At 38.5% G+C, this 144,179-nt stretch overlaps 3 protein-coding genes and 2 long non-coding RNA genes across 16 annotated transcripts; 1 reads left to right on the forward strand and 4 right to left on the reverse strand.

Annotated features, from left to right (window-relative positions):
• Positions 1–23,359: 23,359 nt before the first annotated feature.
• Positions 23,360–24,733, reverse strand: LOC147871863 (uncharacterized). The gene is made up of 2 exons (XR_015538267.1): positions 23,936–24,733; positions 23,360–23,744 (listed from the first exon to the last, which is right to left on the reverse strand). It is a non-coding gene; the product is annotated as an uncharacterized LOC147871863 (long non-coding RNA).
• Positions 24,734–28,075: 3,342 nt separating this feature from the next.
• On the reverse strand, positions 28,076–79,430 carry LOC147871864 (transcription-associated protein 1-like). 8 transcript variants are annotated; one of them, XR_015538270.1, is made up of 7 exons: positions 33,686–35,533; positions 33,046–33,590; positions 32,461–32,546; positions 31,969–32,190; positions 31,423–31,622; positions 28,443–28,522; positions 28,076–28,314 (listed from the first exon to the last, which is right to left on the reverse strand). XR_015538270.1 is itself a non-coding variant. In XM_087360069.1 (5 exons), the coding sequence occupies exons 2-5, from the start codon at positions 33,056–33,058 to the stop codon at positions 31,572–31,574; spliced, it is 372 nt and encodes a 123-aa protein (XP_087216195.1). In that variant the 5' UTR covers positions 33,059–33,594; positions 75,870–79,430; the 3' UTR covers positions 28,076–31,571. The 8 variants fall into 8 exon arrangements, 5 of the variants coding, with proteins under 5 accessions (XP_087216195.1, XP_087216198.1, XP_087216194.1 ...); XR_015538269.1 differs by having other exon boundaries at positions 28,076–28,522; XR_015538268.1 differs by having other exon boundaries at positions 28,443–31,622.
• On the forward strand, positions 62,217–67,966 carry LOC147871865 (uncharacterized). The gene is made up of 2 exons (XM_087359910.1): positions 62,217–62,599; positions 67,174–67,966. The coding sequence occupies exons 1-2, from the start codon at positions 62,249–62,251 to the stop codon at positions 67,204–67,206; spliced, it is 384 nt and encodes a 127-aa protein (XP_087216036.1). The 5' UTR covers positions 62,217–62,248; the 3' UTR covers positions 67,207–67,966.
• A 673-nt stretch (positions 79,431–80,103) lies between the features above and the next one.
• Positions 80,104–87,417, reverse strand: LOC147871866 (transcription-associated protein 1-like). 3 transcript variants are annotated; one of them, XM_087360067.1, is made up of 5 exons: positions 86,407–87,417; positions 85,837–85,934; positions 85,252–85,337; positions 84,799–84,981; positions 80,104–84,452 (listed from the first exon to the last, which is right to left on the reverse strand). In XM_087360067.1, exons 2-5 carry the CDS (start codon positions 85,847–85,849, stop codon positions 84,402–84,404), a joined length of 333 nt encoding a protein of 110 aa, XP_087216193.1. In that variant the 5' UTR covers positions 85,850–85,934; positions 86,407–87,417; the 3' UTR covers positions 80,104–84,401. The 3 variants fall into 3 exon arrangements, with proteins under 3 accessions (XP_087216193.1, XP_087216191.1, XP_087216192.1); XM_087360065.1 differs by having other exon boundaries at positions 80,104–84,981; positions 86,407–87,413; XM_087360066.1 differs by lacking the exons at positions 85,252–85,337; positions 86,407–87,417 and having other exon boundaries at positions 80,104–84,981; positions 85,837–85,930.
• A 560-nt stretch (positions 87,418–87,977) lies between these two features.
• On the reverse strand, positions 87,978–90,635 carry LOC147871867 (uncharacterized). Of its 3 annotated transcripts, XR_015538218.1 has the most exons (3): positions 90,015–90,635; positions 88,836–88,908; positions 87,978–88,589 (listed from the first exon to the last, which is right to left on the reverse strand). It is a non-coding gene; the product is annotated as an uncharacterized LOC147871867 (long non-coding RNA). The 3 variants fall into 3 exon arrangements; XR_015538219.1 differs by lacking the exon at positions 88,836–88,908 and having other exon boundaries at positions 90,015–90,626; XR_015538220.1 differs by lacking the exon at positions 90,015–90,635 and having other exon boundaries at positions 88,737–90,004.
• Between the last annotated feature and the right edge of the window lie 53,544 nt (positions 90,636–144,179).

Here is a 144,179-nt window from a genome sequence, read left to right on the forward strand (position 1 = left end):
GTTGAGGGAATGTATATGTCAACTTCCTGTCAGAGTCACATCAATGTATGTCCAAGGGTTTGGAGGATAGAGACATTTAAATTTTTAGAGATTATTCGAAAGTCAATTTTTAGAAGACAAATATCTCCCGATCTGTAGGAATCTGAGAGACAAAACTTGTCACTTTGAGGGAATGTATATGTCAACTTCATGTCATAGTCACGTCAATGTATGTCGAAGGGTTTGGAGGATAGAGACATTTAAATTTTTAGAGATTATTCGAAAGTCAATTTTTAAAAGGCAAATATCTCCCGATCTGTAGCAATCTGAGAGACAAAACTTATGTCACTTTGAGGGAACGTATATGTCAACTTCCTGTCAGAGGTACGTCAATGTATGTCCAAGGGTTTGCAGGATAGAGACATTTAAATTTTTAGAGATTATTCGAAAGTCAATTTTTAAAAGGCAAATATCTCCCGATCTGTAGGAATCTGAGAGACAAACCTTATGTCACTTTGTGGGAACGCATATGTCAACTTCATGTCAGAGTCACGTCAATGTATGTCCGAAGGTTTAGAGGATAGAGACATTTTAATTTTTCGAGATTATTCGAAAGTCAATTTTTAAAAGGCAAATATCTCCCGATCTGTAGGAATCTGAGAGACAAAACTTATGTCACTTAGAGGGAACGTAAGTGTCAACTTCATATCATAGTCACATAAATGTTTATCCAAGGGTTTGGAGGATAGAGACATTTAAATTCTTAGAGATTATTCGAAAGTCAATTTTTAAAAGGCAAATATCTCCCGATCTGTAGGAATCTGAGAGACAAAACTTATGTCACTTTGAGGGAACTTATATGTCAACTTCATGTCAGAGTCACGTCAATGTAGGTCCAAGGGTTTGGAGGATAGAGACATTTAAATGTTTCGAGATTATTCGAAAGTCAATTTTTGAAAAGGCAAATATCTCCCGATCTGTAGGAATCTGAGAGACAAAACTTATGCCACTTTGAGGGAACGTATATGTCAACTTCATGTCACAGTCTCGTCAATGTATTCCAAACGTTTGGAGGATAGAGACATTTGAAATTTTCGAGATTATTCGAAAGTCAATTTTTAAAAGGCAAATATATCCCGATCTGTAGGCATCTGAGAGACAAAACGTATGTAACTTTGAGGGAACGCAAATGTCAACTTCATGTCAGAGTCACGTCATTGTACGTGCAAGGGTTTGGAGGATAGAGACATTTTAATTTTTCGTGATTATTCGAAAGTCAATTTTTGAAAAGGCAAATATCTCCCGACCTGTAGGAATCTGAGACACAAAACGTATGTCACATTGAGGGAACGCATATGTGAACTTCATGTCAGAGTCACGTCAATGTATGTCCAAGGGTTTGGAGGATAGAGAAATTTTAATTTTTCGAGATTATTCGAAAGTCAATTTTTAGAAGGCTAATATCTCCCGATGTGTAGGAATCTGAGAGACAAAACTTATGTCACTTTGAGGGAACGTATATGTCAACTTCATGTCAGAATCTCGTCAATGTATGTAAAAGGGTTTGGAGGATAGAGACATTTAAATTTGTAGAGATTATTCGAAAGTCAATTCTTAAAAGGCATATATCTCCCGATCTGTAGGCATCTGAGAGACAAACCTTATGTCACTTTGAGGGAACGCATATGTCAACTTCATGCCAGAGTCTCGTCAATGTATGTAAAAGGTTTTGGAGGATAGAGACATTTTAATTTTTCGAGATTATTCGAAAGTCAACTTTTAAAAGGCAAATATCTCCCAATCTGTATTTATCTGAGAGACAAAACTTATGTCACTTTGAGGGAACGTATATGTCAACTTCATGTCATAGTCACGTCAATGTATGTCGAAGGGTTTGGAGGATAGAGACATTTAAATTTTTAGAGATTATTCGAAAGTCAATTTTTAAAAGGCAAGTATCTCCTGATCTGTAGCAATCTGAGAGACAAAACTTATGTCACTTTGAGGGAACGTATATGTCAACTTCCTGTCAGAGGTACGTCAATGTATGTCCAAGGGTTTGCAGGATAGAGACATTTAAATTTTTAGAGATTATTCGAAAGTCAATTTTTAAAAGGCAAATATCTCCCGATCTGTAGGAATCTGAGAGACAAACCTTATGTCACTTTGTGGGAACGCATATGTCAACTTCATGTCAGAGTCACGTCAATGTATGTCCGAAGGTTTAGAGGATAGAGACATTTTAATTTTTCGAAATTATTGGAAAGTCAATTTTTAAAAGGCAAATATCTCCCGATCTGTAGGAATCTGAGAGACAAAACTTATGTCACTTAGAGGGAACGTAAGTGTCAACTTCATGTCATAGTCACATAAATGTATATCCAACTGTTTGGAGGATAGAGACATTTAAATTCTTAGAGATTATTCGAAAGTCAATTTTTAAAAGGCAAATATCTCCCGATCTGTAGGAATCTGAGAGACAAAACTTATGTCACTTTGAGGGAACTTATATGTCAACTTCATGTCAGAGTCACGTCAATGTAGGTCCAAGGGTTTGGAGGATAGAGACATTTTAATTTTTCGAGATTATTCGAAAGTCAATTTTTGAAAAGGCAAATATCTCCCGATCTGTAGGCATCTGAGAGACAAACCTTATGTCACTTTGAGGTATTGTATATGTCAACATCCTGTCAGAGTCACGTCAATGTATGTCCAAGGGTTTGGAGGATAGAGACATTTTAATTTTTCGAGATTATTCGAAAGTCAATTTTTAAAAGGCAAATATCTCCCGATCTGTAGGAATCTGAGAGACAAAACTTATGCCACTTTGAGGGAACGTATATGTCAACTTCATGTCACAGTCTCGTCAATGTATTCCAAACGTTTGGAGGATAGAGACATTTGAATTTTTCGAGATTATTTGAAAGTCAATTTTTAAAAGGCAAATATCTCCAGATCTGTAGGCATCTGAGAGACAGAACGTATGTCACTTTGAGGGAACGCAAATGTCAACTTCATGTCAGAGTCTCGTCAATGTATGTCCAAGGGTTTGGAGGATAGAGACATTTAAATTTTTCGAGATTATTCGAAAGTCAATTTTTGAAAAGGCAAATAAGTCCCGATGTGTAGGAATCTGAGAGACAAAACTTATGTCACGTTGAGGGAATGTGTATGTCAACTTCCTGTCACAGTCACGTCAATGTATGTCCAAGGGTTAGGAGGATAGAGACATTTAAATTTTTAGAGATTATTCGAAAGTCAATTTTTAAAAGGCAAATATCTCCCGATCTGTAGGAATCTGAGAGACAAAACTTATGTCACTTTGAGGGAACGTATATGTAAACGTCCTGTCAGAGTCACGTCAATGTATGTCCAAGGGTTTGGAGGATAGACAGATTTTAATTTTTCGAGATTATTCGAAAGTCAATTTTAAAAAGTCAAATATCTCCCGATCTGTAGGAATCTGAGAGACAAACTTAAGTCACTTTGAGGGAACTTATATGTCAACTTTATGTCATAGTCACGTCAATGTATGGCCAAGGGTTTGGAGGATAGAGACATTTCAATTTTTCGAGATTATTCGAAAGTCAATTTTTAAAAGGCTAATATCTCCCGATCTGTAGGAATCTGAGAGACAAAACTTATGTCACGTTGAGGGAATGTATATGTCAACTTCATGTCAGAATCTCGTCAATGTATGTCCAAGGGTTTGGACGATAGAGACAATTTAATTTTTCGAGATTACACGCAAGTCAACTTTTAAAAGGCAAATATCTCCCGATCTGTATAAATCTGAGAGACAAAACTTATGTTACTTTGAGGGAATGTATATGTCAACTTCCTGTCAGGGTCACGTCAATGTATGACCAAGGGTATGGAGGATAGATACATTTTAATTTTTCGAGATTATTCGAAAGTCAAGTTTTCAAAAGGCAAATATCTCCCGATCTGTGGGAATCTGAGAGACAAAACTTATGTCACTTTGAGGGAACGCATATGTCAACTTCATGACAGAGTCTCGTCAATGTATGTCAAAGTGTTTGGAGGATAGAGACATTTTAATTTTTCGAGATTATTCGAAAGTCAATTTTTAAAAGGCAAATATTTCCCGATCTGTAGGAATCTGAGAGACATAACTAATATCACTTTGAGGGAACATATATGTCAACTTCCTGTCAGAGTCACGTCAATGTATGTCCAAGGGTTTGGAGGATAGAGATATTTAAATTTTTAGAGATTAAACGAAAGTCAATTTTTAAAAGGCAAATATCTCCCGATCTGTAGGAATCAAGGAGACAAAACTTATGTCAGTTTTAGGGATCGTATATGTCAACTTCATGTCAGAATCTCGTCAATGTATGTCCAAGTGTTTGGACGATAGAGAAATTTTAATTTTTCGAGATTATTCGAAAGTCAATTTTTAAAAGGCAAATATCTCCCGATCTGTAGGCATCTGAGAGACAAACCTTATGTCACTTTGAGGGAACGCATATGTCAACTTCATGTCATAGTGTCGTCAATGTATGTCCAAGGGTTTGGAGGATAGACACATTTAAATTATAGAGATTATTCGAAAGTAAATTTTTAAAAGGCAAATATCTCCCGATCTGTAGGAATCTGAGAGACAAAACTTATGCCACTTTGAGGGAACATATATGTCAACTTCCTGTCAGAGTCACGTCAATGTATGTCCAAGGGTTTGGAGGATAGAGATATTTAAATTTTTAGAGATTATTCGAAAGTCAATTTTTAAAAGGCAAATATCTCCCGATCTGTAGGAATCTGAGAGACAAAACTTATGTCACTTAGAGGGAACGTATATGTCAACTTCATGTTAGAATCTCGTCAATGTATGTCCAAGGGTTTGGACGATAGAGACATTTTAATTTTTAGAGATTATTCGAAAGTCAATTTTTAAAAGGCAAATATCTCCCGATCTGTAGGCATCTGAGAGACAAACCTTATGTCACATTGAGGGAACGCATATGTCAACTTGAAGTCAGAGTCACGTCAATGTATGTCCAAGGGTTTGGAGGATAGAGACATTTAAATTTTTAGAGATTATTCGAAAGTCAATTTTTGAAAAAGCAAATATCTCCCGATCAATAGGAATCTAAGAGACAAAACTTATGTCACTTTGAGGGAACGTATATGTCAACTTCATGTCATAGTCACGTCAATGTATGTCGAAGTGTTTGGAGGATAGAGACATTTAAATTTTTAGAGATTATTCGAAAGTCAATTTTTAAAAGGCAAATATCTCCCTATCTGTAGGAATCTGAGAGACAAAACTTATGTCACTTTGAGGGAACGTACATGTCAACTTCCTGTCAGAGGTACGTCAAAATATGTCCAAGGGTTTGGAGGATAGAGACATTTAAATTTTTAGAGATTATTCGAAAGTCAATTTTCAAAAGGCAAATATCTCCCGATGTGTAGAAATCTGAGAGACAAAACTTATGTCACTTTGGGGGAACGTATATGTCAACTTCTTGTCAGAGTCACGTCAATATATGTCCAAGGGTTTGGAGGATAGAGACATTTTAATTTTTCGAGATTATTCGAAAGTCAATTTGTGAAAGGCAAATATCTCCCGATCTGTAGGAATCTGAGAGACAACACTTATGCCACTTTGAGGGAACGCATATGTGAACTTCATGTCAGAGTCACGTTAATGTATGTCCAAGGGTTTGGAGGATAGAGACATTTAAATTTTTCGAGATTATTCGAAAGTCAATTTTTAAAAGGCTAATATCTCCCGATCTGTAGGAATCTGAGGGACAAAACTTATGTCACGTTGAGGGAACGTATATGTAAACGTCCTGTCAGAGTCACGTCAATGTATGTCCAAGGGTTTGGAGGATAGAGACATTTTAATTTTTCGAGATTATTCGAAAGTCAATTTTTAAAAGGCAAATATCTCGCGATCTGTATTAATCTGAGAGACAAAACTTATGTCACTTCGAGGGAACGAATATGTCAACTTCTTGTCATAGTCACGTCAATGTATGTCCAAGGGTTTGGAGGATAGAGACATTTAAATTTTTAGAGATTATTCGAAAGTCAATTTTTATAAGGCAAATATCTCCCGATCTGTAGGAATCTGAGAGACAAACCTTATGTCACTTTGAGGGAACGTATATGTCAACTTCCTGTCAGAGTCACGTCAATGTATGTCCAAGGGTTTGGAGGATAGAGACATTTTAATTTTTCGAGATTATTCTAAAGTCAATTTGTAAAATGGCAAATATCTCCCGATCTGTAGGAATCTGAGAGACAAACCTTATGTCACTTTGTGGGACCGCATATGTCAACTTCATGTCAGAGTCACGTCAATGTATGTCCGAGGGTTTGGAAGATAGAGACATTTTAATTTTTCGAGATTATTCGAAAGTCAATTTTTAAAAGGCAAATATCTCCCGATCTGTAGGAATCTGAGAGACAAAACTTATGTTACTTTGAGGGAAATTATATGTCAACTTCATGTCATAGTCACGTCAATGTATGTCCAAGGGTTTGGAGTATAGAGACATTTAAATTTTTAGAGATTATTCCATAGTCAATTTTTAAAAGGCAATTATCTCCCGATCTGTAGGATTCTGAGAGAAAAAACTTATGTCATTTTGAGGGAACGTATATGTCAACTTTCTGTCAGAGTCACGTCAATGTATGTCCAAGGGTTTGGAGGATAGAGACATTTAAATTTTTAGAGATTATTCGAAAGTCAACATTTAAAGGCAAATATCTCCCGATCTGTAGGTATCTGAGAGACAAAACTTATGCCACTTTGAGGGAACGTATATGTCAACATCATGTCAGAGTCACGTCAATGTATGTCCACGGGTTTGCAGGATAGAGATATTTTAATTTTTCGAGATTATTCGAAAGTCAATTTTTGAAAAGGCAAATACCTCCCGATCTGTAGGCATCTGAGAGACAAACCTTATGTCACTTTGAGGGATTGTCTATGTCAACTTTCTGTCAGAGTCACGTCAATGTATGTAAAAGGGTTTGGAGGATAGAGACATTTAAATTCTTAGAGATTATTCGAAAGTCAATTCTTTAAAGGCAATTATCTCCCGATCTATAGGATTCTGAGAGAAAAAACTTATGTCACTTTGAGAGAAAGTATATGTCAACTTCCTGTCAGAGTCACGTCAAGGTATGTCCAAGGGTTTGGAGGATAGAGACATTTTAATTTTTAGAGATTATTCGAAAGTCAACATTTAAAGGCAAATATCTCCCGATCTGTAGGAATCTGAGAGACAAAACTTATGCCACTTTGAGGGAACGTATATGTCACTTCATGTCAGAGTCATGTCAATGTATGTCCAAGGGTTTGGAGGAGAGAGATATTTAAATTTTTCGAGATTATTCCAATGTCAATTTTTGAAAAGGCAAATATCTCCCGATCTGTAGGAATCTGAGAGACAAACCTTATGTCACTTTGAGGGATTGTATATGTCAACTTCCTGTCAGAGTCAAGTCAATGTATATCCAAGGGTTTGGAGGATAGAGACATTTTAATTTTTCGAGATTAATCGAAAGTCAATTTTTAAAAGGCAAATATCTCCCGATCTGTAGGAATCTGAGAGACTTAACTTATGCCACTTTGAGAGAACGTATATGTCAACTTCATGTCAGAGTCTCGTCAATGTATGTCCAAACGTTTGGAGGATAGAGACATTTGAAATTTTCGAGATTATTCGAAAGTCAATTTTTAAAAGGCAAATATATCCCGATCTGTAGGCATCGGAGAGACAAAACGTATGTCACTTTGAGGGAACGCAAATGTCAACTTCATGTCAGAGTCTCGTCATTGTATGTGCAAGGGTTTGGAGGATAGAGACATTTTAATTTTTCGTGATTATTCGAAAGTCAATTTTTGAAAAGGCAAATATCTCCCGATCTGTAGGAATCTGAGAGACAAAACCTATGTCACTTTGAGGGAACGTATATGTCAACTTCATGTCAGAATCTCGTCAATGTATATCCAAGGGTTTGGATGATAGAGACATTTTAATTTTTCGAGATTATTCGAAAGTGAATTTTTAAAAGGCAATTATCTCCCGATCTGTAGGCATCTGAGAGACAAACCTTATGTCACTTTGAGGGATCGTATATGTCAACTTCCTGTCAGAGTCACGTCAATGTATGTCCAAGGGTTTGGAGGATAGAGACATTTTAATTTTTCGAGATTATTCTAAAGTCAATTTGTAAAATGGCAAATATCTCCCGATCTGTAGGAATCTGAGAGACAAACCTTATGTCACTTTGTGGGACCGCATATGTCAACTTCATGTCAGAGTCACGTCAATGTATGTCAGAGGGTTTGGAGGATAGAGACATTTTAATTTTTCGAGATTATTCGAAAGTCGAGTTTTGAAAAGGCAAATATCTCCCGATCTGTGGGAATCTGAAAGACAAAACTTATGTCACTTTGAGGGAACGCATATGTCATCGTCATGTCGGAGTCACGTCAATGAATGTCCAAGGGTTTGCAGGATACAGACATTTTAATATTTCAGGGTTATTCGAAAGTCAATTTGTGAAAGGCTAATATCTCCCGATCTGTTCTAATCTGAGAGACAAAACTTATGTCACTTTGAGGGAACGCATATGTCAACTTCATGTCAGAGACACGTCAATGTATGTCGAAGGGTTTGGAGGATAGAGTCATTTAAATTTTTAGAGATTATTCGAAAGACAATTTTTAAAATTCAAATATCTCCCGATCTGTAGGAATCTGAGAGACAAACCTTATGTCACTTTGAGGGAACGTATATGTCAACTTCCTGTCAGAGTCTCGTCAATGTAAGTCCAAGGGTTTGGAGGATAGACACATTTTAATTTTTCGAGATTATTCGAAAGTCAATTTTTAAAAGGCAAATATCTCCCGATCTGTAGGAATCTGAGAGTCAAAACTTATGTCACTTTGAGGAAACGTACATGTAAACGTCCTTACAGAGTCACGTCAATGTATGTCCAAGGGTTTGGAGGATAGAGACATTTTAATTTTTCGAGATTATTGGAAAGTCATGATATGAACAGGCAAATATCTCCCGATCTGTAGGAATCTGAGAGACAAAACTTATGTTACTTTGAGGGAACGCATATGTCATCGTCATGTCAGAGTCACGTCAATGTATATCCAAGGGTTTGCAGGATAAAGACATTTTAATTTTTCAGGGTTATTCGAAAGTCAATTATTCAGAGGCATATATCTCTCGATATGTAGGAATCTGAGAGACAACTCATGTCACTATGAGGACATTTACATGTCAACTTCATGTCAGAGTCACGACAATGTACGAAAAAGGGTTTGAAGGATAGAGACATTTTAATTTTTCACAGGTATTCGAAAGTCAATTTTTCAAAGGCATATATCTCGCGATGTGTAGGAATCTGAGAGAAACAACTCATGTCACTAGGAGGTCACGTATATGTCAACTTCGTGTCAGAGTCACGACAATGTACGTCCAAGGGTTTGGAGGATAGGGACATTTGAATTTTTCGAGATTATTCGAAAGTCAATTTTTGAAAAGGCAAATATCTCGCGATCTGTAGGAATCTGAGAGACAACACTTATGTCACTTTGAGGGAAGGTATATGTCATAGACATGTCAGAGTCGCGACAATGTAAGTCCAAAGGTTTGGAGGATAGAGACATTTAAATTTTTCGAGGTTATTCGAAAGTCACTTTTTCAAAGGCATATATCTCGCGATGTGTAGGAATCTGAGAGACAAACCTCATATCAGTATGAGGACATTTATATGCTAACTTCATGTCAGAGTCACGTCAATGTATGTCCAAGGGTTTGGAGGATAGAGACATTTAAATTTTTAGAGATTATTCGAAAGTCAATTTTTAAAATTCAAATATCTCCCGATCTGTAGGAATCTGAGAGACAAAACTTATGTCACTTTGAGGGAACGTGTATGTCAACTTCCTGTCAGAGGTACGTCAATGCATGTCCAAGGGTTTGGAGGATAGAGACATTTAAATTTTTAGAGATTATTCGAAAGTCAATTTTTAAATGGCAAATATCTCCCGATGTGTAGGAATCTGAGAGACAAAACTTATGTCACTTTGAGGGAACGTATATGTCAACTTCATGTCATAGTCACGTCAATGTATGTCGAGGGGTTTGGAGGATAGAGACATATAAATTTTTCGAGATTATTCGGAAGTCAATTATTAAAAGGCAAATATCTCCCGATCTGTAGGAATCTGAGAGACAAAACTTATGTCACTTTGAGGGAACGTATATGTCAACTTCTTGTCAGAGTCACGTCAATATATGTCCAAGGGTTTGGAGGATAGAGACATTTAAATTTTTCGAGATTATTATAAAGTCAATTTGTGAAAGGCAAATATCTCCCGACCTGTAGGAATCTGAGAGACAAAACTTATGTCACATTGAGGGAACGCATATGTGAACTTCATGTCAGAGTCTCGTCAATGTATGTCCAAGGGTTTGGAGGATAGAGAGATTTTAATTTTTCGAGATTATTCGAAAGTCAATTTTTAGAAGGCTAATATATCCCGATCCGTTGGAATCTGAGAGACAAAACTTATGTCACGTTGAGGGAATGTATATGTCAACTTCCTGTCACAGTCACGTCAATGTATGTCCAAGGGTTTGGAGGATAGAGACATTTAAATTTTTAGAGATTATTCGAAAGTCAATTTTTAAAAGGCAAATATCTCCCGATCTGTAGGAATCTGAGAGACAAAACTTATGTCACTTTGAGGGAACGTATATGTAAACGTCCTGTCAGAGTCACGTCAATGTATGTCCAAGGGTTTGGAGGATAGACAGATTTTAATTTTTCGTGATTATTCGAAAGTCAATTTTAAAAAGTCAAATATCTCCCGATCTGTAGGAATCTGAGAGACAAACTTAAGTCACTTTGAGGGAACGTATATGTCAACTTAATGTCATAGTCACGTCAATGTATGGCCAAGGGTTTGGAGGATAGAGACATTTAAATTTTTAGAGATTATTCGAAAGTCAATTTTTAATAGGCTAATATCTCCCGATCTGTAGGAATCTGAGAGACAAAACTTATGTCACGTTGAGGGAATGTATATGTCAACTTCCTGTCAGAGTCACGTCAATGTATGTCCAAGGGTTTGGAGGATAGAGACATTTAAATTTTTAGAGATTATTCGAAAGTCAATTTTTAAAAGGCAAATATCTCCCGATCCGTAGGAATCTGAGAGACAAAACTTATGTCACTTTGAGGGAACGTATATGTAAACGTCCTGTCAGAGTCACGTCAATGTATGTGCAAGGGTTTGGAGGATAGAGACATTTTAATTTTTCGAGATTATTCGAAAGTCAATTTTTGAAAAGGCAAATATCTCCCGATCTGTAGGAATCTGAGGGACAAAACGTATGCCACTTTGAGGGAACGTATATGTCAACTTCATGTCAGAATCTCGTCAATGTATGTCCAAGGGTTTGGAGGATAAAGACATTTGAATTTTTCGAGATTATTCGAAAGTCAATTTTTAAAAGGCATATATCTCCCGATCTGTAGGCATCTGAGAGACAAACCTTATGTCATTTTGAGGGAACGCATATGTCAACTTCATGCCAGACTCTCGTCAATGTATGTCCAAGGTTTTGGAGGATAGAGACATTTTAATTTTTCGAGATTATTCGAAAGTCAATTTTTAAAAGGCAAATATCTCCCGATCTGTATTAATCTGAGAGACAAAACTTATGTCACTTTGAGGGAACGTATATGTCAACTTCATGTCATAGTCACGTCAATGTCTGTCGAAGGGTTTGGAGGATAGAGACATTTAAATCTTTAGAGATTATTCGAAAGTCAATTTTTAAAAGGCAAATATCTCCCGATCTGTAGCAATCTGAGAGACAAAACTTATGTCACTTTGACGGAACGTATATGTCAACTTCCTGTCAGAGGTACGTCAATGTATGTCCAAGGGTTTGCAGGATAGAGACATTTAATTTTTAGAGATTATTCGAAAGTCAATTTTTAAAAGGCAAATATCTCCCGATCTGTAGGAATCTGAGAGACAAAACTTATGTCACTTTGAGGGAACGTATATGTCAACTTCCTGTCAGAGTCACGTCAATGTATGTCTAAGGGTTTGGAGGATAGAGACATTTAAATTTTTAGAGATTATTCGAAAGTCAATTTGTGAAAAGGCAAATATCTCCCGATCTGTAGAAATCTGAGAGACAAAACTTATGCCACTTTGAGGGAACGTATATGTCAACTTCATGTCAGAGTCACGTCAATGTATGTCCAAGGGTTTGGAGGATAGATACATTTTAATTTTTCGAGATTATTCGAAAGTCAATTTTTGAAAAGGCAAATATCTCTCGATCTGTAGGCATCTGAGAGACAAACCTTATGTCACATTGAGGGATTGTATATGTCAACGTCCTGTCAGAGTCACGTCAATGTATGTCCAAGGGTTTGGGGGATAGAGACATTTTAATTTTTCGTGATTATTCGAAAGTCAATTTTTAAAAGGCAAATATCTCCCGATCTGTAGGAATCTGAGAGACAAAACTTATGCCACTTTGAGGGAACGTATATGTCAACTTCATGTCAGAGTCTCGTCAATGTATTCCAAACGTTTGGAGGATAGAGACATTTGAATTTTTCGAGATTATTCGAAAGTCAATTTTTAAAAGGCAAATATCTCCAGATCTGTAGACATCTGAGAGACAAAACGTATGTCACTTTGAGGGAACGCAAATGTCAACTTCATGTCAGAGTCTCGTCAATGTATGTGCAAGGGTTTGGAGGATAGAGACATTTTAATTTTTCGAGATTATTCGAAAGTTAATTGTTGTAAAGGCAAATATCTCCCGACCTGTAGGAATCTGAGAGACAAAACTTATGGCACTTTGAGGGGACGCATATGTCAACTTCATGTCAGGGTCACGTCAATGTATGTCCAAGGGTTTGGAGGATAGAGACACTTTAATTCTTCGAGATTATTCAAAAGTCAATTTTTGAAAAGGCAAATATCTCCCGATCTGTACGAATCTGAGACACAAAACTTATGTCACTTTGAGGGAACGTATATGTCAACTTCATGTCAGAGTCACGTCAATGTATGTCCAAGGGTTTGGATGATAGAGACATTTTAATTTTTCGAGATTATTCGAAAGTCAATTCTTGAAAAGGCAAATAAGTCCCGATGTGTAGGAATCTTAGAGATTAAACTTATGTCACGTTGAGGGAATGTATATGTCAACTTCCTGTCAGAGTCACGTCAATGTATGTCTAAGGGTTTGGAGGATAGAGACATTTAAATTTTTAGAGATTATTCGAAAGTCAATTTTTAAAAGGCAAATATCTAACGATCTGTAGGAATCTGAGAGACAAAACTTATGTCACTTTGAGGGAACGTATATGTAAACGTCCTGTCAGAGTCACGTCAATATATGTGCAAGGGTTTGGAGGATAGAGACATTTTAACTTTTCGAGGTTATTCGAAAGTCAATTTTTAAAAGGCAAATATCTCCCGATCTGTAGGAATCTGAGAGACAAAACTTATGCCACTTTGAGGGAACGTATATGTCAACTTCATGTCAGAGTCTCGTCAATGTATGTCCAAACGTTTGGGGGATAGAGACATTTGAATTTTTCGAGATTATTCGAAAGTCAATTTTTAAAAGGCAAATATCTCCCGATCTGTAGGAATCTGAGAGACAACACTTATGTCACTTTGAGGGAAGGTATATGTTATAGACATGTCAGAGTGGCGACAATGTAAGTCCAAGGGTTTGGAGGATAGAGACATTTTAATTTTTCGAGGTTATTCGAAAGTCACTTTTTCAAAGGCATATATCTCGCGATGTGTAGGAATCTGAGAGACAAACCTCATATCAGTGTGAGGACACTTGTATGCCAACTTCATGTCAGAGTCACGTCAATGTATGTCCAAGGGTTTGCAGGATAGAGGCATTTTAATTTTTCACGGTTATTCGAAAGTCAATTTTTCAAAGGCATTTATCTCGCGATGTGTACAAATCTGAGAGAAAGAACTCATGTCACTATGGGGTCACGTACATGTCAACTTCATATCAGAGTCACGACAATGTACGTCCAAGGGTTTGCAGGATAGAGAACTTTTACTTTTTCGCGGGTATTCGAAAGTCAATTTTTCAAAGGCATATATCTTCCGATCTGTAGGAAACTGAGACACAAAACTCCTGCCGTGTCTTCAAACTGTTGGTAACGTATCTGAAACACGCATGTCATTGCTAAATGTACCTCTGACTTTTCTTCACGGTGGTACTGTCTTGTCTCAATCTCGTACGTCTTAGGTAAATGTACTCTTGTCGTGTCTTATGGAATTCATCGGAATAAAGTATAAATATCACAAAACAACGCACTTGCATACAGCACACCAGCTCAAGGAACACAATACATCATCATACAGTAGCGTATGACACAATAAATTGCCATTTGAAATATTATAAATTCTGTGTGATGTGTGACTAATTTTTGTCTTAACAAACAAAATACGAGCTACAAAACATGCATGATGTGGGTGGGTGCGTGTTTGGGTTAATCTTCGTATGTATACATAGATTGGTAAATACATGAAGGGATGGATAGATATGTAGATGGGTAAATAGATAAATATGCAGACACATAGACAGGAGACAGAGAAACAGATACACAGAGAGAGAGAGATAGAGATATTCAGATAGATAGAATAGATAGATTATATAGGTAGAGAAACCGAGATATCTAAAGCCGGCCTGATAATCTTTTATACTCGTACTATTCTGTGGCCTGAGTGAACAACCGTCTGTCATCAAATGTTATATGAGTAAGGATCGCTTTTCACTACATCCACGATGTTAATTCTGAAAATACCTAAACCCAATCTCTAATGAGTATTTGTATTCATAACATATTAATAATATAATTGGCTTCTTTCTCTAACGAAACTAAAATATTTAATCCAAGAATGTATTCCACACATACTCAAGTGTAACCACTCATGTAGCCAAAAATCTATTATGTCATATGAAAAAAGTAACGCAGTCCTAATACACGCCATGTGGGACGCTTGGCTGGAGAGGCAGTTATTAAGTACAAATTTATTTCTGCAGTAATTTTTAACTAAATTATGATATCAATCTTATACCGCATTGAATCAAAGAAGCTACTCAGGCACCTAGTCTACAAATTATGTCTACCGATGTTCATTCCCATGTTCACAGCAGCTGTTACTAGACACTATATTATCTTCACATCAAATTTTATGTCTTCCCTTCGGGGTTTTTTTCATACCCAAAATCCGTATTCACTTGTAATTTCTAAGTCATCCCCGATTTTTACCACGATTAATACTTTATTTCTGGATCCTCTGCAAGTCCGCGGTTCAACTACCGACAGCGACACAATCAAGTTCGGTCCAATTCAATAATATACACAGAAGATACCGTGAATTTTTCCTTCGGGTAAAACCGGCTGGAACGTGATGCTGTCCACGTATCTCTATCTAGCTAGCTGTTAAAGATGCACGTACCTAAACCTTCAATAACCCATACGCCTTCATGCCGTAGTGCGTAATTAAACACGGGCGCAACTTATCTTTAAAAAGAAATTAGTCTATCACGTGTAAGTAATAAGATGAGAAAGAACGAGAAGATGAAGATTTGCAATTAGTTTTCCTTCAAGGATGGAAATAAGGACTTCATTAGATAAAACCTCTCAACTACGGGATACTGGCAAAAACTAAGCTACAAACTACTACGACTACTGCAACATTGAAGAGATAAATTTCACCCACCAGCGATGAACTGGAGGTTTCTCAGATGACGTCGTCGCTGGACATGGCAATCGTCCGTTGTTTCTCGGGTCGTCTGCTACAAGTTCACTCACGTTTCAGAGCTACGCGCTGCCTCCATTCACAAAGCAATGAGCAATTTTAGTTGACTTCTTTTTTTTTTGGGGGGGGGGGGAGGCTCTCTATGATTTCTGTATTATTTGATTTATATATAATATGAGCGACGTTCTTTGCAAATGACTTGACAATGCGAGATTTCATAACTCTGAAAGAACAAGGGAATTAATAGAAAGTGTCGGATGCAAAGTTGTATTTTTGCCACCAAACTCGCTAGATTTAAATCCAATTGAGAACTTTTGGTTTGTCATCAATGCACACTTTAATTTGCTAGTACGCTACTATATAATTAATAATTATAATGTAACAAGTCATGGAAATTTTAGCTGCTGTTAAAATCTGATCTCATTGAAAGTCAACTCATATGCGAAAATTTAAAGACGAAATAGTGACATGTCGTTCTTCTACCTGTTATAAAGGGAGATGGAAACAGAGGTATACAAGCAAGTGTTACAGTTTTCGATGTTTCTACAATCGGAAAAAATAAAAGTACAAGTTATTTATTTATTTATTTATTTATTAAATAACATCTTGAACATATAACAATCTGAAAACTTCATTTAAAATCTCAGTTTCGGCGTTTCAATTATTTCGGCTTCAAAAAGCCTGTATTATTTTATTCACATGTTATTTGTATGTGATTTCGTTGTCCACTACGTCTCGTCCCTAATTTCAGTGTGAATCTCCCATCAATCCACACTTTAATGTCATAGTACTGATGCCTACGATACTATAAAATCTCAATCACTTTCACTGAATGAACTTTGTCTGCGTCAGAGGTGGTTAAATTTGGACTGTACGTCTGTCCTGCAATATGATTGTAATCTAAGGGCAAAGCTATGTAAATAAACAACGATAATGTAGTTTTCAGCCCCATGAAATTTTCCAAATTTAAAATCTTCCCCGCTTTATAGTTTGTGTTAGCAGACGCTTAAGTCACCTCAAAATTACTTAACTTGAAAAGCTAGCCGTTACTCAGATCATCAAAACAGAAAATCCCCACTTTTTAAAATCCTCAATATCTTCTATATATGCTTTAGCAAATCCCACCACTGCAACTTAACGCATGGTCTGTGACCTCACACCCTCAACATTTCTAATATTGTGGGCAAACTAACTGCGTCTTTGCTGGATTCCGCTGATATTCCGTTGCAGCGCAGCGGCTGGACTGCAGGGTCGATGATGTTGTTAGTGGTTAAGAATGCATGCAGCTACAACTCTACTCTAACCCGTCTATCCTCTGAGGGTAGGAAGAAGGCGAAAAAGAAGAAAAGAAAGAAGAAGACGAGTAAATAGAAAGAATCTGAATTCATTTTGCTCAAGGGATGGAACAAGCAAAACATTAATTGGAGACTCAAAATTAAGGAACATTGGAAGGAGTTTAACCCCTGCACCCCAGGCGTTAGTCGTGTGTTAATTTAAAATTAAAGTAATTCGTTTCACTCGCCAGCAAAGATGGTAGAAACGAAATATGCCGGAGAGATGACCGCCGACACTGGAAACACGACAAGAGTGCAGCGTCCGGGTTCCCCGGAGCGTGTAGACGCAACCGCACGGGTGAAAATGCCATGAAGATCCTCCTCTGAGTTTCGGAACCACGAAGATTCACTTGCCTTTTCCCCTGAAACGAGACAGAATGTCCCATATAATGACAAGAATTTATATGTAGGGTCTGAAGCTCCATATTATTTAACAGTTTATTAACATTAATTACGATGATAGCAAACCAAATTTAAACATAACAGTGTGTTGTTCATTAATATTTACAACTTTTATTTATCAGACTAGAAGACAAAAGATTCTAAATTCATGGTCAACGTTATTTTGATTAGAACATACAAACAGCTTGGTTGAAAGTTATCTCCTAAACACAACACACTCTTTTCTGAAATGCTAGACTAATTATAGAAAAAGCACTCATTAAAAGCAGCTTGGGGGGGGCGGGGGGATGCGGGTATTATCTGTCCCGACACTACGCCTCGGCCTCGCAAGATAGAAATCTGTGCCTTACATCTTCAATCTGCGCGTAAATTGTTATCTCCTGTTCTCACTGTGGTGATTGTGATGATTAAGTTTGCCGACGTTTAGGAAGTGATATTGCTACCTCCATCATAACAGCGATGATGGTGGGCCCTTGTGATGACGCAATATCACAAAAGACATTCATAAAACATTCTTCGGTTATGATTATTTGCTCCCAAGTGATTTTGGACCTTACGGGATAAAATTTATAAATAACCGTTGCCATGGTAACGCTGCTAAGAGATGTTGGGTCTAATCGGATAATTATTATGATTATTATTGTTTACTACTTTACATTTTTGCCGTCATTCTTAGCGGGCAATTTATTAGTCTTAAAAGTTTGTCCGTTACACCCCATAAAATGGCAGGATTCTTCTAAAAGATGAACTTGAAATTACATTGAATAAAGCAATAGCTGTCTACATTTAATGTGTCTTAAAATATGCTTCAGAATACTAAAAATCACGAGAAAGATCTCTAACGATTGTCTGTCGACGGGGAGAGATTCGAACCCGAAACCTATCGAGTAGGACAACTCAATATTTTTCTTGTATGTTTACTTAGCCAACTCTCCTGATCTGTGGAACTAACCCTGACCGATCATTAAACTGACTACGTGCGCGATGAGGGACCATACATCAAAGGAAGACAGTGATTTCTATCTACACCAAGACATTCCAACAGCACCAGGTTCTAGCCAGTGTGCTCAACGCTTAAACGGGTACGGGGTTACTGCGACCTGCTGTAAACATTTGACCAGTAGCGAAGTATTACGGAACAGAGAATGACGTTCACACGTTCATAATCCCATGCTCTGGCAAAACAGATACGGGTGTAATTTTTCAATATTCAATTTAAAAGAAATTGGATAATAATCATTTTATGCGGAAAAGTTTACAAAGATATGAGAGACTCAAACAAGGAACAGAAATGTGATTAGTCCGTGAAACATTAAACAAGAATAATCTCTTTTAAAATTGACATATTGCAGAGGATATAGAGTCTGGATGTAATGACTCATACGACCCGGATTTAAAGAAATCAGATATTATTCGTTCAAGTATCATGTGGAGTAACAAATATTTCCGAGGAATATATTTCTTCCATCCTCAGGGCTAAAGATTGGTGAGCATTAATGTTACATTCTACAACATTAGGTGTAACTGGGAGGATAATATTAAAATTGATCTTACGGAAGTACTTTTCAAGGTTGCGAAATGGATTAATATAGCTCAGGAAAGACACCAGTGACGGGATTTTGTGAACACTACGCTGAACTTTCCATTCAAGGCGGATAATTTGACTGGCTGAGCCTATTGTTAGCTTCTAACTCCCACCTCAGAAATTCGCAAGACTACCTTTGATGGTCATATCGATGGCAAAGCATGTAAAATTTAAAAAAAAAAGTAGTATGGCATCTGGTGTCAGTTCAATAAAATAAATTCTTTCTAAAATAATTAATAATGCCATACACGCATACGATAAAAATAGAAATTAAAGTCTCACTGATTATTACAGAAATTTGGACATATAATAATAATAATATTTGCTTTAAAGGGTTATTTGGATCTGGGACCATGCACAGCTACTGTATAACTCACAGTCGAACGCACGTATATGTACGATGGTGTCCGACGCTACCAGAAGCTTGCTGGAATATCGGCTGGATACCGGCCCTGCGATACGACCTTAAGGTCAAAACGTGCCCCCCATTTCCAAACAACCATTCGCAGTCAATACTCTTCGTTTCTAACACGTACTACTAACATTACACAGGCCGATTTTCGTCAAATTCGATATTAACTGTATGTCACTATCTGATACCTTCCATTGGTACTATCAGCCATGACCCTTGTTATTAATTTATGTATTAAAAGTACAAATCCACGATTAAGAATATCCATAAATTTAAATTTGCATGCATCTAGGACAAAAAATTTCTGAATGGATTAGGCATTGGACAAGGCAGGTAGCTCCAAAATTGACTTTCGATATTACGCCCGTGCGCACAGACATGTTTAATTTGTTACCATGCACTTGGGCAAACATTACACGGATCCCTAGGGTCAAATCAACAGGTCACGCCGCCATTGTGCCAATTCTTTCAAGTACTGCATAATTTTTTGAAAGCGTCTCCACGAACAGCGGAGAATTTTATGGAAGTGCATTAAGACGCACTCTTTCAACCAAGGTCAACAGTTCATGACACGAAATAACAGAAAAAGATAATTATTTGTCTGAATTCGATTCCACAAGGAATTTAATCCATGGTTACACGTGATATGAGCAATGCGACAAAGTTGGAGAATGTGTAATATTCCTAAGAATTCCATTCACGCAGTGCATTTATTGAGACTATCTGCTGGTTTCTTCCAGCTTAAAACATGTTTTCAAACACGGCAGCAATTTCTTTCTCGTACTGAACACGTACACGTGTTCAACCTATCAAATGGGACACGAAGTGCTGGAAACAGCGACTTCTTCAAGTTTTGCTATTATTCTCGAGACAATGTTCAATGGCGCAACAAATATTCGAGCTGAGGAACGGCTGGATTTTAGAGCAACCCACACCTGAACGCGGTCCTAAATTCGTCAGAATCTGTCGAGAATCGATGAACCAATTTACTGTAACCTGAGTGTCAACCCATCCTAATCTTCGGAACTTATTAAAAACACAGACAGAGAGAGAGAGAGATGCTTCAACTAAGTTAACAGTCCTATAATATTTCTTGATGATTTAGACAGGCGTAATACTTCGTTTCTCACTCTGTAAGACAATCCGAACTTGAAAACACTTAGGGAAAGAGATTCAAGAAGATTATTTACAAGCGAGTGGGGCGAAGTAATACTGATAAAGAAAAAGGCATGTAAACGGTACATTAAGCCTTCAACAGAGAATACTAAATACCAATTAGTTCAATTCTGAAAGTTTACTTCAACGTATGTACCAAGTGTTTTAATTATGATGCCTTTTATATTTATGGATTTTCTATGATTCTCACTATAAACAGCGATCATTTCCTTAAACAGCGTTAACCAGTTGATCTTCGTAATGGTGAAGAGTTGTGTTTTCTTCGCGGTACGGACTGGATTCTTAAATATTATTCAGACGAACTATGATTCTCGGAATAAACAGCGATCATTTCCTTAAACAGCGTTAACCAGTTGATCTTCGTAATGGTGAAGTGTTGTGTTTTCTTCGCGGTACGGACTGAATTCTTAAATATTAATCAGACGAACTACGATTCTCGGAATAAACAGCGATCATTTCCTTAAACAGCGTTAACCAGTTGATCTTCGTAATGGTGAAGTGTTGTGTTTTCTTCGCGGTACGGACTGAATTCTTTAATATTAATCAGACGAACTATGATTCTCGGAATAAACAGCGATCATTTCCTTAAACAGCGTTAACCAGTTGATCTTCGTAATGGTGAAGTGTTGTGTTTTCTTCGCGGTACGGACTGAATTCTTTAATATTAATCAGACGAACTATGATTCTCGGAATAAACAGCGATCATTTCCTTAAACAGCGTTAACCAGTTGATCTTCGTAATGGTGAAGTGTTGTGTTTTCTTCGCGGTACGGACTGAATTCTTAAATATTAATCAGACGAACTACGATTCTCGGAATAAACAGCGATCATTTCCTTAAACAGCGTTAATCAGTTGATCTTCGTAATGGTGAAGTGTTGTGTTTTCTTCGCGGTACGGACTGAATTCTTAAATATAATTCAGACGAACTATAATTCTCGGAATAAACAGCGATCATTTCCTTAAACAGCGTTAATCAGTTGATCTTCGTAATGGTGAAGAGTTGTGTTTTCTTCGCGGTACGGACTGAATTCTTAAATATTATTCAGACGACCTACGGCTTCATGGGGTTAATGATGCTTATTTTTTCATTTCAAAGAGCACACATAAAGTTAATTTATGAACCCTCTTAGGAAGGGAATGAATTATTTCGGAAGATTTAGTAGCGGTGAGACTTAATATTAAACTGTGTTTTTGTATAAAGAGTATCCAGAGATGTGAATCAGACTGCAGTGACTCACGATAGACTCAAATTTCGGTTTCCTTGCAGTTGTAACCCTTCAGTTTCCATAACAGAGGAATTTCATTGATTAGGAAAATACATCAGGTACTCAATTTGACGATATTTTATATTACTATACACAGAATAAACTGAAAGTCCACAAAACTGCAATTTGTATTAGCGAAGAGTAATTATAACTGTTATAAATTACGCCTTCATAGCTTTCTGACTCGAGATACTGTAAACTGGTGCAGCTTTAATTCAATATATATCTCTACTGTGTTGCTACAAGTGGACTTGAATATCAACGCACTTCCTCTTGGTCTACGCTCCTGTATCCCATCACCATCCTTCGGGATACAACGCAGAACGATACTTCGTTCTGATGACTGCCTCAATCAAGCAAAGGATGTTGAAAATGTTTCTCCATATTTTGGGAACCTCTGCTCTATACAGCACTACATTCTAGCAGCTCTGTCTAATTCCATCACCGCGTAAAGAACGCCTACTCAGTCGCGTCCCTGGCAGACGGCTAATCCAAATCAATACAGACTCCGTACGCAATACTCGGTCCACCTAACACCAACAGCATTTCCTTACGAAATTTATCCAACAGAAATGAAGTAAGGACGACCAGTCAGTTTTTAAAATTTCTGTGTCTATACACGAAGAGAAAGGCTTTGACCAGTTAAACGACTGTCAGCTACACGATGACTGCCGTACATGTTTACATCAAGAGAGACGCAAGAAACTGGTCTCATACCGCAAGTGTGCGTGTCTATCACGTCTCTGCGATTGTCTGCATTTTCTCCTTTTCTAATTCTCAAATGATCTGTAACTTTTCCTTTCTGTTTCCAACTCATAAAAGAACTCGATTCCTTACCGTACGTAGGGGGGTTTCAAACATTCTTTGATTTTGGCGATATCGGTACCTTCGCGAAATACCACCCACGCAGACCAGGCTTTACTCAGACACTACATTACCGTCGAGACATACTAATTTCTAATTTCCCACAGAACACTATCTACGAAAGTCATTATAATTTTTAATCAACCTCGAAATAATACATCACCGTACTCACCCGAGTCCATCGCTCACTGGTGCCTCATCGTTTCAGACGTCTCGAGCCAGACGACGTCACAGAGCAGCGTCCAGGAGCGAGACGTGGAAAAAACTTCAGAGGGTTCACGACGGCGATGAAGAATGATGATATCATAATCACCGTGAATGTGAAGAGGGCTCCGCCAATCACCTCAAAGCAGACATAATGACAAGAATTTATAATTACGTCGCTTCTGTACGTACGCTCTGAAACTCGATCAGTGGGCATTATCTGACAATTTCTCATTGTACTCAGCGGAGTCCTTAGTTCGCTGCTGCTGTAATATAATTTTCGGGTTGTCGTGTTAGCGACCTCACGATGTAAGCGGCCGTCATCCTCACCGCTCCGTGAACCTCAAGTCTTGAACGAGTGTCACGTGGTTGTTACCACTGACCTAGAAGGAGACGGAATGCGTGGGCAGAATCACAGAACAATCAAAACGTAAAATAAAATAATATCTCAGAATACTTAGTTCAGTGTTGCAAAGTCATTTCAGCCATCTTGTCTTGTGCGACCTAGGCCAAGTCACGTTTTATCCTCAACGTACTTTAAGAACTCTCTACTTCAGAGGACGGAATATTTCATGCAACTCACCTTGAATGACTTAAGTAGGCTCTCGTTGTACAGGACGTAGCACCCGAGGACACACAACAGGACACATGCACTCTCGCATGTGCGTTGTCACAGTCCTAGAGAAAAATATATAGACGATCTTATATCACGCCAGACACAAATGCATATAAGTCAGGGTCGTTATCTAGAGCCTCGTACTACCACCACGAAAGCTTCAACAACTCTTTGGCTGTCGAATAAATCGAGAATTAAACCAAACACAAGCTGAGACGTAATATCAAAATGGCCGACTGAAGCCCCAACTTACGTAAAGACTTCGTACATCCGCGCTGTACCGAAGCAGGAGACAGACAACCGGGAAAAACTCAACTTGTTCGGAGAAAACAAGTTTCGCGGAGCATGCTGGGAAAGGCAAAGATGAAAAACTCATCCACCGCGTGTCGGCAGAGATGAATAAGGGGCAGATAAAATTATACGTCCAGTAATAAAACACTCGAAGCGAAAATACTACGAGCAGCGAAAACTCAATGATTTAATCGAATGAAACCAAATCGCGGGACGGAGGGTGAGCCTCAGCCCCTAGACAAGATCTGTTGCCAGGTCGGTTAGTCGAAAGAGTTGGACGACTTGCCTCGCCCACGAGGTCCTGTTTCCTGTAGCGTGCGAGCGCAAAGCCAACGAGTTGGACTCGTCCGACTCGGGCGGTTCGTTGGAACCCGGCGCCCGGGCCATTGTCCGGAGCCGGGTCCGCGCCTCTGCTCGCTCAAGAAACGGCCTGGGCCTCCACCTCCCTTCGTGGGGCGCGGGGTGGTTAGGGCGCGGGGTGGTTAGGGCGCGGGGGTTAGGGCGCGGGGGTTAGAGCGCGGGGGTTAGGGCGCGTTTTGAATTCTGGTTGTGGAACCTATGTGGGATAATATGGGGATTTTTGGTGGGGAATCCTGCAGGATCGTGGGTAATATTATGTGGTGAATCCAGGGGAATATCCTGGGAATCATGGGTTGCGATCGTGGGATATTCTGTTGGAAATGTTTGGTGGCAGATTCTGCTAGATCTGGGTAGGGAATCCTTTTTTGGGGATCCTAGGAAATCTGTGGGGAATACTAGGATGGTCATGGGGAGTTCTGGTAAATCCGAGGAATCCTGGAGGGGGTTATAGGGGATCCTAGAGGTGATTGTCTTCGGGGATCCTGCCGTGATCCTAGAGGGCAGTGTCCAGGGAATCCTGGGGTCCTAGGGGATCCTGTGGTTCCTGGGATATGGTGATGCTGCAGGGATCCTGAGGGGATGGTCCCGGGGGGGCGATCTTGGGTAGGGGTGATCATGAGGGTTGGCCCAAAGAAGGGGATAGCCCTGGGAAGGGGTGCGACTGGGGTAGTGGCCCTGGGGTAAAGGGTGTGGCCCTAGGATGGCTGGCTAGCAGAAATATTGGTGAGAAGATATAACCTTGAGATTTTTTAAGACCAGTATCTACGAAACTATTGGGCCGAATTTGTCGTGGCTTCCTTGACCTATACGTGACCTCATTTTGACATGAGTATGGTCAATCAGGTATTTGCCGTTTGGCATAAATACGTATGACCTTGAGAATTTTAAAGACCTCTATCTGGCAAACTATTGGGGCGATCTTGTCTTGACTTTGTCATGACCTTGACCTAACAGTGACATCAATGTTACAAGAGAATAATCACTCTGATAACTGATGAAGATGTGAGGGCGAAATAATGTACAACAGTGGTCCCCAACGCGGTGCCCGCGTTGATAAGGAAAGAGGTTATACTGAATAATAAATGCCGTTCAACCATGAACATTATAAAATCAAAGCACAGTTCTCTACGTACTAATGCCCATCTTGACGATTGCGAGCAGCAACATCATCCTACTCTCCCAAATTTGTAAAACTGGCCGCTGAAATGCAGTGCCAAACATCACACTAACTTCCCACTTGAGTAATAATAATTGTACTTATAAAATTAAGTATTTTTGATTGCGTGGTTTCTTGTATCAATAAACGTCGTGTTGTTTTGTGTATTATTTGGTGTCCGTATCTTATTTGTCCAGAGAAAGGAAAAAAAAGGTTGGGGACCACTGACGTAAGGCAATACATGGCAAACATTATCATCAGTGCGTTTGGTGTAATCACGCACGTCTGCTGATATCGAAGTTTCAACGTTCCTACGTGCGGATATCCGTATATCCCATGTATACATAAGATCGAGATTAAATACATTTCTTTTGTACATTCATGTATGTCTGATGGTACTCATGTTGATATGGGTTGCCATTATCCACACATTGAAGGCAGATTCATATTTATTTATGACGGACTTTGCCACAGTACGTATGTGTTTGCCGCGTGGTATTCTACGTCCATACAGCATCCAGTTGATGTGATGTGTCCAGATGGGGGGGGAGGAGGTCATAAATGCAGAGGGAGTTAAAGAGAGAAAAGTAATGCCGCACCAGCTTGGCCCAAAAGTTATATTCTGAGCAAAAAATTTCGAAAAGGAATTCCCACATCTAGCATCTTAGCTTGGTAGGTCATGTAATCCTCTACTTACCCCCTCAAACCAGAACTATATTGTAAGATTTGAGGTTTCCACAGCAGATATTGTTTCTGTCATAATTGCGTTTGCGCAAATAGACTGGGAGCTTACGCCTGAATGAGGTACCCATCAACGCTTGTAGGGGGAGGTATTCCCATATGTCATTTCAGATAAATCCATTCAAACAGCACACCCAAGTTACTGCTATTCTTATGGGCACACACTCCAGAAGCATCTATACGTTAATGTGATTAAGTCAAGGTTGTGTACAATGTCTTCCGTGGTTTAATGCGTCACTGGGACATACGATTGTGTGGGTCGTATTAACCCGGTCAGTATCGCACTCCATTGCAGCAAGCTGCCACTACAAACAGTCCTACATGTCGGGTGGCCATTATGTCCCATTCCACTTGCATGAATAAACGGAAAATCAGTTAACACTGACACGATATCTAGTTGCTACAGGTTGCAGCGTGAACTTGTAACTTAATCAGTACACGAACTGTAAAGAAGTTCTTGACATAATCTCGCACAGTGCTAGGACAATGGATGTAAAATAAAATGTCGTACCTTTAGTTGCAACGAAGGTAACTGTTGCGAGCAGCGCCAACTGGGACAATCATAATTAATAAGAAAGCTGGTCATGTCGTTGACCGATTAACTAACTAGATGGCTTACCGAACCAGAAGGTTCATCACCGAACTAACCAAAGCCCTCCACCGGACCCTGTCCTGGGCCAACAAAATCCAGTCTCCTTCAACTCCTATCTCCCATAGATCCCGCCTGAGATTATCCTCCCATCTACGTCTAGGTCTCCCCAGAGGTCTCTCCCCCTCAGGCTTCCCGGTGCAAACCTCTTGTCCCATCCATGCACGCTACATGCCCAGACCATCTCATTCTTCTCGACTTAATCACCCTGACAATATTGGGGGAGGAGTACATATTTTTAAGCTCGTCATTGTGCAGTTTTCTCCATGCCCCATCATCTTCTCTCCTAGGCCCAAATATCCTCCTAAACACCCGATTCTCAAACACCTGCAATCTGTGTTCCTCCCTCTGAGTGAGAGACCATGTTTCGCACCCATACCACACAACAGGCAAGATTATTGTTTTGTATATTTTAATCTTCAGGTTCTTAGAAATCAGACGGGAAGACAAAATATTTTGAACTGAGATGTAGCGAGCATTTCCGGAATTTAGTCTCCTCCTAACTTCGTCGTGAGCATCATTTTGAATCGTTTTTGTTGTTCCCAAGTATTTGAACTTTGTCACACTTTCAAAGGATTTATGAGCCACCTTAATGTCTGTCGGGTACATCATCGTGTTCACAAAAGCCCACCACCGGGGTCTATCCTGAGTCAGTTGCATCCAGTTCACTCCATTGAGACCCATCTTCGTAAGATTCGTCTTAATGTTATCTTCCCACCTACGCCGAGGTGTTCCCTTCAGGCCTTGTAAACTTTCAACTCGCCCTAAAATCATCGGCTAAGGAGCTCGTCATGCATTTTTCTCTGTTATCCGTCCCACTCCCGTTTTGGGTCCAGACATCTTCCTCGACACTCTGTTCTCAGAGCCCCTCAGTCTATGTTCCTCCCTGAAAGAGAGAGACCACGTTTTGCACCCATAAATTCTTTGCACTCAATAATAGCAAACATTCCCCGGATTTAATCTGCTGATGTAGGGAGATAATGAGAGGGAGATTTGTCGATAATTAGGCTTGTGAAACCGGAATAAAATTTCTTCTCAGTTCCCTAAAACGCTTTAATAATGTCGATGTATCAAGATATGAAAAGCGTTAGAATTATTGTTCAGAATATAAACCCCACTTCTTAGCATCGACATATTTTTATTTAGATTCTGGGATACGAAACACGTTTAATTCCTTTAAAATTGTAAAAAGTTAATTGCCTACTGGAATATTCTTTTATTATCAATGTTGCCGTGAACACACACAAGTCAATCTAATGTTAATTGAAATTGTGTTAAAAAGAAGACAAGTCTAATTCTCGTACACGAGTTCAAAAATGCAGATGAAAACAATAAATGTGATGAACAATAATAATAAATAGGAATCCCTTACCTCAAACTTTGTTCAATTGTATGAGACCACGACGTCCACCAGCAATGATCGATCTAATCAAAACTAAAATGGAAAGAGTGGAGGGCAGTTTGACAGATTTCTTAATAATTCTTTTATTAGATAAGAACTTGCGATATTCTATATTAGTAAGAATTGCCACAAACAACATATTCCTTCCACCTAACATTTACCTTGTTACAGCTGAACCTAAACGATAACAAGCCGCTGCATCCAGTCTGTACAGAAAGTCATTATTTCACGGTCACCAACTCTGAAATGACAAATGTTCGTGTAAAAGACAGATCAATGGAAATGTCACCTTATATTTTAAACTGCGGCGTAGCTCAGACTTTTGTGTGGAAGGAAACAATCTTGGATGAAGATAAGTGCAAAATTCCTCTGACAGCATAGCCGAGTTTCCAGAAAATTTCAAAGTGCAATGGCCGTGACATTCCACATGAAACCAGATTCATTCAGAATGGAGTTGCCTCTTTCCACATCCTACGTCATTAGGAACCCTGCTTATTCCAAACTGCATTACAACACTGATATTTAAACACCGCAACCTATCTGCTGTCACACCACAGCGACCAGAATGGCATATCCAGATCACATCAGGTGTTCCGAGTAAAGGTGACGATTCTGAAAAAAAAAGTAAGACAAGTTTACTGCAATTACTGTCATCATCATTATTGCCATCTTCTTCTTCCAAACATCTGATCTGCCATATGCAACTTCCGTGCTCATTCTTTTCCTTTCTGACTGCCTCACTAGAATCGTAACAAACTGGTAATATTACCAACTACAAAACATCAGTGCCTTCCTGGACAAACACGTAGTAGCTAGTTTTAACACTTTTCTTAGTATTCAAATTGAGCCGAGTTGTTTTCTAACGATTACGAGGACGAACAAGACCTCAAAACAATGTAGAAATACACGAATTCTGTCGGCCAATGTACAAACGTTCTAGGCTACGCTTCAGGAAGTTGTCAAATGTCACTTTCATAAATTACAAAGGGACCCTTTTCCCCCGCCCAGTAATGTATCCAACGCAACGAATTATGGTCGTATCACGTAGGAAGATGGTGGGGACAAACGAAGTCAAATCAGACGACAAAACGATGAAGTAAAGCAAAAGCGAAAAGCCGTTCAATATGACCTTCATGACTGTGTGTTCGTAAATAATTTGTTTCGGCTACGGTAAAAAAATGATCATTTCCTTGTTAACCAAAGCAACGCGCCATTCATTACGCTAAACTACGTTCAATTTTTCTGCTACCCTTTTTAAAACAATCCGCAAACCTACGCCCACATCTTGGGGCAGATTTTTATTCAAAGTCTTGGTTACTCGTATGGTCACATTTCCAGCAATTACAGAAGCAGCAGTTTGCCAGAAGACAACTGCCTGCCTTCTCTCCCTCGCTCCACACCCAATTCACATAACATGATGGAAGGATGACTGTAAGTGCCAAAGAAACTGGCAGGGTGCTGGGGCCACCAACCCGGTCGCAAATACTTAGACATTCTGTAATGTGGACGTGGGGATTCCCCACTAAGTAAAGGAGAGCCACCAAAAATTTCTTACTTTGAGGAAACATCTCTCCATGACACACCAGCAGCAGCAATCTCAATGTAACAAGTAGAAACACAACAAAATAAAGAAAGCAATTCTACAAAACAATATTTTGTATCTGACATTACGTCAATAAACAGTTTTACGAGATGAGTTTTAGTGCACGCTGATTACTGAATTGACAGCATGTCTACACGAGAATTTCTGATTGTGGTCACAATGTTTATTAATATCCCGGGACCCCTTCAACATCGTGATCGTATGTTGATTGACTACCCAATAAAAAGATCAATAAAACGTGCAACAAACAAAGCTACGTTCTGCCTCCAAGAATCATACGCAAAGGAATCTTCACTCACAGACAGCTCAAACACTCTAATATTTTAACAAAAATCCTGCAAAAGAGCTGTACCACTTAAAGTCCTCTCCCTTCCATTTCAGCGCGGATTCTTACAGTAGTAGTTCTAGAAATGAAAGGAGGGGAGACACGGGTTTCGTATTGTATGCATTTTCTTCCTGATTTCTGCCCTCTAAAAAAAATAACTGAGGGTTTTAGTGGGTGCGATATGGGAGCCCAAGATGAGAGGAAGGAGGGGTTATGTAAAAATATATTTATGAGGGAGCAGCCAAAGTGGTCAACGAACACCAAACAGACATCATATATCATTTCATTTCCAGGTCAACAATCTTTAACCAAACTAATTGGTCAATAACTTCGGCCTGTCTCTCTCTCACACACACAAAAACACAATCTCTACATTCTTCCTATAAACAATCTGACTGACAACACTAACAAATTAGTCTTTCGTAAGCCAAGAACTCTTAACAAACATTTTACAGACATAAAATAACAATCCTGACAACACCAGCACTGGTACATTGTGACCCACATAAGTGGCACTGCCTTTCTATACTTGGTTCCAACCAACCAAACCACTCCTCGATCCTAATGCAAATCCCCTTACCCCACCCGCAACCACGGAATATACCAGAAGTAATACTGAGCCTCATCACATGTCCATGAGACTGACACCTGACAACTCTCAACTTATGGTTAAGTCTCAAATAAATGGAACCTCTGACAGTCATCTCCATTTTTGCAAGCAAATCCAAATTCATAACGAACACCACACCACAAACTTACGACTTTTGTAACCGATCCCCTTGCTCAACACAGCAAACTCTCAAAATTAACCAAAAGCACAGAAAATATCCCGGCAGCTCCGCTCACTGTGCACAAAACTAAATTACTTACACTGGCAAATGCTCACTTATTAATTAGTAAACAGACCACATTAAAGGCTCCTCAGCACTGCACACATCTCACGTGTAACAAAACCTTATCACAAATAGTCACCACCCTCGTCTAAAAAGGATAAATAAACCTCACATTCTGATATCCTATGAACAATATCATGAATGCCTCTAGCGTACCACAGATACTGCAATAATGCCAATCCCTCACCACATTTACGTCTTTCAACATATCAACTCTCACACTTACAGTCACAACATCTAAAGTACCTAATAAAATTGGACAGACTCATCTCTCTCACACAACAACCACATCAAATACATTCTAATGCTCATGTACTCACACAACGAATGCCTGGTTCAGACCGATATCAGTCTCTTGCGGATACGAGTTTCCTTCTTTGTCCCAGCAGGTTTAATCTTCTGACATCAAGTCGGTCTGCCAACTGTTGCCGCACGTACTTCAACGCTTCTCTGGCTGGCAGTACGCGGGTCACGTGGTGCTCAGTAGAATCTGAAGGATCATTCTGTTTCTCGTAATCTGCTACTCCTAGAAAGAGAAAATACATTCACATTCAAGAAATCAAGACATCACACTCTTCTAAGAACACACAGTTTTACTTCACCAAGCAGTTAACACTCCCACCTTAGCCAATGAACAAGCACCTTCCATTTTCAGAAGACAAATTCTGTCAAGTTCATTACAAACCCATTCACAAGTTAACTTTAAATACGGGTCACGACCAGCGACCTGACAAATTCTGAACTCCCTCGCTCACAGATTCATACTGGAGCCTTTCTTTCCTCCCCCCCAACAAATTTAAAACATTCGCCAAGTGGGCCATTATTCCACACGTCATAATACTGCAACTGCAAACTCTACAACTCACACACGTCACGTCAGACCCACGCAACTTCCGTTGCCACTGATTCAGTGGATATTTAACGAACAGTTCGCTTGCCGTCGGTTTGGAGCCGAGGATGTTGATCGCTGTCTCCAAGAAAAGAACAAGTGCCAGGTGTCCCGGCTTACAGGGCTCCCTCTCCTCGTGCCCCATTATGACAGCGAGGGAGTCTGTAAACACCAGTCGGTCCATGCCCTTCAGGTTCGCCTGTTTTGATGTCATGGAGAAAGGACGTAAATGAAAGATTAAGAAATGGCAAGCCACTACAACACAGCCAACATCTGTAGCACTTCTACTACTAAGGTGAATACAACCGACAAGGGGCAAGAGGTAGCCGTATCAATTAGATTTATTTTCCATATCACCATCAGTAATGCCACTTTATAATGCCTTCTGGAAGCAAAGGTGGAAGCTTCACCATCAGTAATATAAATTGTTTCAATGTTGAACAATCTAAATTTATAAAACTGAACTCACCAGCTTCCTGTGATATCGCCACCATTGTGTAGTGACACACAAGGAACACCGTCGTAACTCTTTCATGGCTGCAGCAACAAACAATCCTACCAACATACACAACAGGCCTTACTGGCTGTTCCAGATATGAAGCAGACGCTTTCAACAAGTTCACGTACTAAATGTGGTTTTAAGAGAGATTTCAGGTTCTCACAGTGGTCTTTGGGTTCTAACACCACTTGGACTTACAGAAAACCAACACCGATTATGGTTTTCAAACATTTAATGGTTCGCTATATCAGCTGAAGTTATCCTTGTGACTAAGCGCAATGCCATGAGGCAGTGGGAGCATGGAGGTAAACTCCATGCATTCTCAATTATAGAACTATGTGGAGGTCAGCCTCAAAATGTGGTTCCTTACACTGGCAAAGAAAAATCACGTTCTTCATTGTTTCTTTGTAGTCTCAATAGAAGAAATAGACAAGTTCTTTATTTCATTAAAACCATTTACTACTTTTCAGGACAAAAGGTCTTCTTCCTTCAATAATGGCATTGTAATTCATAAAAGAAGTTTATTAAACAATTTACTCAAATGGATGAACTTACCTGTGACTGCCATCTGGTAAGTGGCTCTGGCTTGCTTGTCCTGCAATCTGTACGGAATCCCATGGACTGCGGAGATCTCCACATGTGGATCATCAATCACAATGAGTACAGATAATTACACTCACATCCTAATGTTCAATGGTCACAGCAGTGGCCAATGCAGTAGCTGCTTCCTAAATCAGCAACTGATGTATGAGGGACAGAGTAAATGGGAAATCTGGGTTTATGATATGACAAAGAAATACATTACTTGTAGAAGCCTCCTGGTACTGGCAGGATACTAAACCCAAACTAATTGTGATACAGCCTCTAACAGGCTCACTGTACCAGTAAATAATGAGCTACTGAATTTCCACATGCAAGTCACAAAAACTGAGGCTGCCACTACGTGTCTGTGGGTCATCCCAACCGCATCGCCTGATGAATTGTGTCCATCATGCACAATGGTCATGTCAGCTACCGGAGCAAAGTCTTGCTACCTCCGTAGTAATGATGGACTCGAAACTGCATAACGGCTGAAGTATCCCATATGCTTGCATTCACGCCTACCTGAAACAAAACCATGTACAGAAATAAACATCCGCATTGAGAGACCAGTATTAATTCTTACTACAAAGGCACTCTACACCACATTAATAACCTACTGGCAACTAATCCGGCCTTTCGTGCAACCAAAATATTTCCCACTTTACGTACTTCACACAGGAGAAAGATGACAAACATCAGTTCAAATAAACTTGCAAGCATTGGAAATATAAGAGAGTAAAGCTGCACTCGACTGGGCATGCATCCTACCATCACGCCGTCCGAAGTAAACAATAACAGCAGAGGAGCAGCGCCATTTTCTCGCACGCAGGGACGGCAACGTCTGAAAAACAGCGAACACATCCCGCCACCGGCGGAGCATGAGGGATATTCAATGATCAATATATGCGCACCCTGACGAACTGTCCTGTCATCTACCGACAATACACCTGAGGTACATGCCCCTCCGCGAACACTACACGGCACTGCCGAACCAAATGCTGCCTGAAATACCACTCCACAGTTTGTAAACTTATAAGCACCTGAAACGTAATTAAAGCCCTTCTGCCTTCTTGTCCACATGAAGTATTGTGGTTGTTATCAGGAATACAAAATATATTTGTGATTACATAAACTTTACATCAGGTACCCATCATATATGAGTTTGTTGTAAATGTAAACTGTGCTGTAGTTCACTGAAACATAATATAAAATATTCTCTTTAGCACCACTTTAAAGAAACAATATTATGCCTCCTTTTTTTGGGAACCAGGAATCTGACCATCTCCTCACTGCGGTAAATTTTGCCTGACTGTTCCTCCCTCCAAGCAGCTGAGTAACCACGATCCTAACTTTGCGGTCTTATCGCGTTCCCTCAGTACTAATCTACACTTACCCACATGCTCCTGCCATCCTAAAGTGAACTGCGTTAATTTGTATTTTGGCTGCAATGTACCAGAGTAATAAGCATTTGTATAATCCATTTTCATCAAAATATTCTTTGCATTACGGCAAACCTGACACTATTTTAAATGAAGTTATTATAGAATCCCTTGACATTTTAGATTTCTTTACAGACAGTTACAGTGGTTATATGTGATTCCTCACGTAGCAAACGGAAAACGATTCACCACTGGGGGAGCCATCACACTTCTTACTAATGTACTGGTGAAATTGTTAAATGCAACTAAGAATATAAGGACATAATGCAGAGAGCTTATAACATTTCAATCTCTATCCATCTCCTACCCTTATTCAAAAGACTGAAACCTCTATCATTTCACACACACGAAAGTTTAACGTTACGTTAGAACAGTCCGGGAACTGAAACCAATAAGTGAAGAGAACGCTGTGGCAACGCAAAGACAGTCACCATTTCAACATATTTCACTAGGAGACAGGAACAAAATTCGAATGTCTAAGATACCAAAGACCACGAACAAAAGTGCTTTCAAGTATTTAGGCTGGAAGAGGGTTAAGAATTTTGATTAAACTTTATTTATTAATTTGTGGTTTATATAAAGTCAGTGTCAGAAGCTCATACAATGTAGCATAGATGACAATATTTGCTTTTAGGTTCATGAACATGCTCTTTCTTGCATGGAAATTTTAGAATGCCGTCTTCTGACAAATTATCAACAAACTGTGAAAGTGTGGAAGAATGGAGTCATGTTTTCATATTTGTTATCTTTAATTTCTAATACATTAATCTGTTACCAGAATAATGGTTAATTGCAAATGTTGGTAAACAAACTGCTAAGGAAAATATTGTTGAATGAAAATTTCAGTCTACAATTATTACACGTATAGCACAAAATTTCTCAGGTTATGTGCATCTCATGTTACTTGTAGGATAATAAAAGGAAGGAAGGTGGCATTTCAATAATATTGATGCACAAGGCATGCACGTACTGTGTTTGAAAGAATATTTATTGTAACTGGCCACTTCATTGACGTGGGGGGGGGGGGGGTGTGGCATGGAAACATTACGATGGATTTTAGGGAAATATGTTTTGAACCTCTGAGATGATTGGAAATGGCTGACCACGGATTCCCATGTGCAGGTGTTGTTATTACTCTTGATTAATCTCCCAACTGTAGGCTGCTACTTATAGTGGCAACGATATCAAATATTTTCCAAGTGGGCACAACGTATATTTTGTAATCCTTGGCCTTTGATTTAAGAATGATCACAATTTCCTGCATTGGAGAACATGACCACATTATGCTACTGAAAATTTTATCAATGGATAGTACCACACCAATGACCATGAAGTTGTAAACCCAACATCCCCGAATTAGAAAATGAAGAAACACAGTAAATATTATTGAAGAGGCAGCACTACATACATAGGAAGATAATATTAAAATCGTCTTCTAACTAGTTCGAACTCAGCAAGTACATGAATTATTGCTCCTGTCAGTATGACATCTGAGTTCTGAAAAATTACCTCACAATTACACTTCACATTCTGACAGAAGACTCTACACAAAGAGGCGAAATAACACGTGACGTTTACAGAAATTTGTTAAAAAGAGTTACAAAAGACAGGATACTACTCTACCTGTACAAAGGAAAGCACATCACAGAAAGGCGTGGGATACGAACCCACGGTCCCTGCGACCAAGAGGCTACAAGGACCGCGCGGCCACTTTGACGCAATGTACGATGTGACATTTCAGGTACTAAGGTTTTTTTCGTAATTTTGGTGGCATTTTTCCTCTGGACACGGCGATATTTTGCGAATGATTTATATACTTTTCACAAAATACACACCGCAATGTAGAACTTACGTTGCCACTTATCAACTTCTCGTTACCTTGAACTTGAGGTCGCCGACAGGACGTTTGGCGTACGGAATTCCAAAGAAACGCCACTTAATATTTCTTGTTTCGGATAGATGCTAAAACATTTGCCTTCAGCAAACCTTGTTGCACTCTGACCATTTGTTTACTTGAGGTCTGCCATCTTCAGAGGCGAGGCTGCCAACGCGCAGATCCGACGGCCCACCATGTCTCCACGTCTGTGCGCTGGACTCCAGAGATCCAGATCCATTTTAAGTTACTGCATTATTTATTAGTAGCATAAATGGAAAGAAATCAATACTTTCGAATGGCATCGAGGACTAATCCAAAGTCAGCCAGTACTGATTCTGTCTTGAACAGTCGGCTGGTCCCATTTGAATAGTCGCCATTAAACTACGGTTGGAACTATTTGATTTCAGTCGGTAGGTATCAACGTAACTTATGTGTTCTAGAAATAGAGTTCTATGGGACCATCAACAAGATTAATTACCACCGTTCAATCACGTATTAACGCGTGCTACCTATAATGAATCTCAATGTAAGGAAGTCTTCTCGGTGACGTGAGAGAATAGAAACAAGTGAAACAACAATCCAACATAACACGCAAGAATATGTGCGGTTCGCCACATTGAGACATACGACTTCAGTGAGAAGATATTTCCATGCCATGTGTGCTCAGTAAAGACGTTTGTACGAGTTAGTAACACGTAAATCATATACAGACATCGCGTATCTGCAGAAGCTGGACCTATGTAATTTGAGAAAACTTATTCTATATAAAGATGACTGAGGTCACTGTAGTAATTACATGTAGTGTAATATAAAATTAAATAAATATTTTAATAAATTATTCTTCTTGTGACAACATATATACTTCCACAATGAAATATTCAATAACATCATATTTAAGTGATAAGTGATTGGTGTACATGCAATTACTGAAAGTATGTGTCCAATAAAATATCTTTGAAAAAAAATTAAATCAGGTATGAAAGTGAAGCCCAGAATATAATATACTTTTTAAAGTGACGGAATCGAATTTTTAAGTGTTTAATAATATACAATTAACCATAACGAGCTCAAGGTGCCCTCACATGCGCAAGTCATACGACTGCACTGCGCAACAACGTCTGCGCAGGTGCCCCACTAACCTAATCTAACCTAACCTAACCTAACCCAAGCCAACCAAAACGGGGTAATCTGCATCAGTGTAAAATGGTTTCCTGCGCACGAATTTTGGAAAAAGCGAATGGATGCTCAGAAATTATTGAAATTTTGTATGGACGTCATGCCACAGGTAAGTTAATGATATTCATACTCTATTATGTCTTATCGCTTTTTAGAAATTCGTACGAAGGCATCAAAGTCGTGAGGTGGAGGATGCGCAAAGTCGGCCACGACCACTTATCAATAACGATATTAAGCGCTCACACAATCCCCATATAACACAATTAGTGCTTATATGCGTGTAATATGTCATAACACGTCTAAAATTACATAATGTTTCCACAAGAAATATTTCTTCCAAAATTGATGCAGTGTAGATGTTGACGCAAATACATAGCAGATTCATGCGTAACGATGACCCAATCTAACTCACTATAAATAAGTATCATGTAACTAAAGAATCAAAATAAACATACGTGAATGATATTACGTCATTTATTAATATAAATCGCCTCACAAAAAAACTGAATATAAATTTCTGGTACATCAATTGCAATGTTTGGTGGGCGCGGAATTCGTGGCGCACGTCAAACTTGTGGTAACATATTAGTTTCCTATGTCAAACTTCTACAAAATATATCGAAAATATTGCCTCACATATACTCGAGGACACGACGTTCAAACACAAGGACGCAGTCTATCGGAAAAATACGGAACCAAAGATAAGACGTGCCATCTGTGACGAACTCAATGGAAAGAAATCAATACTTTCGAATTGCATCGACGACCAATCAGAAGCCAGTCAGTACTGATTCTGTCTTGGAACAGTCGGCTGGTCCCATTGGAATAGTCGCCATTAAACTACGGTTGGAACTATTTGATACCGGTCGGTCAGTATCAACGTAACTTTGTGTTCTAGGAATAGAGTTCTTCGGGACTATTAACAAGATTAATTACCACCGTTCAATCAAGTATTAACGGGTGCTACCTGCACTGAATCTCAGTGTAAGGATGTCTTCTCGGTGACGTGTGAGAATAGAAACAATTGAAACAACAATCCAACATAACACGCAAGAATATGTGCGGTTCGCCACATTGAGACATACGACTTCAGTGAATGGACATTTCCATGCCATGTGTGCTCAGTAAAGACGTTTGTAAGAGTTAGTAACACGGAAATCATATACAGACATCGCGTATCTGCAGAAGCTTGACCTATGTAATTTGAGAACATTTATTCTTTATAACGATGACTGGGGTCACTGTAGTAATTACATGTAGTGTAATATAAAATTAAAAAATATTTTAATAAATTATTCTTCGTGTGACAACATGTATACTTCCACAATGAAATATTCAATAACATCATATTTAAGTGATAAGTGATTGGTGTACTTGTAATTACTGAAAGTATGTGTCCAATAAAATATCTTTGTAAAAAAATTAAATCAGGTATGAAAGTGAAGCCCAGAATATAATATACTTTTTAAAGTGACCGAATCGAATTTTTGAGTGTTTAATAATATACAATAAACCATAACGAGCTCAAGGTGCCCTCACCTGCGCAAGTCATACGACTGCACTGCGCAACAACGTCTGCGCAGGTGCCCCACTAACCTAACCTAACCTAACCTAACCTAACCCAAACCAACCAAAACGGAGTAATCTGCATCAGTGCAAAATGGTTTCCTGCGCACGAATTTTGGGAAAAGCGAATGGATGCTCAGAAATTATTGACATTTTGTATGGACGTCATGCCACAGGTAAGTTAATGATATTCATACTCTATTATGTCTTATAGCTTTTTAGAAATTCGCACGAAGGCATCAAAGTCGTGAGGTGGAGGATGAGCAAAGTCGGCCACGACCACTTATCAATAACGATATTATGCGCTCACACAATCCCCATATAACACAATTAGTGCTTATATGCGTGTAATACATCTTAACACGTCTAAAATTACATAATGTTTCCACAAGAAATATTTCTTCCAAAATTGATGCAGTGTAGATGTTGACGCAAATACGTAGCAGATTCATGCTTAACGATGACCCAATCTAACTCACTATAAATAAGTATCATGTAACGAAAGAATCGGAATAAACATTCGTGAATGATAGTACGTAATTTATTAATATAAATCGCTCACAAAGAAACTGAATATAAATTTCTGGTACATCAATTGCAATGTTTGGTTTGCGCGGAATTCGTGGCGCACGTCAAACTTGTGGTAACATATTGGTTTCCTATGTCAAACTTCTACAAAATATATCGAAAATATTGCCTCACATATACTCGAGGACACGACGTTCAAACACAAGGACGCAGTCTATCGGAAAAATACGGAACCAAAGATAAGACGTGCCATCTGTGACGAACTCAATGGAAAGAAATCAATACTTTCGAATTGCATCGACGACCAATCAGAAGCCAGTCAGTACTGATTCTGTCTTGGAAGAGTCGGCTGGTCCCATTGGAATAATCGCCATTAAACTACGGTTGGGATTATTTGATACCGGTCGGTCAGTATCAACGTAACTTTGTGTTCTAGGAATAGAGTTCTTCGGGACCATTAACAAGATTAATTACCACCGTTCAATCAAGTATTAACGGGTGCTACCTACACTGAATCTCAGTGTAAGGATGTCTTCTCGGTGACGTGTGAGAATAGAAACAATTGAAACAACAATCCAACATAACACGCAAGAATATGTGCGGTTCGCTACATTGAGACATACGACTTCAGTGAATGGACATTTCCATGCCATGTGTGCTCAGTAAAGACGTTTGTACGAGTTAGTAACACGGAAATCATATACAGACATCGCGTATCTGCAGAAGCTGGACCTATGTATTTTGAGAACATTTATTCTTTATAACGATGACTGGGGTCACTGTAGTAATTACATGTAGTGTAATATAAAATTAAAAAAATATTTTAATAAAATATTCTTCGTGTGACAACATGTATACTTCCACAATGAAATATTAAATAACATCATATTTAAGTGATAAGTGATTGGTGTACTTGTAATTACTGAAAGTATGTGTCCAATAAAATATCTCTATAAAAAAATTAAATCAGGTATGAAAGTGAAGCCCAGAATATAATATACTTTTTAAAGTGACCGAATCGAATTTTTGAGTGTTTAATAATATACAATAAACCATAACGAACTCAAGGTGCCCTCACCTGCGCAAGTCATACGACTGCACTGCGCAACAACGTCTGCGCAGGTGCCCCACTAACCTAACCTAACCTAACCTAACCCAAACCAACCAAAACGGTGTAATCTGCATCAGTGCAAAATGGTTTCCTGCGCACGAATTTTGGAAAAATCGAATGGATGCTCAGAAATTATTGACATTTTGTATGGACGTCATGCCACAGGTAAGTTAATGATATTCATACTCTATTATGTCTTATAGCTTTTTAGAAATTCGCACGAAGGCATCAAAGTCGTGAGGTGGAGGATGAGCAAAGTCGGCCACGACCACTTATCAATAACGATATTATGCGCTCACACAATCCCCATATAACATAATTAGTGCTTATATGCGTGTAATACATCTTAACACGTCTAAAATTACATAATGTTTCCACAAGAAATATTTCTTCCAAAATTGATGCAGTGTAGATGTTGACGCAAATACGTAGCAGATTCATGCTTAACGATGACCCAATCTAACTCACTATAAATAAGTATCATGTAACGAAAGAATCGGAATAAACATTCGTGAATGATAGTACGTCATTTATTAATATAAATCGCCTCACAAAGAAACTGAATATAAATTTCTGGTACATCAATTGCAATGTTTGGTGGGCGCGGAAATCGTGGCGCACGTCAAACTTGTGGTAACATATTGGTTTCCTATGTCAAACTTCTACAAAACATATCGAAAATATTGCCTCACATATACTCGAGGACACAACGTTCAAACACAAGGACGCAGTCTATCGGAAAAATACGGAACCAAAGATAAGACGTGCCATCTGTGACGAACTCAATGTAAAGAAATCAATACTTTCGAATGGCATCGAGGACCAATCAGAAGACAGTCAGTACTGATTCTGTCTTGGAACAGTCGGCTGGTCCCATTGAAATAGTCGCCATTAAACTACGGTTCGGATTATTTGATACCGGTCGGTCAGTATCAACGTAAATTTGTGTTTTAGGAATTGAGTTCTTCGGGACCATTAACAAGATTAATTACCACCGTTCAATCAAGTATTAACGGGTGCTACCTACACTGTATCTCAGTGTAAGGATGTCTTCTCGGTGACGTGTGAGAATAGAAACAATTGAAACAACAATCCAACATAACACGCAAGAATATGTGCGGTTCGCCACATTGAGACATACGACTTCAGTGAATGGACATTTCCATGCCATGTGTGCTCAGTAAAGACGTTTGTACGAGTTAGTAACACGGAAATCATATACAGACATCGCGTATCTGCAGAAGCTGGACCTATGTATTTTGAGAACATTTATTCTTTATAACGATGACTGGGGTCACTGTAGTAATTACATGTAGTGTAATATAAAATTAAAAAAATATTTTAATAAAATATTCTTCGTGTGACAACATGTATACTTCCACAATGAAATATTAAATAACATCATATTTAAGTGATAAGTGATTGGTGTACTTGTAATTACTGAAAGTATGTGTCCAATAAAATATCTCTATAAAAAAATTAAATCAGGTATGAAAGTGAAGCCCAGAATATAATATACTTTTTAAAGTGACCGAATCGAATTTTTGAGTGTTTAATAATATACAATAAACCATAACGAGCTCAAGGTGCCCTCACCTGCGCAAGTCATACGACTGCACTGCGCAACAACGTCTGCGCAGGTGCCCCACTAACCTAACCTAACCTAACCTAACCCAACCCAAACCAACCAAAACGGGGTAATCTGCATCAGTGCAAAATGGTTTCCTGCGCACGAATTTTGGGAAAAGCGAATGGATGCTCAGAAATTATTGACATTTTGTATGGACGTCATGCCACAGGTAAGTTAATGATATTCATACTCTATTATGTCTTATAGCTTTTTAGAAATTCGCACGAAGGCATCAAAGTCGTGAGGTGGAGGATGAGCAAAGTCGGCCACGACCACTTATCAATAACGATATTATGCGCTCACACAATCCCCATATAACACAATTAGTGCTTATATGCGTGTAATACATCTTAACACGTCTAAAATTACATAATGTTTCCACAAGAAATATTTCTTCCAAAATTGATGCAGTGTAGATGTTGACACAAATACGTAGCAGATTCATGCTTAAAGATGACCCAATCTAACTCACTATAAATAAGTATCATGTAACGAAAGAATCGGAATAAACATTCGTGAATGATAGTACGTAATTTATTAATATAAATCGCTCACAAAGAAACTGAATATAAATTTCTGGTACATCAATTGCAATGTTTGGTGGGCGCGGAATTCGTGGCGCACGTCAAACTTGTGGTAACATATTGGTTTCCTATGTCAAACTTCTACAAAATATATCGAAAATATTGCCTCACATATACTCGAGGACACGACATTCAAACACAAGGACGCAGTCTATCGGAAAAATACGGAACCAAAGATAAGACGTGCCATTTGTGACGAACTCAATGGAAAAAAATCAATACTTTCGAATGGCATCGAGGACCAATCAGAAGCCAGTCAGTACTGATTCAATCTTGGAACAGTCGGCTGGTCCCATTGCAATAGTCGCCATTAAACTACGGTTGGGATTATTTGATACCGGTCGGTCAGTATCAACGTAACTTTGTGTTCTAGGAATAGAGTTCTTCAGGACCATTAACGATATTAATTACCACCGTTCAATCAAGTATTAACGGGTGCTACCTACACTGAATCTCAGTGTAAGGATGTCTTCTCGGTGACGTGTGAGAATAGAAACAATTGAAACAACAATCCAACATAACACGCAAGAATATGTGCGGTTCGCCACATTGAGACATACGACTTCAGTGAATGGACATTTCCATGCCATGTGTGCTCAGTAAAGACGTTTGTACGAGTTAGTAACACGGAAATCATATACAGACATCGCGTATCTGCAGAAGCTTGACCTATGTAGCTTATATCTTAATTGCATCATGCTTGTGTTTCAATACAATATTTTTTTTTATTTTCCGTCGTTTACACAAGCTTATTGTTAAAATCATATAAAATTTCACATAAAATTGTTACATTTTAAAATTGACGACATGTTTCGATATACAATCTGACCTGACGATGATAAGATTGTATATCGAAACGTGTCGTCAATTTTAAAATTTAACAATTTTATGTGAAATTTTATATGATTTTAACAATAAGCTTGTGTAAACGACGGAAAATTAAAAAAAAAAAATATTGACCTATGTAATTTGAGAACATTTATTCTTTATAACGATGACTGGGGTCACTGTAGTAATTACATGTAGTGTAATATAAAATTAAAAAAATATTTTAATAAATTATTCTTCGTGTGACAACATGTATACTTCCACAATGAAATATTCAATAACATCATATTTAAGTGATAAGTGATTGGTGTACTTGCAAATACTGAAAGTATGTGTCCAATAAAATATCCTTTTAAAAAAATTAAATCAGCTATGAAAATGAAGCCCAGAATATAATATACTTTTTAAAGTGACGGAATCGAATTTTGAGTGTTTAATCATATACAATTAACCATAACGAGCTCAAGGTGCCCTCACAAGCGCAAGTCATATGACTGTACTGCGCAGGTGCCCCACTAACCTAACCTAACCTAACCTAACCCAACCCAAAACAACCAAAACGATGTAATCTGCATCAGTGCAAAATGGTTTCCTGCGCACGAATTTTGGAAAAATCGAATGGATGCTCAGAAATTATTGACATTTTGTATGGACGTCATGCCACAGGTAAGTTAATGATATTCATACTCTATTATGTCTTATAGCTTTTTAGAAATTCGCACGAAGGCATCAAAGTCGTGAGGTGGAGGATGAGCAAAGTCGGCCACGACCACTTATCAATAACGATATTATGCGCTCACACAATCCCCATATAACACAATTAGTGCTTATATGCGTGTAATACATCTTAACACGTCTAAAATTACATAATGTTTCCACAAGAAATATTTCTTCCAAAATTGATGCAGTGTAGATGTTGACGCAAATACGTAGCAGATTCATGCTTAACGATGACCCAATCTAACTCACTATAAATAAGTATCATGTAACGAAAGAATCGGAATAAACATAGTGAATGATAGTACGTCATTTATTAATATAAATCGCCTCAAAAAGAAACAGAATATAAATTTCTGGTACATCAATTGCAATGTTTGGTGGGCGCGGAATTCGTGGCGCACGTCAAACTTGTGGTAACATATTGGTTTCCTATGTCAGACTTCTACAAAATATATCGAAAATATTGCCTCACATATACTCGAGGACACGACGTTCAAACAAAAGGACGCATTCTATCGGAAAAATACGGAACCAAAGATAAGACGTGAAATCTGTGACGAACTCAATGGAAAGAAATCAATACTTTCGAATTGCATCGAGGACCAATCAGAAGACAGTCAGTACTGATTCTGTCTTGGAACAGTCGGCTGGTCCCATTGAAATAGTCGCCATTAAACTACGGTTCGGATTATTTGATACCGGTCGGTCAGTATCAACGTAAATTTGTGTTTTAGGAATAAAGTTCTTCGGGACCATTAACAAGATTAATTACCACCGTTCAATCAAGTATTAACGGGTGCTGCCTACACTGAATCTCTGTGTAAGGATGTCTTCTCGGTGACGTGTGAGAACAGAAACAATTGAAACAACAATCCAACATAACACGCAAGAATATGTGCGGTTCGCCACATTGAGACTTACGACTTCAGTGAATGGACATTTCCATGCCATGTGTGCTCAGTAAAGACGTTTGTACGAGTTAGTAACACGTAAACCATATACAGATAACGCGTATCTTCTGAAGCTGGACCTATGTATTTTGAGAACATTTATTCTTTATATCGATGACTGGGGTCACTGTAGTAATTACATGTAGTGTAATATAAAATTAAAAAAATATTTTAATAAATTATTCTTCGTGTGACAACATGTATACTTCCACAATGAAATATTCAATAACATCATATTTAAGTGATAAGTGATTGGTGTGCTTGTAATTACTGAAAGTATGTGTCCAATGAAGTATCTTTGTAAAAAAATTAAATCAGGTATGAAAGTGAACCCAGAATATAATATACTTTTTAAAGTGACGGAATCGAATTTTTAAGTGTTTAATAATATACAATAAACCATAACGAGCTCAAGGTGCCCTCACCAGAGCAATTCATACAACTGCACTGCGCAACAACGTCTGCGCAGGTGCCCCACTAACCTAAACTAACCTAACCAAACCTAACCTAACCTAACCCAAACCAACCAAAACGGGGTAATCTGCATCAGTGCAAAATGGTTTCCTACGCACGAATTTTGGAGAAACCGAATGGATGCTCAGAAATTATTGAAATTTTGTATGGACGTCATGCCACAGGTAAGTTAATGATATCCATACTCTCTTATGTCTTATCGCCTTTTAGAAATTCGCACCAAGGCATCAAAGTCGTGAGGTGGAGGATGCGCAAAGTCGGCCACGACCACTTATCAATAAAGATAATAAGCGCTCACACAATCCCCATATAACACAATTAGTGCTTATATGCGTGTAATACATCATAACACGTCTAAAATTACATAATGTTTCCACAAGAAATATTTCTTCCAAAATTGATGCAGTGTAGATGTTGACGCAAATACGTAGCAGATTCATGCGTAACGATGACCCAATCTAACTCACTATAAATAAGTATCATGTAACGAAAGAATCGGAATAAACATACGTGAATGATAGTACGTAATTTATTAATATAAATCGCTCACAAAGAAACTGAATATAAATTTCTGGTACATCAATTGCAATGTTTGGTGGGCGCGGAATTCGTGGCGCACGTCAAACTTGTGGTAACATATTGGTTTCCTATGTCAAACTTCTACAAAATATATCGAAAATATTGCCTCACATATACTCGAGGACACAGACATTCAAACACAAGGACGCAGTCTATCGGAAAAATACGGAACCAAAGATAAGACGTGCCATCTGTGACGAACTCAATGGAAAAAAATCAATACTTTCGAATTGCATCGAGGACCAATCAGAAGCCAGTCAGTACTGATTCTGTCTTGGAACAGTCGGCTGGTCCCATTGGAATAGTCGCCATTAAACTACGGTTGGGATTATTTGATACCGGTCGGTCAGTATCAACGTAACTTTGTGTTCTAGGAATAGAGTTCTTCGGGACCATTAACAAGATTAATTACCACCGTTCAATCAAGTATTAGCGGGTGCTACCTACACTGAATCACAGTGTAAGGATGTCTTCTCGGTGACGTGTGAGAATAGAAAAAATTGAAACAACAATCCAACATAACACGCAAGAATATGTGCGGTTCGCCACATTGAGACATACGACTTCAGTGAATGGACATTTCCATGCCATGTGTGCTCAGTAAAGACGTTTGTACGAGTTAGTAACACGTAAATCATATACAGACATCGTGTATCTTCTGAAGCTGGACCTATGTATTTTTAGAACATTTATTCTTTATAACGATGACTGGGGTCACTGTAGTAATTACATGTAGTGTAATATAAAATTAAATAAATATTTTAATAAATTATTCTTCGTGTAACAACATATACACTTCCACAATGAAATATTCAATAACATCATATTTAAGTGATAAGTGATTGGTGTACTTGCAAATACTGAAAGTATGTGTCCAATAAAATATCCTTGTAAAAAAATTAAATCAGCTATGAAAGTGAAGCCCAGAATATAATATACTATTTTAAGTGACGGAATCGAATTTTTGAGTGTTTAATCATATACAATTAACCATAACGAGCTCAAGGTGCCCTCACATGCGCAAGTCATATGACTGCACTGCGCAACAACGTCTGCGCAGGTGCCCCACTAACCTAACCTAACCTAACCTAACCTACCCCAACCCAAACCAACCAAAACGGAGTAATCTGCATCAGAGCAAAATGGTTTCCTGCGCACGAATTTTGGGAAAAGCGAATGGATGCTCAGAAATTATTGAAATTTTGTATGGACGTCATGCCACAGGTAAGTTAGTGATATTCATACTCTATTATGTCTTATCGATTTTTAGAAATTCGCACGAAGGCATCAAATTCGTGAGGTGGAGGATGCGCAAAGTCGGCCACGACCACTTATCAATAACGAAATTAAGCGCTCACACAATCCCCATATAACACAATTAGTGCTTATATTCGTGTAATACATCATAGCACGTCTAAAATTACATAATGTTTCCACAAGAAATATTTCTTCCAAAATTGATGCAGTGTAGATGTTGACGCAAATACGTAGCAGATTCATGCGTAACGATGACCCAATCTAACTCACTATAAATAAGTATCATGTAACGAAAGAATCGGAATAAACATACGTGAATGATATTACGTCATTTATTAATATAAATCGCCTCAAAAAGAAACAGAATATACATTTCTGGTACATCAAATGCAATGTTTGGTGGGCGCGGAATTCGTGGCGCACGTCAAACTTGTGGTAACATATTGGTGTCCTAAGTCAAACTTCTACAAAATATATCGAAAATATTGCCTCACATTTACTCGAGGACACGACGTACAAACACAATGACGCAGTCTATCGGAAAAATACGGAACCAAAGATAAGACGTGCCATCTGTGACGACCTAAATGGAAAGAAATCAATACTTTCGAATTGCATCGAGGAACAATCAGAAGACAGTCAGTTATAATTCTGTCTTGGAATAGTCGGCTGGTCCCATTGGAATAGTCGCCACTAAATTACGGTTCGGATTATTTGATACCGGTCGGTCAGTATCAACGTAAATTTGTGTTCTACGAATAGAGTTCTTCGGGACCATTAACAAGATTAATCACCACCGTTCAATCTAGTATTAACGGGTGCTACCTACACTGAATCTCAGTGTAAGGATGTCTTCTCGGTGACGTGTGAGAATAGAAACAATTGAAACAACAATCCAACATAACACGCAAGAATATGTGCGGTTCGCCACATTGAGACATACGACTTCAGTGAATGGACATTTCCATGCCATGTGTGCTCAGTAAAGACGTTTGTAGGAGTTAGTAACACGTAAATCATATACAGACATCGCGTATCTGCAGAAGCTGGACCTATGTAATTTGAGACAATTTATTCTTTAAAACGATGACTGGGGTCACTGTAGTAATTACATGTAGTGTAATATAAAATTAAAAAATATTTTAATAAATTATTCTTCGTGTGACAACATGTATACTTCCACAATGAAATATTCAATAACATCATATTTAAGTGATAAGTGATTGGTGTACTTGTAATTACTGAAAGTATGAGTCCAATGAAATATCTTTGTAAAAAAATTAAATCAGGTATGAAAGTGAACCCAGAATATAATATACTTCTTAAAGTGACGGAATCGAATTTTTGAGTGTTTAATAATATACAATAAACCATAACGAGCTCAAGGTGCCCTCACCAGCGCAATTCGTACGACTGCACTGCGCAACAACGTCTGCGCAGGTGCCCCACTAACCTAACCTAACCTAACCTAACCTAACCTAACCCAAACCAACCAAAACGGTGTAATCTGCATCAGTGCAAAATGGTTTCCTGCGCACGAATTTTGGAAAAAGCGAATGGAAGCTCAGAACTAATTCAAGTTTTGTATGTACGTCATGCCACAGGTAAGTTAATTATATTCATACTCTATTATGTCTTATCGCTTTTTAGAAATTCGCACGAAGGCATCAAAGTCGTGAGGTGGAGGATGCGCAAACTCGGCCACGACCACTTATCAATAACGATATTAAGCGATCACACAATCCCCATATAACACAATTAGTGCTTATATGCGTGTAATACGTCATAACAAGTCTAAAATTACATAATGTTTCCACAAGAAATATTTCTTCCAAAATTGATGAAGTGTAGATGTTGACGCAAATACGTAGCAGATTCATGCGTAACGATGACACAATTTAACTCACTATAAATAAGTATCATGTAACGAAAGAAATGGAATAAACATACGTGAATGATAGTACGTCATTTATTAATATATATCGCCTCACAAAGAAACTGAATTTAAATCTCTGGTACATCAATTGCAATGTTTGGTGGGCGCGGAATTCGTGGCGCACGTCAAACTTGTGGTAACATATTGGTGTCCTATGTCAAACTTCTACAAAATATATCGAAAATATTGCCTCACATTTACTCGAGGACACGACGTACAAACACAAAGACGCAGTCTATCGGAAAAATACGGAACCAAAGATAAGACGTGCCAACTGTGACGACCTAAATGGAAAGAAATCAATACTTACGAATTTCATCGAGGACCAATCAGAAGACAGTCAGTACTGAATCTGTCTTCGAACAGTCGGCTGGTCCCATTGGAATAGTCGCCATTAAACTACGGTTCGGATTATTTGATACCGGTCGGTCAGTATCAACGTAAATTTGTGTTCTACGAATAGAGTTCTTCGGGACCATTAACAAGATTAATTACCACCGTTCAATCAAGTATTAACGAGTGCTACCTACACTGAATCTCAGTGTAAGGAAGTCTTCTCGGTGACGTGTGAGATTAGAAACAATTGAAACAACAATCCAACATAACACGCAATAATATGTGCGGTTCGCCACATTGAGACATACGACTTCAGTGAATGGACATTTCCATGCCATGTGTGCTCAGTAAAGACGTTTGAACGAGTTAGTAACACGTAAATCATATACAGACATCGCGTATCTTCTGAAGCTGGACCTATGTATTTTGAGAACATATATTCTTTTTAACGATGACTGGGGTCACTGTAGTAATTACATGTAGTGTAATATAAAATTAAAAAATATTTTAATAAATCATTCGTCGTGTGACAACATATATACTTCCACAATGAAAATTTCAATAACATCATATTTAAGTGATAAGTGATTGGTGTACTTGCAATTACTGAAAGTATGTGTCTAATAAAATATCTTTGTAAAAAAATTAAATCAGGTATGAAAATGAAGCCCAGAATATATTATAATTTTTAAAGTGACGGAATCGAATTTTTGAATGTGTTTAATAATATACAATAAACCATAACGAGCTCAAGGTGCCCTCACATGCGCAAGTCATAAGACTGCACTGCGCAACAACGTCTGCGCAGGTGCCCCACTAACGTAACCTAACCTAAACCAACCAAAACGGGGTAATCTACATCAGTGCCAAATGGTTTCCTGCGCACGAATTTTAGAAAAAGCGAATGGATGCTCAAAAATTATTGAAATTTTGTATGGACGTCATGCCACAGGTAAGTTAATGATATTCATACTCTATTATGTCTTATCGCTTTTTCGAAATTCGCACGAAGGCATCAAAGTCGTGAGGTGGAGGATGCGCAATGTCGGCCACGACCACTTATCAATAACGATATTAAGCGCTCACAAAGTACCTATATAACACAATTAGTGCTTATATGCGTTTAATACATCATAAATCGTCTAAAAATACATTGTTTCCACAAGAAATATTTCTTCCAAATTTGAAGCAGTGTAGATGTTGACGCAAATACGTAGCAGATTCATGCGTAACGATGGAGCAAGCTAACTCACTATAAATAAGTATCATGTAACGAAAGAATCGGAATAAACATAGTGAATGATAGTACGTCATTTATTAATATAAATTGCCTCACAAAGAAACTGAATATAAATCTCTGGTACATCAATTGCAATGTTTGGTGGGCGCGGAATTCGTGGCGCACGTCAAACTTGTGGTAAAATATTGGTGTCCTATGTCAAACTTCTACAAAATATATCGAAAATATTGCCTCACATTTACTCGAGAACACGACGTACAAACACAAAGACGCAGTCTATCGGAAAAATACGGAACCAAAGATTAGACGTGCCAACTGTGACGACCTAAATGAAAAGAAATCAATAATTTCGAATTGCATCGAGGACCAATCAAAAGACAGTCAGTACTGATTCTGTCTTGGAACAGTCGGCTGGTCCATTGGAATAGTCGCCATTAAACTACGGTTGGGATTATTTGATACCGGTCGGTCAGTATCAACGTAACTTTGTGTTCTAGGAATAGAGTTCTTCGGGACCATTAACAAGATTAATTTCCATCGTTCAATCAAGTATTAACGGGTGCTACCTACACTGAATCTCAGTGTAAGGATGTCTTCTCGGTGACGTGTGAGATTAGAAACAATTTAAACAACAATCCAACATAACACGCAAGAATATGTGCGGTTCGCCACATTGAGACATACGACATCAGAGAATGGACATTTTCATGCCATGTGTGCTCAGTAAAGACGTTTGTACGAGTTAGTAACACGGAAATCATATACAGACTTCGCGTATCTGCAGAAGCTGCACCTATGTAATTTGAGAACATTTATTCTTTATAACGATGGCTGGGGTCACTGTAGTAATTACATGTAGTGTAATATAAAATTAAAAAAATATTTTAATAAATTATTCTTCGTGTGACAACATATATACTTCCACAATGAAATATTCAATAACATCATATTTAAGTGATAAGTGATTGGTGTACTTGCAATTACTGAAAGTATGTGTCCAATAAAATATCATTGTAAAAAAATTAAATCAGGTATGAAAGTGAAGCCCAGAATATAATATACTTTTTAAAGTAACGGAATCGAATTTTTGAGTGTTTAATAATATACAATAAACCATAACGAGCTCAAGGTGCCCTCACATGCGCAAGTCATACGACTGCACTGCGCAACAACGTCTGCGCAGGTGCCCCACTAACCTAACCTAACCCAACACAAACCAACCAAAACGGGGTAATCTGCATCAGTGCAAAATGGTTTCCTGCGCACGAATTTTGGAGAAACCGAATGGATGCTCAGAAATTATTGAAATTTTGTATGGACGTCATGCCACAGGTAAGTTAATGATATTCATACTCTATTATGTCTTATCGCCTTTTAGAAATTCGCACGAAGGCATCAAAGTCGTTAGGTGGAGGATGCGCAAAGTCGGCCACGACCACTTATCAATAACGATATTAAGCGCTCACACAATCGCCATATAACACAATTAGTGCTTATATGAATGTAAAATGTCATAACACGTCTAAAATTACATAATGTTTCCACAAGAAATATTTCTTCCAAAATTGATGCTATGTAGATGTTGACGCAAATACGAAGCAGATTCATGCGTAACTATGACCCAATCTAACTCACTATAAATAAGTATCATGTAACGAAAGAATCGGAATAAACATAGTGAATGATAGTACGTCATTTATTAATATAAATTGCCTCAAAAAGAAACTGAATATAAATCTCTGGTACATCAATTGCAATGTTTGGTGGGCGCGGAATTCGTGGCGCACGTCAAACTTGTGGTAACATATTGGTGTCCTATGTCAAATGTCTACAAAATATATCGAAAATATTGCCTTACATTTACACGAGGACACGAAGTACAAACACAAAGACGCTGTCTATCGGAAAAATACGGAACCAAAGATAAGACGTTCCACCTTTGACGACCTAAATGGAAATAAATCAATACTTTCGAATGGCATCGAGGACCAATCAGAAGACAGTCATTACTGATTCTCTCTAGAAACAGTCGGCTGGTCCCATTGGAATAGTCGCCATTAAACTACGGTTGGGATTATTTGATACCGGTCGGTCAGTATTAAAAGCAACTTTGTGTTCTAGGAATAGAGTTCTTCGGGATCATTAACAAGATTAATTACCACCGTTCAATCAAGTATTAACGGGTGCTACCTACACTGAATCTCAGTGTAAGGATGTCTTCTCGGTGACGTGTGAGAATAGAAACTATTGAAACAACAATCCAACATAAAGTGCAAGAATATGTGCGGTTCGCCACATTGAGACATACGACTTCGGTGAAAGGACATTTCCATGCCATGTGTGCTCAGTAAAGAGGTTTGTACGAGTTAGTAACACGTAAATTATATACAGACATCGCGTAACTTTAGAAGCTGGACCTATGTAATTTGAAAATATTTATTCTTTATAACGATGACTGGGGTCACTGTAGTAATTACATGTAGTGTAATATAAAATTAAATAAATATTTTAAGAAACTATTCTTCGTGTAACAACATATATACTTCCACAATGAAATATTCAATAACATCATATTTAAGTGATAAGTGATTGGTGTACTTGCAATTACTAAAAGTATGTGTCCAATAAAATATCCTTGTAAAAATATTAAATCAGGTATGAAAGTGAAGCCCAGAATATAATATACTTTTTAAAGTGACGGAATCGAATTTTCGAGTGTTTAATAATATACAATTAACCATAACGAGCTCAAGGTGCTCTCACATGCGCAAGTCATACGACTGCACTGCGCAACAACATCTGCGCAGGAGCCCCACTAACCTAACCTAACCTAACCAAACCTAACCCAAACCAACCAAAACGGGGTAATCTGCATCAGTGCAAAATGGTTTCCTGCGCACGAATTTTGGAAAAAGCGAATGGATGCTCAGAAATTATTGAAATTTTGTATGGACGTCATGCCACAGGTAAGTTAATGATATTCATACTCTATTATGTCTTATCGCTTTTTAGAAATTCGCACGAAGGCATCAAAGTCGTGAGGTAGAGGATGCGCAATGTCGGCCACGACCACTTATCAATAACGATATTAAGCGCTCACAAAGTACCTATATAACACAATTAGTGCTTATATGCGTGTAATTCATCATAAATCGTCTAAAATTACATTGTTTCCACAAGAAATATTTCTTCCAAAATTGATGCAGTGTAGATGTTGACGCAAATACGTAGCAGATTCATGCGTAACGATGACCCAAGCTAACTCACTATAGATAAGTATCATGTAACGAAAGAATCGGAATAAACATAGTGAATGATAATACGTCATTTATTAATATAAATTGCCTCACAAAGAAACTGAATATAAATCTCTGGTACATCAATTGCAATGTTTGGTGGGCGCGGAATTCGTGGCGCACGTCAAACTTGTGGTAAAATATTGGTATCCTATGTCAAGCTTCTACAAAATATATCGAAAATATTGCCTCACATTTACTCGAAAACACGACGTGCAAACACAAATACGCAGTCTATCGGAAAAATACGGAACCAAAGATTAGACGTGCCAAATGTGACGACCTAAATGGAAAGAAATCAATACTTTCGAATTGCATCGAGGACCAATCAAAAGACAGTCAGTACTGATTCTGTCTTGGAACAGTCGGCTGGTCCATTGGAATAGTCGCCATTAAACTACGGTTGGGATTATTTGATACCGGTCGGTCAGTATCAACGTAAATTTGTGTTCTAGGAATAGAGTTCTTCGGGACCATTAACAAGATTAATTACCATCGTTCAATCAAGTATTAACGGGTGCTACTTGCACTGAATATCACTGTAAGGATGTCTTCTCGGTGACGTGTGAGATTAGAAACAATTGAAACAACAATCCAACATAACACGCAAGAATATGAGCGGTTCGCCACATTGAGATATACGACTTCAGTGAAAAGATATTTCCATGCCATGTGTGCTCAGTAAAGTCGTTTGTAGGAGTTAGTAACACGTAAATCATATACAGACATCGCGTAACTGCAGAAGCTTGACCTATGTAATTTGAAAATATTTATTCTTTATAACGATGACTGGGGTCACTGTAGTAATTACATGTAGTGTAATATAAAATTAAATAAATAATTTAATAAATAAACACGTCTAAAATTACATAATATTTCCACAAGAAATATTTCTTCCAAAATTGATGCTGTGTAGATGTTGACGCAAATACGAAGCAGATTCATGCGTAACGATGACCCAATCTAACTCACTATAAATAAGTATCAGGTAACGAAAAAATCGGAATAAATATACGTGAATGATAGTACGTCATTTATTAATATAAATTGCCTCACAAAGAAACTGAATATAAATCTCTGGTACATCAATTGCAATATTTGGTGGGCGCGGAATTCTTGGCGCACGTCAAACTTGTGGTAACATATTGGTGTCCTATGTCAAATGTCTACAAAATATATCGAAAATATTGCCTCACATTTACTCGAGGACTCGACGTACAAACAAAAAGACGCAGTCTATCGGAAAAATACGGAACCAAAGCTAAGACGTTCCACCTGTGACGACCTAAATGGAAAGAAATCAATACTTTCGAATGGCATCGAGGACCAATCAGAAGGCAGACAGTACTGATTCTGTCTTGGAACAGTCGGCTGGTTCCATTTGACTAGTCGCCGTTAAACTGCGGTTGGAATTATTTGATACCGGTCGGTCAGTATCAACGTAACTTTGTGTTGTAGGAATAGAGTTCTTCGGGACCAATAACAAGATTAATTACCACCGTTCATTCAAGTATTAACGGTTGCTACCTACACTGAATCTCAGTGTAAGGATGTCTTCTCGGTGACGTGTGAGAATAGAAACAATTGAAACAACAATCCAACATAAAGTGCAAGAATATGTGCGGTTCGCCACATTGAGACATACGACTTCGGTAAATGGACATTTTCATGCCATGTGTGCTCAGTAAAGACGTTTGTACGAGTTAGTAACACGTAAATCATATACAGACATCGCGTATCTGCAGAAGCTGGACCTATGTAATTTGAGAACATTTATTCTTTATAACGATGACTGGGGTCACTGTAGTAATTACATGTAGTGTAATATAAAATTAAAAACATATTTTAATAAATTATTCTTCGTGTGACAACATATATACTTCCACAATGAAATATTCAATTACATCATATTTAAGTGATAAGTGATTGGTGTACTTGCAAATACTGAAAGTATGTGTCCAATAAAATATCTTTGTAAAACAATTAAATCAGGTATCAAAGAGAAGCCCAGAATATAATACAGTTTTTAAAGTGACGAAATCGAATTTTTTGGTGTTTAATAATATACAATAAACCATAACGATCTTAAGGTGCCCTCACATGCGCAAGTCATACGACTGCACTGCGCAACAACGTCTGCGCAGGTGCCCCACTAACCTAACCTAACCTAACCTAACCCAAACCAACCAAAACGGGGTAATACGCATCAGTGCAAAATGGTTTCCTGCGCACGAATTTTGAAAAAGCGAATGGTTGCTCAGAAATTATTGAAATTTTGTATAAACGTCATGCCACAGGTAAGTTAATGATATTCATACTCTCTTATGTCTTATCGCCTTTTAGAAATTCGCACGAAGGCATCAAAGTCGTGAGGTGGAAGATGCGCAAAGTCGGCCACGACCACTAATCAATAAAGATAATAAGCGCTCACACAATCCCCATATAACACAATTAGTGCTTATATGCGTGTAATACATCATAACACGTCTAAAATTACATAATATTTCCAAAAGAAATATTTCTTCCAAAATTGATGCAGTGTAGATTTTGACGCAAATACGTAGCAGATTCATGCGTAACGATGACCCAATCTAACTCACTATAAGTAGTATCATGTAACGAAAGAATCGGAATAAACATACGTGAATGATATTACGTCATTTATTAGTATAAGTCGCCTCACAAAGAAACAGAATATAAATTTATGGTACATCAATTGCAATGTTTGGTGGGCGCGGAAATCGTGGCGCAAGTCAAACTTGTGGTAACATATTGGTGTCCTATGTCAAACTTCTACAAAATATATCGAATATATTGCATCACATTTACTCGAGGACACGACGTACAAACACAAGGACGCAGTCTATCGGAAAAATACAGAACCAAAGATTAGACGTGCCATCTGTGACGACCTAAATGGAAAGAAATCAATACTTTCGAATTGCATCGAGGACCAATCAGAAGACAGTCAGTACTGATTCTGTCTTGGAACAGTCGGCTGGTCCATTTTAATTGTTGCCATTAAACTACGGTTCAGATTATTTGATACCGGTCGGTCAGTATCAACGTAACTTTGTGTTCTAGGAATTGAGTTCTTCGGGACCATTAACAAGATTAATTACCATCGTTCAATCAACTATTAACGGGTGCTACCTACACTGAAACTCAGTGTAAGGATGTCTTCTCGGTGACGTGTGAGATTAGAAACAATTGAAACAACAATCCAACATAACAGGCAAGAATATGTGCGGTTTGCCACATTGAGACATAAGACTTCAGTGAATGGACATTTCCATGCCATGTGTGCTCAGTAAAGACGTTTCTACGAGTTAGTAACACGTAAATCATATACAGACATCATGTATCTTCTGAAGCTGGACCTATGTATTTTGAGAACATTTATTCTTTATAACGATGACTATTGTCACTGTAGTAATTACATGTAGTGTAATATAAAATTAAATAAATAATTTAATAAATTATTCTTCGTGTAACACCATATATACTTCCACAATGAAATATTCAATAGCATCATATTTAAGTGATAAGTGATTGGTGTATTTGCAAATACTGAAAGTATGTGTCCAATAAAATAACCTTGTAAAAAAATTAAATCAGGTATGAAAGTAAAGCCCAGAATATAATATACTTCTTAAAGTGACGGAATCGAATTTTTGAGTGTTTAATAATATACAATTAACCATAACGAGCTCAAGGTGCCCTCACATGCGCAAGTCATACGACTGCACTGCGCAACAACGTCTGCGCAGGTGCCCCACTAACCTAACCTAACCTAACCCAACCCAAACCAACCAAAACGGGGTAATCTGCATCAGTGCAAAATGGTTTCCTGCGCACGAATTTTGGAAAAACTGAATGGATGCTCAGAAATTATTGACATTTTGTATGGACGTCATGCCACAGGTAAGTTAATGATATTCATACTCTATTATGTCTTATCGTTTTTAGAAATTCGCACGAAGGCATCAAATTCGTGAGGTGGAGGATGAGCAAGGTCGGCCACGACCTCTTATCAATAAGGATATTAAGCGCTCACACAATCCCCATATAACACAATTAGTGCTTATATGCGTGTAAGACGTCATAACACGACTAAAATTACATAATGTTTCCACAAGAAATATTTCTTCCAAAATTGATGCAGTGTAGATGTTGACGCAGATACGTAGCAAATTCATGCTTAACGATGACCCAATCTAACACACTATAACTAAGTATCATGTAACGAAAGAATCGGAAAAAACATACGTGAAAGATAGTACGTCATTTATTAATATAAATAGCCTCACAAAGAAACTGAATATAAATCTCTGGTACATCAATTGCAATGTTTGGTGGGCGCGGAACTCGTGGCGCACGTCAAACTTGTGGTAACATATTAGTTTCCTGTGTCAAACTTCTACAAAATATATCGAAAATATTGCCTCACATTAACTCGAGGACACGACGTACAAACACAATGACGAAGTCTATCGGAAAAATACGGAACCAAAGATAAGACGAGACATCTGTGATGACCTCAATGGAAAGAAATCAATACTTTCGAATGGCATCGAGGACCAATCAGAAGACAGTCAGTACTGATTCTGTCTTGGAACAGTCGGCTGGTCCCATTGGAATAGTCGAGATTAATCTACGGTTGGGAATATTTGATACCGGTCGGTCAGTATCAAAGCAAATTTGTGTTCTAGGAATAGAGTTCTTCGGGACCATTAACAAGATTAATTACCACCGTTCAATCACGTATTAACGGGTGCCACCTACACTGAATCTGTGTAAGGATGTCTTCTCGGTAACGTGTTAGAATAGAAACAATTGAAACAACAATCCAACATAACATGCAAGAATATGTGCGGTTCGCCACATTGAGACATGCGACTTCAGTGAATGGACATTTTCATGCCATGTGTGCTCAGTAAAGACTGTTGTACGAGTTAGTAACACGTAAATTATATACAGACATCGCGTATCTGCAGAAGCTGGACCTATGTAATTTGAGAACATTTATTCTTTATAACGATGACTGGGGGCACTGTAGTAATTACATGTAGTGTAATATAAAATTAAATAAATATTTTAATAAATTATTCTTCGTGTGACAACATATATACTTCCACAATGAAATATTCAATAACATCATATTTAAGTGATAAGTAATTGGTGTACATGGAATTACTGAAAGTATGTGTCCAATAAAATATCCTTTTAAAAAAATTAAATCAGGTATGAAAGTCAAGCCCAGAATATAATATACTTTTTAAAGTGACGGAATCGAATTTTTGAGTGTTTAATAATATACAATTAACCAAAACGAGCTCAAGGTGCCCTCACATGTGCAAGTCATATGACTGCACTGCGCAACAACGTCTGCGCAGGTGCCCCACTAACCTAACCTAACCTAATCCAACCCAAACCAACCAAAACGGGGTAATCTGCATCAGTGCAAAATGGTTTCCTGCGCACGAATTTTGGAAAAAGCGAATGGATGCTCAGAAATTATTGAAATTTTGTATGGACGTCATGCCACAGGTAAGTTAATGATATTCATACTCTATTATGTCTTATCGATTTTTAGAAATTCGCACGAAGGCATCAAAGTCGTGAGGTGGAGGATGCGCAAAGTCGGCCACGACCACTTATCAATAACGATATTAAGCGTTCACACAATCCCCATATAACACAATTAGTGCTTATATTCGTGTAATACATCATAACACGTCTAAAATTACATAATGTTTCCACAAGAAATATTTCTTCCAAAATTGATGCAGGGTAGATGACGCAAATACGTAGCAGATTCATGCTTAACGATGACCCAATCTAACTCACTATAAATAAGTATCATGTAACGAAAGAATCGGAATAAACATACGTGAATGATAGTACGTCATTTATTAATATAAATCGCCTCACAAAGAAACTGAATATAAATCTCTGGTACATCAATTGCAATGTTTGGTGGGCGCGTAATTCGTGGCGCACGTCAAACTTGTGGTAACATATTGGTGTCCTATGTCAAACTTCTACAAAATATATCGAAAATATTGCCTCACATTTACTCGAGGACACGACGTTCAAACACAATGACGCAGTCTATCGGAAAAATACGGAACCAAAGATAAGACGAGCCCTCTGTGACGAACTCAATGGAAAGAAATCAATACTTTCGAATTGCATCGAGGACCAATCAGAAGACAGTCAGTACTGATTATGTCTTGGAAAAATCGGCTGGTCCCATTGGAATAGTCGCCATTATACTACGGTTGGGATTATTCGATTTCTGTCGGTCAGTATCAACCTAACTTTGTGTTCTAGGAATAGAGTTCTTCGGGACCATTAACAAGATTAATTACCACCGTTAAATCAAGTATTAACGGGTGCTACCTACACTGAATCTCAATGTAAGGATGTGCTGCAAACAGACCTTCTTCAAGTTTTGCTATTATTCTCGAGACATTGTTCAATGGCGCAACAAATATTTGAGCTGAGGAACGACTGGATTTTAGAGCAACACACACCTGAACGCGGTCCTAAATTCGTCAGAATCTGTCGAGAATCGATGAACCAATTTACTGTAACCTGAGTGTCAACCTATCCTAATCTTCGGAACTTATTAAAAACACAGACAGACAGAGAGACAGAGAGAGAGATGCTTCAACTGAGTTAACAGTTCTATAATATTTCTTGATGATTTAGACAGGCGTAATACTTCGTTTCTCACTCTGTAAGACAATCCGAACTTGAAAACACTTAGGGAAAGAGATTCAAGAAGATTATTTACAAGCGAGTGGGGGGAAGTAATACTGATAAAGAAAAAGTTATGTAACCGGTACATTAAGCCTTCAACAGAAAATGCTAAATACCAATTAGTTCAATTCTGAAAGTTTACTTCAACGTACGTACCAAGTGCTTTAATTATGATGCCTTTTATATTTATGGATTTTCTATGATTCTCACTATAAACAGCGATCATTTCCTTAAACAGCGTTAACCAGTTGATCTTCGTAATGCTGAAGAGTTGTGTTTTCTTCGCGGTACGGACTGGATTCTTAAATGCTATTTAGACGAACTATGATTCTCGGAATAAACAGCGATCATTTCCTTAAACAGCGTTAATCAGTTGATCTTCGTAATGGTGAAGAGTTGTGTTTTCTTCGCGGTACGGACTGAATTCTTAAATATAATTCAGACGAACTATGATTCTCGGAATAAACAGCGATCATTTCCTTAAACAGCGTTAATCAGTTGATCTTCGTAATGGTGAAGAGTTGTGTTTTCTTCGCGGTACGGACTGAATTCTTAAATATAATTCAGACGAACTATGATTCTCCCCAGTCGTGCGGCGGTCTTCAGGTAGTGAGGACTGTAAAGCCCGGCCAGGCACTCTGACTTGGTCCTTCGAGGGAACATCGAGCAGCGGAGAAGAATAGGACGCCAGCTTACGCCGTGCCCACCCGCGATTACCGAAACCTAACGGTGACAGCATAAGCAAAGGGACAACGCAGAAGCAAGGTCTGGCGGGCTGGTGCCCTCCAAACCGGCATACCAAAGCTAAGTGCAGAGGAAAGCGTTATGGGCTTCCACCTCCTTTCAGGCGTGGGTGTTGGTGAGTACACCGCGTGAGTCAGGATGGTGAAACCCAAGGTGGTGAGACTTAACCCGCAGGGAGTAAAGAGAATGCTAGACGTCTCCGGCCCCTCAGGCCGACGAACCAAAACAAAACTGACTACTAAAACGGATAAAGACAAAGACATGAAACTGAAAAAACAGGCAAAACGCACACCTCGGTCGCCGTCAACTACTGACTTCGAAAATTCGTCGTCAGACCTTTCGGACACCGAAATGACGTCAATTTGGCCACAGGGTCAAGAAGGAGCTAGGGCAACGGCAACCTCGCCAGTAGCAGGCCCTTCTGGCACTAAAACTTTAATCGTAGAGGCGGAGGTCCACTGTTCCCAAGGCGGGACTAAAATTGATAAGGTCAGTGCGCAGAAAGCAACAGACTCTGCTACAGCGTCCTCTGAACGGTTGAATCCGGAGGAAATTGTGGAGGGAGATGACTTCACTGTCATTACCTCCAAAAAGAAATTGAAAAGAGCACCTCCAAAGCCCGCAATAACTGACGAAGCAATTAACGCTGAGTTACCTTCCTCTCCCACCCCTGAGACCCGTGATTCTGGGAAGACAGGACCCGCCAATAACCACTACTTAAACGCCCCGAGAGCAAAAATCCCACCGGTAATCATTCACCACCACTATGAAGGTGACATGACCCGACTCAACAAGGACTTCCATACAAAATTCCAGCCGCTGGGCTTCACTTCTCACAGAATAAAGTCCGGAATCGCTTGTCAAACGTCCACATACAAGGACTATCTGAACCTTCAAACCTTCTTGAAAGACAACAAGGTGCCGTTCAATTTACTCAGATCGAACGACTCCAAGCCCTTCAAAGTGGTCATAAAAGGCATTCCGCCAACCACCCCCCCAAAAACCATCCAAAACGAACTGATCGCACTGGGACTGGCAGTTCAAACCGTTATCCCAATGACCGTTTGGAGAGATAAAACCCCTCTGCCAATGCATATAGTCGAACTGGACAACGTTCCCCAGAGTCAAAAGATCTCTCAGCTGTCCCATCTCTGTTTTATAAAAATTTCTGTCGAACCTTATAAGGGGCGAACCGTGCCGCCTCAGTGCGCACGGTGCCAACAGTTTTACCACGTGGCGGCAAACTGTCAGGCCCCTCCGGCCTGTGCCCACTGCGCGGAGGAACATTGCTCGTGGCAATGTGAAAATAGATTCCTCCCAAACTTCGTGCCGACCTGCGCCCTGTGCAAGATCGGGGAGCACGGCTCCAAGTACAGAGGGTGTCCCTTCTTCCGTGACCTCATGGAGAGGGAGACGAAGAGCAGACCTCCGCAGGAAAATTCAAAAAGAATTGCTTGAGCGCGGGTCTCAGCTCAACCCCAGCGACCGCCCCCCAAAACGTTCCGTGACTTCCCCCCTATGGGTGCTGCAAATGCCTGGAGCAGGCCACTGAACTTCGTCAGCTCACAACTAACACAGCCTCCACCACATCCCTACAACTACAACTTCCATCAACCACGGGACCTTTATTCTTCCTATCATTTTCCACAGCCGCACATCATACAACAACACGCCCGGCTTGCCCACAGTGCTAACTGTCCCTGCTGCGTCCGGTCCAACACATCAACACAGGCTGCAGCGAGCAAGCCTCCGAATTCTGTAACAGGCAGATCTTCGCCGGTTCCGGACAGACCAGTCTCTCCCGCTCTCTCTGTAGTAGCGCAGGACGTCACACCTGCCGAATCATCTCTCGGCCCAAAATCTAGGCCCTCAGGCCCCAAGACCAAAGTAACTAAGGGGAACAACACAGAACCACTCAGGCAGGGAAAAGAAGAACACACGAGCCAGAGAGAGACACACACATCTCATGAACGCACCCAACAATACCCACACCCTCCCGCGGGTCTGAGACGCGGAAATCCTCACACCCAGCAGCAGACAAGAGAATTTGTCGAAATTGTTCGGACTTTCAATCCGAACTTCTCTTTCCATTACCTTCTATCTTCCATCTCAGGAATGCTTTTACAATTCATGCAGCACCCTTATGAGAGCGCCCTCCCAATAATCTTTAATAACTTCCTAGCCACCCTCCTCGGTCTTCCTAATCATGGGTAGGTCCCTCAGCCACACTGACATCCTGTTCTGGAACGCCAGAGGCGTCAAGATTAAAAAATCAGAACTATTAGATTATTTGGAAACCAATAACATCCCCATAGCTCTAATTAATGAAACTCATTTACAATCTGCAACAAAATTTAAGTGCCCAAACTACACGACATTCCGGTCTGACAGGCTAAATCAGAGGGGTGGCGGAACGGCCATTCTAATTCGCCAGGGCTTCAAGCATTCGGAAATTCCCCTTCCCCCCCTCCAACACATGGAAGCGACAGCTATCCAAGTTAACATCAATAGGGAAACAATAGTACTAATCTCTATTTACAACCCCCCGGGCAGAATTATAGAGAGTGACCTGGACCATCTTTTGGAAACCGGAAACAAAGTAATTCTAGCAGGCGATTTCAACGCCAAGCATTTAACCTGGAACGCTCGGCAGAACAATGCAGCGGGACAGACACTTCTCACACATTACTATAAAAGTAATTACGTAATCTCGGCTCCATCCCACCCCACACACTTTCCAGATTGTAATCCTGGTGAAGCCGATATACTTGATTTTGCCATAATCAGTAACGTGCTTTCCAGCCACTCAATACGCACACAAGGCAGTCTTTCGACATCCGACCACAACCCAGTTCTTCTTAGAATACGTGGTCCACTAGAACCAGACGAATTAAAACATACATTCGTCTACAGCGAAGCCAATTGGAATCTTTTTCAAAATTACATTTCTGAAAACCTAAACACACAGTGCGTAGACGGGAACTGCTGTAACAGTGAGATTGATACAGCTGTTGACCACCTTACAGACGTTCTGAATAAGGCCACGCACCACTCTATTCCGCTCAGACGGAGAACTTTCAGGTCAATGCAAATTGCAGCAGCCACTCGACTTCTCATCCAAGAAAGAAACAAACTGAGAAATCAGTGGCAAAGAACCCACGACATAAGGCTTCGTCCCCTCATCAACGCCTTGAAACACAAAATTGACTCGGCCATTAAAGATCAAATTTCGAACACCTGGCAGCAAACACTCCAAGGCCTCGACACTACCAACACTAAAGACACGTGGAGGATAACAAAAAGCCTCACAAACACGGACACAAAAATCCCACCCCTGAAACACAATGGCAACGTTGCAATTACCAACCAAGACAAAGTGAATATTTTTGCTGATACTTTAGAAGAAATATTCCAAACGAACCCAAACGTAGACACCAACTTCACCGTTAGCACAGAGCAGGTAGTTACCGACTTCCTGATGCAACCTCCGCAGGCCTCCGTAAGGCTTACAAACCATTGCGAGGTCGAATGGATTATCCGCCACCTTAAACCCCGCAAGGCTCCTGGCCCTGATGGGATTCAGAACATAGTACTAAAACACCTGCCACGGCCTGTTTTCAGATTTATTGCAAAAATATTTAACAAGTCATTAGCTTCAAATTATTTTCCTACCCAGTGGAAAAACGCTAAAGTTATCATGCTCCCAAAACCAAAAAAGGACCATTCCTCCCCGTTAAATTATAGGCCAATAAGTTTATTAAATTCCCTAGGCAAAGTTTTTGAGAAAATCATCTTAAAAAGACTTAATTTTCAACTTAAGGAGCTCCACATTATCAGAAATGACCAGTATGGTTTTAAACGTGGACATTCCACAACGCACACACTATTAAGAAATATAGAGAGAATCACTCACGGATTTAACAATAAGAAAGCCACAGTGGCATTGTTCCTGGACATAGAACGAGCATTTGATAAAGTTTGGATCACGGGGCTAATAGCAAAACTCATTAAAGTCAAAATTCCGCCTCACCTAATCCACGTAATTCACAGTTACCTCCAGAACCGTTCATTTTCTGTTTCACATGGGACCTCTCACTCAAGCTGCCGCCCCATCAGGGCCGGCGTTCCCCAGGGTAGCCTACTCGGGCCAACACTTTTTAACATCTACATAAATGACATCCCATCCATTGAGAATGACTCCAACGTGTCCATCTCAATCTATGCAGATGACACAAATATCAGTGCTCGCTCAGGAAAATTAGACATAGCGATAACGAAATTAAACAGAGCAATAGGCCTTCTGGAACCCTGGTTTCGGAGATGGAGAATTCAGATCAACATTGACAAGTGCACCACAACCGTGTTTTCAAAACGTTTACGCGACTATCGCTGCAATGTTCCCACCGTAAAATTTTTTAATAAAACCATAGCTTTTACCTCCGAAACCAAATATCTGGGTGTCACTCTAGATTCCAAATTGACGTACAAGGCCCACATATCATCCATTCTCCGTACAGCTAACTTCAGACTGAGGCAACTATTTCCTTTACTCAATAAATCCTCCAGAATGGATGTTAATTTATCGTTAATGATCTATAAATCACTCCTCCGGTCCATACTGACATATGCCTCCCCCGCCTGGGGCTACGCTGCTAACACTCATTTACAAAAACTTCAGACATTTCAGAACAAAGTCCTCAGAATAATAACCAAATTGCCAAGGGTTACTCCAATCAGTACCCTACACGAACAGACCGGAATGCCGTTGATCAAGAATTACATTAAAGGATTAGCGAATAGGCTATACTTGAAATCGGCCATCAGCTACAACAGTCAAATTCAAGAGCTAGGACAGTACGATCCCAGCATTGACAAATACCTCCGCCCCCGAGCCCTTCTTGCGAGGTGACCCAACCCGCGAAATCCTCCAATCCTTTTGCTCAATAAACGGTCAGAGGATTGCCTCTGTAGTACATTGTTCTGTAACATTAGCCCAACAGCACACCTTAAAATTCCTTCACCTCATGCATAAACGCAGCTAAACCTCGGCTTTTCTTTTGTAGCCCCCACTACAGTGCACCACCAGCCCGTTATAGGTACCCCGGAGAGTCCAGTCCATAGGCGGTCACATCGACCACTCCCCTACGCTGGACCGACCGCGAACCAACAAACACAAGACGACCACGGCAAGAAAATGGAAAAATGATTTATGGAATATGGATTGAAACTTTTGTAATTGGATAAGCAACGAGCCAAGTTGGTCGTTTCTTATCCAAAACATATCTTTGTAAAAATGAAAAAAAAAAAAAAAATGTATCAGTTTTTAATAAAGGAAGCGCACGGACAGAGGCTACCGTTAGGGCTCGCGATTTTAAATGCCGGACTGCTGGCTAGAAGTCAGCAGCACGCATCCGGAAGGTCCTGCGACCGGCCAACTCGACCAAGGTTTTCCGTGGTTTTCCTCGGTACTAGAGCAAATGCTGAGTTGGTACCCAAACTCCACGTTGCTCTGCATGCCTCCCATGCAGCCCTCTCAGAGTAATATCAAAATTCCGCTCTATAGTAGCCCCCCCCCCCAAAATTAACGTAAATTATTCCTAACGCCACCCCCAAGGCCAATATCAAAATTCAAAATTAACGCAAAGACCCGAATCAACTCCCCCCTACCCTATTTCTTACCCCATCCTGTCTCCTAAATCCCTTGTCCTCACTAAACTTATTCATACCAGAAGGACGAGCGGGCACTGCCTGGGAACCTTCGTAGCCCACAACCAACTTTATACCCCTCCCCCATTTATTGCAGTAGTGCCTATCGCTACTCCCCCCACTTTCTCTCTTCTCTCTCTCTCTTTTTTTTATGATTCTCGGAATAAACAGCGATCATTTCCTTAAACAGCGTTAATCAGTTGATCTTCGTAATGGTGAAGAGTTGTGTTTTCTTCGCGGTACGGACTGAATTCTTAAATATAATTCAGACGAACTATGATTCTCGGAATAAACAGCGATCATTTCCTTAAACAGCGTTAACCAGTTGATCTTCGTAATGGTGAAGAGTTGTGTTTTCTTCGCGGTACGGACTGAATTCTTAAATATAATTCAGACGAACTATGATTCTCGGAATAAACAGCGATAATTTCCTTAAACAGCGTTAATCAGTTGATCTTCGTAATGGTGAAGAGTTGTGTTTTCTTCGCGGTACGGACTGAATTCTTAAATATAATTCAGACGAACTATGATTCTCGGAATAAACAGCGATAATTTCCTTAAACAGCGTTAATCAGTTGATCTTCGTAATGGTGAAGAGTTGTGTTTTCTTCGCGGTACGGACTGAATTCTTAAATATAATTCAGACGAACTATGATTCTCCCAGTCGTGCGGCGGTCTTCAGGTAGTGAGGACTGTAAAGCCCGGCCAGGCACTCTGACTTGGTCCTTCGAGGGAACATCGAGCAGCGGAGAAGAATAGGACGCCAGCTACGCCGTGCCCACCCGCGATTACCGAAACCTAACGGTGACAGCATAAGCAAAGGGACAACGCAGAAGCAAGGTCTGGCGGGCTGGTGCCCTCCAAACCGGCATACCAAAGCTAAGTGCAGAGGAAAGCGTTAGGGGCTTCCACCTCCTGGCAGGCGTGGGTGTTGGTGAGTACACCGCGTGAGTCAGGATGGTGAAACCCAAGGTGGTGAGACTTAACCCGCAGGGAGTAAAGAGAATGCTAGACGTCTCCGGCCCCTCAGGCCGACGAACCAAAACAAAACTGACTACTAAAACGGATAAAGACAAAGACATGAAACTGAAAAAACAGGCAAAACGCACACCTCGGTCGCCGTCAACTACTGACTTCGAAAATTCGTCGTCAGACCTTTCGGACACCGAAATGACGTCAATTTGGCCACAGGGTCAAGAAGGAGCTAGGGCAACGGCAACCTCGCCAGTAGCAGGCCCTTCTGGCACTAAAACTTTAATCGTAGAGGCGGAGGTCCACTGTTCCCAAGGCGGGACTAAAATTGATAAGGTCAGTGCGCAGAAAGCAACAGACTCTGCTACAGCGTCCTCTGAACGGTTGAATCCGGAGGAAATTGTGGAGGGAGATGACTTCACTGTCATTACCTCCAAAAAGAAATTGAAAAGAGCACCTCCAAAGCCCGCAATAACTGACGAAGCAATTAACGCTGAGTTACCTTCCTCTCCCACCCCTGAGACCCGTGATTCTGGGAAGACAGGACCCGCCAATAACCACTACTTAAACGCCCCGAGAGCAAAAATCCCACCGGTAATCATTCACCACCACTATGAAGGTGACATGACCCGACTCAACAAGGACTTCCATACAAAATTCCAGCCGCTGGGCTTCACTTCTCACAGAATAAAGTCCGGAATCGCTTGTCAAACGTCCACATACAAGGACTATCTGAACCTTCAAACCTTCTTGAAAGACAACAAGGTGCCGTTCAATTTACTCAGATCGAACGACTCCAAGCCCTTCAAAGTGGTCATAAAAGGCATTCCGCCAACCACCCCCCCAAAAACCATCCAAAACGAACTGATCGCACTGGGACTGGCAGTTCAAACCGTTATCCCAATGACCGCTTGGAGAGATAAAACCCCTCTGCCAATGCATATAGTCGAACTGGACAACGTTCCCCAGAGTCAAAAGATCTCTCAGCTGTCCCATCTCTGTTTTATAAAAATTTCTGTCGAACCTTATAAGGGGCGAACCGTGCCGCCTCAGTGCGCACGGTGCCAACAGTTTTACCACGTGGCGGCAAACTGTCAGGCCCCTCCGGCCTGTGCCCACTGCGCGGAGGAACATTGCTCGTGGCAATGTGAAAATAGATTCCTCCCAAACTTCGTGCCGACCTGCGCCCTGTGCAAGATCGGGGAGCACGGCTCCAAGTACAGAGGGTGTCCCTTCTTCCGTGACCTCATGGAGAGGGAGACGAAGAGCAGACCTCCGCAGGAAAATTCAAAAAGAATTGCTGGAGCGCGGGTCTCAGCTCAACCCCAGCGACCGCCCCCCAAAACGTTCCGTGACTTCCCCCCTATGGGTGCTGCAAATGCCTGGAGCAGGCCACTGAACTTCGTCAGCTCACAACTAACACAGCCTCCACCACATCCCTACAACTACAACTTCCATCAACCACGGGACCTTTATTCTTCCTATCATTTTCCACAGCCGCACATCATTCAACAACACGCCCGGCTTGCCCACAGTGCTAACTGTCCCTGCTGCGTCCGGTCCAACACATCAACACAGGCTGCAGCGAGCAAGCCTCCGAATTCTGTAACAGGCAGATCTTCGCCGGTTCCGGACAGACCAGTCTCTCCCGCTCTCTCTGTAGTAGCGCAGGACGTCACACCTGCCGAATCATCTCTCGGCCCAAAATCTAGGCCCTCAGGCCCCAAGACCAAAGTAACTAAGGGGAACAACACAGAACCACTCAGGCAGGGAAAAGAAGAACACACGAGCCAGAGAGAGACACACACATCTCATGAACGCACCCAACAATACCCACACCCTCCCGCGGGTCTGAGACTCGGAAATCCTCACACCCAGCAGCAGACAAGAGAATTTGTCGAAATTGTTCGGACTTTCAATCCGAACTTCTCTTTCCATTACCTTCTATCTTCCATCTCAGGAATGCTTTTACAATTCATGCAGCACCCTTATGAGAGCGCCCTCCCAATAATCTTTAATAACTTCCTAGCCACCCTCCTCGGTCTTCCTAATCATGGGTAGGTCCCTCAGCCACACTGACATCCTGTTCTGGAACGCCAGAGGCGTCAAGATTAAAAAATCAGAACTATTAGATTATTTGGAAACCAATAACATCCCCATAGCTCTAATTAATGAAACTCATTTACAATCTGCAACAAAATTTAAGTGCCCAAACTACACGACATTCCGGTCTGACAGGCTAAATCAGAGGGGTGGCGGAACGGCCATTCTAATTCGCCAGGGCTTCAAGCATTCGGAAATTCCCCTTCCCCCCCTCCAACACATGGAAGCGACAGCTATCCAAGTTAACATCAATAGGGAAACAATAGTACTAATCTCTATTTACAACCCCCCGGGCAGAATTATAGAGAGTGACCTGGACCATCTTTTGGAAACCGGAAACAAAGTAATTCTAGCAGGCGATTTCAACGCCAAGCATTTAACCTGGAACGCTCGGCAGAACAATGCAGCGGGACAGACACTTCTCACACATTACTATAAAAGTAATTACGTAATCTCGGCTCCATCCCACCCCACACACTTTCCAGATTGTAATCCTGGTGAAGCCGATATACTTGATTTTGCCATAATCAGTAACGTGCTTTCCAGCCACTCAATACGCACACAAGGCAGTCTTTCGACATCCGACCACAACCCAGTTCTTCTTAGAATACGTGGTCCACTAGAACCAGACGAATTAAAACATACATTCGTCTACAGCGAAGCCAATTGGAATCTTTTTCAAAATTACATTTCTGAAAACCTAAACACACAGTGCGTAGACGGGAACTGCTGTAACAGTGAGATTGATACAGCTGTTGACCACCTTACAGACGTTCTGAATAAGGCCACGCACCACTCTATTCCGCTCAGACGGAGAACTTTCAGGTCAATGCAAATTGCAGCAGCCACTCGACTTCTCATCCAAGAAAGAAACAAACTGAGAAATCAGTGGCAAAGAACCCACGACATAAGGCTTCGTCCCCTCATCAACGCCTTGAAACACAAAATTGACTCGGCCATTAAAGATCAAATTTCGAACACCTGGCAGCAAACACTCCAAGGCCTCGACACTACCAACACTAAAGACACGTGGAGGATAACAAAAAGCCTCACAAACACGGACACAAAAATCCCACCCCTGAAACACAATGGCAACGTTGCAATTACCAACCAAGACAAAGTGAATATTTTTGCTGATACTTTAGAAGAAATATTCCAAACGAACCCAAACGTAGACACCAACTTCACCGTTAGCACAGAGCAGGTAGTTACCGACTTCCTGATGCAACCTCCGCAGGCCTCCGTAAGGCTTACAAACCATTGCGAGGTCGAATGGATTATCCGCCACCTTAAACCCCGCAAGGCTCCTGGCCCTGATGGGATTCAGAACATAGTACTAAAACACCTGCCACGGCCTGTTTTCAGATTTATTGCAAAAATATTTAACAAGTCATTAGCTTCAAATTATTTTCCTACCCAGTGGAAAAACGCTAAAGTTATCATGCTCCCAAAACCAAAAAAGGACCATTCCTCCCCGTTAAATTATAGGCCAATAAGTTTATTAAATTCCCTAGGCAAAGTTTTTGAGAAAATCATCTTAAAAAGACTTAATTTTCAACTTAAGGAGCTCCACATTATCAGAAATGACCAGTATGGTTTTAAACGTGGACATTCCACAACGCACACACTATTAAGAAATATAGAAAGAATCACTCACGGATTTAACAATAAGAAAGCCACAGTGGCATTGTTCCTGGACATAGAACGAGCATTTGATAAAGTTTGGATCACGGGGCTAATAGCAAAACTCATTAAAGTCAAAATTCCGCCTCACCTAATCCACGTAATTCACAGTTACCTCCAGAACCGTTCATTTTCTGTTTCACATGGGACCTCTCACTCAAGCTGCCGCCCCATCAGGGCCGGCGTTCCCCAGGGTAGCCTACTCGGGCCAACACTTTTTAACATCTACATAAATGACATCCCATCCATTGAGAATGACTCCAACGTGTCCATCTCAATCTATGCAGATGACACAAATATCAGTGCTCGCTCAGGAAAATTAGACATAGCGATAACGAAATTAAACAGAGCAATAGGCCTTCTGGAACCCTGGTTTCGGAGATGGAGAATTCAGATCAACATTGACAAGTGCACCACAACCGTGTTTTCAAAACGTTTACGCGACTATCGCTGCAATGTTCCCACCGTAAAATTTTTTAATAAAACCATAGCTTTTACCTCCGAAACCAAATATCTGGGTGTCACTCTAGATTCCAAATTGACGTACAAGGCCCACATATCATCCATTCTCCGTACAGCTAACTTCAGACTGAGGCAACTATTTCCTTTACTCAATAAATCCTCCAGAATGGATGTTAATTTATCGTTAATGATCTATAAATCACTCCTCCGGTCCATACTGACATATGCCTCCCCCGCCTGGGGCTACGCTGCTAACACTCATTTACAAAAACTTCAGACATTTCAGAACAAAGTCCTCAGAATAATAACCAAATTGCCAAGGGTTACTCCAATCAGTACCCTACACGAACAGACCGGAATGCCGTTGATCAAGAATTACATTAAAGGATTAGCGAATAGGCTATACTTGAAATCGGCCATCAGCTACAACAGTCAAATTCAAGAGCTAGGACAGTACGATCCCAGCATTGACAAATACCTCCGCCCCCGAGCCCTTCTTGCGAGGTGACCCAACCCGCGAAATCCTCCAATCCTTTTGCTCAATAAACGGTCAGAGGATTGCCTCTGTAGTACATTGTTCTGTAACATTAGCCCAACAGCACACCTTAAAATTCCTTCACCTCCTACATAAACGCAGCTAAACCTCGGCTTTTCTTTTGTAGCCCCCACTACAGTGCACCACCAGCCCGTTATAGGTACCCCGGAGAGTCCAGTCCATAGGCGGTCACATCGACCACTCCCCTACGCTGGACCGACCGCGAACCAACAAACACAAGACGACCACGGCAAGAAAATGGAAAAATGATTTATGGAATATGGATTGAAACTTTTGTAATTGGATAAGCAACGAGCCAAGTTGGTCGTTTCTTATCCAAAACATATCTTTGTAAAAATGAAAAGAAAAAAAAAAAATGTATCAGTTTTTAATAAAGGAAGCGCACGGACAGAGGCTACCGTTAGGGCTCGCGATTTTAAATGCCGGACTGCTGGCTAGAAGTCAGCAGCAAGCATCCGGAAGGTCCTGCGACCGGCCAACTCGACCAAGGTTTTCCGTGGTTTTCCTCGGTACTAGAGCAAATGCTGAGTTGGTACCCAAACTCCACGTTGCTCTGCATGCCTCCCATGCAGCCCTCTCAGAGTAATATCAAAATTCCGCTCTATAGTACCCCCCTCCCCAAAATTAACGTAAATTATTCCTAACGCCACCCCCAAGGCCAATATCAAAATTCAAAATTAACGCAAAGACCCGAATCAACTCCCCCCTACCCTATTTCTTACCCCATCCTGTCTCCTAAATCCCTTGTCCACACTAAACTTATTCATACCAGAAGGACGAGCGGGCACTGCCTGGGAACCTTCGTAGCCCACAACCAACTTTATACCCCTCCCCCATTTATTGCAGTAGTGCCTATCGCTACTCCCCCCACTTTCTCTCTTCTCTCTCTCTCTTTTTTTTTTTATGATTCTCGGAATAAACAGCGATCATTTCCTTAAACAGCGTTAACCAGTTGATCTTCGTAATGTTGAAGAGTGTTTTCTCTTCGCGGTACGGACTGAATTCTTAAATATAATTCAGACGACCTACGGCTTCATGGGGTTAATGATGCTTATTTTTTCATTTCAAAGAGCACACAAAAAGTTAATTTATGAATCCTCTTAGGAAGGGAATGAATTATTTCGGAAGATTTAGTAGCGGTGAGACTTAATATTAAACTGTGTTTTTGTATAAAGAGTATCTAGAGATGTGAATCAGACTGCAGTGACTCACGATAGACTCAAATTTCGGTTTCCTTTTAGTTGTAACACTTCAGTTTCCATAACAGAGGAATTTCATTGATTAGGAAAATACATCAGGTACTCAATTTGACGATATTTTATATTACTTTACACAGAATAAACTGAAAGTCCACAAAACTGCAATTTTTATTAGCGAAGAGTAATTATAACTGTTATAAATTACGCCTTCATAGCTTTCTGACTCGAGATACTGTAAACTGGTGCAGCTTTAATTCAATATATATCTCTACTGTGTTGCTACAAGTGGACTTGAATATCAACGCACTTCCTCTTGGTCTACGCTCCTGTATCCCATCACCATCCTTCGGGATACAACGCAGAACGATACTTCGTTCTGATGACTGCCTCAATCAAGCAAAGGATGTTGAAAATGTTTCTCCATATTTTGGGAACCTCTGCTCTATACAGCACTACATTCTAGCATCTCTGTCTAATTCCATCACCGCGTAAAGAACGCCTACTCAGTCGCGTCCATGGCAGACGGCTAATCCAAATCAATACAGACTCCGTACGCAATACTCGGTCCACCTAACACCAACAGCATTTCCTTACGAAATTTATCCAACAGAAATGAAGTAAGGACGACCAGTCAGTTTTTAAAATTTCTGTGTCTGTACACGAAGAGAAAGGCTTTGACCAGTTAAACGACTGTCAGCTACACGATGACTGCCGTAAATGTTTACAACAAGACAGACGCAAGAAACTGGTCTCATACCGCAAGTGTGCGTGTCCATTTGTCTGCATTTTCTCCTTTTCCAATCTTTCCCATCAACAATTCTCAAATGATCTGTAACTTTTCCTTTCTGTTTCAAACTCATAAAAGAACTCGATTCCTTACCGTACGTAGGGGGTTTCAAACATTCTTTGATTTTGGCGATATCGGTACCTTCGCGAAACCCCATCCACGTAGACCAGGCTTTACTCAGACACTACATTACCGTCGAGACATACTAATTTTTAATTTCCCACAGAACACTATCTACGAAAGTCATTATAATTTTTAATCAACCTCGAAATAATACATCACCGTACTCACCCGAGTCCATCGCTCACTGGTGCCTCATCGTTTCAGACGTCTCGAGCGAGACGACGTCACAGAGCAGCGTCCAGGAGCGAGACGTGGAAAAATCTTCAGAGGGTTCACGACGGCGATGAAGAATGATGATATCATAATCACCGTGAATGTGAAGAGGGCTCCGCCAATCACCTCAAAGCAGACATAATGACAAGAATTTATAATTACGTCGCTTCTGTACGTACGCTCTGAAACTCGATCAGTGGGCATTATCTGACAATTTCTCATTGTACTCAGCGGAGTCCTTAGTTCGCTGCTGCTGTAATATAATTTTCGGGTTGTCGTGTTAGCGACCTCACGATGTAAGCGGCCGTCATCCTCACCGCTCCGTGAACCTCAAGTCTTGAACGAGTGTCACGTGGTTGTTACCACTGACCTAGAAGGAGACGGAATGCGTGGGCAGAATCACAGAACAATCAAAACGTAAAATAAAATAATATCTCAGAATACTTAGTTCAGTGTTGCAAAGTCATTTCAGCCATCTTGTCTTGTGCGACCTAGGCCAAGTCACGTTTTATCCTCAACGTACTTTAAGAACTCTCTACTTCAGAGGACGGAATATTTCATGCAACTCACCTTGAATGACTTAAGTAGGCTCTCGTTGTACAGGACGTAGCACCCGAGGACACACAACAGAACACATGTACTCTCGCATGTGCGTTGTCACAGTCCTAGAGAAAAATATATAGACGATCTTATATCACGCCAGACACAAATGCATATAAGTCAGGGTCGTTATCTAGAGCCTCGTACTACCACCACGAAAGCTTCAACAACTCTTTGGCTGTCGAATAAATCGAGAATTAAACCAAACACAAGCTGAGACGTAATATCAAAATGGCCGACTGAAGCCCCAACTTACGTAAAGACTGCGTACATCCGCGCTGTACCGAAGCAGGAGACAGACAACCGGGAAAAACTCAACTTGTTCGGAGAAAACAAGTTTCGCGGAGCATGCTGGGAAAGGCAAAGATGAAAAACTCATCCACCGCGTGTCGGCAGAGATGAATAAGGGGCAGATAAAATTATACGTCCAGTAATAAAACACTCGAAGCGCAAATACTACGAGCAGCGAAAACTCAATGATTTAATCGAATGAAACCAAATCGCGGGACGGAGGGTGAGCCTCAGCCCCTAGACAAGATCTGTTGCCAGGTCGGTTAGTCGAAAGAGTTGGACGACTTGCCTCGCCCACGAGGTCCTGTTTCCTGTAGCGTGCGAGCGCAAAGCCAACGAGTTGGACTCGTCCGACTCGGGCGGTTCGTTGGAACCCGGCGCCCGGGCCATTGTCCGGAGCCAGGTCCGCGCCTCTGCTCGCTCAAGAAACGGCCTGGGCCTCCACCTCCCTTCGTGGGGCGCGGGGTGGTTAGGGCGCGGGGTGGTTAGGGCGCGGGGGTTAGGGCGCGGGGGTTAGAGCGCGGGGGTTAGGGCGCGTTTTGAATTCTGGTTGTGGATCCTATGTGGGATAATATGGGGATTTTTGGTGGGGAATCCTGCAGGATCGTGGGTAATATTATGTGGTGAATCCAGGGGAATATCCTGGGAATCATGGGTTGCGATCGTGGGAAATTCTGTTGGAAATGTTTGGTGGCAGATTTTGCTAGATCTGGGTAGGGAATTCTTGGTGGGGATCCTAGGAAATCTGTGGGGAATACTAGGATGGTCATGGGGAGTCCTGGTAAATCCGAGGAATCCTGGAGGGGGTTATAGGGGATCCTAGAGGTGATTGTCTTCGGGGATCCTGCCGTGATCCTAGAGGGCAGTGTCCAGGGAATCCTGGGGTCCTAGGGGATCCTGTGGTTCCTGGGATATGGTGATGCTGCAGGGATCCTGAGGGGATGGTCCCGGGGGGGCGATCTTGGGTAGGGGTGATCATGAGGGTTGGCCCAAAGAAGGGGATAGCCCTGGGAAGGGGTGCGACTGGGGTAGTGGCCCTGGGGTAAAGGGTGTGGCCCTAGGGTGGCTGGCTAGCAGAAATATTGGTGAGAAGATATAACCTTGAGATTTTTTAAGACCAGTATCTACGAAACTATTGGGCCGAATTTGTCGTGGCTTCCTTGACCTATACGTGACCTCATTTTGACATGAGTATGGTCAATCAGGTATTTGCCGTTTGGCATAAATACGTATGACCTTGAGAATTTTAAAGACCTCTATCTGGCAAACTATTGGGGCGAACTTGTCTTGACTTTGTCATGACCTTGACGTAACAGTGACATCAATGTTACAAGAGAATAATCACTCTGATAACTGATGAAGATGTGAGGGCGAAATAATGTACAACAGTGGTCCCCAACGCGGTGCCCGCGTTGATAAGGAAAGAGGTTATACTGAATAATAAATGCCGTTCAACCATGAACATTATAAAATCAAAGCACAGTTCTCTACGTACTAATGCCCATCTTGACGATTGCGAGCAGCAACATCATCCTACTCTCCCAAATTTGTAAAACTGGCCGCTGAAATGCAGTGCCAAACATCACACTAACTTCCCACTTGAGTAATAATAATTGTACTTATAAAATTACGTATTTTTGATTGCGTGGTTTCTTGTATCAATAAACGTCGTGTTGTTTTGTGTATTATTTGGTGTCCGTATCTTATTTGTCCAGAGAAAGGAAAAAAAGGTTGGGGACCACTGACGTAAGGCAATACATGCCAAACATTATCATCAGTGCGTTTGGTGTAATCACGCACGTCTGCTGATATCGAAGTTTCAACGTTCCTACGTGCGGATATCCGTATATCCCATGTATACATAAGATCGAGATTAAATACATTTCTTTTGTACATTCATGTATGTCTGATGGTACTCATGTTGATATGGGTTGCCATTATCCACACATTGAAGGCAGATTCATATTTATTTATGACGGACTTTGCCACAGTACGTATGTGTTTGCCGCGTGGTATTCTACGTCCATACAGCATCCAGTTGATGTGATGTGTCCAGATGGGGGGGGGAGGAGGTCATAAATGCAGAGGGAGTTAAAGAGAGAAAAGTAATGCCGCACCAGCTTGGCCCAAAATTTATATTCTGAGCAAAAAATTTCGAAAAGGAATTCCCACATCTAGCATCTTAGCTTGGTAGGTCATGTAATCCTCTACTTACCCCCTCAAACCAGAACTATATTGTAAGATTTGAGGTTTCCACAGCAGATATTGTTTCTGTCATAATTGCGTTTGCGCAAATAGACTGGGAGCTTACGCCTGAATGAGGTACCCATCAACGCTTGTAGGGGGAGGTATTCCCATATGTCATTTCAGATAAATCCATTCAAACAGCACACCCAAGTTACTGCTATTCTTATGGGCACACACTCCAGAAGCATCTATACGTTAATGTGATTAAGTCAAGGTTGTGTACAATGTCTTCCGTGGTTTAATGCGTCACTGGGACATACGATTGTGTGGGTCGTATTAACCCGGTCAGTATCGCACTCCATTGCAGCAAGCTGCCACTACAAACAGTCCTACATATCGGGTGGCCATTATGTCCCATTCCACTTGCATGAATAAACGGAAAATTAGTTAACACTGACACGATATCTAGTTGCTACAGGTTGCAGCGTGAACTTGTAACTTAATCAGTACACGAACTGTAAAGAAGTTCTTGACATAATCTCGCACAGTGCTAGGACAATGGATGTAAAATAAAATGTCGTACCTTTAGTTGCAACGAAGGTAACTGTTGCGAGCAGCGCCAACTGGGACAATCATAATTAATAAGAAAGCTGGTCATGTCGTTGACCGATTAACTAACTAGATGGCTTACCGAACCAGAAGGTTCATCACCGAACTAACCAAAGCCCTCCACCGGACCCTGTCCTGGGCCAACAAAATCCAGTCTCCTTCAACTCCTATCTCCCATAGATCCCGCCTGAGATTATCCTCCCATCTACGTCTAGGTCTCCCCAGAGGTCTCTCCCCCTCAGGCTTCCCGGTGCAAACCTCTTGTCCCATCCATGCACGCTACATGCCCAGACCATCTCATTCTTCTCGACTTAATCACCCTGACAATATTGGGGGAGGAGTACAGATTTTTAAGCTCGTCATTGTGCAGTTTTCTCCATGCCCCATCATCTTCTCTCCTAGGCCCAAATATCCTCCTAAACACCCGATTCTCAAACACCTGCAATCTGTGTTCCTCCCTCTGAGTGAGAGACCATGTTTCGCACCCATACCACACAACAGGCAAGATTATTGTTTTGTATATTTTAATCTTCAGGTTCTTAGAAATCAGACGGGAAGACAAAATATTTTGAACTGAGATGTAGCGAGCATTTCCGGAATTTAGTCTCCTCCTAACTTCGTCGTGAGCATCATTTTGAATCGTTTTTGTTGTTCCCAAGTATTTGAACTTTGTCACACTTTCAAAGGATTTATGAGCCACCTTAATGTCTGTCGGGTACATCATCGTGTTCACAAAAGCCCACCACCGGGGTCTATCCTGAGTCAGTTGCATCCAGTTCACTCCATTGAGACCCATCTTCGTAAGATTCGTCTTAATGTTATCTTCCCACCTACGCCGAGGTGTTCCCTTCAGGCCTTGTAAACTTTCAACTCGCCCTAAAAACATCGGCTGAGGAGCTCGTCATGCATTTTTCTCTGTTATCCGTCCCACTCCCGTTTTGGGTCCAGACATCTTCCTCGACACTCTGTTCTCAGAGCCCCTCAGTCTATGTTCCTCCCTGAAAGAGAGAGACCACGTTTTGCACCCATAAATTCTTTGCACTCAATAATAGCAAACATTCCCCGGATTTAATCTGCTGATGTAGGGAGATAATGAGAGGGAGATTTGTCGATAATTAAGGCTTGTGAAACCGGAATAAAATTTCTTCTCAGTTCCCTAAAACGCTTTAATAATGTCGATGTATCAAGAGATGAAAAGCGTTAGAATTATTGTTGAGAATATAAACCCCACTTCTTAGCATCGACATATTTTTATTTAGATTCTGGGATACGAAACACGTTTAATTCCTTTAAAATTGTAAAAAGTTAATTGCCTACTGGAATATTCTTTTATTATCAATGTTGCCGTGAACACACACAAGTCAATCTAATGTTAATTGAAATTGTTTTAAAAAGAAGACAAGTCTAATTCTCGTACACGAGTTCAAAAATGCAGATGAAAACAATAAATGTGATGAACAATAATAATAAATAGGAATCCCTTACCTCAAACTTTGTTCAATTGTATGAGACCACGACGTCCACCAGCAATGATCGATCTAATCAAAACTAAAATGGAAAGAGTGGAGGGCAGTTTGACAGATTTCTTAATAATTCTTATATAAGATAAGAAATTGTGATATTCTATATTAGTAAGAAATGCCACAAACAACATATTCCTTCCACCTAACATTTACCTTGTTACAGCTGAACCTAAACGATAACAAGCCGCTGCATCCAGTCTGTACAGAAAGTCATTATTTCACGGTCACGAACTCTGAAATGACAAATGTTCGTGTAAAAGACAGATCAATGGAAATGTCACCTTATATTTTAAACTGCGGCGTAGCTCAGACTTTTGTGTGGAAGGAAACAATCTTGGATGAAGATAAGTGCAAAATTCCTCTGACAGCATAGCCGAGTTTCCAGGAAATTCCAAAGTGCAATGGCCGTGACATTCCACATGAAACCAGATTCATTCAGAATGGAGTTGCCTCTTTCCACATCCTACGTCATTAGGAACCCTGCTTATTCCAAACTGCATTACAACACTGATATTTAAACACCGCAACCTATCTGCTGTCACACCACAGCGACCAGAATGGCATATCCAGATCACATCAGGTGTTCCGAGTAAAGGTGACGATTCTGAAGAAAAAAGTAAGACAAGTTTACTGCAATTACTGTCATCATCATTATTGCCATCTTCTTCTTCCAAACATCTAATCTGCCATATGCAACTTCCGTGCTCATTCTTTTCCTTTCTGACTGCCTCACTAGAATCGTAACAAACTGGTAATATTACCAACTACAAAACATCAGTGCCTTCCTGGACAAACACGTAGTAGCTAGTTTTAACACTTTTCTTAGTATTCAAATTGAGCCGAGTTGTTTTCTAACGATTACGAGGACGAACAAGACCTCAAAACAATGTAGAAATACACGAATTCTGTCGGCCAATGTACAAACGTTCTAGGCTACGCTTCAGGAAGTTGTCAAATGTCACTTTCATAAATTACAAAGGGACCCTTTTCCCCCGCCCAGTAATGTATCCAACGCAACGAATTATGGTCGTATCACGTAGGAAGATGGTGGGGACAAACGAAGTCAAATCAGACGACAAAACGATGAAGTAAAGCAAACGCGAAAAGCCGTTCAATATGACCTTCGTGACTGTATGTTCGTAAATAATTTGTTTCGGCTACGGTAAAAAAATGATCATTTCCTTGTTAACCAAAGCAACGCGCCATTCATTACGCTAAACTACGTTCAATTTTTCTGCTACCCTTTTTAAAACAATCCGCAAACCTACGCCCACATCTTGGTTCAGATTTTTATTCAAAGTCTTGGTTACTCGTATGGTCACATTTCCAGCAATTACAGAACCAGCAGACAACTGCCTGCCTTCTCTCTGTCGCTCCACACCCAATTCACATAACATGATGGAAGGATGACTGTAAGTGCCAAAGAAACTGGCAGGGTGCTGGGGCCACCAACCCGGTCGCAAATACTTAGACATTCTGTACTGTGGACGTGGGGATTCCCCACTAAGTAAAGGAGAGCCACCAAAAATTTCTTACTTTGAGGAAACATCTCTCCATGACACCAGCAGCAGCACTCTCAATGTAACAACTTTAACAAGTAGAAACACAACAAAATAAAGAAAGCAATTCTACAAAACAATATTTTGTATCTGACATTACGTCAATAAACAGTTTTACGAGATGAGTTTTAGTGCACGCTGATTACTGAATTGACAGCATGTCTACACGAGAATTTCTGATTGTGGTCACAATGTTTATTAATATCCCGGGACCCCTTCAACATCGTGATCGTATGTTGATTGACTACCCAATAACAAGATCAATAAAACGTGCAACAAACAAAGCTACGTTCTACCTCCAAGAATCATACGCAAAGGAATCTTCACTCACAGACAGCTCAAACACTCTAATATTTTAACAAAAATCCTGCAAAAGAGCTGTACCACTTAAAGTCCTCTCCCTTCCATTTCAGCGCGGATTCTTACAGTAGTAGTTCTAGAAATGAAAGGAGGGGAGACACGGGTTTCGTATTGTATGCATTTCCTTCCTGATTTCTGCCCTCTAAAAAAATAACTGAGGGTTTTAGTGGGTGCGATATGGGAGCCCAAGATGAGAGGAAGGAGGGGTTATGTAAAAATATATTTATGAGGGAGCAGCTAAGGTGGTCAACGAACACCAAACAGACATCATATATCATTTCATTTCCAGGTCAACAATCTTTAACCAAGCTAAATGGTCAATAACTTCGGCCTGTCTCTCTCTCACACACACAAAAACACAATCTCTACATTCTTCCTATAAACAATCTGACTGACAACACTAACAAATTAGTCTTTCGTAAGCCAAGAACTCTTCACAACCATTTTACAGACATAAAATAACAATCCTGACAACACCAGCACTGGTACATTGTGACCCACATAAGTGGCACTGCCTATCTATACTTGGTTCCAACCAACCAAACCACTCCTCAATCCTAATGCAAATCCCCATACCCCACCCGCAACCACGGAATATACCAGAAGTAATACTGAGCCTCATCACATGTCCATGAGACTGACACCTGACAACTCTCAACTTATGGTTAAGTCTTAAATAAATGGAACCTCTGACAGTCATCTCCATTTTTGCAAGCAAGTCCAAATTCATAACGAACACCACACCACAAACTTACAAGTTTTGTAACCGATCCCCTTGCTCAACACAGCAAACTCTCAAAATTAACCAAAAGCACAGAAAATATCCCGGCAGCTCCGCTCACTGTGCACAAAACTAAATTACTTACACTGGCAAATGCTCACTTATTAATTAGTAAACAGACCACATTAAAGGCTCCTCAGCACTGCACACATCTCACATGTAACAAAACCTTATCACAAATAGTCACCACCCTCGTCTAAAAAGGATAAATAAACCTCACATTCTGATATCCTATGAACAATATCATGAATGCCTCCAGCGTACCACAGATACTGCAATAATGCCAATCCCTCACCACATTTACGTCTTTCAACATATCAAATCTCACATTTAAGTTCACAACATCTAAAGTACCTAATAAAATTGGACAGACTCATCTCTCTCACACGACAACCACATCAAATACATTCTAATGCTCATGTACTCACACAACGAATGCCTGGTTCAGACCGATATCAGTCTCTTGCGGATACGAGGTTCCTTCTTTGTCCCAGCAGGTTTAATCTTCTGACATCAAGTCGGTCTGCCAACTGTTGCCGCACGTACTTCAACGCTTCTCTGGCTGGCAGTACGCGGGTCACGTGGTGCTCAGTAGAATCTGAAGGATCATTCTGTTTCTCGTAATCTGCTACTCCCAGAAAGAGAAAATACATTCACATTCAAGAAATCAAGACATCACACTCTTCTAAGAACACACAGTTTTACTTCACCAAGCAGTTAACACTCCCACCTTAGCCAATGAACAAGGACCTTCCATTTTCAGAAGACAAATTCTGTCAAGTTCATTACAAACCCATTCACAAGTTAACTTTAAATACGGGTCACAACCAGCGACCTGACAAATTCTTAACTCCCTCGCTCACAGATTCATACTGGAGCCTTTCTTTCCTCCTCCCCAGCAAATTTAAAACATTCGCCAAGTGGGCCATTATTCCACACGTCATAATACTGCAACTACAAACTCTACAACTCACACACGTCACGTCAGACCCACGCAACTTCCCTTGCCACTGATTCAGTGGATATTTAACGAACAGTTCGCTTGCCGTCTGTTTGGAGCCGAGGTGTCCCGGCTTACACGGCTCCCTCTCCTCGTGCCCCATTATGACAGCAAGGGAGTCTATAAACACCAGTCGGTCCATGCCCTTCAGGTTCGCCTGTTTTGATGTCATAAAGAAAGGACGTAAATGAAAGATTAAGAAATGGCAAGCCACTACAACACAGCCAACATCTGTAGCACTTCTACTACTAAGGTGAATTCAACCGACAAGGGGCAAGAGGTAGCCGTATCAATTAGATTTATTTTCCATATCACCATCAGTAATGCCACTTTATAATGCCTTCTGGAAGCAAAGGTGGAAACTTCACCAACAGTAATATAAATTGTTTCAATGTTGAACAATCTAAATTTATAAAACTGAACTCACCAGCTGCCTGTGATATCGCCACCATTGTGCAGTGACACACAAGGAACACCGTCGTAACTCTTTCATGGCTGCAGCAACAAACACTCCTACCAACTTACACAACAGGCCTTACTGGCTGTTCCAGATATGAAGCAGACGCTTTCAACAAGTTCACGTACTAAATGTGGTTTTAAGAGAGATTTCAGGTTCTCACAGTGGTCTTTGGGTTCTAACACCACTTGGACTTACAGAAAACCAACACCGATTATGGTTTTTAAACATTTAATGGTTCGCTATATCAGCTGAAGTTATCCTTGTGACTAAGCGCAATGCCATGAGGCAGTGGGAGCATGGAGGTAAACTCCATGCATTCTCAATTATAGAACTATGTGGAGGTCAGCCTCAAAATGTGGTTCCTTAAACTGGCAAAGAAAAATCACGTTCTTCATTGTTTCTTTGTAGTCTCAATAGAAGAAATAGACAAGTTCTTTATTTCATTAAAACCATTTACTACTTTTCAGGACAAAAGGTCTTCTTCCTTCAATAATGGCATTGTAATTCAGAAAAGAATTTTATTAAACAATTTACTCAAATGGATAAACTTACCTGTGACTGCCATCTGGTGAGTGGCTCTGGCTTGCTTGTCTTGCAATCTGAACGGAATCCCATGGACTGCGGAGATCTCCACATGTGGATCATCAAAACTGCAACAGCGAATCACAATAAGTACAGATAATTACACTCACATCCTAATGTTCAATGGTCACAGCAGTGGCCAATGCAGTAGCTGCTTCCTAAATCAGCAACTGATGTAAGAGGCACAGAGCAAATGGGAAAACTGGGTTTATGATATGACAAAGAAATACATTACTTGTAGAAGCCTCCTGGTACTGGCAGGATACTAAACACAAACTAATTATGATACAGCCTCTAACGGGCTCACTGTACCAGTAAATAATGAGTTCTGGGTGCTCAGAGAAAAATCTATATCAGTGCCTCATAGACTGCCTTGGGACTCGCTTACAATTCTGCGAAGAAAAGCCAGTGATTAACAATCTGTTATGTCATGTTAGTACCATCAGGCTGGAAAAACATCTTTTATTTTGTACACTATTTTAATATCAAGAATGAGGTTAGTTTGACAATATTCTTCTGCCTCCAACTGCTCTTATATACCTTGGACAGGAGAAAAGCTGCTGCACTCTATTCTCATCATCATTAAAATTCAGGGATGCCACCAAGAAACAGCAAATTATTTCCCAGCACTGACGACGGTAGAACGGATCCGTCGTGCTTGACTTCTGAGCACTAGATGCTGTCTCCACGACCTGGAAAACACAAGCGACAGTTTCAAGTTATAACGACTAAGGAAAGTGAAATGTTTTAGTTACAGTAACTTCCATGCGGCATTGTTATAATACTTTCACGTACTGCACTTACTGTAATACTCTAAACACCTTTTCTCCACATCAGGGCGCATGTCATATTTATTTCCAGAAACTTTGGGTTTCATGGACACCTAGACTTTTATTTTGCAAGTGGAAACAAGTTTGACAAATCTCAACAACACTGAAATAAAAATTAACTACAAGCATATAATTTTTGTATAGTCTATGCTAACCCTAATAAACGTCAAAAAGGAACGTACTATACGCGTACCAAGTTATTTAATAATCTTCCACCAACAATTTAAACTCTAAATGATTTAAAGGTGTTCAAGCGTGCATTGAGAGGTCACCTCATCACTCACACTTTCCATTCTGCAGTTTATTTCACCTCTGCTGAAATTTCTTCAGTTTTATGTATATCTATAATCTATATTTAAAGTGGTTTTGCATTTCTATTTAAAATTCTGAGGTTTATGTATATTAATTTGTAATTTTTTTTAATACCTGTATTGCAGAATCTGAAGGTTATGTACATTCACATATGAAACACGTCCTTGCATTGTGTCAAAAGTACTGAGGTTTACATATATTGAATGAAGTCCTGAAGTTTATGTTTATTGTATGAAATGACTTGTACTGCATCCTTTGGATTACTCCTAAGAAGGATCTATGGAATGCAAAGAAACTCTACTCTCTAACATACCTGAATAATGCAATTCCTTATCACACACACTAATAAGGCTTTTTACATGCAAAAGAAAATAATCACAACAATGGCAGGTGTCAAAAGCTGCTTACCTTATAGAGAATAATTTCGTAAATTTAATATACTTCCACTTGCAAGTGAATTTATATTCTGCTTGCTATCATTTGTGGTGGAAAAGTTGGATAATTTTAAAAGAAATACAGATGTACATAATTGAATTACAAGATGTAAACCCTGCTAAATGTCAAAGAGGAGTGTACTTTACACGTGTCAAGTTATTTAATAATTAAAACTCTAAATTGTGATATAAATGTATTCAAGCCTGCACTGAAATTAGCTTTCATACTTGAATTGCAAAATCTGAAGGTTATGTACATTCATATGTGAAACACGTTCTTGTAATTGTGTCAAAAGTACCGAGGTTTACGTATATTGAATGAAGTCCTGAAGTTTATGTTTATTGTATGAAATGACTTGTACTGCATCCTTTGGATTACTCCTAAGAAGGATCTATGGAATGCAAACAAACTCTACTCTCTAACATACCTGAATAATGCAATTCCTTATCCAAGTAACAAACACTCCAGGTGCTTCGTTCTGTCTCGTTCTTCACATCTCCAACTCCAAATAAGCTGCTTCCCCATCACGCACACAACTGATCTTCTGAAACACTGATATTCAGACAAATTGGTCCTCCATGTCTTCGTTGATGCCAGTAAACACACACTACAGCTACAGTTCACATGAAAGTTGCTACTCAGCACATCCCCTGATCTCAAACTCCTCTTTGAGACAGACTAGGCACTCCCACTAAATCTATAACAGTACACCTCCTCGGAAAGCAAGGTATATAATCGCACGAGGGCCTGAGGTCTTCCTTGTGGCATTGTGAGGCATGCTACGAACACCCCATACTTGGTCACTAGGAATCAAAAGTGGGCAACTGTGGTGTGGTGTGGTGTGGTGGCCACATAACCAACATTACAACCTGTAACCCTAGCTGCTTACTTCTAGCTTCTTCACTGCGATAAGCTCTTGCACAAAGTTAAATCAACAGCTACTGAATTTCCACATGCAAGTCACAAAAACAGAGGCTGCCACCACGAGTCTGTGGGTCATCCCAACCGCATCGACTGATGAATTGTGTCCATCATGCACAGTGGTCATGTCAGCTACCGGAGCAAAGTCTTGCTACCTCCGTAGTAATGATGGATTCGAAACTGCATAACGGCTGAAGTATCCCATATGCTTGCATTCACGCCTACCTGAAACAAAACCATGTACAGAAATAAACATCCGCATTGAGAGACCAGTATTAATTCTTACTACGAAGGCACTCTACACCACATTAATAACCTACTGGCAACTAATCCGGCCTTTCGTGCAACCAAAATATTTCCCACTTTACGTACTTCACACAGGAGAAAGATGACAAACATCAGTTCAAATAAACTTGCAAGCATTGGAAATATAAGAGAGTAAAGCTGCACTCGACTGGGCATGCATCCTACTATCACGCCGTCCGAAGTAAACAATAACAGCAGAGGAGCTGCGCCATTTTCTCGCACGCAGGGACGGCAACGTCTGAAAAACAGCGAACACATCCCGCCACCGGCGGAGCATGAGGGATATTCAATGATCAATATGTGCGCACCCTGACGAACTGTCCTGTCATCTACCGACAATACACCTGAGGTACATGCCCGTCCGCGAACACTACACGGCACTGCCGAACCAAATGCTGACTGAAATACCACTCCAAAGACTGTAAAATTATGAAGACCTCAAACTTTATTCCGTGAATACCATTAGTGACACATCTTCTCCTTTAAAAACGACAGGAAGTAAAGAAAAAAATTAAGGCGAAACGAGCTACCAACTTCGCCTATAAGAAACCAACTACCAATCACTTCCATAACCTCAAAAATCATAAAATAATTTATGAATCCAACCACACCCAATAAACTACAGCTCAATCAACTTAGCACGAAGCACTATGAAACAAGTAGCCCACAATTTGCATCTACATCGCCTACATCCTAGGGCACATTTGTCACATAACCTGTCGGTCGCCGTTATGATACTGCTCAGATTGATACCAGACACAACTCTTGAATACCTGCACGTCTACCTATAAATTACCCAGTGAAATCGTCCACGTCCTTTCCAACACGAACTTATCCTCGTCACATTTCATGTTGGCACTCAAGACATCACGGAAATTCAGCACCGACATTCTCCCTACGCGATAATTTCTCACAAGTAATTTTGCAGAAGGGCGAAAACGTCTCGCGAGCTGAGTCATTTGAAAAGTACGACCAACATCACCTATAAGACACCAACTAATAAACATTTCCATAACCTAAATATCTTCCATCATTTATGAAAACAGGTGGGATTTCGTAAACTACAGCTCAATGAACGAAGCACTATAAACGATTATTGCATATGTCGCCACTACACAGCCCCTCTGCCAACAGGTTGTACTTCACGAGCATCTATAACACACCCAACGACCCAGCCCACTGGTGACCGTACTTCAACAACACAAACTTCACTTCGTCAGACTCCATTTTGGCACATGCAGCAATCAACACTTAATACACTACCAACAAAATTAATGCCGGCAATATTCGCTGAAAACCACTTGCAGAAAAACACACACAATCCAGAAAACTCATTGCACTTACCTGACTTACAAAAAGCAATCTCATCACTGGCAAGTCACACTTTTCGATCATAGGACAACTGCTATTGCGCATCTCCCGTTAACGACTGTTTGGAAACTCCCTCTCGGTGATGATCACCAAGTATTCCCGTTACCTCCCGCTTTGACATCTCTTTACAGATTTACATAGAGAAAATACAAACTAAGTAATGCGTGGTCAGCACACTTTTAAAGCCCTCCTGGGTCAGAGAACGGACACCCACTATTATCAAGACTGTCCGGTATAGCTATGCCAGAGATCTTCATCACCGCACTTCCTAAACGAGTGAAACTGCAGAGCCCCCCCCCATCTGCTTCCGAACAGATTCACAATGACTGACGTTTTGAAGATCTTTCTGTGGCATTAGCTTGAACTGAGAATGTGAAATGGGATGAAGCAGATAAAAGGAAATAACATATTCTTTCCAGGAAGCAGACTCTTATCAACGCAATGTGATTGAGGCCGACATTTCTACTATTTTACTACACTCCGTAGAACACCCCACACACATAACTAGACATCCACACCTTACACGTTCACACAATTCATATCTAAGTTGCTATCACACTTGCAACACAATTACCACAACAGAGCAAGCCCCTGTCAATGGGTTAAATTTTTAGAAATTATTCGAAAGTCAATTTTCAAAAGGCAAATATCTCCCGATCTGTAGGAATCTGAGAGACAAACCTTATGTCACTTTGAGGGAAACTATATGTCAACTTCCTGTCAGAGTCACGTCAATGTATGTTCAAGGGTTTGGAGGATAGAGACATTTTAATTTTTCGAGATAATTCGAAAGTCAATTTGTGAAAGTCAAATATCTCCCGATCTGTAGGAATCTGAGAGACAAACCTTATGTCACTTTGAGGAAACGCATATGTCAACTACATGTCAGAGTCACGTTAATGTATGTCCAAGGGTTTGGAGGATAGAGACATTTAAATTTTTCGAGATTATTCGAAAGTCAATTTTTAAAAGGCAAATATCTCCCGATCTGTAGGAATCTGATACACAAAACTTATGTCACTTTGAGGGAACGTATATGTCAACTTCATGTCATAGTCACGTCAATGTATGTCCAAGGGTTTGGAGGATAGAGACATTTAAATTTTTAGAGATTATTCGAAAGTCAATTTTTAAAAGGCAAATATCTCCCGATCTGTAGGAATCTGAGAGACAAAACTTATGCCACTTTGAGGGAACGTATATGTCAACTTCATGTCATAGACACGTCAATGTATGTCCAAGGGTTTGGAGGATAGAGACATTTAAATTTTTCGAGATTATTCGAAAGTCAATTTTTAAAAAACAAATATCTAACGATCTGTAATCATCTGAGAGACAAACCTTATGTCACTTTGAGGGAACGCATATGTCAACTTTTTGTCAAAGTCACGTAAAAGTATGTCCAAGGGTTTGGAGGATAGAGACATTTTAATTTTTCGAGATTATTCGAAAGTCAATTTTTAAAAGGCAAATATCTCCCGATCTGTAGGCATCTGAGAGACAAACCTTATGTCACTTTGAGGGAACGCATATGTCAACTTCATGTCAGAGTCTCGTCAATGTATGTCCAAGGGTTTGCAGGATAGATACATTTAAATTTTTCGAGATTATTCGAAAGTCAATTTTTGAATAGGCAAATATCTCCCGATCTGTATTAATCTGAGAGACAAAACTTATGTCACTTTGAGGGAACGTATATGTGAACTTCATGTCATAGTCACGTCAATGTATGTCGAAGGGTTTGGAGGATAGAGACATATAAATTTTTAGAGATTATTCGAAAGTCAATTATTAAAAGGCAAATATCTCCCGATCTGTAGGCATCTGAGAGACAAAACTTATGTCACTTTGAGGGAACGTATATGTCAACTTCATGTCAGAATCTCGTCAATGTATGTTCAAGGGGTTGGACGATAGAGACATTTAAATTTTTAGAGATTATTCGAAAGTCAATATTTAAAAGGCAAATATCTCCCGATCTGTAGGCATCTGAGAGACAAAACTTATGTCACTTTGAGGGAACGCATATGTCAACTTCATGTCAGAGTCACGTCAATGTATGTCCAAGGGTTTGGAGGATAGAGACATTTTAATTTTACGAGATTATTCGAAAGTAAATTATTAAAAGGCAAATATCTCCCGATCTGTAGGAATCTGAGAGACAAAACTTATGTCACTTTGAGGGAACGTATATGTAAATCTCCTGTCAGAGTCACGTCAATGTATGTCCAAGGGTTTGGAGGATAGAGACATTTTAATTTTACAAGATTATTCGAAATTCAATTTTTAAAAGGCAAATATCTCCCGATCTGTATTAATCTGAGAGACAAAACTTATGTCACTTTGAGGGAACGTATATGTCAACTTCATATCAGAATCTCGTCAATGTATGTCCAAGGGTTTGGACGATAGACACATTTAAATTCTTCGAGATTATTTGAAAGTCAATATGTAAAAGGCAAATATCTCCCGAACTGTAGGCATCTGAGAGACAAACCTTATGTCATTTTGAGGGAACGGATATGTCAACTTCATGTCAGAGTCTCGTCAATGTATGTATAAGGGTTTGGAGGATAGAGACATTTTAATTTTTCGAGATTATTCGAAATTCAATTTTTAAAAGGCAAATATCTCCCGATCTGTAGGAATCTGAGAGACAAACCTAATGTCACTTTGAGGGAACATATATGTCAACTTCCTGTCAGAGTCACGTCAATGTATGTCCAAGGGTTTGGAGGATAGAGACATTTAAATTTTTAGAGATTATTCGAAAGTAAATTTTTAAAAGGCAAATATCTCCCGATCTGTAGGAATCTGAGAGACAGAACTTATGTCACTTTGAGGGAACGTATATGTAAACGTCCTGTCAGAGTCACGTCAATGTATGTCCAAGGGTTTGGAGGATAGAGATATTTTAATTTTACGAGATTATTCGAAAGTCAATTTTTAAAAGGCAAATATCTCCTGATCTGTAGGAATCTGAGAGACAAAACTTATATCACTTTGAGGGAACGTATATGCCAACTACATGTCAGAATCTCGTCAATGTATGTCCAAGGGTTTGGACGATAGAGAAATTTTAATTTTTCGAGATTATTCGAAAGTCAATTTTTAAAAGGCAAATATCTCCCGATCTGTGGGCATCTGAGAGACAAACCTTTTGTCACTTTGAGGGAAAGCATATGTCAACTAGATGTCAGAATCTCGTCAATGTATGTCCAAGGGTTTGGACGATAGAGATATTTTAATTTTTCGAGATTATTCGAAAGTCAATTTCTAAAAGGCAAATATCTCCCGATCTGTAGGCATCTGAGAGACAAACCTTATGTCACATGAGGGAACGCATATGTCAACTTGATGTCAGAGTCTCAACAATGTATGTTAAAGGGTTTGGAGGATAGAGACATTTAAATTTTTCGAGATTATTCGAAAGTCAATTTTTAAAAGGCAAATATCTCCCGATCTGTAGGAATCTGAGAGACAAAACTTATGTCACTTTGAGGGAACGTATATGTCAACTTGCTGTCAGAGGCACGTCAATGTATGTCCAAGGGTTTGGAGGATAGAGACATTTAAATTTTTAGAGATTATTCGAAAGTCAATTTTTGAAAAGGCAAATATCTCCCGATCAATAGGAATCTAAGAGACAAAACTTATGTCACTTTGAGGGAACGTATATGTCAACTTCATGTGAGAATCTCGTCAATGTATGTCCAAAGGTTTGGACGATAGAGACATTTTAATTTTTCGAGATCATTCGAAAGTCAATTTTTAAAAGGCAAATATCTCCCGATCTGTAGGCATCTGAGAGACAACCCTTATGCCACTTTGAGGGAACGCATATGTCAACTTCATGTCAGAGTCTCGTCAATGTATGTCCAAGGGTTTTGAGGATATAGACATTTTAATTTTTCGAGATTATTCGAAAGTCAATTTTTGAAAAGGCAAATATCTCCCGATCTGTATGAATCTGAGAGACAAAACTTATGTTTTTTGAGGAAACGTATATGTCAACTTCCTGTCATAGTCACGTCAATGTATGTCCAAGGTTTTGGACGATAGAGACATTTAAATTTTTCGAGATTATTCGAAAGTCAATTTTTTAAAGGCAAATATCTCCCGATCTGTAGGCATCTGAGAGACAAACCTTATGTCACTTTGAGGGAACGCATATGTCAACTTCATGTCAGAGTCTCGTCAATGTATGTCCAAGGGTTTGCAGGATAGATACATTTAAATTATTCGAGATTATTCGAAAGTCAATTTTTGAATAGGCAAATATCTTCCGATCTGTATTAATCTGAGAGACAAAACTTATGTCACTTTGAGGGAACGTATATGTGAACTTCATGTCATAGTCACGTCAATGTATGTCGTAGGGTTTGGAGGATAGAGACATATAAATTTTTAGAGATTATTCGAAAGTCAATTATTAAAAGGCAAATATCTCCCGATCTGTAGGCATCTGAGAGACAAAACGTATGTCACTTTGAGGGAACGTATATGTCAACTGCATGCCAGAATCTCGTCAATGTATGTCCAAGGGGTTGGACGATAGAGACATTTAAATTTTTAGAGATTATTCGAAAGTCAATATTTAAAAGGCAAATATCTCCCGATCTGTAGGCATCTGAGAGACAAAACTTATGTCACTTTGAGGGAACGCATATGTCAACTTCATGTCAGAGTCTCGTCAATGTATGTCCAAGGGTTTGGAGGATAGAGACATTTTAATTTTACGAGATTATTCGAAAGTAAATTTTTAAAAGGCAAATATCTCCCGATCTGTAGGAATCTGAGAGACAAAACTTATGTCACTTTGAGGGAACGTATATGTAAATGTCCTGTCAGAGTCACGTCAATGTTTGTCCAAGGGTTTGGAGGATAGAGACATTTTAATTTTACAAGATTATTCGAAATTCAATTTTTAAAAGGCAAATATCTCCCGATCTGTATTAATCTGAGAGACAAAACTTATGTCACTTTGAGGGAACGTATATGTCAACTTCATGTCAGAATCTCGTCAAAGTATGTCCAAGGGTTTGGACGATAGACACATTTAAATTCTTCGAGATTATTTGAAAGTCAATATGTAAAAGGCAAATATCTCCCGAACTGTAGGCATCTGAGAGACAAACCTTATGTCATTTTGAGGGAACGGATATGTCAACTTCATGTCAGAGTCTCGTCAATGTATGTATAAGGGTTTGGAGGATAGAGACATTTTAATTTTTCGAGATTATTCGAAATTCAATTTTTAAAAGGCAAATATCTCCCGATCTGTAGGAATCTGAGAGACAAACCTAATGTCACTTTGAGGGAACATATATGTCAACTTCCTGTCAGAGTCACGTCAATGTATGTCCAAGGGTTTGGAGGATAGAGACATTTAAATTTTTAGAGATTATTCGAAAGTAAATTTTTAAAAGGCAAATATCTCCCGATCTGTAGGCATCTGAGAGACAACCCTTATGCCACTTTGAGGGAACGCATATGTCAACTTCATGTCAGAGTCTCGTCAATGTATGTCCAAGGGTTTTGAGGATATAGACATTTTAATTTTTCGAGATTATTCGAAAGTCAATTTTTGAAAAGGCAAATATCTCCCGATCTGTATGAATCTGAGAGACAAAACTTATGTTTTTTGAGGAAACGTATATGTCAAATTCCTGTCATAGTCACGTCAATGTATGTCCAAGGTTTTGGACGATAGAGACATTTAAATTTTTCGAGATTATTCGAAAGTCAATTTTTAAAAGGCAAATATCTCCCGATCTGTAGGCATCTGAGAGACAAACCTTATGTCACTTTGAGGGAACGCATATGTCAACTTCATGTCAGAGTCTCGTCAATGTATGTCCAAGGGTTTGCAGGATAGATACATTTAAATTATTCGAGATTATTCGAAAGTCAATTTTTGAATAGGCAAATATCTCCCGATCTGTATTAATCTGAGAGACAAAACTTATGTCACTTTGAGGGAACGTATATGTGAACTTCATGTCATAGTCACGTCAATGTATGTCGTAGGGTTTGGAGGATAGAGACATATAAATTTTTAGAGATTATTCGAAAGTCAATATTTAAAAGGCAAATATCTCCCGATCTGTAGGCATCTGAGAGACAAAACTTATGTCACTTTGAGGGAACGCATATGTCAACTTCATGTCAGAGTCTCGTCAATGTATGTCCAAGGGTTTGGAGGATAGAGACATTTTAATTTTACGAGATTATTCGAAAGTAAATTCTTAAAAGGCAAATATCTCCCGATCTGTATTAATCTGAGAGACAAAACTTATGTCACTTTGAGGGAACGCATATGTCAACTTCATGTCAGAGTCTCGTCAATGTATGTCCAAGGGTTTGGAGGATAGAGACATTTTAATTTTACGAGATTATTCGAAAGTAAATTCTTAAAAGGCAAATATCTCCCGATCTGTAGGAATCTGAGAGACAAAACTTATGTCACTTTGAGGGAACGTATATGTAAATGTCCTGTCAGAGTCACGTCAATGTATGTCCAAGGGTTTGGAGGATAGAGACATTTTAATTTTACAAGATTATTCGAAATTCAATTTTTAAAAGGCAAATATCTCCCGATCTGTATTAATCTGAGAGACAAAACTTATGTCACTTTGAGGGAACGTATATGTCAACTTCATGTCAGAATCTCGTCAATGTATGTCCAAGGGTTTGGACGATAGACACATTTAAATTCTTCGAGATTATTTGAAAGTCAATATGTAAAAGGCAAATATCTCCCGATCTGTAGGCATCTGAGAGACAAACCTTATGTCATTTTGAGGGAACGCATATGTCAACTTCATGTCAGAGTCTCGTCAATGTATGTATAAGGGTTTGGAGGATAGAGACATTTTAATTTTTCGAGATTATTCGAAAGTCAATTTTTAAAAGGCAAATATCTCCCGATCTGTAGGAATCTGAGAGACAGAACTTATGTCACTTTGAGGGAACGTATATGTAAACGTCCTGTCAGAGTCACGTCAATGTATGTCCAAGGGTTTGGAGGATAGAGACATTTTAATTTTACAAGATTATTCGAAAATCAATTTTTAAAAGGCAAATATCTCCCGATCTGTATTAATCTGAGAGACAAAAGTTATGTCACTTTGAGGGAACGTATATGTCAACTTCATGTCAGAATCTCGTCAATGTATGTCCAAGGGTTTGGACGATAGACACATTTAAATTCTTCGAGATTATTTGAAAGTCAATATGTAAAAGGCAAATATCTCCCGATCTGTAGGCATTTGAGAGACAAACCTTATGTCATTTTGAGGGAACGCATATGTCAACTTCATGTCAGAGTCTCGTCAATGTATGTATAAGGGTTTGGAGGATAGAGACATTTTAATTTTTCGAGATTATTCGAAAGTCAATTTTTAAAAGGCAAATATCTCCCGATCTGTAGGAATCTGAGAGACAAACCTAATGTCACTTTGAGGGAACATATATTTCAACTTCCTGTCAGAGTCACGTCAATGTATGTCCAAGGGTTTGGAGGATAGAGACATTTAAATTTTTAGAGATTATTCGAAAATAAATTTTTAAAAGGCAAATATCTCCCGATCTGTAGGAATCTGAGAGACAGAACTTATGTCACTTTGAGCGATCGTATATGTAAACGTCCTGTCAGAGTCACGTCAATGTATGTCCAAGGGTTTGGAGGATAGAGATATTTTAATTTTACGAGAAAATTCGAAAGTCAATTTTTAAAAGGCAAATATCTCCCGATCTGTAGGAATCTGAGAGACAAAACTTATATCACTTTGAGGGAACGTATATGCAAACTACATGTCAGAATCTCGTCAATGTATGTCCAAGGGTTTGGACGATAGAGAAATTTTAATTCTTCGAGATTATTCGAAAGTCAATTTTTAAAAGGCAAATATCTCCCGATCTGTAGGCATCTGAGAGACAAACCTTATGTCACATGAGGGAACGCATATGTCAACTTCATGTCAGAGTCTCGTCAATGTATGTTAAAGGGTTTGGAGGATAGAGACATTTAAATTTTTCTAGATTATTCGAAAGTCAATTTTTAAAAGGCAAATATCTCCCGATCTGTAGGAATCTGAGAGACAAAACTTATGCCACTTTGAGGGAACGTATATGTCAACTTGCTGTCAGAGGCACGTCAATGTATGTCCAAGGGTTTGGAGGATAGAGACATTTAAATTTTTAGAGATTATTCGAAAGTCAATTTTTGAAAAGGCAAATATCTCCCGATCAATAGGAATCTAAGAGACAAAACTTATGTCACTTTGAGGGAACGTATATGTCAACTTCATGTGAGAATCTCGTCAATGTATGTCCAAGGGTTTGGACGATAGAGACATTTTAATTTTTCGAGATCATTCGAAAGTCAATTTTTAAAAGGCAAATATCTCCCGATCTGTAGGCATCTGAGAGACAACCCTTATGCCACTTTGAGGGAACGCATATGTCAACTTCATGTCAGAGTCTCGTCAATGTATGTCCAAGGGTTTTGAGGATATAGACATTTTAATTTTTCGAGATTATTCGAAAGTCAATTTTTGAAAAGGCAAATATCTCCCGATCTGTATGAATCTGAGAGACAAAACTTATGTCACTTTGAGGGAACGTATATGTCAACTTCATGTCATAGTCACGTCAATGTATTTCGAAGGGTTTGGAGGATAGAGAAATTTAAATTTTTAGAGATTATTCGAAAGTCAATTTTTAAAAGGCAAATATCTCCCAATCTGTTTGAATCTGAGAGACAGAACTTATGTCACTTTGAGGGAACGTATATGTCAAATTCCGGTCAGAGTCACGTCAATGTATGTCCAAGGGTTTGGAGGATAGAGGCATTTAAATTTTTAGAGATTATTCGAAAGTCAATTTTTGAAAAGGCAAATATCTCCCGATCTGTAGGAATCAGAGAGACAAAACTTATGTCACCTTGAGGGAACGTATATGTCAACTTCATGTCAGAATCTCGTCAATGTATGTCCAAGGGTTTGGACGATAGAGACATTTTAATTTTTCGAGATTATTCGAAAGTCAATTTTTAAAAGGCAAATATCTCCCGATCTGTATTAATCTAAGAGACAAAACTTAAGTCACTTTGAGGGAACACATATGTCAACTTCATGTCAGAGTCTCGTCAATGTATGTCCAAGGGTTTGGAGGATAGAGATATTTTAATTTTTCGAGATTATTCGAAAGTCATTTTTTAAAAGGCAAATATCTCCCGATCTGTAGGAACCTGAGAGACAAAACTTATGTCACTTTGAGGGAACATATATGTCAAATTCCGGACAGAGTCACGTCAATGTATGTCCAAGGGTTTGGAGGATAGAGACATTTAAATTTTTAGAGATTATTCGAAAGTCAATTTTTAAAAGGCTAATATCTCCCGATCTGTAGGAATTTGAGAGACAAAACTTATGTCACTTTGAGGGAATGTATATGTCAACTTCATGTCAGAATCTCGTTAATGTGTGTCCAAGGGTTTGGAGGATACAGACATTTAAATTTTTCGAGATTATTCGAAAGTATATTTTTTAAAAAGCAAATATCTCCCGATCTGTAGGAATATGAGAGACAAACCTTATGTCACTTTGAGGGAACGCATATGTCAACTTCATGTAAGAGTCACGTCAATGTATGTCGAAGGATTTGGAGGATAGAGACATTTAAATTTTTAGAGATTATTCGAAAGTCAATTTTTAAAATTCAAATATCTCCCGATCTGTAGGAAGCTGGGAGACAAAACTTATGTCACCTTGAGGGAACGTATATGTCAACTTCCTGTCAGAAGCTCGTAAATGTATGTCCAAGGGTTTGGGGGATAGAGACATTTTAATTTTTCGAGATTATTCGAAAGTCAATTATTAAAAGGCAAATATCTCCCGATCTGTAGGAATCTGAGAGACAAAACTTATGTCACTTTGAGGGAACGTAAATATCAACTTTCTTTCAGAGTTTTGTCAATGTATGTCCATGGGTTTGGAGGATAGAGCCATTTAAATTTTTAGAGATTATTCGAAAGGCAATTATTAAAAGGCAAATAACTCCCGATCTGTAGGCATCTGAGAGACAAACCTTTTGTCACTTTGAGGGAACGCATTTGTCAACTTCATGTCAGAGTCTCGTCAATGCATGTCCAAGGGTTTGGAGGATAGAGACATTTTAATTTTTCGAGATTATTCGAAAGTCAATTTTAAAAAGCAAATATCTCCCGATCTGTAAGAATTTGAGAGACAAAACTTATGTCACTTTGAGGGAACATATATGTCAACTTCCTGTCAGAGTCACGTCAATGTATGTCCAAGGGTCTGGAGGATAGAGACATTTAAATTTTTAGAGATTATTCGAAAGTCAATTATTAAAAGGCAAATATCTCCCGATCTGTAGGAATCTGAGTGACAAAACTTATGTCACTTTGAGGGAACGTATATGTCAACATCCTGTGAGAGTCACGTCAATGTATGTCCAAGGATTTGGAGGATAGAGACATTTAAATTTTTAGAGATTATTCGAAAGTCAATTTTTGAAAAGGAAAATATCTCCAGATCTGTAGGAATCTGAGAAACAAATCTTATGTCACTTTGAGGGAACGTATATGTCAACTTCATGTCAGAATCTCGTCAATGTATGTCCAAGGGTTTGGACGATAGAGACATTTTAATTTTTCGAAATTATTCGAAAGTCAATTTTTAAAAGGCAAATATCTCCCGATCTGTATGAATCTGAGAGACAAAACGTATGTCACTTCGAGGGAACGTATATGTAAATATCCTGTCAGAGTCACGTCAATGTATGTCCAAGGGTTTGGAGGATAGAGACATTTTAATTTTTCAAGATTATTCGAAAGTCAATATTTCAAAAGGCAAATATCTCCCGATCTGTATGAATCTGAGAGACGAACCTTATGTCACTTTGAGGGAACGTATATGTCAACTTCATGTCAGAATCTCGTCAATGTATGTAAAAGGGTTTGGGCGATAGAGACATTTTAATTCTTCGAGATTATTCGAAAGTCAATTTTTAAAAGGCAAATATCTCTCGATCTGTAAGCATCTGAGAGACAAACCTTATGTCACTTTGAGGGAACGAATATGTCAACTTCATGTCAGAGTCTCGTCGATGTATGTCCAAGGGTTTGGAGGATAGAGACATTTCAATTTTTCGAGATTATTCGAAAGTCAATTTTTGAAAAGGCAAATATCTCCCGATCTGTATTAATCTGAGAGACAAAACTTATGTCAATTTGAGGGAATGTATATGTCAACTTCATGTCATAGTTACGTTAATGTATGTAGAAGGGTTTGGAGGATAGAGACATTTAAATTTTTCGAGATTATTCGAAAGTCAATTTTTAAAAGGCAAATATCTGCCGATCTGTAGGAATCTGAGAGACAAAACTTATGTCACTTTGAGGGAACGTATATGTCAACTTGTTGTCAGAGTCACGTCAATGTATGTCAGTGGGTTTGGAGGAAACAGACATTTAAATTTTTAGAGATTATTCGAAAGTCAATTTTTAAAAGGCAAATATCTCCCGATCTGTAGGCACCTGAGAGACAAACCTTATGTCACTTTGAGGGAACGCATATGTCAACTTCATGTCAGAGTCTCGTCAATGTATGTCCAAGGGTTTGGAGGATAGAGACATTTTAATTTTTCGAGATTATTCGAAAGTCAATTTTTAAAAGGCAAATATCTCCCGATCTGTAGGAATATGAGAGACAAAACTTATGTCACTTTGAGGGAACGTATATGTCAACATCATGTCAGAATCTCGTTAATGTATGTCCAAGGGTTTGGAGGATACAGACATTTAAATTTTTAGAGATTATTCGAAAGTGTATTTTTTAAAAAGCAAATATCTCCCGATCTGTAGGAATCTGAGAGACAAAACATATGTCACTTTGAGGGAACATATATGTCAACTTTCTGTCAGAGTCACGTCAATGTATGTCCAAGGGTTTGGAGGATAGAGACATTTAAATTTTTAGAGATTATTCGAAAGTCAATTATTAAAAGGCAAATATCTCCCGATCTGTAGGAATCTGAGAGACAAAACTTATGTCACTTTGAGGGAACGTATATGTCAACATCCTGTCAGAGTCACGTCCATGTATGTCCAAGGATTTGGAGGATAGAGACATTTAAATTTTTAGAGATTATTCGAAAGCCAATTTTTGAAAAGGCAAATATCTCCCGATCTGTAGGAATCTGAGAAACAAATCTTATGTCAGTTTGAGGGAATGTATATGTCAACTTCATGTCAGAATCTCGTCAATGTATGTCCAAGGGTTTGGACGATAGAGACATTTTAATTTTTCGAGATTATTCGAAAGTCAATTTTTAAAAGGCAAATATCTCCCGATCTGTAGGAATCAGAGAGACAAAACTTAAGTCACTACGAGGGAACGTATATGTCAACGTCATGTCAGAATCTCGTCAATGTATGTCCAAGGGTTTGGACGATAGAGACATTTTAATTTTTCGAGATTATTCGAAAGACAATTTTTAAAAGGCAAATATCTCTCGATCTGTACGCATCTGAGAGACAAACCTTATGTCACTTTGAGGGAACGAATATGTCAACTTCATGTCAGAGTCTCGTCAATGTATGTCCAAAGGTTTGGAGGATAGAGACATTTCAATTTTTAAAGATTATTCGAAAGTCAATTTTTGAAAAGGCAAATAACTCCCGATCTGTATTAATCTGAGAGACAAAACTTATGTCACTTTGAGGGAATGTACATGTCAACTTCATGTCATAGTTACGTCAATGTATGTCGAAGGGTTTGGAGGATAGAGACATTTAAATTTTTCGAGATTATTCGAAAGTCAATTTTTAAAAGGCAAATATCTGCCGATCTGTAGGAATCTGAGAGACAAAACTTATGTCACTTTGAGGAAAGGTATATGTAAACTTCCTGTCAGAGTCACGTCAATGTATGTCCAAGGGTTTGGAGGAGAGAGACATTTAAATTTTTAGAGATTATTCGAAAGGCAATTTTTAAAAGGCAAATATCTCCCGATCTGTAGGCACCTGAGAGACAAACTTTATGTCACTTTGAGGGAACGCATATGTGAACTTCATGTCAGAGTCACGTCAATGTATGTCAAAGGGTTTGGAGGATAGAGACATTTTAATTTTTCGAGATTATTCGAAAGTCAATTTGTGAAATTCAAATATCTACCGATCTGTAGGAATCTGAGATACAAAACTTATGTCACATTGAGGGAACGTAAATGTCAACTTCCTGTCAGAGTGTTGTCAATGTATGTCCAAGGGTTTGGAGGATAGAGAAATTTAAATTTTTAGAGATTATTCGAAAGTCAATAATTAAAATTCAAATATCTAACGATCTGTAGGAACCTGAGAGACAAAACTTATGTCACTTTGAGGGAACGGATATGTCAACTTCCTGTCAAAATCTCGTCAATGTATGTCCAAGGGTTTGGACGATAGAGACATTTAAATTTTTCGAAATTATTCGAAAGTCAATTTTTGAAAAGGCAAATATCTCCCGATCTGTATTAATCTGAGAGACAAAACTTATGTCACTTTGAGGGAACGTATATGTCAACTTCATGTCAAAATCTCGTCAATGTATGTCCAAGGGTTTGGAGGATAGAGACATTTTAATTTTTCGAGATTATTGGAAAGTCAATTAGTGAAAGGCAAATATCTCCCGATCTGTAGGAATCTGAGACACAAAACTTATGTCACTTTGAGGGAATGCATATGTCAACTTCGTGTCAGAGTCACGTCAATGTATGTCCAAGGGTTTGGAGGATAGAGACATTTAAATTTTTAGAGATTATTCGAAAGTCAATATTTAAAATTCAAATATCTAACGATCTGTAGGAACCTGAGAGACAAAACTTATGTCACTTTGAGGGAACGGATATGTCAACTTCCTGTCGTAGGTACGTCAATGAATGTCCAAGGGTTTGGAGGATAGAGACATTTAAATTTTTAGAGATTATTCGAAAGTCAATTTTTAAAAGGCAAATATCTCCCGATCTGTAGGAATCTGAGAGACAAAACTTATGTCACTTTGAGGGAACGTATATGTCAACTTGATATCAGAGTGTCGTCAATGTATGTCCAAGGGTTTGGAGGATAGAGACATTTTAATTTTTCGAGATTATTCGAAAGTCAATTTTAAAAGGCAAGTATCTCCCGATCTGTAAGCATCTGAGAGACACACCTTATGTCACTTTGAGGGAAAACATATGTCAACTTCATGTCAGAATCTCGTCAATGTATGTCCAAGGGTTTGGAGGATAGAGACATTTTAATTTTTCGAGATTATTCGAAAGTCAATTTGTGAAAGGCAAATATCTCCCGATCTGTAGCAATCTGAGGGACAAAACTATGTCACTTTGAGGGAACGCATATGTCACCATCCTGTCAGAGTCACGTCAATGTATGTCCAAGGGTTTGGAGGATAGAAACATTTAAATTTTTAGAGATTATTCGAAAGCCAATTTTTGAAAAGGCAAATATCTCCCGATCTGTAGGAATCTGAGAGACTAATCTTATGTCACTTTGAGGGAACGTATATGTCAACTTTATGTCAGAATCTCGTCAATGTATGTCCAAGGGTTTGGGGGATAGAGACATTTTAATTTTTCGAGATTATTCGAAAGTCAATTTTTAAAAGGCAAATATCTCCCGATCTGTAGGAATCTGAGAGACAAAACTTATGTCACTTTGAGGGAACGTAAATATCAACTTTCTATCAGAGTCACGTCAATGTATGTCCATGGGTTCGGAGGATAGAGACATTTAAATTTTTCGAGATTATTCGAAAGTCAATTTGTGAAAGGCAAATATCTCCCGATCTGTAGCAATCTGAGAGACAAAACTTATGTCACTTTGAGGGAACGCACATGTCAACTTCGTGTCAGAGTCACGTCAATGTATGTAGAAGAGTTTGGAGGATAGAGACATTTAAATTTTTAGAGATTATTCGAAAGCAATTATTTAAATTCAAATATCTCCCGATCTGTAGGAATCTGAGAGACAAAACTTATGTCACTTTGAGGGAACGTATATGTCAACGTCCTGTCAGAGTCACGTCAATGTATGTCCAAGGGTTTGGAGGATAGAGACATTTAAATTTTTAGAGATTATTCGAAAGTCAATTATTTAAAGGCAAATATCTCCCGATCTGTAGGAATCTGAGAGACTAATCTTATGTCACTTTGAGGGAACGTATATGTCAACTTCATGTCAGAATCTCGTCAATGTATGTCCAAGGGTTTGGACGATAGGGACATTTTAATTTTTCGAGAATATTCGAAAGTCAATTTTTAAAGGCAAATATCTCCCGATCTGTAAGCATCTGAGAGACAAACCTTATGTCACTTTGAGGGAAAACATATGTCAACTTCCTGTCAGAGTCACGTCAATGTATGTCCAAGCGTTTGGAGGATAGACACATTTAAATTTTTAGAGATTATTCGAAAGTCAATTTTAAAAGGCAAATATCTCCCGATCTGTAGGAATCTGAGAGACAAAACTTATGTCACTTTGAGGGAACTTATATGTCAACTTCCTGTCAGAGTCACTTCAATGTATGTCCAAGGGTTTAGAGGATAGAGACATTTAAATTTTTAGAGATTATTCGAAAGCATATTTTTTAAAAAGCAAATATCTCCCGATCTGTAGGAATCTGAGAGACAAAACTTATGTCACTTTGAGGGAACGTATATGTCAACTTGATGTCAGAGTCATGTCAATGTATGTCCAAGGGTTTGGAGGATAGAGACATTTAAATTTTTCGAGATTATTCGAAAGTCAATTTGTGAAAGGCAAATATCTCTCGATCTGTAGCAATCTGAGAGACAAAACGTATGTCACTTTGAGGGAACGCATATGTCAACTTCGTGTCAGAGTCACGTCAATGTATGTCCAAGAATTTGGAGGATAGAGACATTTAAATTTTTAGAGATTATTCGAAAGTCAATTTTTGAAAAGGCAAATATCTCCCGATCTGTAGGAATCTGAGAAACAAATCTTATGTCACTTTGAGGGAACGTATATGTCAACTTCATGTCAAAATCTCGTCAATGTATGTCCAAGGGTTTGGACGATAGAGACATTTTAATTTTTCGAGATTATTCGAAAGTCAATAATTAAAAGGCAAATATCTCCCGATCTGTAGGAATCTAAGAGACAAAACTTAAGTCACTTTGAGGGAACGCATATGTCAACTTCATGTCAGAGTCTCGTCAATATGTCCAAGGGTTTGGAGGATAGAGATATTTTAATTTTTCGAGATTATTCGAAAGTCATTTTTTAAAAGGCAAATATCTCCCGATCTGTAGGAATCTGAGAGACAAAACTTATGTCACTTTGAGGGAACATATATGTCAACTTCCTGTCAGAGTCACGTCAATGTATGTCTAAGGGTTTGGATGATAGAGACATTTAAATTTTTAGAGATTATTCGAAAGTCAATTTTTAAAAGGCTAATATCTCCCGATCTGTAGGAATTTGAGAGACAAAAATCATGTCACTTTGAGGGAATGTATATGTCAACTTCATGTCAGAATCTCGTTAATGTATGTCCAAGGGTTTGGAGGATACAGACATTTAAATTCTTCGAGATTATTCGAAAGTATATTTTTTAAAAAGCAAATATCTCCCGATCTGTAAGAATATGAGAGACAAACCTTATGTCACTTTGAGGAAACGCATATGTCAACTTCATGTAAGAGTCACGTCAATGTATGTCGAAGGATTTGGAGGATAGAGACATTTAAATTTTTAGAGATTATTCGAAAGTCAATTTTTAAAATTCAAATATCTCCCGATCTGTAGGAAGCTGGGAGACAAAACTTATGTCACCTTGAGGGAACGTATATGTCAACTTCCTGTCAGAGGCACGTAAATGTATGTCCAAGGGTTTGGGGGATAGAGACATTTTAATTTTTCGAGATTATTCGAAAGTCAATTATTAAAAGGCAAATATCTCCCGATCTGTATGAATCTGAGAGACAAAACTTATGTCACTTTGAGGGAACGTAAATATCAACTTTCTTTCAGAGTTTTGTCAATGTATGTCCATGGGTTTGGAGGATAGAGCCATTTAAATTTTTAGAGATTATTCGAAAGGCAATTATTGAAAGGCAAATAACTCCCGATCTGTAGGCATCTGAGAGACAAACCTTTTGTCACTTTGAGGGAACGCATATGTCAACTTCATGTCAGAGTCTCGTCAATGCATGTCCAAGGATTTGGACGATAGAGACATTTAAATTTTTCGAGATTATTCGAAAGTCAATTTGTGAAATTCAAATATCTACCGATCTGTAGGAATCTGAGATACAAAACTTATGTCACATTGAGGGAACGTAAATGTCAACTTCCTGTCAGAGTGTTGTCAATGTATGTCCAAGGGTTTGGAGGATAGAGAAATTTAAATTTTTAGAGATTATTCGAAAGTCAATTTTTGAAAAGGCAAATATCTTCCGATCTGTAGGAATCTGAGATACAAAACTTATGTCACTTTGAGGGAACGTATATGTCAACTTCATGTCAAAATCTCGTTAATGTATGTCCAAGGGTTTGGACGATAGAGACATTTAAATTTTTCGAAATTATTCGAAAGTGAATTTTTGAAAAGGCAAATATCTCCCGATCTGTATTAATCTGAGAGACAAAACTTATGTCACTTTGAGGGAACGTATATGTCAACTTCATGTCAAAATCTCGTCAATGTATGTCCAAGGGTTTGGAGGATAGAGACATTTTAATTTTTCGAGATTATTGGAAAGTCAATTAGTGAAAGGCAAATATCTCCCGATCTGTAGGAATCTGAGACACAAAACTTATGTCACTTTGAGGGAATGCATATGTCAACTTCGTGTCAGAGTCACGTCAATGTATGTCCAAGGGTTTGGAGGATAGAGACATTTAAATTTTTAGAGATTATTCGAAAGTCAATATTTAAAATTCAAATATCTAACGATCTGTAGGAACCTGAGAGACAAAACTTATGTCACTTTGAGGGAACGGATATGTCAACTTCCTGTCGTAGGTACGTCAATGAATGTCCAAGGGTTTGGAGGATAGAGACATTTAAATTTTTAGAGATTATTCGAAAGTCAATTTTTAAAAGGCAAATATCTCCCGATCTGTAGGAATCTGAGAGACAAAACTTATGTCACTTTGAGGGAACGTATATGTCAACTTCATGTCAGAATCTCGTCAATGTATGTCCAAGGGTTTGGAGGATAGAGACCTTTTACTTTTTCGAGATTATTCGAAATTCAATATTTAAAAGGCAAATATCTCCCGATCTGTAGGAATCTGAGAGTAAAATCTTATGCCACTTTGAGGGAACGTATATGTCAACTTGATATCAGAGTGTCGTCAATGTATGTCCAAGGGTTTGGAGGATAGAGACATTTTAATTTTTCGAGATTATTCGAAAGTCAATTTTAAAAGGCAAGTATCTCCCGATCTGTAGGAATCTGAGAGACAATACTTGTCACTTTGAGGGAACATATATGTCAACTTCCTGTCAGAGTCACGTCAATGTATGTCCAAGGGTTTGAAGGATAGAGACATTTAAATTTTTAGAGATTATTCGAAAGTCAATTTTAAAAGGCAAATATCTCCCGATCTGTAGGAATCTGAGAGACAAAACTTATGTCACTTTGAGGGAACGTATATGTCAACATCATGTCAGAATCTCGTTAATGTATGTCCAAGGGTTTGGAGGATACAGACATTTAAATTTTTAGAAATTATTCGAAAGCATATTTTTTAAAAAGCAAATATCTCCAGATCTGTAGGAATCTGAGAGACAAATCTTATGTCACATTGAGGGAACGCTTATGTCAACTTCATGTCAAAGTCTCGTCAATGTATGTCCAAGGGTTTGGAGGATAGAGACATTTTAATTTTTCGAGATTATTCGAAAGTCAATTTTTGAAAAGGCAAATATCTCCCGATCTGTAGGAATCTGAGAGACTAATCTTATGTCACTTTGAGGGAACGTATATGTCAACTTCATGTCAGAATCTCGTTAATGAATGTCCAAGGGTTTGGACGATAGAGACATTTTAATTTTTCGAGAATATTCGAAAGTCAATTTTTAAAAGGCAAATATCTCCCGATCTGTAAGCATCTGAGAGACAAACCTTATGTCACTTTGAGGGAAAACATATGTCAACTTCCTGTCAGAGTCACGTCAATGTATGTCCAAGGGTTTGGAGGATAGACACATTTAAATTTTTAGAGATTATTCGAAAGTCAATTTTAAAAGGCAAATATCTCCCGATCTGTAGGAATCTGAGAGACAAAACTTATGTCACTTTGAGGGAACTTATATGTCAACTTCCTGTCAGAGTCACTTCAATGTATGTCCAAGGGTTTAGAGGATAGAGACATTTAAATTTTTAGAGATTATTCGAAAGCATATTTTTTAAAAAGCAAATATCTCCCGATCTGTAGGAATCTGAGAGACAAAACTTATGTCACTTTGAGGGAACGTATATGTCAACTTCATGTCAGAGTCATGTCAATATATGTCCAAGGGTTTGGAGGATAGAGACATTTAAATTTTTCGAGATTATTCGAAAGTCATTTTGTGAAAGGCAAATATCTCTTGATCTGTAGCAATCTAAAAGACAAAACTTATGTCACTTTTTAGGGAACGCATATGTCAACTTCGTGTCAGAGTCACGTCAATGTATGTCCAAGTGTTTGGAGGATAGAGACATTTAAATTTTTAGAGATTATTCGAAAGTCAATTATTTAAAGGCAAATATATCCCGATCTGTAGGAATCTGAGAGACAAAACTTATGTCACTTTGAGGGAACGTATATGTCAACATCATGTCAGAATCTCGTTAATGTATGTCCAAGGGTTTGGAGGATACAGACATTTAAATTTTTAGAGATTATTAAAAAGTCATTTTTTAAAAGGCAAATATCTCCCGATCTGTAGGCACCTGAGAGACAAACCTTATGTCACTTTGAGGGAACGCATATGTCAACTTCATGTCAGAGTCTCGTCAATGTATGTCCAAGAGTTTGGAGGATAGAGACATTTAACTTTTTAGAGATTATTCGAAAGCAATTATTAAAATTCAAATATCTCCCGATCTGTTGGAATCTGAGAGACAAAACTTATGTCACTTTGAGGGAACGTATATGTCAACATCATGTCAGAATCTCGTTAATGTATGTCCAAGGGTTTGGAGAATACAGACATTTAAATTTTTAGAGATTATTCGAAAGTCAATATTTAAAGGCAAATATCTCCCGATCTGTAGGAATCTGAGAGACAAAACTTATGTCACTTTGAGGGAACGTATATATCAACTTCCTGTCAGAGTCACGTCAAGGTATGTCCATGGGTTTGGAGGATACAGACATTTAAATTATTAGAGATTATTCGAAAGTCAATTTTTAAAAGGCAAATATCTCCCGATCTGTAGGCATCTGAGAGACAAATCTTATGTCAGTTTGAGGGAACGTATATGTCAAATTCATGTCAGAGTCTCGTCAATGTATGTCCAAGGGTTTGGAAGATAGAGACATATTAATTTTTCGATATTATTCGAAAGTCAATTTTTGAAATGGCAAATATTTCCCGATCTGTATTAATCTGAGAGACAAAACTTATGTCACTTTGAGGGAACTTATATGTCAAATTCATGTTATAGTCAGGTCAATGTATGTCGAAGGGTTTGGAGGATAGAGACATTTAAATTTTTAGAGATTATTCGAAAGTCAATTTTTAAAAGGCAAATATCTCCCGATCTGTAGGAATCTGAGAGACAAAACTTATGTCACTTTGAGGGAACGTAAATGTCAACTTCATGTCAGAATCTCGTCAATGTATGTCCAAGGGTTTGGAGGATAGAGACCTTTTACTTTTTCGAGATTATTCGAAATTCAATTTTTAAAAGGCAAATATCTCCCGATCTGTAGGAATCTGAGAGACAAAACTTATGTCACTTTGAGGGAACGTATATGTCAACTTCATGTCAGAATCTCGTTAATGTATGTCCAACGGTTTGGACGATAGAGACATTTTAATTTTTCGAGATTATTCGAAAGTCAATTTTTAAAAGGAAATATCTCCCGATCTGTAGGCATCATAGAGACAAACCTTATGTCACTTTGAGGGAACGCATATGTCAACTTCATGTCAGAGTCTCGTCAATGTATGTCCAAGGGTTTCGAGGATAGAGACATTTTAATTTTTCGAGATTATTCGAAAGTCAATTTTAAAAAACAAATATCTCCCGATCTGTAGGAATTTGAGAGATAAAACTTATGTCACTTTGAGGGAACTTATATGTCAACTTCCTATCAGAGGCACGTCAATGTATGTCCAAGGGTTTAGAGGATAGAGACATTTAAATTTTTAGAGATTATTCGAAAGCATATTATTTAAAAAGCAAATATCTCCCGATCTGTAGCAATCTGAGGGACAAAACTTATGCCACTTTGAGGGAACGCATATGTCACCATCCTGTCAGAGTCACGTCAATGTATGTCCAAGGGTTTGGAGGATAGAAACATTTAAATTTTTAGAGATTATTCGAAAGTCAATTTTTGAAAAGGCAAATATCTCCCGATCTGTTGGAATCTGAGAGACTAATCTTATGTCACTTTGAGGGAACGTATATGTCAACTTTATGTCAGAACCTCGTCAATGTATGTCCAAGGGTTTGGGGGATAGAGACATTTTAATTTTTCGAGATTATTCGAAAGCCAATTTTTAAAAGGCAAATATCTCCCGATCTGTAGGAATCTGAGAGACAAAACTTATGTCACTTTGAGGGAACGTAAATATCAACTTTCTATCAGAGTCACGTCAATGTATGTCCATGGGTTCGGAGGATAGAGACATTTAAATTTTTCGAGATTATTCGAAAGCCAATTTTTAAAAGGCAAATATCTCCCGATCTGTAGGAATCTGAGAGACAAAACTTATGTCACTTTGAGGGAACGTAAATATCAACTTTCTATCAGAGTCACGTCAATGTATGTCCATGGGTTTGGAGGATACAGACATTTAAATTTTTAGAGTTTATTCGAAAGTCATTTTTTAAAAGGCAAGTATCTCCCGATCTGTAGGCACCTGAGAGACAAACCTTATGTCACTTTGAGGGAACGCATATGTCAACTTCATGTCAGAGTCTCGTCAATGTATGTCCAAGGGTTTGGAGGATAGAGACATTTTAATTTTTCGAGATTATTCGAAAGTCAATTTTTAAAAGGCAAATATCTCCCGATCTGTAGGAATCTGAGAGACAAAACTTGTCACTTTGAGGGAACATATATGTCAACTTCCTGTCAGAGTCACGTCAATATATGTCCAAGTGTTTGGAGGATAGAGACATTTAAATTTTTAGAGATTATTCGAAAGTCAATTATTTAAAGGCAAATATCTCCCGATCTGTAGGAATCTGAGAGACAAAACTTATGTCACTTTGAGGGAACGTATATGTCAACATCATGTCAGAATCTCGTTAATGTATGTCCAAGGGTTTGGAGGATACAGACATTTAAATTTTTAGAAATTATTCGAAAGCATATTTTTAAAAAGCAAATATCTCCCGATCTGTAGGAATCTGAGAGACAAATCTTATGTCACTTTGAGGGAACGCATATGTCAACTTCATGTCAGAGTCTCGTCAATGTATGTCCAAGGGTTTGGAGGATAGAGACATTTAAATTTTTCGAGATTATTCGAAAGTCAATTTTTGAAAAGGCAAATATCTCCCGATCTGTAGGAATCTGAGAGACAATACTTGTCACTTTGAGGGAACATATATGTCAACTTCCTGTCAGAGTCACGTCAATGTATATCCAAGGGTTTGGAGGATAGAGACATTTAAATTTTTAGAGATTATTCGAAAGTCAATTATTTAAAGGCAAATATCTCCCGATCTGTAGGAATCTGAGAGACAAAACTTATGTCACTTTGAGGGAACGTATATGTCAACATCATGTCAGAATCTCGTTAATGTATGTCCAAGGGTTTGGAGAATACAGACATTTAAATTTTTAGAGATTATTCGAAAGTCAATATTTAAAGGCAAATATCTCCCGATCTGTAGGAATCTGAGAGACAAAACTTATGTCACTTTGAGGGAACGTATATATCAACTTCCTGTCAGAGTCACGTCAAGGTATGTCCATGGGTTTGGAGGATACAGACATTTAAATTATTAGAGATTATTCGAAAGTCAATTTTTAAAAGGCAAATATCTCCCGATCTGTAGGCATCTGAGAGACAAATCTTATGTCAGTTTGAGGGAACGTATATGTCAAATTCATGTCAGAGTCTCGTCAATGTATGTCCAAGGGTTTGGAAGATAGAGACATATTAATTTTTCGATATTATTCGAAAGTCAATTTTTGAAATGGCAAGTATCTCCCGATCTGTATTAATCTGAGAGACAAAACTTATGTCACTTTGAGGGAACTTATATGTCAAATTCATGTTATAGTCAGGTCAATGTATGTCGAAGGGTTTGGAGGATAGAGACATTTAAATTTTTAGAGATTATTCGAAAGTCAATTTTTAAAAGGCAAATATCTCCCGATCTGTAGGAATCTGAGAGACAAAACTTATGTCACTTTGAGGGAACGTAAATGTCAACTTCATGTCAGAATCTCGTCAATGTATGTCCAAGGGTTTGGAGGATAGAGACCTTTTACTTTTTCGAGATTATTCGAAATTCAATTTTTAAAAGGCAAATACCTCCCGATCTGTAGGAATCTGAGAGACAAAACTTATGTCACTTTGAGGGAACGTATATGTCAACTTCATGTCAGAATCTCGTTAATGTATGTCCAACGGTTTGGACGATAGAGACATTTTAATTTTTCGAGATTATTCGAAAGTCAATTTTTAAAAGGAAATATCTCCCGATCTGTAGGCATCATAGAGACAAACCTTATGTCACTTTGAGGGAACGCATATGTCAACTTCATGTCAGAGTCTCGTCAATGTATGTCCAAGGGTTTCGAGGATAGAGACATTTTAATTTTTCGAGATTATTCGAAAGTCAATTTTAAAAAACAAATATCTCCCGATCTGTAGGAATTTGAGAGATAAAACTTATGTCACTTTGAGGGAACTTATATGTCAACTTCCTATCAGAGGCACGTCAATGTATGTCCAAGGGTTTAGAGGATAGAGACATTTAAATTTTTAGAGATTATTCGAAAGCATATTATTTAAAAAGCAAATATCTCCCGATCTGTAGCAATCTGAGGGACAAAACTTATGCCACTTTGAGGGAACGCATATGTCACCATCCTGTCAGAGTCACGTCAATGTATGTCCAAGGGTTTGGAGGATAGAAACATTTAAATTTTTAGAGATTATTCGAAAGTCAATTTTTGAAAAGGCAAATATCTCCCGATCTGTTGGAATCTGAGAGACTAATCTTATGTCACTTTGAGGGAACGTATATGTCAACTTTATGTCAGAACCTCGTCAATGTATGTCCAAGGGTTTGGGGGATAGAGACATTTTAATTTTTCGAGATTATTCGAAAGCCAATTTTTAAAAGGCAAATATCTCCCGATCTGTAGGAATCTGAGAGACAAAACTTATGTCACTTTGAGGGAACGTAAATATCAACTTTCTATCAGAGTCACGTCAATGTATGTCCATGGGTTCGGAGGATAGAGACATTTAAATTTTTCGAGATTATTCGAAAGCCAATTTTTAAAAGGCAAATATCTCCCGATCTGTAGGAATCTGAGAGACAAAACTTATGTCACTTTGAGGGAACGTAAATATCAACTTTCTATCAGAGTCACGTCAATGTATGTCCATGGGTTTGGAGGATACAGACATTTAAATTTTTAGAGTTTATTCGAAAGTCATTTTTTAAAAGGCAAGTATCTCCCGATCTGTAGGCACCTGAGAGACAAACCTTATGTCACTTTGAGGGAACGCATATGTCAACTTCATGTCAGAGTCTCGTCAATGTATGTCCAAGGGTTTGGAGGATAGAGACATTTAAATTTTTCGAGATTATTCGAAAGTCAATTTTTAAAAGGCAAATATCTCCCGATCTGTAGGAATCTGAGAGACAAAACTTGTCACTTTGAGGGAACATATATGTCAACTTCCTGTCAGAGTCACGTCAATATATGTCCAAGTGTTTGGAGGATAGAGACATTTAAATTTTTAGAGATTATTCGAAAGTCAATTATTTAAAGGCAAATATCTTCCGATCTGTAGGAATCTGAGAGACAAAACTTATGTCACTTTGAGGGAACGTATATGTCAACATCATGTCAGAATCTCGTTAATGTATGTCCAAGGGTTTGGAGGATACAGACATTTAAATTTTTAGAAATTATTCGAAAGCATATTTTTAAAAGCAAATATCTCCCGATCTGTAGGAATCTGAGAGACAAATCTTATGTCACTTTGAGGGAACGCATATGTCAACTTCATGTCAGAGTCTCGTCAATGTATGTCCAAGGGTTTGGAGGATAGAGACATTTAAATTTTTCGAGATTATTCGAAAGTCAATTTTTGAAAAGGCAAATATCTCCCGATCTGTAGGAATCTGAGAGACAATACTTGTCACTTTGAGGGAACATATATGTCAACTTCCTGTCAGAGTCACGTCAATGTATATCCAAGGGTTTGGAGGATAGAGACATTTAAATTTTTAGAGATTATTCGAAAGTCAATTATTTAAAGGCAAATATCTCCCGATCTGTAGGAATCTGAGAGACAAAACTTATGTCACTTTGAGGGAACGTATATGTCAACATCATGTCAGAATCTCGTTAATGTATGTCCAAGGGTTTGGAGAATACAGACATTTAAATTTTTAGAGATTATTCGAAAGTCAATATTTAAAGGCAAATATCTCCCGATCTGTAGGAATCTGAGAGACAAAACTTATGTCACTTTGAGGGAACGTATATATCAACTTCCTGTCAGAGTCACGTCAAGGTATGTCCATGGGTTTGGAGGATACAGACATTTAAATTATTAGAGATTATTCGAAAGTCAATTTTTAAAAGGCAAATATCTCCCGATCTGTAGGCATCTGAGAGACAAATCTTATGTCAGTTTGAGGGAACGTATATGTCAAATTCATGTCAGAGTCTCGTCAATGTATGTCCAAGGGTTTGGAAGATAGAGACATATTAATTTTTCGATATTATTCGAAAGTCAATTTTTGAAATGGCAAATATCTCCCGATCTGTATTAATCTGAGAGACAAAACTTATGTCACTTTGAGGGAACTTATATGTCAAATTCATGTTATAGTCAGGTCAATGTATGTCGAAGGGTTTGGAGGATAGAGACATTTAAATTTTTAGAGATTATTCGAAAGTCAATTTTTAAAAGGCAAATATCTCCCGATCTGTAGGAATCTGAGAGACAAAACTTATGTCACTTTGAGGGAACGTAAATGTCAACTTCATGTCAGAATCTCGTCAATGTATGTCCAAGGGTTTGGAGGATAGAGACCTTTTACTTTTTCGAGATTATTCGAAATTCAATTTTTAAAAGGCAAATACCTCCCGATCTGTAGGAATCTGAGAGACAAAACTTATGTCACTTTGAGGGAACGTATATGTCAACTTCATGTCAGAATCTCGTTAATGTATGTCCAACGGTTTGGACGATAGAGACATTTTAATTTTTCGAGATTATTCGAAAGTCAATTTTTAAAAGGAAATATCTCCCGATCTGTAGGCATCATAGAGACAAACCTTATGTCACTTTGAGGGAACGCATATGTCAACTTTATGTCAGAGTCTCGTCAATGTATGTCCAAGGGTTTCGAGGATAGAGACATTTTAATTTTTCGAGATTATTCGAAAGTCAATTTTAAAAAACAAATATCTCCCGATCTGTAGGAATTTGAGAGATAAAACTTATGTCACTTTGAGGGAACTTATATGTCAACTTCCTATCAGAGGCACGTCAATGTATGTCCAAGGGTTTAGAGGATAGAGACATTTAAATTTTTAGAGATTATTCGAAAGCATATTATTTAAAAAGCAAATATCTCCCGATCTGTAGCAATCTGAGGGACAAAACTTATGCCACTTTGAGGGAACGCATATGTCACCATCCTGTCAGAGTCACGTCAATGTATGTCCAAGGGTTTGGAGGATAGAAACATTTAAATTTTTAGAGATTATTCGAAAGTCAATTTTTGAAAAGGCAAATATCTCCCGATCTGTTGGAATCTGAGAGACTAATCTTATGTCACTTTGAGGGAACGTATATGTCAACTTTATGTCAGAACCTCGTCAATGTATGTCCAAGGGTTTGGGGGATAGAGACATTTTAATTTTTCGAGATTATTCGAAAGCCAATTTTTAAAAGGCAAATATCTCCCGATCTGTAGGAATCTGAGAGACAAAACTTATGTCACTTTGAGGGAACGTAAATATCAACTTTCTATCAGAGTCACGTCAATGTATGTCCATGGGTTCGGAGGATAGAGACATTTAAATTTTTCGAGATTATTCGAAAGCCAATTTTTAAAAGGCAAATATCTCCCGATCTGTAGGAATCTGAGAGACAAAACTTATGTCACTTTGAGGGAACGTAAATATCAACTTTCTATCAGAGTCACGTCAATGTATGTCCATGGGTTTGGAGGATACAGACATTTAAATTTTTAGAGTTTATTCGAAAGTCATTTTTTAAAAGGCAAATATCTCCCGATCTGTAGGAATCTGAGAGACAAAACTTGTCACTTTGAGGGAACATATATGTCAACTTCCTGTCAGAGTCACGTCAATATATGTCCAAGTGTTTGGAGGATAGAGACATTTAAATTTTTAGAGATTATTCGAAAGTCAATTATTTAAAGGCAAATATCTCCCGATCTGTAGGAATCTGAGAGACAAAACTTATGTCACTTTGAGGGAACGTATATGTCAACATCATGTCAGAATCTCGTTAATGTATGTCCAAGGGTTTGGAGGATACAACATTTAAATTTTTAGAAATTATTCGAAAGCATATTTTTAAAAAGCAAATATCTCCCGATCTGTAGGAATCTGAGAGACAAATCTTATGTCACTTTGAGGGAACGCATATGTCAACTTCATGTCAGAGTCTCGTCAATGTATGTCCAAGGGTTTGGAGGATAGAGACATTTTAATTTTTCGAGATTATTCGAAAGTCAATTTTTGAAAAGGCAAATATCTCCCGATCTGTAGGAATCTGAGAGACAATACTTGTCACTTTGAGGGAACATATATGTCAACTTCCTGTCAGAGTCACGTCAATGTATGTCCAAGGGTTTGGAGGATAGAGACATTTAAATTTTTAGAGATTATTCGAAAGTCAATTATTTAAAGGCAAATATCTCCCGATCTGTAGGAATCTGAGAGACAAAACTTATGTCACTTTGAGGGAACGTATATGTCAACATCATGTCAGAATCTCGTTAATGTATGTCCAAGGGTTTGGAGGATACAGACATTTAAATTTTTAGAAATTATTCGAAAGCATATTTTTTAAAAAGCAAATATCTCCCGATCTGTAGGAATCTGAGAGACAAATCTTATGTCACTTTGAGGGAACGCTTATGTCAACTTCATGTCAGAGTCTCGTCAATGTATGTCCAAGGGTTTGGAGGATAGAGACATTTTAATTTTTCGAGATTATTCGAAAGTCAATTTTTGAAAAGGCAAATATCTCCCGATCTGTAAGCATCTGAGAGACAAACCTTATGTCACTTTGAGGGAAAACATATGTCAACTTCCTGTCAGAGTCACGTCAATGTATGTCGAAGGGTTTGGAGGATAGACACATTTAAATTTTTAGAGATTATTCGAAAGTCAATTTTAAAAGTCAAATATCTCCCGATCTGTAGGAATCTGAGAGACAAAACTTATGTCACTTTGAGGGAACTTATATGTCAACTTCCTGTCGGAGTCACTTCAATGTATGTCCAAGGGTTTGGAGGATAGAGACATTTTAATTTTTCGAGATTATTCGAAAGTCAATTTTTAAAAGGCAAATATCTCCCGATCTGTAGAAATCTGAGAGACAAAACTTGTCACTTTGAGGGAACATATATGTCAACTTCCTGTCAGAGTCACGTCAATATATGTCCAAGGGTTTGGAGGATAGAGACATTTAAATTTTTAGAGATTATTCGAAAGTCAATTATTTAAAGGCAAATATCTCCCGATCTGTAGGAATCTGAGAGACAAAACTTATGTCACTTTGAGGGAACGTATATGTCAACATCATGTCAGAATCTCGTTAATGTATGTCCAAGGGTTTGGAGGATACAGACATTTAAATTTTTAGAAATTATTCGAAAGCATATTTTTTAAAAAGCAAATATCTCCCGATCTATAGGAATCTGAGAGACAAATCTTATGTCACTTTGAGGGAACGCATATGTCAACTTCATGTCAGAGTCTCGTCAATGTATGTCCAAGGGTTTGGAGAATAGAGACATTTTAATTTTTCGAGATTATTCGAAAGTCAATTTTTGAAAAGGCTAATATCTCCCGATCTGTAGGAATCTGAGAGACAATACTTGTCACTTTGAGGGAACATATATGTCAACTTCCTGTCAGAGTCACGTCAATGTATGTCCAAGGGTTTGAAGGATAGAGACATTTAAATTTTTAGAGATTATTCGAAAGTCAATTTTAAAAGGCAAATATCTCCCGATCTGTAGGAATCTGAGTGACAAAACTTATGTCACTTTGAGGGAACGTATATGTCAACATCATGTCAGAATCTCGTTAATATATGTCCAAGGGTTTGGAGGATACAGACATTTAAATTTTTAGAAATTATTCGAAAGCATATTTTTTAAAAATCAAATATCTCCCGATCTGTAGGAATCTGAGAGACAAATCTTATGTCACATTGAGGGAACGCTTATGTCAACTTCATGTCAAAGTCTCGTCAATGTATGTCCAAGGGTTTGGAGGATAGAGACATTTTAATTTTTCGAGATTATTCGAAAGTCAATTTTTGAAAAGGCAAATATCTCCCGATCTGTAGGAATCTGAGAGACTAATCTTATGTCACTTTGAGGGAACGTATATGTCAACTTCATGTCAAAATCTCGTCAATGTATGTCCAAGGGTTTGGACGATAGAGACATTTTAATTTTTCGAGAATATTCGAAAGTCAATTTTTAAAAGGCAAATATCTCCCGATCTGTAAGCATCTGAGAGACAAACCTTATGTCACTTTGAGGGAAAACATATGTCAACTTCCTGTCAGAGTCAAGTCAATGTATGTCCAAGGGTTTGGAGGATAGACACATTTAAATTTTTAGAGATTATTCGAAAGTCAATTTTAAAAGGCAAATATCTCCCGATCTGTAGGAATCTGAGAGACAAAACTTATGTCACTTTGAGGGAACTTATATGTCAACTTCCTGTCAGAGTCACTTCAATGTATGTCCAAGGGTTTAGAGGATAGAGACATTTAAATTTTTAGAGATTATTCGAAAGCATATTTTTTAAAAAGAAAATATCTCCCGATCTGTAGGAATCTGAGAGACAAAACTTATGTCACTTTGAGGGAACGTATATGTAAACTTGATGTCAGAGTCATGTCAATATATGTCCAAGGGTTTGGAGGATAGAGACATTTAAATTTTTCGAGATTATTCGAAAGTCAATTTGTGAAAGGCAAATATCTCTTGATCTGTAGCAATCTGAGAGACAAAACTTATGTCACTTTGAGGGAACGCATATGTCAACTTCGTGTCAGAGTCACGTCAATGTATGTCCAAGGGTTTGGAGGATAGAGACATTTAAATTTTTAGAGATTATTCGAAAGTCAATTCTTTAAAGGCAAATATCTCCCGATCTGTAGGAATCTGAGAGACAAAACTTATGTCACTTTGAGGGAACGTATATGTCAACATCATGTCAGAATCTCGTTAATGTATGTCCAAGGGTTTGGAGGATACAGACATTTAAATTTTTAGAGATTATTAGAAAGTCATTTTTTAAAAGGCAAATATCTCCCGATCTGTAGGCACCTGAGAGACAAACCTTATGCCACTTTGAGGGAACGCATATGTCAACTTCATGTCAGAGTCTCGTCAATGTATGTCCAAGAGTTTGGAGGATAGAGACATTTAACTTTTTAGAGATTATTCGAAAGCAATTATTAAAATTCAAATATCTCCCGATCTGTTGGAATCTGAGAGACAAAACTTATGTCACTTTGAGGGAACGTATATGTCAACACCATGTCAGAATCTCGTTAATGTATGTCCAAGGGTTTGGAGAATACAGACATTTAAATTTTTAGAGATTATTCGAAAGTCAATATTTAAAGGCAAATATCTCCCGATCTGTAGGAATCTGAGAGACAAAACTTATGTCACTTTGAGGGAACGTATATATCAACACCTGTCAGAGTCACGTCAAGGTATGTCCATGGGTTTGGAGGATACAGACATTTAAATTCTTAGAGATTATTCGAAAGTCAATTTTTAAAAGGCAAATATCTCCCGATCTGTAGGTATCTGAGAGACAAATCTTATGTCAGTTTGAGGGAACGTATATGTCAAATTCATGTCAGAGTCTCGTCAATGTATGTCCAAGGGTTTGGAAGATAGAGACATATTAATTTTTCGATATTATTCGAAAGTCAATTTTTTAAATGGCAAATATCTCCCGATCTGTATTAATCTGAGAGACAAAACTTATGTCACTTTGAGGGAACTTATATGTCAAATTCATGTTATAGTCAGGTTAATGTATGTCGAAGGGTTTGGAGGATAGAGACATTTAAATTTTTAGAGATTATTCGAAAGTCAATTTTTAAAAGGCAAATATCTCCCGATCTGTAGGAATCTGAGAGACAAAACTTGTGTCACTTTGAGGGAACGTAAATGTCAACTTCATGTCAGAATCTCGTCAATGTATGTCCAAGGGTTTGGAGGATAGAGACATTTTAATTTTTCGAGATTATTCGAAAGTCAATTTTTAAAAGACAAATATCTCCCGATCTGTAGGAATCTCAGAGACAAAACTTGTCACTTTGAGGGAACATATATGTCAACTTCCTGTCAGAGTCACGTCAATGTATGTCCAAGGGTTTGGAGGATAGAGACATTTAAATTTTTAGAGATTATTCGAAAGTCAATTATTTAAAGGCAAATATCTCCCGATCTGTAGGAATCTGAGAGACAAAACTTATGTCACTTTGAGGGAACGTAAATGTCAACATCATGTCAGAATCTCGTTAATGTATGTCCAAGGGTTTGGAGGATACAGACATTTAAATTTTTAGAAATTATTCGAAAGCATATTTTTTAAAAAGCAAATATCTCCCGATCTGTAGGAATCTGAGAGACAAATCTTATGTCACTTTGAGGGAACGCATATGTCAACTTCATGTCAGAGTCTCGTCAATGTATGTCCAAGGGTTTGGAGGATAGAGACATTTTAATTTTTCGAGATTATTCGAAAGTCAATTATTGAAAAGGCAAATATCTCCCGATCTGTTGGAATCTGAGAGACAAAACTTATGTCACTTTGAGGGAACGTATATGTCAACTTCATGTCAGAGTCACGTCAATGTATGTCCAAGGGTTTGGAGGATAGAGACATTTAAATTTTTCGAGATAATTCGAAAGTCAATTTGTGAAAGGCAAATATCTCCCGATCTGTAGCAATCTGAGGGACAAAACTTATGTCACATTGAGGGAACGCATATGTCACCATCCTGTCAGAGTCACGTCAATGTATGTCCAAGGGTTTGGAGGATAGAAACATTTAAATTTTTAGAGATTATTCGAAAGTCAATTTTTGAAAAGGCAAATATCTCCCGATCTGTAGGAATCTGAGAGACTAATCTTATGTCACTTTGAGGGAACGTATATGTCAACTTTATGTCAGATTCTCGTCAATGTATGTCAAGGGTTTGGGGGATAGAGACATTTTAATTTTTCGAGATTATTCGAAAGTCAATTTTTAAAAGGCAAATATCTCCCGATCTGTAGGAATCTGAGAGACAAAACTTATGTCACTTTGAGGGAACGTAAATATCAACTTTCTATCAGAGTCACGTCAATGTATGTCCATGTGTTCGGAGGATAGAGACATTTAAATTTTTCGAGATTATTCGAAAGTCAATTTGTGAAAGGCAAATATCTCCCGATCTGTAGCAATCTGAGAGACAAAACTTATGTCACTTTGAGGGAACGCACATGTCAACTTCGTGTCAGAGTCACGTCAATGTATGTCCAAGGGTTTGGAGAATAGAGACATTTAAATTTTTAGAGATTATTCGAAAGCAATTTTTAAAATTCAAATATCTCCCGATCTGTAGGAATCTGAGAGACAAAACTTATGTCTCTTTGAGGGAACGTATCTGTCAACGTCCTTTCAGAGTCACGTCAATGTATGTCCATGGGTTTGGAGGATACAGACATTTAAATTTTAAGAGATTATTCGAAAGTCATTTTTTAAAAGGCAAATATTTCCCGATCTGTAGACACCTGAGAGAAGAAACCTCATGTCACTTTGAGGGAACGCATATGTCAACTTCATGTCAGAGTCTCGTCAATGTATGTCCAAGGGTTTGGAGGATAGAGACATTTTAATTTTTCGAGATTATTCCAAAGTCAATTTTTAAAAGGCAAATATCTCCCGATCTGTAGGAATCTGAGAGACAAAACTTGTCACTTTGAGGGAACATATATGTCAACTTCCTGTCAGAGTCACGTCAATGTTTGTCCAAGGGTTTGAAGGATAGAGACATTTAAATTTTTAGAGATTATTCGAAAGTCAATTATTTAAAGGCAAATATCTCCCGATCTGTAGGAATCTGAGAGACAAAACTTATGTCACTTTGAGGGAACGTATATGTCAACATCATGTCAGAATCTCGTTAATGTATGTCCAAGAGTTTGGAGGATACAGACATTTAAATTTTTAGAAATTATTCGAAAGCATATTTTTTAAAAAGCAAATATCTCCCGATCTGTAGGAATCTGAGAGACAAATCTTATGTCACTTTGAGGGAACGCATATGTCAACTTCATGTCAGAGTCTCGTCAATGTTTGTCCAAGGGTTTGGAGGATAGAGACATTTTAATTTTTCGAGATTATTCGAAAGTCAATTTTTGAAAAGGCAAATATCTCCCGATCTGTAGGAATCTGAGAGACTAATCTTATGTCACTTTGAGGGAACGTATATGTCAACTTCATGTCAGAATCTCGTCAATGTATGTCCAAGGGTTTGGACGATAGAGACATTTTAATTTTTCGAGAATATTCGAAAGTCAATTTTTAAAAGGCAAATATCTCCCGATCTGTAAGCATCTGAGAGACAAACCTTATGTCACTTTGAGGGAAAACATATGTCAACTTCCTGTCAGAGTCACGTCAATGTATGTCCAAGGGTTTGGAGGATAGACACATTTAAATTTTTAGAGATTATTCGAAAGTCAATTTTAAAAGGCAAATATCTCCCGATCTGTAGGAATCTGAGAGACAAAACTTATGTCACTTTGAGGGAACGTATATGTCAACTTCCTGTCAGAGTCACTTCAATGTATGTCCAAGGGTTCAGAGGATAGAGACATTTAAATTTTTAGAGATTATTCGAAAGCATATTTTTTAAAAAGCAAATATCTCCCGATCTGTAGGAATCTGAGAGACAAAACTTATGTCACTTTGAGGGAACGCATATGTCAACTTCGTGTCTGAGTCACGTCAATGTATGTCCAAGGGTTTGGAGGATAGAGACATTTAAATTTTTAGAGATTATTCGAAAGTCAATTATTTAAAGGCAAATATCTCCCCATCTGTACTAATCTGAGAGACAAAACTTATGTCACTTTGAGGGATCGTATATGTCAACATCTTGTCAGAATCTCGTTAATGTATTTCCAAGGGTTTGGAGGATACAGACATTTAAATTTTTAGAGATTATTAGAAAGTCATTTTTTAAAAGGCAAATATCTCCCGATCTGTAGGCACCTGAGAGACAAACCTTATGTCACTTTGAGGGAACGCATATGTCAACTTCATGTCAGAGTCTCGTCAATGTATGTCCAAGAGTTTGGAGGATAGAGACATTTAACTTTTTAGAGATTATTCGAAAGCAATTATTAAAATTCAAATATCTCCCGATCTGTTGGAATCTGAGAGACAAAACGTATGTCACTTTGAGGGAACGTATATGTCAACATCATGTCAGAATCTCGTTAATGTATGTCCAAGGGTTTGGAGAATACAGACATTTAAATTTTTAGAGATTATTCGAAAGTCAATTCTTTAAAGGCAAATATCTCCCGATCTGTAGGAATCTGAGAGACAAAACTTATGTCACTTTGAGGGAACGTATATATCAACTTCCTGTCAGAGTCACGTCAAGGTATGTCCATGGGTTTGGAGGATACAGACATTTAAATTTCTAGAAATTTTTCGAAAGTCAATTTTTTTAAAGGCAAATATCTCCCGATCTGTAGGCAACTGAGAGACAAACCTTATGTCACTTTGAGGGAACGTATACGTCAACTTCATGTCAGAGTCTCGTCAATGTATGTCCAAGGGTTTGGAAGATAGAGACATTTTAATTTTTCGATATTTTTCGAAAGTCAATTTTTGAAATGGCAAATATCTCCCGATCTGTATTAATCTGAGAGACAAAACTTATGTCACTTTGAGGGAACTTATATGTCAAATTCATGTTATAGTCAGGTCAATGTATGTCGAAGGGTTTGGAGGATAGAGACATTTAAATTTTTAGAGATTATTCGAAAGTCAATTTTTAAAAGGCAAATATCTCCCGATCTGTAGGAATCTGAGAGACAAAACTTATGTCACTTTGAGGGAACGTATATGTCAACTTCCTGTCAGAGTCACGTCAATGTATATCCAAGGGTTTGGAGGATAGAGACATTTAAATTTTTCGAGATTATTCGAAAGTCAATTTTTGAAAAGGCAAATATCTCCCGATCTGTAGGAATCTGAGAGACAAAACTTATGTTACTTTGAGGGAACGTAAATGTCAACTTCATGTCAGAATCTCGTCAATGTATGTGCAAGGGTTTGGAGGATAGAGACCTTTTACTTTTTCGAGATTATTCGAAATTCAATTTTTAAAAGGCAAATATCTCCCGATCTGTAGGAATCTGAGAGTAAAATCTTATGCCACTTTGATGGATCGTATATGTCAACTTGATGTCAGAGTGTCGTCAATGTATGTCCAAGGGTTTGGAGGATAGAGACATTTTAATTTTTCGAGATTATTCGAAAGTCAATTTAAAAGGCAAGTATCTCCCGTTCTGTAAGCATCTGAGAGACAAACCTTGTGTCACTTTGAGGGAACGTATATGTCAACTTCCTGTCAAAGTCACGTCAATGTATGTCCAAGGGTTTGGAGGATAGACACATTTAAATTTTTAGATATTATTCGAAAGTCAATTTTAAAAGGCAAATATCTCCCGATCTGTAGGAATCTGACAGACAAAACTTATGTCACTTTGAGGGAACTTATATGTCAACTTCCTGTCAGAGGCACGTCAATGTATGTCCAAGGGTTTAGAGGATAGAGACATTTAAATTTTTAGAGATTATTCGAAAGCATATTATTTAAAAAGCAAATATCTCCCGATCTGTTGGAATCTGAGAGACAAAACTTATGTCACTTTGAGGGAACGTATATGTCAACTTCATGTCGGAGTAACGTCAATGTATGTCCAAGCGTTTGGAGGATAGAGACATTTTAATTTTTCGAGATTATTCGAAAGTCAATTTGTGAAAGGCAAATATCTCCCGATCTGTAGCAATCTGAGTGACAAAACTTACGTCACTTTGAGGGAACGCATATGTCACCATCCTGTCAGAGTCACGTCAATGTATGTCCAAGGGTTTGGAGGATAGAAACATTTAAATTTTTAGAGATTATTCGAAAGTCAATTTTTGAAAAGGCAAATATCTCCCGATCTGTAGGAATCTGAGAGACTAATCTTATGTCACTTTGAGGGAACGTATATGTCAACTTTATGTCAGAATCTCGTCAATGTATGTCCAAGGGTTTGGGGGATAGAGACATTTTAATTTTTCGATATTATTCGAAAGGCAATTTTTAAAATTCAAATATCTCCCGATCTGTAGGAATCTGAGAGACAAAACTTATGTCACTTTGAGGGAACGTATATGTCAACGTCCTGTCAGAGTCACAACAATGTATGTCCATGGGTTTGGAGGATACAGACATTTAAATTTTTAGAGATTATTCGAAAGTCATTTTTTAAAAGGCAAATATCTCCCGATCTGTAGGAATCTGAGAGACAAAACTTGTCACTTTGAGGGAACATATATGTCAACTTCCTGTCAGAGTCACGTCAATGTATGTCCAAGGGTTTGGAGGATAGAGACATTTAAATTTTTAGAGATTAATCGAAAGTCAATTATTTAAAGGCAAATATCTCCCGATCTGTAGGAATCTGAGAGACAAAACTTATGTCACTTTGAGGGAACGTATATGTCAACATCATGTCAGAATCTCGTTAATGTATGTCCAAGGGTTTGGAGGATACAGACATTTAAATTTTTAGAAATTATTCGAAAGCATATTTTTTAAAAAGCAAATATCTCCCGATCTGTAGGAATCTGAGAGACAAATCTTATGTCACTTTGAGGGAACGCATATGTCAACTTCATGTCAGAGTCTCGTCAATGTATGTCCAAGGGTTTGGAGGATAAAGACATTTTAATTTTTCGAGATTATTCGAAAGTCAATTTTTGAAAAGGCAAATATCTCCCGATCTGTAGGAATCTGAGAGACTAATCTTATGTCACTTTGAGGGAACGTATATGTCAACTTCATGTCAGAATCTCGTCAATGTATGTCCAAGGGTTTGGACGATAGAGACATTTTAATTTTTCGAGAATATTCGAAAGTCAATTTTTAAAAGGCAAATATCTCCCGATCTGTAAGCATCTGAGAGACAAACCTTATGTCACTTTGAGGGAAAACATATGTCAACTTCCTGTCAGAGTCACGTCAATGTATGTCCAAGGGTTTGGAGGATAGACAAATTTAAATTTTTAGATATTATTCGAAAGTCAATTTTAAAAGGCAAATATCTCCCGATCTGTAGAAATCTGAGAGACAAAACTTTTGTCACTTTGAGGGAACTTATATGTCAACTTCCTGTCAGAGGCACGTCAAGGTATGTCCAAGGGTTTAGAGGATAGAGACATTTAAATTTTTAGAGATTATTCGAAAGCATATTATTTAAAAAGCAAATATCTCCCGATCTGTTGGAATCTGAGAGACAAAACTTATGTCACTTTGAGGGAACGCATATGTCAACTTCATGTCAGAGTCACGTCAATGTATGTCCAAGGGTTTGGAGGATAAGACATTTTAATTTTTCGAGATTATTCGAAAGTCAATTTGTGAAAGGCAAATATCTCCCGATCTGTAGCAATCTGAGGGACAAAACTTATGTCACATTGAGGGAACGCATATGTCACCATCCTGTCTGAGTAACGTCAAAGTATGTCTAAGGGTTTGGAGGATAGAAACATTTAAATTTTTAGAGATTATTCGAAAGTCAATTTTTGAAAAGGCAAATATCTCCCGATCTGTAGGAATCTGAGAGACTAATCTTATGTCACTTTGAGGGAACGTATATGTCAACTTTATGTCAGAATCTCGTCAATGTATGTCCAAGGGTTTGGGGGATAGAGACATTTTAATTTTTCGAGATTATTCGAAAGTCAATTTTTAAAAGGCAAATATCTCCCGATCTGTAGGAATCTGAGAGACAAAACTTATGTCTACTTGAGGGAACGTATATGTCAACGTCCTTTCAGAGTCACGTCAATGTATGTCCATGGGTTTGGAGGATACAGACATTTAAATTTTTAGAGATTATTCGAAAGTCATTTTTTAAAAGGCAAATATTTCCCGATCTGTAGGCACCTGAGAGAAGAAACCTTATGTCACTTTGAGGGAACGCATATGTCAACTTCATGTCAGAGTCTCGTCAATGTATGTCCAAGGGTTTGGAGTATAGAGACATTTTAATTTTTCGAGATTATTCGAAAGTCAATTTTTAAAAGGCAAATATCACCCGATCTGTAGGAATCTGAGAGACAAAACTTGTCACTTTGAGGGAACATATATGTCAACTTCCTGTCAGAGTCACGTCAATGTTTGTCCAAGGGTTTGGAGGATAGAGACATTTAAATTTTTAGAGATTATTCGAAAGTCAATTATTTAAAGGCAAATATCTCCCGATCTGTAGGAATCTGAGAGACAAAACTTGTCACTTTGAGGGAACATATATGTCAACTTCCTGTCAGAGTCACGTCAATGTTTGTAAAAGGGTTTGGAGGATAGAGACATTTTAATTTTTCGAGATTATTCGAAAGTCAATTTTTGAAAAGGCAAATATCTCCCGATCTGTAGGAATCTGAGAGACTAATCTTATGTCACTTTGAGGGAACGTATATGTCAACTTCATGTCAGAATCTCGTCAATGTATGTCCAAGGGTTTGGACGATAGAGACATTTTAATGTTTCGAGATTATTCGAAAGTCAATTATTAAAAGAGCAAATATCTCCCGATCTGTAGGCATCTGAGAGACATACCTTATGCCACTCTGAGGGAACGTATATGTCAACTTCATGTCAGAATCTTGTCAATGTATGTCCAAGGGTTTGGACGATAGAGACATTTAAATTTTTCGAGATTATTCGAAAGTCAATTTTTAAAAGGCAAATATCTCCCGATCTGTAGGAATCTGAGAGACAAAACTTATGTCACGTTGAGGGAACGTAAATATCAACTTTCTATCAGAGTCACGTTAATGTATGTCCATGGGTTCGGAGGATAGAGACATTTAAATTTTTCGAGATTATTCGAAAGTCAATTTGTGAAAAGCAAATATCTCCCGATCTGTAGCAATCTGAGAGACAAAACTTATGTCACTTTGAGGGAACGCACATGTCAACTTCGTGTCAGAGTCACGTCAATGTATGTCCAAGGGTTTGGAGGATAGAGACATTTAAATTTTTAGAGATTTTTCGAAAGCAATTATTAAAATTCAAATATCTCCCGATCTGTAGGAATCTGAGAGACAAAACTTATGTCACTTTGGGGGAACGTATATGTCAACGTCTTGTCAGAGTCACGTCAATGTATGTCCATGGGTTTGGAGGATACAGACATTTAAATTTTTAGAGATTATTCGAAAGTCATTTTTTAAAAGGCAAATATCTCCTGATCTGTAGGCACCTGAGTGACAAACCTTATGTCACTTTGAGGGAACGCATATGTCAACATCATGTCAGAATCTCGTTAATGTATGTCCAAGTGTTTGGAGGATACAGACATTTAAATTTTTAGAAATTATTCGAAAGCATATTTTTTAAAAAGCAAATATCTCCCGATCTGTAGGAATCTGAGAGACAAATCTTATGTCACTTTGAGGGAACGCATATGTCAACTTCATGTCAGAGTCTGGTCAATGTATGTCCAAGGGTTTGGAGGATAGAGACATTTTAATCTTTCGAGATTATTCGAAAGTCAATTTTTGAAAAGGCAAATATCTCCCGATCTGTAGGAATCTGAGAGACAATACTTGTCACTTTGAGGGAACATATATGTCAACTTCCTGTCAGAGTCACGTCAATGTATGTCCAAGGGTTTGGAGGATAGAGACATTTAATTTTTTAGAGATTATTCGAAAGTCAATTATTTAAAGGCAAATATCTCCCGATCTGTAGGAATCTGAGAGACAAAACTTATGTCACTTTGAGGGAACGTATATGTCAACATCATGTCAGAATCTCGTTAATGTATGTCCAAGTGTTTGGAGGATACAGACATTTAAATTTTTAGAAATTATTCGAAAGCATATTTTTTAAAAAGCAAATATCTCCCGATCTGTAGGAATCTGAGAGACAAATCTTATGTCACTTTGAGGGAACGCATATGTCAACTTCATGTCAGAGTCTGGTCAATGTATGTCCAAGGGTTTGGAGGATAGAGACATTTTAATCTTTCGAGATTATTCGAAAGTCAATTTTTGAAAAGGCAAATATCTCCCGATCTGTAGAAATCTGAGAGACAATACTTGTCACTTTGAGGGAACATATATGTCAACTTCCTGTCAGAGTCACGTCAATGTATGTCCAAGGGTTTGGAGGATAGAGACATTTAATTTTTTAGAGATTATTCGAAAGTCAATTATTTAAAGGCAAATATCTCCCGATCTGTAGGAATCTGAGAGACAAATCTTATGTCACTTTGAGGGAACGCATATGTCAACTTCATGTCAGAGTCTCGTCAATGTATGTCCAAGGGTTTGGAGGATAGAGACATTTTAATATTTCGAGATTATTCGAAAGTCAATTTTTGAAAAGGCAAATATCTCCCGATCTGTAGGATTCTGAGAGACTAATCTTATGTCACTTTGAGGGAACGTATATGTCAACTTCATGTCAGAATCTCGTCAATGTATGTCCAAGGGTTTGGACGATAGGGACATTTTAATTTTTCGAGAATATTCGAAAGTCAATTTTTTAAAGGCAAATATCTCCCGATCTGTAAGCATCTGAGAAACAAACCTTATGTCACTTTGAGGGAAAACATATGTCAACTTATTGTCAGAGTCACGTCAATGTATGTCCAAGGGTTTGGAGGATAGACACATTTAAATTATTAGAGATTATTCGAAAGTCAATTTTAAAAGGCAAATATCTTCCGATCTGTAGGAATCTGAGAGACAAAACTTATGTCACTTTGAGGGAACTTATATGTCAACTTCCTGTCAGAGTCACTTCAATGTATGTCCAAGGGTTTAGAGGATAGAGACATTTAAATTTTTAGAGATTATTCGAAAGCATATTTTTTAAAAAGAAAATATCTCCCGATCTGTAGGAATCTGAGAGACAAAACTTATGTCACTTTGAGGGAACGTATATGTCAACTTCATGTCAGAGTCATGTCAATGTATGTCCAAGGGTTTGGAGGATAGAGACATTTAAATTTTTCGAGATTATTCGAAAGTCAATTTGTGAAAGGCAAATATCTCTCGATCTGTAGCAATCTGAGAGACAAAACGTATGTCACTTTGAGGGAACGCATATGTCAACTTCGTGTCAGAGTCACGTCAATGTATGTCCAAGGGTTTGGAGGATAGAGACATTTAAATTTTTAGAGATTATTCGAAAGCAATTATTAAAATTCAAATATCTCCCGATCTGTTGGAATCTGAGAGACAAAACTTATGTCACTTTGAGGGAACGTATATGTCAACATCATGTCAGAATCTCGTTAATGTATGTCCAAGGGTTTGGAGAATACAGACATTTAAATTTATAGAGATTATTCGAAAGTCAATTTTTAAAGGCAAATATCTCCCGATCTGTAGGAATCTGAGAGACAAAACTTATGTCACTTTGAGGGATCGTATATATCAACTTCCTGTCAGAGTCACGTCAAGGTATGTCCATGGGTTTGGAGGATACAGACATTTAAATTTTTAGAGATTATTCGAAGGTCAATTTTTTAAAGGCAAATATCTCCCGATCTGTAGGCATCTGAGAGACAAACCTTATGTCAGTTTGAGGGAACGTATATGTCAACTTCATGTCAGAGTCTCGTCAATGTATGTCCAAGGGTTTGGAAGATAGAGACATTTTAATTTTTCGATATTATTCGAAAGTCAATTTTTGAAATGGCAAATATCTCCCGATCTGTATTAATCTGAGAGACAAAACTTATGTCACTTTGAGGGAACTTATATGTCAAATTCATGTTATAGTCCGGTCAATGTATGTCGAAGGGTTTGGAGGATAGAGACATTTAAATTTTTAGAGATTATTCGAAAGTCAATTTTTAAAAGACAAATATCTCCCGATCTGTAGGAATCTGAGAGACAAAACTTATGTCACTTTGAGGGAACGTATATGTCAACTTCCTGTCAGAGTCACGTCAATGTATATCCAAGGGTTTGGAGGATAGAGACATTTAAATTTTTCGAGTATATTCGAAAGTCAATTTTTGAAAAGGCAAATATCTCCCGATCTGTAGGAATCTGAGAGACAAAACTTATGTCACTTTGAGGGAACGTAAATGTCAACTTCATGTCAGAATCTCGTCAATGTATGTCCAAGGGTTTGGAGGATAGAGACCTTTTACTTTTTCGAGATTATTCGAAATTCAATTTTTAAAAGGCAAATATCTCCCGAACTGTAGGAATCTGAGAGTAAAATCTTATGCCACTTTGATGGAACGTATATGTCAACTTGATGTCAGAGTGTCGTCAATGTATGTCCAAGGGTTTGGAGGATAGAGACATTTTAATTTTTCGAGATTATTCGAAAGTCAATTTTAAAAGGCAAGTATCTCCCGATCTGTAAGCATCTGAGAGACAAACCTTATGTCACTTTGAGGGAAAACATATGTCAACTTCCTGTCAGAGTCATCTCAATGTATGTCCAAGGGTTTGGAGGATAGACACATTTAAATTTTAAGAGATTATTCGAAAGTCAATTTTAAAAGGCAAATATCACCCGATCTGTAGGAATCTGAGAGACAGAACTTATGTCACTTTGAGGGAACTTATATGTCAACTACCTGTCAGAGTCACTTCAATGTATGTCCAAGGGTTTAGAGGATAGAGACATTTAAATTTTTAGAGATTATTAGAAAGTCATTTTTTAAAAGGCAAATATCTCCCGATCTGTAAGCACCTGAGAGACAAACCTTATGTCACTTTGAGGGAACGCATATGTCAACTTCATGTCAGAGTCTCGTCAATGTATGTCCAAGAGTTTGGAGGATAGAGACATTTAACTTTTTAGAGATTATTCGAAAGCAATTATTAAAATTCAAATATCTCCCGATCTGTTGGAATCTGAGAGACAAAACTTATGTCACTTTGAGGGAACGTATATGTCAACATCATGACAGAATCTCGTTAATGTATGTCCAAGGGTTTGGAGAATACAGACATTTAAATTTTTAGAGATTATTCGAAAGTCAATTTTTAAAGGCAAATATCTCCCGATCTGTAGGAATCTGAGAGACAAAACGTATGTCACTTTGAGGGAACGTATATGTCAACATCATGTCAGAATCTCGTTAATGTATGTCTAAGGGTTTGGAGGATACAGACAGTTAAATTTTTAGAAATTATTTGAAAGCATTTTTTTTAAAAAGCAAATATCTCCCGATCTGTAGGAATCTGAGAGACAAATCTTATGTCACTTTGAGGAAACGCATATGTCAACTTCATGTCAGAGTCTCGTCAATGTATGTCCAAGGGTTTGGAGGATAGAGACATTTTAATTTTTCGAGATTATTCGAAAGTCAATTTTTGAAAAGGCAAATATCTCCCGATCTGTAGGAATCTGAAAGACAATACTTGTCACTTTGAGGGAACATATATGTCAACTTCCTGTCAGAGTCACGTCAATGTATGTCCAAGGGTTTGGAGGATAGAGACATTTAAATTTTTAGAGATTATTCGAAAGTCAATTATTTAAAGGCAAATATCTCCCGATCTGTAGGAATCTGAGAGACAAAACTTATGTCACTTCGAGGGAACGTATATGTCAACATCATGTCAGAGTCTCGTCAATGTATGTCCAAGGGTTTGGAGGATACAGACATTTAAATTTTTAGAAATTATTCGAAAGAATATTTTTTAAAAAGCAAATATCTTCCGATCAGTAGGAATCTGAGAGATAAATCTTATGTCACTTTGAGGGAACGCATATGTCAACTTCATGTCAGAGTCTCGTCAATGTATGTCCAAGGGTTTGGAGGATAGAGACATTTTAATTTTTCGAGATTATTCGAAAGTCAATTTTTGAAAAGGCAAATATCTCCCGATCTGTAGGAATCTGAGAGACTAATCTTATGTCACTTTGAGGGAAAACATATGTCAACTTCCTGTCAGAGTCATGTCAATGTATGTCCAAGGGTTTGGAGGATAGACACATTTAAATTTTTAGAGATTATTCGAAAGTCAATTTTAAAAGGCAAATATCTCCCGATCTGTAGGAATCTGAGAGACAAAACTTATGTCACTTTGAGGGAACTTATATGTCAACTTCCTGTCAGAGTCACTTCAATGTATGTCCAAGGGTTTAGAGGATAGAGACATTTAAATTTTTAGAGATTATTCGAAAGCATATTTATTAAAAAGCAAATATCTCCCGATCTGTAGGAATCTGAGAGACAAAACTTATGTCACTTTGAGGGAACGTATATGTCAACTTCATGTCAGAGTCATATCAATGTATGTCCAAGGGTTTGGAGGATAAAGACATTTAAATTTTTCGAGATTATTAGAAAGTCAATTTGTGAAAGGCAAATATCTCTCGATCTGTAGCAATCTGAGAGACAAAACGTATGTCACTTTGAGGGAACGCATATGTCAACTTCGTGTCAGAGTCACGTCAATGTATGTCCAAGGGTTTGGAGGATAGAGACATTTAAATTTTTAGAGATTATTAGAAAGTCATTTTTTAAAAGGCAAATATCTCCCGATCTGTAGGCACCTGAGAGACAAACCTTATGTCACTTTGAGGGAACGCATATGTCAACTTCATGTCAGAGTCTCGTCAATGTATGTCCAAGAGTTTGGAGGATAGAGACATTTAACTTTTTAGAGATTATTCGAAAGCAATTATTAAAATTCAAATATCTCCCGATCTGCTGGAATCTGAGAGACAAACCTTATGTCACTTTGAGGGAACGCATATGTCAACTTCATGTCAGAGTCTCGTCAATGTATGTCCAAGGGTGTGGAGGATAGAGACATTTTAATTTTTCGAGATTATTCGAAAGTCAATTTTTAAAAGGCAAATATCTCCCGATCTGTAGGAATCTGAGAGACAAAACTTGTCACTTTGAGGGAACATATATGTCAACTTCCTGTCAGAGTCACGTCAATGTATGTCCAAGGGTTTGGAGGATAGAGACATTTAAATTTTTAGAGATTATTCGAAAGTCAATTATTTAAAGGCAAATATCTCCCGATCTGTAGGATTCTGAGAGACAAAACTTATGTCACTTTGAGGGAATGTATATGTCAACATCATGTCAGAATCTCGTTAATGTATGTCCAAGGGTTTGGAGGATACAGACATTTAAATTTTTAGAAATTATTCTAAAGCATATTTTTTAAAAAGCAAATATCTCCCGATCTGTAGGAATCTGAGAGACAAATCTTATGTCACTTTGAGGGAACGCATATGTCAACTTCATGTCAGAGTCTCGTCAATGTATGTCCAAGGGTTTGGAGGATAGAGACATTTTATTTTTTCGAGATTATTCGAAAGTCAATTTTTGAAAAGGCAAATATCTCCCGATCTGTAGGAATCTGAAAGACAATACTTGTCACTTTGAGGGAATATATATGTCAACTTCCTGTCAGAGTCACGTCAATGTATGTCCAAGGGTTTGGAGGATAGAGACATTTAAATTTTTAGAGATTATTCGAAAGTCAATTATTTAAAGGCAAATATCTCCCGATCTGTAGGAATCTGAGAGACAAAACTTATGTCACTTTGAGGGAACGTATATGTCAACATCATGTCAGAATCTCGTTAATGTATGTCCAAGGGTTTGGAGGATACAGACATTTAAATTTTTAGAAATTATTCGAAAACATATTTTTTAAAAAGCAAATATCTCCCGATCTGTAGGAATCTGAGAGACAAATCTTATGTCACTTTGAGGGAACGCATATGTCAACTTCATGTCAGAGTCTCGTCAATGTATGTCCAAGGGTTTGGAGGATAGAGACATTTTAATTTTTCGAGATTATTCGAAAGTCAATTTTTGAAAAGGCAAATATCTCCCGATCTGTAGGAATCTGAGAGACTAATCTTATGTCACTTTGAGGGAACGTATATGTCAACTTCATGTCAGAATCTCGTCAATGTATGTCCAAGGGTTTGGACGATAGAGACATTTTAATTTTTCGAGATTATTCGAAAGTCAATTTTTAAAAGGCAAATATCTCCCGATCTGTAAGCATCTGAGAGACAAACCTTATGTCACTTTGAGGGAAAACATATGTCAACTTCCTGTCAGAGTCACTTCAATGTATGTCCAAGGGTTTAGAGGATAGAGACATTTAAATTTTTAGAGATTATTCGAAAGCATATTCTTTAAAAAGCAAATATCTCCCGATCTGTAGGAATCTGAGAGACAAAACTTATGTCACTTTGAGGGAACGTATATGTCAACTTCATGTCAGAGTCATGTCAATGTATGTCCAAGGGTTTGGAGGATAGAGACATTTAAATTTTTCGAGATTATTCGAAAGTCAATTTGTGAAAGGCAAATATCTCTCGATCTGTAGCAATCTGAGAGACAAAACGTATGTCACTTTGAGGGAACGCATATGTCAACTTCGTTCAGAGTCACGTCAATGTATGTCCAAGGGTTTGGAGGAGAGAGACATTTAAATTTTTAGAGATTATTAGAAAGTCATTTTTTAAGAGGCAAATATCTCCCGATCTGTAAGCACCTGAGAGACAAACCTTATGTCACTTTGAGGGAACGCATATGTCAACTTCATGTCAGAGTCTCGTCAATGTATGTCCAAGAGTTTGGAGGATAGAGACATTTAACTTTTTAGAGATTATTCGAAAGCAATTATTAAAATTCAAATATCTCCCGATCTGTTGGAATCTGAGAGACAAAACTTATGTCACTTTGAGGGAACGTATATGTCAACATCATGTCAGAATCTCGTTAATGTATGTCCAAGGGTTTGGAGAATACAGACATTTAAATTTTTAGAGATTATTCAAAAGTCAATATTTAAAAGGCAAATATCTCCCGATCTGTAGGAATCTGAGAGACAAAACTTATGTCACTTTGAGGGAACGTATATGTCAACTTCCTGTCAGAGGTACGTCAATGTATGTCCAAGGGTTTGCAGGATAGAGACATTTAATTTTTAGAGATTATTCGAAAGTCAATTTTTAAAAGGCAAATATCTCCCGATCTGTAGGAATCTGAGAGACAAAACTTATGTCACTTAGAGGGAACGTATATGTCAACTTCATGTCAGAATGTCTTCAATGTATGTCCAAGGGTTTGGACGATAGAGACATTTTAATTTTTCGAGATTATTCGAAAGTCAATTTTTAAATGGCAAATATCTCCCGATCTGTAGGCATGTGAGAGACAAAACTTATGTCACTTTGAGGGAACGTATATGTCAACTTCCTGTCAGAGGTACGTCAATGTATGTCCAAGGGTTTGCAGGATAGAGACATTTAATTTTTAGAGATTATTCGAAAGTCAATTTTTAAAAGGCAAATATCTCCCGATCTGTAGGAATCTGAGAGACAAAACTTATGTCACTTAGAGGGAACGTATATGTCAACTTCATGTCAGAATGTCTTCAATGTATGTCCAAGGGTTTGGACGATAGAGACATTTTAATTTTTCGAGATTATTCGAAAGTCAATTTTTAAAAGGCAAATATCTCCCGATCTGTAGGAATCTGAGAGACAAAACTTATGTCACTTTGAGGGAACGTATATGTCAACTTCCTGTCAGAGTCACATCAATCTATGTCCAAGGGTTTGGAGGATAGAGACATTTAAATTTTTAGAGATTATTCGAAAGTCAACATTTAAAGGCAAATATCTCCCGATCTGTAGGAATCTGAGAGACAAAACTTATGTCACTTTGAGGGAACGTATATGTCAACTTCCTATCAGAGTCTCGTCAATGTATGTCTAAGGGTTTGGAGGATAGAGACATTTTAATTTTTCGAGATTATTCGAAAGTCAATTTGTGAAAAGGCAAATATCTCCCGATCTGTAGGAATCTGAGAGACAAAACTTATGCCACTTTGAGGGAACGCAAATGTCAACTTCATGTCAGAGTCTCGTCAATGTATGTGCAAGGGTTTGGAGGGTAGAGACATTTTAATTTTTCGAGATTATTCGAAAGTCAATTTTTAATAGGCAAATATCTCCAGATCTGTAGGCATCTGAGAGACAAAACGTATGTCACTTTGAGGGAACGCAAATGTCAACTTCATGTCAGAGTCTCGTCAATGTATGTCCAAGGGTTTGGAGGATAGAGACATTTGAATTTTTCGAGATTATTCGAAAGTCAATTTTTAAAAGGCATATATCTCCCGATCTGTAGTCATCTGAGAGACAAACCTTATGTCACTTTGAGGGAACGCATATGTCAACTTCATGTCAGAGTCTCGTCAATGTATGTCCAAGGGTTTGGAGGATAGAGACATTTGAATTTTTCGAGATTATTCGAAAGTCAATTTTTAAAAGGCATATATCTCCCGATCTGTATTAATCTGAGAGACAAAACTTATGTCACTTTGAGGGAACGTGTATGTCAACTTCATGTCATAGTCACGTCAATGTCTGTCGAAGGGTTTGGAGGATAGAGACATTTAAATCTTTAGAGATTATTCGAAAGTCAATTTTTAAAAGGCAAATATCTCCCGATCTGTAGCAATCTGAGAGACAAAACTTATGTCACTTTGAGGGAACATATATGTCAACTTCCTGTCAGAGGTACGTCAATGTATGTCCAAGGGTTTGCAGGATAGAGACATTTAATTTTTAGAGATTATTCGAAAGTCAATTTTTAAAAGGCAAATATCTCCCGATCTGTAGGAATCTGAGAGACAAAACTTATGTCACTTTGAGGGAACGTATGTGTCAACTTCCTGTCAGAGTCACATCAATGTATGTCAAAGGGTTTGGAGGATAGAGACATTTTAATTTATCGAGATTATTCGAAAGTCAATTTTTCAAAAGGAAAATATCTCCCGATCTATAGGAATCTGAGAGACGAAGCTTATGTCACTTTGATGGAACATATATGTCAACTTCATGTCAGAATCTTTTCAATGTATGTCGAAGGGTTTGGACGATAGAGACATTTTAATTTTTCGAAATTATTCGAAAGTCAATTTTTAAAAGGCAAATATCTCCCGATCTGTAGGCATCTATGAGACAAACCTTATGTCACTTTGAGGGATTGCATATGTCAACTTGATGTCAGAGTCTCGTCAATGTATGTCCAAGGGTTTGGAGGATAGAGACATTTAAATTTTTCGAAATTATTCGAAAGTCAATTTTTAAAAGGCAAATATCTCCCGATCTGTAGGAATCTGAGAGACGAAACTTATGTCACTTTGAGGGAACGTATATGTAAACTTCCTGTCAAAGTCACATCAATGTATGTCCAAGGGTTTGGACGATAGAGACATTTTAATTTTTCGAGATTATTCGAAAGTCAATTTTTGAAAAGGCAAATATCTCCCGTTCTGTAGGAATCTAGGATACAAAACTTATGTCACTTTGAGGGAACGTATATGTTAACTTCATGTCAGAATCTTTTCAATGTATGTCCAAGGGTTTGGACGATAGAGACATTTTAATTTTTCGAGATTATTCGAAAGTCAAGTTTTAAAAGGCAAATATCTCCCGATCTGTAGGCATCTGAGAGACACACCTTATGTCACTTTTAGGGAACGCATATGTCAACTTCATGTCAGAGTCTCGTCAATGTATGTCCAAGGGTTTGGAGGATAGAGACATTCTAATTTTTCGAGATTATACGAAAGTCAATTTTTAAAAGGCAAATATCTCCCGATCTGTAGGAATCTGAGAGACAAAACTTATTTCACTTTGAGGGAACATATATGTCAACTTCCTGTCAGAGTCACGTCAATGTATGTTTAAGGGTTTGGAGGATAGAGACATTTTAATTTTTCGAGATTATTCGAAAGTCAATTTTTAAAAGGCAAATATCTCCCGATCTGTAGGCACCTGAGAGACAAACATTCTGTCACTTTGAGGGAACGAATATGTCAATTTCATGTGAGAGTCTCGTCAATGTATGTCCAAGGGTTTGGAGGATAGAGACATTTTAATTTTTCGAGATTATTCGAAAGTCAATTTTTAAAAGGCAAATATCTCCCGATCTGTAGGAATCTGAGAGACAAACCTTGTGTCACATTGAGGGAACGTATATGTCAACTTCATGTCAGAATATCGTCAATGTATGTCCAAGGGTTTGGAGGATAGAGACATTTGAATTTTTCGAGATTATTCGAAAGTCAATTTGTGAAAGGCAAGTATCTCCCTCTCTGTAGGAATCTGAGAGACAAATCTTATGTCACTTTGAGGGAACACGTATGTCAACTTCTTGTCAGAGTCTCGTCAATGTATGTCCAAGGGTTTGGAGAATAGAGACATTTTAATTTTTCGAGATTATTCGAAAGTCAATTTTTAAAAGGCAAATATCTCCCGATCTGTAGGAATCTGAGCGACAAACCTTATGTCACCATGAGGGAACGTATATGTCAACGTAATGTCAGAGTCACGTCGATGTATGTCAAAGGGTTTGGAGGATAGAGACATTTTAATTTTTCGAGATTATTCGAAAGTCAATTTTTGAAAAGGCAAATATCTCCCGATCTGTAGGAATCTGAGAGACAAAACTTATGTCACTTTGAGGGAACGTACATGTCAACTTCATGTCAGAATCTCGTCAATGTATGTCCAAGGGTTTGGACGAGAGAGACATTTTAATTTTTCGAGATTATTCGAAAGTAAATTTTTAAAAGGCAAATATCTCCCGATCTGTAGGCATCTGAGAGACAAAACTTATGTCACTTTGAGGGAACGTATATGTCAACTTCCTGTCAGAGTCACGTCAATGTATGTCCAAGGGTTTGGAGGATAGACACTTTTAAATTTTTAGAGATTATTCGAAAGTCAATTTTAAAAGGCAAATATCTCCTGATCTGTAGGAATCTGAGAGACAAAACTTATGTCACTTTGAGGGAACGTATATGTCAACTTCCTGTCAGAGTCACTTCAATGTATGTCCAAGGGTTTAGAGGATAGAGACATTTAAATTTTTAGAGATTATTCGAAAGCATATTTTTTAAAAAGCAAATATCTCCCGATCTGTAGGAATCTGAGAGACAAAACTTATGTCACTTTGAGGGAACGTATATGTCAACTTCATGTCAGAGTCATGTCAATGTATGTCCAAGGGTTTGGAGGATAGAGACATTTAAATTTTTCGAGATTATTCGAAAGTCAATTTGTTAAAGGCAAATATCTCTCGATCTGTAGCAATCTGAGATACAAAACGTATGTCACTTTGAGGGACCGTATATGTCAACTTCGTGTCTGAGTCACGTCAATGTATGTCCAAGGGTTTGGAGGATAGAGACATTTAAATTTTTAGAGATTATTCGAAAGTCAATTCTTTAAAGGCAAATATCTCCCCATCTGTAGGAATCTGAGAGACAAAACTTATGTCACTTTGAGGGAACGTATATGTCAACGTCCTGTCAGAGTCACAACAATGTATGTCCATGGGTTTGGAGGATACAGACATTTAAATTTTTAGAGATTATTCGAAAGTCATTTTTTAAAAGGCAAATATCTCCCGATCTGTAGGAATCTGAGAGACAAAACTTGTCACTTTGAGGGAACATATATGTCAACTTCCTGTCAGAGTCACGTCAATGTATGTCCAAGGGTTTGGAGGATAGAGACATTTAAATTTTTAGAGATTATTCGAAAGTCAATTATTTAAAGGCAAATATCTCCCGATCTGTAGGAATCTGAGAGACTAATCTTATGTCACTTTGAGGGAACGTATATGTCAACTTCATGTCAGAATCTCGTCAATGTATGTCCAAGGGTTTGGACGATAGAGACATTTTAATTTTTCGAGAATATTCGAAAGTCAATTTTTAAAAGGCAAATATCTCCCGATCTGTAAGCATCTGAGAGACAAACCTTATGTCACTTTGAGTGAAAACATATGTCAACTTCCTGTCAGAGTCACGTCAATGTATGTCCAAGGGTTTGGAGGATAGACAAATTTAAATTTTTAGATATTATTCGAAAGTCAATTTTAAAAGGCAAATATCTCCCGATCTGTAGAAATCTGAGAGACAAAACTTTTGTCACTTTGAGGGAACTTATATGTCAACTTCCTGTCAGAGGCACGTCAATGTATGTCCAAGGGTTTAGAGGATAGAGACATTTAAATTTTTAGAGATTATTCGAAAGCATATTAATTAAAAAGCAAATATCTCCCGATCTGTTGGAATCTGAGAGACAAAACTTATGTCACTTTGAGGGAACGCATATGTCAACTTCATGTCAGAGTCACGTCAATGTATGTCCAAGGGTTTGGAGGATAAGACATTTTAATTTTTCGAGATTATTCGAAAGTCAATTTGTGAAAGGCAAATATCTCCCGATCTGTAGCAATCTGAGGGACAAAACTTATGTCACATTGAGGGAACGCATATGTCACCATCCTGTCTGAGTCACGTCAATGTATGTCTAAGGGTTTGGAGGATAGAAACATTTAAATTTTTAGAGATTATTCGAAAGTCAATTTTTGAAAAGGCAAATATCTCCCGATCTGTAGGAATCTGAGAGACTAATCTTATGTCACTTTGAGGGAACGTATATGTCAACTCTATGTCAGAATCTCGTCAATGTATGTCCAAGGGTTTGGGGGATAGAGACATTTTAATTTTTCGAGATTATTCGAAAGTCAATTTTTAAAAGGCAAATATCTCCCGATCTGTAGGAATCTGAGAGACAAAACTTATGTCACTTTGAGGGAACGTAAATATCAACTTTCTATCAGAGTCACGTCAATGTATGTCCATGGGTTCGGAGGATAGAGACATTTAAATTTTTCGAGATTATTCGAAAGTCAATTTGTGAAAGGCAAATATCTCCCGATCTGTAGCAATCTGAGAGACAAAACTTATGTCACTTTGAGGGAACGCACATGTCAACTTCGTGTCAGAGTCACGTCAATGTATGTCCAAGGGTTTGGAGGATAGAGACATTTAAATTTTTTGAGATTATTCGAAAGCAATTTTTAAAATTCAAATATCTCCCGATCTGTAGGAATCTGAGAGACAAAACTTATGTCTACTTGAGGGAACGTATATGTCAACGTCCTTTCAGAGTCACGTCAATGTATGTCCATGGGTTTGGAGGATACAGACATTTAAATTTTTAGAGATTATTCGAAAGTCATTTTTTAAAAGGCAAATATTTCCCGATCTGTAGGCACCTGAGAGAAGAAACCTTATGT

Source organism: Zootermopsis nevadensis, unplaced genomic scaffold (genome assembly GCF_977971745.1).
Source record: "Zootermopsis nevadensis isolate Lab colony 2312 unplaced genomic scaffold, Znev_1.0 Znev_ptg000037l, whole genome shotgun sequence".
NCBI classification, from domain to species: Eukaryota; Metazoa; Arthropoda; class Insecta; order Blattodea; family Termopsidae; genus Zootermopsis; species Zootermopsis nevadensis.

What these genes read in the sequence shown, in the direction of transcription:
- LOC147871864 (XM_087360069.1), bottom strand. An exon ending in GGCGATATCACAGGAAGCTG is followed by an intron (nt 32,191 to 32,460) that starts GTGAGTTCAGTT and finishes ACATCAAAACAG; the next exon opens with GCGAACCTGAAGGGCATGGA. An exon ending in GTGGGTCTGACGTGACGTGT is followed by an intron (nt 31,623 to 31,968) that starts GTGAGTTGTAGA and finishes TTCTAGGAGTAG; the next exon opens with CAGATTACGAGAAACAGAAT.
- LOC147871865 (XM_087359910.1), top strand. Translation starts at nt 62,249, where the DNA reads ATGGTGAAACCCAAGGTGGTGAGACTTAACCCGCAGGGAGTAAAGAGA. An exon ending in GCGGGACTAAAATTGATAAG is followed by an intron (nt 62,600 to 67,173) that starts GTCAGTGCGCAG and finishes TTTCTTTTGTAG; the next exon opens with CCCCCACTACAGTGCACCAC.
- LOC147871866 (XM_087360065.1), bottom strand. An exon ending in GGCGATATCACAGGCAGCTG is followed by an intron (nt 84,982 to 85,251) that starts GTGAGTTCAGTT and finishes ACATCAAAACAG; the next exon opens with GCGAACCTGAAGGGCATGGA.